Raw genomic sequence first — 120,808 nt, forward strand, 5'->3', positions numbered from 1 at the left:
TGCCCTGTTGCACATTTTGAGCATTTTAACTTATTAGAAACTCATTTTAGAACTTAAAATAAATCCATGGGACAAAAAACCCGCTGACCCCTGTGTGTGCTTGTGGAGGATCGCTCCTATTTGACCGAGCCGGGTGTACCTCTGTCTGTGTGAAGCCATTTCTAAGGCTTTTGCTGCCTTCTCTTTCTCTTTCAGTTCTGTTCTATTGAAGTTGCCTGTTCATTTCTGACATTTTCACAGTGGGGAAGGGGAAATTAAATGCCACTAGAGAAGGAAGAATCACAGGTTCAGTCTCTCCTTTTTGCTGTGTTTGAGAGGCTTCTTTTCTTTTTTTCTCCCATCTGGCTGTCCTTGTTCATTCATTCATTTATTCCTTTAGTCCTCACATTTTCCTGAAAGATCTACAAGTGATGTTATGGCTCTTTGTCACGCTCCTCCTGCTAAGGATGTACTTAGCAATGTAAGCACAAGTCTGCCAGGCCCTACCTCTCAAGACCTTCAGTGTGTTTAGGTTTCAGGTAGTCAGAGAATGCTCTTCACGTCCCCTCTGAACAGCCACGGAGGACTGTGGTGCTGCTCTTGCACAGCCATTGAATGCCACCCCAGAAGAAACACTTATTGGTAACGAGAGTCACGTGTGATTTCTCCCATATGAGTCTCCAGGCTGTGGCTGCTCCATGTTCAGGATGGAAGATTCTCTTGACTTGAGAGAAGGTCACCACAGCCAGGCCAGCTTTTCATGATTTCAGCAGGTACATGAACAGACCTTCTTACTGTGTGGCTCTCACCTTCTCTCCCCAAAAGGTTCAGGCACTCAGGTAGTGAATCCACTCTGGGATACTTAGACTGTAGATAGTGCAGCAGCACCCAAAAGTCACAACTAGCCCACTCCAGGGAGCACATCTGGACTCCATAGCTCTTCAGCTACTCAGCTATCCCTGTGTTTTACTGAAAATGACACCCCTTTCTCCACTGAATCCTAGAGAAGTGCAGCAGAGCTGTGAGGTAGACTTGTCTGCTTCAACCACCCCATGCAATTTCAGGCAGACCGTGGAGCAGAACCAACATAAGGCAAGACAGTCCAGTGTGGTACCAGCATCTTCCTAGGCAGATGATAATGCTGCAATTTTTTTTCAGGTTGGAGTGATCTGTCTATCTCAATCACCTCTCTCTGCCAGATGCTTTGGAGGTAGAGAAGAGGTTGGTTAGCCCCTGTGGGGCTGAGGGGCAATCCAATATTCATCAGGACCACATCATATTCTCTCAGTGCCTGGCAGTGGTTTGCTCTCTCTTCTCACACACAATGGGATGCTCTTTCCTCCTGTGGGTAACACTTTCAGCATTACCTGTTACCAGCCTGGATGCTCTCATTGCTCAGATTTGCACCTGGTCTGTCTTTAAACCTCCCTTTTTCCTTGTACTCTCTGGCTTCCTCTGGCAATCAGTCCTCAGATCTGCTCATTCGCTGTGTGAAAATGGTTCCTCTCTCAGTTTTGAATTGAAAGCTTTCCACTTTCACCATCTCTTTTCTTTTCTCCTGTCACAAAGGCTGGGAAAAGAGGGACTCACAGATCTATCATACCTTGGATGGTCATTATTTTACCACGTTTTATCACATCCCCTTTTTTGTTGTTTCCCCATCCCCTCCTGACTCACTGCCTTTCAGGTACAAATCCCAGATTTTGGGACTTTCTCTCTGGCAGTTTCCATCTGACAGTGACCATCTCTATGGTCAATTCTGCTTGGGTCCTTTGCTCTGGAAGAGGAGGCAGCAGCCCAGCAGGGGAGCGGTGCTGGTTTACACAGAGACACAGAGCCTTTCTCTGCATTACTTCCACCCAGCCCTTTGATGTTTTGTCTGCTCCTCTGACAGAAGTTCAACAACACTGAGCTTGTACCCAGCTGTTCACTGTGCCTGTCATGACAGGCAGATGCCTGACACGGTGCAGTTACAGTGAGCAAAAGCCTGGAAGTATTTATGCAGTTTAGATTTTCCTTCTTAGGAAATACGAAAATATTTCCAAATCAAGATGGCACAAGGCAAGTCAGTAGAGTTGAGGTGGAAGGACCAAGAGTCTGTACAATAAAGCAAACAAATCTGGAAATCTGTTTCAAGTGGAGTCAATAAATAGAAACAGGAAATAGAGCAAATGACACATGAAGGAAAGAGACCTGATGCTTTTCCTTAAGGATACAGCTACAGGTACAAAACCCAGATAAATATTTTCAGCATACCAGAATGTGGTGGTTGAACCTGGCTGGGTCAAATCACCAAAGCCACTCTATCACTCCTTTCTCTAACTGTAAGGGAGACAGAAAGTATAACAAGAGGCTTGTTGGTCCAGATAAGGACAGGGAGACATCACTCACTGATTGTCATCACAGGCAAAACAGACTTGCCATGGGGAAATTATTTGAATTTATTACCAATTAATCAAATCAAAGCAGGATATTGAGAAAATAAACTCCAATCTTAAAAGACCTCCTCCATCCCACCCTCCATTCTCCCAAGGCTTAATTTCACTCCCAATTTTCTCTACCTCCTCCCCCACAGCAGCGCAGGGGGACAGGGAATGGGGGTTGCAGTCAGTTCATCCCATGTTATCTCTGCCCCACCTTCCTCCTCAGAGGGAGGACTCCTCACACTCCTCCCCTGCTCTAGTGTGGGGTCCTTCCCACAGGAGACTGCCCTTCACCAACTTCTCCCACGAGTCCTTCCCACAAGCCACAGTTCTTCACAAACTGCTCCAGTGGGTGTCCCCCATGGGGTCACCAGTCCCACCAGCAAGCCTGCTCCAGTGTGGGCTTCTCTCCACAGAGCCACAGGTCCTGCCAGGACCCTGCTCCGGTGTGGGCTTCCTACAGGGTCACAGCTTCCTTTGAGCATTCACCTGCTCTGCTATGGGGCTCTTCCACGGGCTGCAGGTGGATCTCTGCTCCCCCATGGACCTCCATGGGCTGCAGGGGGACATCCTGCCTCACCATGGGCTGCACCATGGGCTGTAGGGGAATCTCAGCTCTGGTGGCTGGAGCACCTCCTGCCCTTCCTTCTGCACTGACCTTGGTGTCTGCAGGGTTATTCCTATCACATATCCTCACTCCTCTCTCTGGCTGCAGTTGTTAATTTTCTTTTTCATCCCTCTTAACCGTGTTATCCCAGAGGCTCTACCACCATCACCCATGGGCTCAGCCTTGGCCAGTAATGGGTCTGTCTTGGAGCCAGCTGGCACTGGCTGTATCTATCACAGGGGAAGCTTCTGGTAGCTTCTCACAGAAGCCAGCTCTGTTGTTCCCCAGCTACCTAGACCTTGCCACAAAAACTCATTGCACAGTGGATGAAAACTTTTTAAAAAACACAGGAAATCCAGTGGATTCCCTTTTAGCAGAGAGGAGGGCTTAAGGAATGCAAAGAAAGTGTTATGCATGCAAATTCCTTTGTGTAGGATTCCTCCAGAAGGAATAGGAAGAAAATCTTTAATCCCAAACTAATTTTTTTTCAGTAAGAAAGATCAGCATCATTAGAAAAAATCGTAACTATGTCCAGATGTTCTGCATCCCAGATTTCTGAGGGATTTACAGTGAGAGGCTAAGTGCTAGCAAATAGCATAATCTGACAAAGGAACAACAAGAAAAGCACACCTATTGTGGTCTTTATGCATTCTGCACAGCCTTTTAAAAACAATAAAAAGTTAAAACCAGATCTCGAATTATGTAGGATACTAAGGCACACTGGGTTTTATACTTGCTTGTCAAATTTATGGGAACAATATCAGCACCAATCCTGAAAAAACCCCCGTGACTTGGTACTCTGCTTGTATTTCTTCAACACTTCGATGAATAAACCCAAAATATATTGGGTTTTTCATTTTGCCTTCTAAAGGCAAAACTGTCAAACCAAGCTCCTTATGGGAATGCTGTTGTTCTGGGTACTGCATCTTGTGCCACCCACTAAGTTCCAAAGCATCTGGGACAGTCTTTTCATAGTTGTGGATTCCATCATGCTCAAGAGTTTCTCTCCTAGGTTTCCATCCCGCTGGCCTGCCAGTTCAATGTGACTCCCTCCAGAAGCTGTCATTTGGTGTGATCTGAAAAGGCTGTCACTCCCACCTGAACGGATGGGTCTCACAGGGTCTCATGGTGGGAGGATGCAGGACACTCCTGGCGCCCAGGAACACAGGAGGTCACACACAAGGGCAGATTTTACAAGGATTTGGTAATTCTCATTCTTACTGAGGTTTCTCATGGTCCTCTTCTTTTACAAGCACTGTGTGTCTTCTCTCTTGTCACCAGGTCAGCATTCCCCCTTTTTGCATGGAAAATGACACAGGTTTTGGACCAAGAAGGACGCACCAGCAAGCTCCCTAACAAGCCTTGGGGGCTGTCAGGAGCTCAGTTAGGACCCTCTGCTCAGGCACTCCCCAGCCCTTCAAAATCCTGAATTAGCTATAAGGAAGAAACTCCTCACTGTGAAGGTGGCGAGATGCAGGAACAGGTTGCCCAGAGAAGCCGGGGATGCCCCATCCGCGGCAGTGTTCACGGCCAGGTTGGATCGTGGTCTATTGGAAGGTGTTCCTGCCCAGGGCAGGATGCTGGCCTGGATGATCTTTAAGGTTCCTTCCAACGCCAACCTGCCTGTGACTCCGTGACTCCGCTGTCCGCGGCAGCCCCTTGTCCCGAGCCAATGCCGCCATCTAGTGCCGTGTGCGGCGGATTCCCCGCACTGCCGCCCGCACCCGCCCGCGCTGTCGGGCCCAGCTCTCCCCTTGCTTTCGGCCGGGCAAGCGTGGGTCGTTGTGTTGCGTCCCGCTTCAACGCTCTGAGCCCCGAGCTGCTTCCAGTGCGGTATTCCAGACCCTCTGTGCTGATGAAACACCTCCAGCTGGGCATCAAAACAATTAGTGTCGCCAGCTTCTCCCCCTTGCTTCTGCCGAGGTCATTAATAGTGAGATAGTAAGCAATATGTATCCCATACAGGTCCTTAAAAACTCCCCCAGCCACCTCTCTCCTGCCTGTTGAGTTTCGCACACGTCCTTAACATGGGATTGGTTTTGGTTAGGCTTGCTTTAGCTCCTGTCACTTCTGGTGACACACTTCCATAGGTAGTGATTCTTGATTCCTCTGTCCAGTGCCCTCCAAGCAGTCCCTGACTTCCCAGCACACCTGGCTAGCCTTCCTCCATCAGACTCCACACCTCCTGAGTAAACACAGTGGATCCCTTGCTCATGAAAAACATCTCTGGAGGGTTCCTGGTTTTCCACTGTGATCAGCAAATGAACCTGTATGATACCTGCTTAGAGTGTCCTTTCTTCCCACTTCAGGCTTCCAAGTGCCTGCAGAGAGGTATCTCTCCCCAGCCTTCCCCCTTTCTGAGGAACACAGCTGTGCTGGGGCAAATCACTGGGCCCCCTCAACAGCCACCTTGTTGTTTCTAGCTCCCACATCTAGCCTCAGAAATGCCCCCCGAGAAGCTCACCAGGTGCCAGCTATTCTGTTGCAAAGAGAATGCTGCTGGCCTTTGAAGCTGCTGACAGTCGCTGACAGTCAGGTGCCTGAAGATCTGTTTTTTATGCTGTGTCAAACACCTGTCCTTCCTTCTCTCCAACACCACTGAGCAATCACTAATTTTCCAACATACCTGCGTATCTTTCACCTGTCAGACTACAGAGGCACAGTCATAGTCCCCACTGATGTGCAGGGAACTTGGTTTTAAGGAGACGATCTCTGGAGGCACCTTGGCTTTCCAGTGAAGCCAGTTAAAAGGTCTTTCTCAACATCTGATTTCTGTGACCCTTTTCTACCTTTATCTCACTTCCTTGGAGAGACTCAGTGTCTCTGCAGACTGTGACCATCACCCAGCACAGCCTGGAAGCTTCTTCTCTCCGCTGAGAGGATCTGTTTCTCTCCAACCGCAGCTTGCAAAAATATTGCTGGTGATGGGATTAGAGCAAAGAGAGACAGCACAAAGTGTCTCTGCAGGGGATAAAGCAGGGAAACATGACAGCCACTGATTTGTGGGGGGAGAGCCATGTGTAGCACTCAGACTGTTCTCACTGTGCCACAGGGTCAGTGTGTGATGCTGGATGAGCCCCCTTTCCCCAGGGGTGCAGTACAGCAACTGTCCCAGCGAGGTGAGAACCAGACGTGCAAAGAACTTAAAAACCAGTTAAATATTTATGAGGAATATTACATTCAGAAGAGAGACTGACTGGCTAATATTATTCATCCCTTCTGGATTCTGATGTTTAATTAATGCTTGCAAAGTGCTTTGAGATGCTTGGATGAAAGTGGTACAAACACGTCACTGCACGCTGTGACCCTTGGTCCCAGAGGTACCTGTTCACTGCACAACTGTAGCAGCTCCAAGAGATGGATCCCCACCCTAGGGTGACAGTGGATGCAGAACAGGCATTCTCACAACATGACAAGCCTGCAGCTTTGTCACCTCAGACCCACAGCCCTGCTTCTCCTTGCAACTCTGCAGCAAGTTCAAGTGCATTTTGCAATTTCCCCCTTCAGGGAATGCTATTTCTGGTAGATATTTGCAGTGACATAAACCAACTGTTTAAAAACAAGCCAATGTTTCTGCATTACAGCGTGCTGGGGAGACAAAATGAAAGCCAGAATCTGTGCAAACTGAAGCATCAGCTCAATGCCCCAGATCCCCAAGCACTGAGATGCCACGGCCTTAAAATCCCAACCTGAGGTTTTTTAACTCTTTTTTTTCCCCCAGGACAGCCCCTCTCTGGCAGCTGGGGACCAGAAAGGACATTTCTATTTGACATGTGAGAGAGTTTTGAAGATGCTGATATGACGCATTAGGTTCTCGCAGGAGAGCTGTGTCTCCAAAAAGGGTTTTCACAAGTTCTGGACACTAGAAGAGTGCCCATCCCATCCCATCCCATCCCATCCCATCCCATCCCATCCCATCCCACCCCAGTGTTTGCATCCCACACTGGGAAGTTCCTGTCTCATGCAGGTGACTTCCTGTCTGAGGTGGAACATCTTCATTTTTCTCCAAAGTCTCAACCAGTGGAGAAGCTCTTGCACTCGAGGCCAGATCAGCACTGTTCCTGTCACAGCTGGTGGCACATTGCAAACCTCACTGCTGTGGATGTCTGTCCCTGCTCCCCCCAAAGCCTGGTGGCATCTTGGACCCCCACCCTCCAGACAAAGGGCAAGTCACTGCCAAAAGGAGAAGAGTGGGTGGCACAGAGATGAAATCTCAGCTGTGTCTGGGGCTCAGTGGGTTTCCGCCACCTTGGCTGAGGCTGGGATTCAGAGAGAGAGAGAGAGACCAAATGTGGGTGGAAAACCACAAAAGCCCCCTCCTCCACCCTACAGAGAAGGGAAACAGCTGAGATTCAGTAGCAGTACAGGTTGGTACAGGTTACCTACCAATGAGTAACCTTATATTGGGTTTGCAGGGCAAGGTTTTGGTACTGGAGGGGCTGCATCGGTGGATTCTGTGAGACGTGAAAAGGAGCTGGCCCCATGTCAGTCAGAGCCACGTCCAGACATCCCCAAAACAGACCCACTGGAGACCAAGGCTGAGCTTATCACTGATGCTGGTGGCACCTTTGTGACAGTGTATTTAACAGAGGGTAAAAACCTGTGCGCAGCAGCTGTGGGAGACAGGAAGGACAATACGTGGGAGAAACAGCCCTGCAGACACCAAGACCAGGGGAGAAGGAGCGGCAAGAGGTGCTCCAGGTGCCAGAGCTGAGATTCCCCTGCAGCCCATGGAGAGCCAGTAGGTTTTCTGGCAGGAGCTGTGGCCTGTGGAGGACCCGCGCTGGGTTCCTAGATGAGGTTATCTCGCACCCTGCCCAGTCACACCTTGAAAGCCTCCAGCAATGGCAACTCTGCCACATCCCTGGGGAGGTTGTTCTGGTGAATGATTGTTTTCACTGTAAAAAAAGTCTTTCTAATGTCAAGATGAACATGAAGAGCTGCAGTCCTTGGGAGGCACCCACATCTGAACATTTCTTGAAGGACACCACAGTGAAACAGCATTAATAGGAGAAGCAGCAGAGATGGAGTGCTATGAATTGACCACAACTCCCATGACCTGTCCCCCTGTGACACTCTGGGGGAGGAAGGAGGGACAAAAGAGTCAGCTGTGAAGTGGAGCCTGTGGAGAAAAGAGAGGTGGGAGAAGCTTTTTTAGTTGTGGGGTTTTTTTAATTTATCACTTAATTTTATCAATTTATTTGTTTTTAATTTGCCATAAATTAAATTAGCCTTTCCCCAAGTTAAGTCTGTTTTGCCCATGATAATGCTGGGGAGAGCTCTCCCTGTCCTTATCCTGACCTGAGAGGGTGTTTTATATCTTCTCCCCCTGCCTTGCTGAGGACGGGGAATGAGAGAGCAGCTGGGTGGGTGCTGCCAGACAGCCAAGGTAAAGCCATCACTGCCATAAAGAAAATATTATCTCATCTCACCCTAAACCTCAGACATACTGCACAGACAGGTGGGGCTGGGGTCAGCTCCTCAGAGGTGCCTCCTCTTAGTGGTGGTGCAGGAGACCGGCTGGGAAATGGAGCTCAGATGACTCTTACAGAGTGCAGGAGGTGCGGGCTGGGTCCGGATCTGCCCAGCTCACCTGTTAGTTTGTGAGCTTTCCTCCTCAGCAGAGCAGAACCAGCTCCCAACCATTCATTTCTAGTTTCAGCCCCGTCACGGCCTCCACCAGCTGCCATATGGCCAATAGGCTCTCTCTGTTTTGCACACTCATTCTCCCCACCGCTGCCATACATCGCCTTCCGCTAAGGTCCATTTCTGTTCACACCCAGAGCCGAAATCACGTGCCTTTGGAAAATCACCATCTGCCGAGAGAAGTCAGCGGATGTCAGCAGAACCTGGGCCGGCAGCAAGACCTTGCTGTCACTCCAGCTGGAGAGGAGGAGACATCAAGGCCAACCAAACATCTGCTTGCTGAACATTAACTTCATTCCTCTTTTGGTTCAGCTGTAGCTGGGTGAGATCAACTACGGCAGGTGACAAACACAAGGAGACAGAAGCACAGAGGCTGAGAGAAAAGAGGTAAGGAAACTCTTTCTTTTGCTAAGACGCCAGCCTGTTTTCGGGTTTTTGAATGCTACGAACTTTATTACTCTACTCAAGTTGTGTTTTGGCGCAGATGGATTGGCTTTGCCTCGCTTCAAGGTCTGTTGCAAAACCACCTTAAATCTTTGACTTGATAATACTTCTGGCTGTGCAATTCTCCGAGGCCTTTTAATTTGAACTAAAAACTGTTTTGTCTTCCTGGATTTTTCTCTGAAAGGGGCAGAAAAAAAGGGAGCTATGAAGAGCTCAACCTGCCTCAGAGCCTGGGGATGTCATGGATCTTTAAACCCATATATAGGGAAATATGTCCTATATGAGGGCCTGTCACTGGTGACTGCATATCACCCAAGGGCTGCAAATGCACTGGGGAGCAGCCCTCTACCAGCTGCCACTTGCTATCACCTTCTCCATGTACCCTCCAGGAAGGGGAACTTTGTTCTAAAAAAAACCTGCAAAAATAAGAAGATGCCAGTTTCTAGCTAAGTAAGGATGTCTGCTTACATCTGTACGTGCTGAAACCGGAGGGGTCTGTTCTGCTAATCCAGGCTGACTGGCTCACTGCCTGACACTAGCTGCCAATGCAGCCTGATCCATTAGCTCAGGGCTGAGTGAGCAGGATTTCTTGGAAAAAGAGGGATCCTTTCAGTTTAAGGACAACAGAAAAGAGACTTGTTTTCCCCTTTCATGGGCTGCTGCGCAGTTGAAAGCAGGAGTTTCATTTCTGGTTGAATTTTTCAACTTTCAGGTGGCGTACTCAACCTCTATCAGCCACCTCAGATATTCCTTCCTCCACGTGGTGCATTAAGGTTGAGTTCAGGTTACTACTCAGTGTTCTACACTTCATAGTGGACTCAACAGTCCCTGGTGCAGGTTAGAATCACAGGATCACAGAATCGTTTGGATTGGAAGGCACCTTTAAAGAATATCTCATTCCAACAACCCTGCCACAGTGACCTACTAGATTAGGTCACTCAAAGCCCCTCATCCAACCTGGCCTTGAACGCTTCCAGGGATGGAGTAGCCACAGCTTCTCTGGGCAACCTGTGCCAGTGCCTCATCACTCTTGGAGCAAAAGATTTCTTCCTAACATTTGATCTGAACCTACCCTCTTTTAGTTTAAAACCGTTCCCCCTTCTCCTATCACTATCTGTCCATGTAAAAAGTCGCTCTGCATCTTTATTATGAGATCCCTTTAAGTACAGAAAGGCTGCAACAAGGTCTCCCCGACCTTTCCTTTATCCTCCCCAGTGTCTCACAAACATGTCTGCCAAAGCTGCCTGCAGCACAGCCGGGCTTGGCTCATCGAAACTGAGCATCCACCTCATTCCTACTAGAGGTTCTTGAGCACCCAGGGACAGTGCCCACCTGATCTGCCACAGCCTCATGTGGGGAGCCTGTATTCACCAGAGCAAAATGAAGGAGGGATGGTACCCAAATGTCATCCCAAGCACATACAGGGCTTGGAAGGGTGATGGAGGACCTGATTTCAGAGTGCATCACAGTGCCTTGATTAGTCACAGCCTCCGGTGGCTTTAGAAAGGCAGGTCTTGGCTTCCCCCTAGGCCAGAAGGGAGGAGCCTGAGCTGTGGAGATGGAGACACTTCTTGTGGCCTCCACATGGTTCCAGGCATATGACTGGGCATGGGGTTCTTTATGGCTGAAGGGAGTTCAGCTGGTGCTGACACAGAGGCCTCACCACTCTGCCTTGTCCTGATGGTGGGACATGTCTCAGGGAGGTTCAGCTGCTTTCACCTGTGTGACCCCAAAGACCCTGCTCCAGCACTTCCCTCTCCCAGCAGCTCCAACGTGAGGGTGGTAGCTGCTCTCAGATGAGCAGACAGAGGTGCTCAGGAGGAAATGGAAGCAGGGTCAGACAGTCCAGGGGATCAGTAGGTACCGCGAAATGACCTTCACTGCTGTCATAACTTGGCTCTCTGCTGCCTATTTTCATTGCACTTGGTCTCTTACCCTGCCTGCTGCTCACCTGACGTTTGCTTTAACGTTAAGAAGTAAATTCAAAGAAACTGCTATTTGGTAAAAGAGCTGAGTCAGCTTTGTTTTAAATTTTTTAACTGAGGAGAGGTGAACCCCTTTAGCCCAGAGCCCCACAGCCAAGCCTAACTCTCGAGCAGGGCAAGAGGCAGCTGCATCCCTGAGCCCTCGCCCAGCAGGCACCACAAGGGGAAATGCCACAGCGGAAGCTGAGGTGTAAAGCCCTGGTGTGGGGGGAGGGCTGGGGGGCCCCGGCAGAACGAGCTGCTGCCAGATCAAAAGCACAGCCACAAGCAAGAGCGAGAGGAGAAAACAAAGCCACACTGCAAGAAAGAGGCACAGGAGCACACCGAGAAAGGGAGACGGCCTGCTCTGCATCAGGAGTGGTTGCCAAGTTTTTATTTGTTGGGGTTTTTTTAAATTTAAGTTTCCTCCTGTGTCATGCCAGTGCCAGCCTGTGGAGAGGTCTCTGTAGCCATCACCCACTGGTGTTCAGAGCTGGAGGGAGAGAGGGGCTGCCAGCCCTGCTCTCAAGCAGATGTTCTCCAGGCTTGGCTTGGTCCTGCAGGCATCATTCTCTGGAGCAAGCCTACTCACCACCTCAGCTCTCCTTTTCCTATCCCTCAGAGAGGCAGGGATCATTAAAATAAGTCAAGAAGGAAATTAAACCAGTTCAGTAAGAGGGGGAAGTTAAAATGAAATGGAAATCAATGTTCACTTGGGAGGGAGCCCTGCTCCTCCGTCGCTAGACGTGCTAATAAATCAAGTACGCCTGGACTGTTTCTGGCACAGAGGCCAGCTGGCATGAGATGGTCTGGGCTATTAAACTCACTTAACCTCCAAAACGAACTGGCCACATGCCAGCCACCTAATAGGAGAGGTTCCTGGCCCATGCTAACACCTAAATGCATCCCAAGAGTTGCTTGGGAGGGCAAGAGTTGTCCCTGGCCAAAAATGTGTCAGGAAATGTACTAGCAATTTAACAGGACTGATGAGTATGTTCCAGTGCCTGGGGACATTCTGTGACACCGCTTAATTTATGAGTACCACCGTAAGATACAGCTGGGCTGCCTGTAAGGAGGCTTTGGGTCTGCTACAAGCATCCGCTAATGAGAGCAGCTTGCTCGGTTAAGACAGCAGAGCCTTGCTCACTGAGATCTGTGAACTCCGGAGCAGCACTGCCTGTGATCTGGCCTGGAGGGATGCAGAAGCAGATAGAAAGGCAGGGGGGAATAGGAAGTGGCATGCATGAGAAGTAGAAATAAACAGGGAGAGAGGGAAAGTGTGCAAAAGAAATCCTAGCTGAAGGCAACCCATTTTCCCCACTGACTTGTAACATGTAGGTGGTAACATTGCACTGTGGAGATCTGCCACAGAAATACAAAGATTAGTGTGAACAAAGTGGGAATGCAGAAGTTGTGAAACCATGAGAAGAAACAGAAGAACAAAGATGCATCAATCTGCATCTACAAGCTGCACAAGGTCATCAGTTCACCAGTCCCACGGTGCTCTGCTTGTGTGGTTTTGCTCAATAACCAGGAAGCAAGAAGGCAAAGAACAAACTGAAGCCATATGACAGGAGAATAGAGATTCCCAGTCAAAACAAAATTATGAGGTGTGACTCAGCGATTTCATTAATTTTTACTTGTTCCATTACCTTCAGGTTTTATATAAAGTTTAATGACTTAAAATATTTGAAACCCATCACTGAACTGTTAATTCACAGATATTACTTTAGAGCGGGGGCTGACTCCTTCATCCCACAAAAGCAGGTGATGCGAGATTTCACAGCAGGGATGAGGTTTCTCCTGTCACCTCAGGAATGGATCTTCCTCAGGGCCCTGTGCCAGTTCTCAGTTATCGATGTTCCTTCAGAGTGAGATGCATACAGATGCCTTGTTAGTGCCCCTTTCTTTATTCTGTAGTTTAACCCAGCAAACTGCTTCATCACTGCCTCAGCATCTTGTTAGGATTGATCTCCAATCGTATATGCACTGGCTCCTTTGTTTTACAATTTTCACAGAAAACAGCTCATGCAAGTATTTCCTGTCCTGGGATGGGTTTTTTGCTTTGTATGAGGGAAGCCACAAATCTCCTCTGACTGTGTCTTTGCCACCTGTTTCTCTTCTGATGGTGTGTATGGCTGCTGTCTTGCTCTTGCACAAACATTTTTCATCTGTGCATGTGTGTACATCAGTCTGGATGTCAGATGTCACGCTGACCTGATCTCCATTTAAATGTAGTGCTGATGTTTTCATCTACTCTTTGATAGCTTCACATGCTCTGATCATTTCAATTAATATCAATATAAATTACCCTCCAATAGAATATATTATACTTAATATTGCACATCATACATATAAATATTGTAGAAAATTATTCATGCATTTCTTTTGAGTTTAATCCCATTATGACTCCAGCCTTCAGTCTGTCACACTCCTGACATGGGGACTGCCTGCTTTCACAGAAGTGAGGTCATCTCACTGGCTTGCTCACTCCCCAGAGCATTTAACCTGCTTGGCTTCCCTTCTGTGATTTTTGCCTTGGTTTAGGGATGGAGAACTCTGTAGTGTCCTTGCACCAGCAATCACGGTCTCCTTCACCTGTCAGCCCACCCAGCTGCAGCTGTCACCAGCACCTGGTCTCTGCTACAGTCAGAAACTGCATCTAATTTGATAACTCACCTTAACATGATCATTAGCTTCCAGTTCCCACTTAAGGTTTTGCTACCATTAATGCAACTTCTTCTTTTGGACTTCATTCCTCCCTTCTCCACATACTTTTCTTTGAATAGTCCTAAGAAGTCAAGCAGGTCTTTCCAACACCAGACTTGCTGGTTATTGAGATTTTTAAGGTAAGAAGTAAAAAAAAAAAAAAAAAAACCAAACCCAAACCTGAAGAAAAACATTAATAACAGCCTAAAGATGGCTGTAATCATAGAATCACAAAATCACACAGAAATATTTAGATGGCAAGGAATATTGGGAGGTCTCCAGTCCATTCTCCTATCAAAAACTACAACATGTTGCTCAGGGCTTGTCAAGGTAACTTCTGAGCGTCTCCTACGGTGGAAACTGCCTGGCATCTCTTGGCATCTATTCCATTGCTGAACCACCTTCAGTGGGAAGAAAGTTTTCCTTATATCTAGTCAACATTTCCCTGCTCAACATATGGCTGCTGCCTCCTGTTCCTCTCCTGGGCACATCTGAGAAGAATGTGGCTTATTCTTCTAGGTAATATCCTTTAGATAATGGGAAACTGAAATTAGATCCCACCTTGGTTCCCTTCTCCCTACCAAACCCAGTTTTCTGCCTCTCCCTGTATGTCATGTGCTCCAACTTCCTCACTATCTCACTAGCCCTCCATTGAACTCTGTACAGTTTGTTGGCATCCTTCCTGTACTGGGGGCCCAAAACTGTACCCTGTATCATAGATGAGACCTCAGGTGTGCCAAATAGAGAGAAATAATTACTTCTCTCTACTTCCAGCAGAGCTGGCTGTGCTCTTGCTAATGCAGCCCTGTATGTGTTTAGCTTTAATCTCTGCAAGAGTGATGATAACCCACCATAGAGAAGTAAAAAAGCACAGAACTCTTGGCAGTATAAACAGCTGCTGCCTGATGAATGCCAGAAACCTAGGGATGAGTAAAATGAAATGTTTATTACCAAACTCCAGGGGCAGGCTGCAGATGGATTCTTTGCTGAAACAAAGGGCTCTGGTGACTTTCCCAATGAGCTTCCATTTTGCTGCACTGAAGGATGGTGGGAGCTGACTGGGAACACAAGTCCCATCCACTGAGGTCTGAAAATCAGACATTATTAACAGAGCATTTGGGTCTTCCAGGATAAGATCCCTTGGCAGTGACAGCATTTCCAGCCCTGCGCTCCGCAGACGGGAGGAGCGTTCCCACAGCGATGGAGTTGTGCAGCACAGCCGTGAGCTGCATGGCTGCCGCCTTCCTGCTTCTGCACCTGGGTGAGTCCTGGGCTCAGCAAACCCTCGTGGTTCTCACAGCCTTTTCACAAGCCTCACAACGTTCGGCGTATTTCTAGGCTCTCCCTGATGTGCCATGTAAGACTCCTCACACAGTTTAGCTTTGGGATTCAGGTTGTTCCCAGCCTGCCTGCTGAGCCTGCCAGCCAAAACCAGGATGCATTGCCAGGTTTGGGGAGCTGCCCTGTAGAGATGCAGGAGTGAGGGTCCTGTGAGAACCAGGATACACAACAAGCAGAGTGGAAAACTGCCCTCCACACTGCCTCCAGCTGTCTGGGCAAAAACATCTGTGATGCATAACCACATCTGTGATGTAATCTTCAGAATCTCATCACAGATTTGCCCTTACAAATGGAATGCTACTGGCTTACTTAGCTTGACTGCTAATGTTATAAGCTTTGGTGGACTTTTCAGTGCTCATTTTCCAAGAAAGGAAAGACAGTGAATAAGGCCAAGCCTGCATTTCTCAGATACTCAGCTTTGATTCCTCTGGTCACAGAGGAAAGATTGGAAATCTCTTATGCACCCTAGAACCAAATAAAAAGCAAGAGATACCAACTCTTATTAATGACATTTCTAATTTCACAGTTTAAGACAAAATCATAAACTTCTGTAGTCCCATGGGCAATTATCAAAAATCTGCATTGGTTGCAGGTTACCTCTTAGAGGGATGTAACTTCTGGCAAACCCTACATTAAACTCGTGCAAACTTTTCATTTTACACTTCTACACCTCTTTAGTACTCAGGTCACCTGGGGGATTTGCAGGTTAGGCATCTCTGAGAGCTCACCAGTAGTGAGGCAGGAGACCACAACCCTGTGGTTATTCCCAATCTTACCTTTGGCAACTCCACCTCCTTCTTAAGGTCTCCTGCAGAAACCATCTTTACAGTGAAGGAAAGGAAAGGATTCTCCCAAGAAACCACTCCTAATGTTTCTTCAACTTTATACATCCTATTTCTTTTACTGTCACATAGCCCTCATCCCAAGAACAGGAACGTGACATTAGGTCAGCCTTCTTTCTTTCTTTTTTACTTTATCTCTTCATTTTTCTGTGTTTTCAGTCTTTGTCCATGCAAAAACTGGAAGAAGGTGTGAGCAAATTTGTCAGTGCTGCATCAAGTGTTGGGGGAGTGAAGAAGGGCTGACATGTGCTCTTCTTCCTTTGCTACCAATAGAGTAACTAAGTCTTGTCCAGTGGAAAAAGGTTGTTTCAGTAAAATTGTTGACACTTCAAAATTACAAATGATGGTCAGTCGACCATAACTACTGGTATTTTTCCTTTTCTCTGAATATATGTGAAAGAGAGTAACCATTAGCCAGGTAATAAAAGAGATTGATTGATTGATTGATGAGATAAAAGAGTGACAAATTCAGAAATTGAGGATAATTTCTGTGTCTGGGAAAGGGAGGAGAAATATCAACATCTTTTTGGAGGGCTGGGAAGTGTTTACTGAGCCACCCTTCAGAAAGTGAACTTATGCCTTTTTTGGATGGGTATTGACTTTCAGGTCTGATCTCCAGTATGGCTCAGCAAAATGAAGTCCAGACTGGGCTTGTAGGAGGGGAGGTAACTCTGAAATGCACAGGCATACCTCTTGACTCAAAATTATCCCGGGATGCAGTGAGCTGGATGTACTATAAAACTCTTCTATGGCGGACGGAAAACAATAATGCTTGGAGAAGTAAGGCTTGCAATTCGTTACCCCTTCTCCCTCTATACAGCTGAGAAACCTCTTCCCTCCTAACCAAGCCTACTTTTTTCAAAAGCATCAGCTTTCCCTACTCATCGAGCTGACGTCAAGATGGAAAATAAACAGCTGAGGATGTGGGATTTGAAGCTCTCTGACGCTGGCATCTACACCTGTAAATCCAGCTCTCACGAAGGCCGCATCTCACTGCATATCTTTAAATGTGAGTGGAGGGCTTTTAGCCAACAGGAGGGGAAGGGACCATAGAGCTTGGAGAGACAGCTCTGCTGGGATTCTTTTTCCAGCTGCATTTCTTCTGTCCTGGGCTATCACAGTTCATTTCTCCTCCATCTCCAAGGCACAACTTCTCCATGGTCTCTTTGCTGTAACACTTGTTCCTCTCTCAGAGGAAGAAGAATTGACTTACTGTCTGTGCTTTTTTTCTTCTTGCAGTGACAGTCTCTTTGGATGGGCACTTTCTGCAAAATGAAGTCCCTGAACTGATTTTAATGCAAAACTCATCCAGTCCTCTACCCAATCTCAAGCTCACATTGTTTAACAGCGACAACAACAGAGTAATACCAGAATTAAAAAACAAGACCCATCAAAAATACATAGTGAGTTTAAAGAAACTGGAAGCTACGGACAGTGGGACCTGGCTGTGTCAGGTCCGTTCAGACTCTCCATTGATTAATCAGAACATCTCCTTTGTTATAAAGGTACTAGGTATGTGACAACAAAAATGGAACTCACACACAGGCTTGGGAACCAGTGTTCGCTTCAGCTCATGAGTTTAACTTTTAATCTCCAGCATCCCAAGCACTGGTGCCCCAGGATTGACTTCCCAGGGCTTCCAACAATGCAGCTTGGGGATTGTTCTGCTGCCTGAACTCTGTTCCACACTTGTGCTCATTTTCATCTCCAGGCTTGGTGAGGAGAAGCTTCTCCTTTCCTCGGGGTCTGTTCTTCTCAGCTCTGCTGTGCTTGGGACCTTTGAATCTTTCTACTGTCTTTTTCTCAGACACTAACTGTTTAACCTTCCTGGAGGATGTTGTGGCTTTTCTCCAAGTCCTTTTTCAACTGAGTGCAGTGTGCCTCACACTGGATCAAGGGTAGATATGGGGAAGCGTAACCATGGCTTTTTCTGCCTCTGTATTCCTTGTCTCTTCTAAATTCAGGTTTTCAGAATCCAGATTTGGAAAGAAAGTATGCAACTGTTGATAGCACTGTCATCTTGTCATGGCATCTGAACTCCCAGAAGATAAAATGGAAAGAAGGTTTCACAGGACAGCTGAACTGGAAACAACAGGAAGGTGCAAACGCTCATGAGCTGCTTGATTTCAAAGTCACAGCACAAGGAGAGCTGCATGAGACTAAAAAAAGCAGCAACTTTCTGTTTGAGATACCTGAAAGAAATGCTGAAATCATCATAGAAGTGAAGCTCCCCAAAGTATATTTCAACCATTCCGGCCAGTACCAGTGCCAGCTGGAGTACCAAGGAAGGCATGTGCAGAGCAAGATAGAACTGGTGGTGATGAAAGGTGAGAGAAAGAGGTCATGAAGAAGAGGAGCTGCAGAAACCTGCAAGCCACAAGAGCATGGATGGACCCATCTTCCCATCCCCTCACTCACATGTCCTTTCCTTGCCTTTGCAGTCTCAGCTAACCCTGATGGGCCACTCTCCAGAGGGGCCAATATGACCCTGACCTGCCAGGTCTCTGGTCCACTCCCACCCAATGCCTACTTGCGCTGGGAACGTGTGAATGGGACTAACATGGACGTTAAGAACTCAAGGCAGCATGAAGTAAAGTTGGAGGTGAACATCAGTGCTGCAGGGCTGTGGAGCTGTCACCTCATAGAAGACAATGACAGAAAGATCAGCCTTCATTACCACGTGGGTATGGAAATTAGCATCACGTCCCTTCCCCAACCCTAAATCTATAAAATGATCTTTGTTTCTGTGTCTAAATACTTTTTTCCTTCCACAGAGGAAGCTCCTGTTTGGATTAGCTACGTGATAATTGGAGGAAGTATTGCAGGCAGTTTATTGGTGTTTGCCCTTGGGTGCCTATGCATCATCAGTGGTATAAGCTGGCAGAGGAGAATGGTGAGTGCCATGGTCCCTGTGAAAGGTGCAGAGAGTACTGGCTCTCCAAACCACAGGAGGAGTCAGATTTCCTGTCTGGGTGCAGGGCAGAACAGATAAAGGGTCAATCCTTAGGCTCAAAGCAAGTTTTTGAGATGGGCAGTCTGCAGATGTCAGATAGCACTTTACTACCACTTTAGAGGAAAGCATTTGTATCATAAAAATACCCAATTGTTCTTTGTCCCTTCTCTCCTGGCAGCAACGGAGAAAAAGGATGGCACAAGCAAGACAATACTTGCTGGAAAACAAGACGTGTCAGTGTCAACAGTAAGTGGCAATGAAGGCACCAAGAATGGGCAAAGAATGTTTTCAAGGGAGAGGAGCTGGGTGATTGAGTGGGGAGAAATTGAACTTGAGCCTATTTGGTGAAACAGTACAGCTGTATTTCAGCATTCAGCTCTTACTCATGTTAAATCCTGCTTAAGAGTTACGAGCCATGTTAAATCGCAAACCCATGGTAGCACTGTGCTGGGAAACTTTCGAGCAGAGTGGTTTCACTCGAATTATCTTAATGCTGAGAGATGTTAGCCCAACCCAAGCAGAAGCTCCAAAGCCCTTTGGTAGGCCTCACAGTGAACCTGAGATCTGGATATCAAGGTCGTGGAGGTGGAAGGCACAAACCAAGCACAATGATGAAACCCAAATTTTAAAAATCCGTGATGTCCATAATCTAATTCCAGCTCTGCTAGAGCAGTGCTGGACTGCAGTTGGTGAAAATTGCCAATAACCTCCCAGGAGTAACAAAAGAGGAGAAAAAATCATGGAACACTGTGATTTGTACCCTTTCCTAAAGGCCTTGGGTGATGTGAAATACACCATCGTGTCATGACCCTTTTCATGGGAGCAAGGATTTCTCAGCAGAGAAGCTGCCCTTTTCCATGTCTTTAAGCTTATATGGTATCAGGCATCAGAAGCAGCTGTTGGGAAACACTGACAGCCATTCTGTCACTGGAGTGGAGCGCAAAAGGAAGCAGAAATGATTGCATGAACAAGTTCAATGAATGTTTGCATACAGAACCAGAATTCTGCTTCATTTTCACTGGTGTCGTTGGCAAACTATGATAGTTTCACCTAATTTTTTTCACTGTCACCAAGAATTCAGTGAGAATGTTTATTGGCAGATACTGCACCACAGCTGGGATGTATATGTGGTGAAGAGCATAACGTGTCAAAGAATTCAGCTCGTTTTCACCTACATTTTATCAAGGTTAAAAAATAATCCCCATAAAGAGAGGACAAAGCCTGTACAGATACATCAAAATCTAGATAAATCTGTGCAGCACAAGTGCTGATACAGTTGTTCTTTAACTCTCTTTGCCAAGTAAGCAGCTCAGTGTAACTGAAACCTAAACTGCAGCCATGTGGATGCTCAAGTAACTGTTTGCATCCTCAGCTACAGAGGCAGGCAGTCATTCTCTGCAAAAAAAGTGAGGAGTGGTACTCATGTAGTCCTTTTCTCTTGCAGCCGGCTGAACTAATACTGCAGCACTGGCGTCACAAGGACTGAGGAAGTCTCTGCCTGTACCTAAACACCTGGCAGCCCATAATGCTCTGTGAATCCATCTCCCTTTCTCCTGTTTTAATGCAATTCTTTATTCCTTCACCATGCCCCTAGTCTAATGCCATGGAGGGAGGTTGTCTGGCTCAGAGCCAATGGACAAGACAAGAAACCCTGAAGGGTTAAGATTGATCCCCAGTTCTATAATGACAGACACTGAACAGAATATATATATATATACACACACACACACATATATAATATGCTTATATTTTGTTCATGCACTTAATTTGACCTTCTTGTGGAACCAATTTTATGCGCTTCTTTTATCTGCCTGAGCAACAATAAATTACTTTGGGGTTGGGAGTTATTTTTTGCAAGCTGGACTACATTTTTTCTGAGGCACTCTTGTCTGGTTCAAATTCACATTTCTCTCTTTCCTGCTAGGATGTGAAATGCTGATTCTCACTATCTCAAACATCCCTGGCTGCCATGAGCCTTCCTTAATGCACCAGCTCTTTGCTCTCTGTAAAACCTGTTTGTCCATGCTCATTTGCCTTTCCTGGGCAGTCAGAACCCTACATATTTACCCCTAGACCTACATATCTGATCCCCCATATCTATTCCTCAGCCTTTAGCTTTCACCTCTCCCATAACAAGCCAACAAACAAGTGAAAACAGGACAATCAGTGGGATAATTCAGAACTAATTTTATTGGGAGGGCAGTTCAGGATACCAATAGATTCTGGAAGTCAGAGCCCAAAGAAGTTCTGAATGTTGATCTAGAAGGTAAGTTTGGGAAGGGGGTGAAAAAGTAATTTCCTAGGAGAACAAACCAGCCTTGAACTGCATAATCCCACAGAGTGCAGAGAGCAGATGCTTCTGAGAAAACCACTGAAAATGTTTCTCACCAAAATGACCCTTTTTTTTTGGCTCAAGGAGATGAGAAGAGGGAGTGAAAAGCCCAGGAAATTTAGGATGGAACTAAAAGCATGTTGCAGAGATGACAGAACGTCCTGAAAGAAAAATGCTGTTAAAATATGTACACAAAAGTCTTGTGTTTATAGAAATTGCTCTACTGTCTGCTAGTGGCAGGTCAAAAAGGCCTTGAGGTCCTACAGCTGCCACTGGCTGCAGTCCCGGTTTGTTTGTCTGCACTGGCCTTGCTGGGGACAGGCACAGAGGGGCACTGGGCTGTGGGAAGGGCTCCCTGTGGTGAAGACCCTCCGTGGGATGCCTGGTGCTGGAGGAGGGGTTTTCTGTGTGTCAGTCATGCCAGCATCACGCTGTTACTGACAGACAGTAGACAGGCAGCCACAACAGCACAGACAACACCTGTGAGCCGGGGGAAATCTTCCAGCCCACAGCCCCTGGCATGGGGCACAGCCCCAGGCAGCTGTGGCAGCAGGTGTGGGCCCACACTGATGTCATGCCTGCTCCTCCACTATCATCCTCACTCAAACAAGAGTGACAAAGGCCCACACTGACACCACTTTCCTTCTCATAGCTTGTGCTTCTGTGCACATGACTACATTAATTTTGGAAAAGCCTTGGTCCATATCCTGGTGCATGCAGTTGCTCCTCCTGCACCTGTCTTGTCCCTGAACTGCCAGCATACCTTGGGAGCCAGTTGTGGCCCATCAATCTGCTAAACAAGGCATCACCATAACTTAAGGACAGGTCCATTTTAGGAGCTGTATGTGGGAAAGCGACTGCAGAGTCAGTGGTGGTCCGTGTAATGGTCATGACAAACTGCTTGGCACAGTCCCCTCAACAAAAAACTACCCCTGTTTCTGCAGTCCAGACCCTTCACATTAAATAACTGCTTGAGTACCCAAATCAGCTCCTTTTTTCACTCACACGGGTATCTGGAGCAGAGGGATTATCCTGTACCACCTGATACCTGAATGGGACAAAAAATCAGGCTGGGTGAGCATCGCTTGGGATCTCCTTTAGCACTGCAGCCATCTCCGAGGTTCTGGCAGCTGAACCAACCATCTCTGTACCAAAAAATGCCAGCCTTGACTTTTCAGAAAAGAATCAACCTGATAATAAAAGACTAAGCTAATAGGGTTTATTAAAAACCTGGTGTCCCAGTTTCAGCCAGCGTACAGTTAATTTCTTCTCAGGTCCATCAAACCTGGCCTGTCCAGGATGAAATACACAGGTAGCAGACAATGCTGGCACTGGGAGAGCACGGAGGTGCCTGAGCTGCCTGACAGCTGTCAAAGCCAGGAGGCAGTTCTCTCTTCCACAGGCTGGAAGAGGCACACTGAGTCCTCACAAGTGAGGAAAGGTTGTGTCCCTATTCACAGCTGGGACCCACCTGCAAAGAGTACTCAGGCTCCCACCCCTGACATTGGTGCAGAAGGTCCCTCCGTCTGTTTCCAGGTGGCCTGGTTAGCATGGCAGCAGATGTGATGGTGCCACTGGGATGCCTGTAAGTGCACAGCCGCATCCACAGATGCACAGCTCCAGTTCTCCCGTCTGGATGAGTGTAACAAAAACGATAGGCCTTCCTCAACACTGCACAGTTCCTCAGTGGGTCTCCTGATCTCAAAAGTTGTGACCCTGCCCTACTCTACTTGAAGCTCACTTGCAAGCACAAACCACTGCAGGCCCCAATCTTATAAATCTCTTTTTTTTTTGGCAGCACTCCTGTCTGTGTCTTTTCATATGATGACCTCCTTTGTTCCCTAGATGCACGGACTGCCCTGATTGAGAGAAAAGTCGTCCACAGTCAGTCCTAGTTGGGCTTTGCTTTCCATCTGAGTGTGAAAGCTTCAGTGTGGGCTTCAAGGCAGCACAGAGGTAGAGATTCAAACCAGGTAAGAACAAGCTTGCACAAAACATGTTGAGGTAGATGAGTCCTCAGCTGGAACTGTGCAGTTACATTTTGCCCAAGCCAGGACTTTACAGGCTGTCTTCCATGTATCCTGGTCCTCCTTCTCAGGGAGCGTGTGACGATGGTGTATTTACACTATGCAATGGAATTAATGCCTCTACATGACACAAACCACAGCAAGATACAACGCTGCAAAGCAGCAAACACAGCGACAGACTTATTTTATCATGTGGTGACAGCTCATCAGAGTAGCCCTGAGATGATGGCATACACGGCAATACTTACAAAACGACAATGTCAGCAAGAGCTCTGTGTAGTGATGTGGAAATACCACAGAAAGCATGCGTTTGGAAAAATACGTGAAGTGCTGATTTTTCCTGTTATGTCAGTCTTTCTGGTACTACTGGTCCCCATGTTTCTGGGCTGCAGAAGGGAAAAAGCACATGCTTCAGTCCTTTGGACCCCCCTCCAGTGCATGGTCCTCTGTCAGGACCCACAGACCTCCTTGCTCCAGTGGATGAAGGAGGTTGGACACAGCTGAGGATATAGTGCCCTGTCCAGTTCTGCTGATCTAGGAACACACGGGCTGAAATAACCCTGTCCCACAGTGCTACCTCCCCAAGCCCCTCCTGCTTCCCAGTTTATTTTTGCCCTTTGAGTGCAACGTGAGGCAGGGATTTGGTGGATGCTGTCAGCCCGGATCTGCCGAGGCGATCCATGTGACTCATGCTCCCCGCAGGCTCTACAGCAAAGCACTCGCATCCCTCAGCCTTCAGAGCCAAATGACCCTGTGTGTTTCTTTGCATGTTCCCAAAGTCTACAAGGGAAAAGCTGTGCACTTCAGACTCTTCTAATTTCTTTTTATCTTGGGGATGGGAAGCGGGGGGAGAGGGGAGAGGAAGGACAGTATTCAGTGTCCATTTGAATGGCTCATCACTCAGCCTAATGCAGCTGCAGAGAAAGAGTAATTTCCACCCACCCTTCAAAGGTGAGGGTAAAGTTGGAGTACCAGACTCTTTCAAGATGCTCAGCTCTGGACTGGTTCCTTTCTGAGAGTATTCCCAAGTGTGTGCTTCCTAGAAGGAAGCCCAGGGTTTGTTAGTGCACTCACCTCTGAGCAACATCTCCAAACCACAGCCTTTGCCTCATGCATGTCAGCATCCTTCCTTGGCAACCCCCCTGAAGAAACCCTTGGCTCTCCTTCTGTTCATTTTCTGTCCAGCTTGGCCAAGTCTTAGAGGTACTTCCAGACCTGGAGAATCAAAGAACAGCAGAATAAGAGGTGGTGGCAGAGATTGCCTCACTGGCAAGGCATCAAAAAGGAAGAAAGGAGAAACCCCAGCTCCTCAATGCTTCAGCATCAGCTGGCTCATGTCATGGTGCCTGCTTCAGGCTCCAGCGCTGGGAAGTCCCTCCTCTGAGCTTGTCTGTGTGGAGATGAGGTTCTGGAGATGAACAGCAGTAACAGTGGTGCTGGCTGTGTGAGGACCATGGCTCCAGAGAGGCCAGCACACCACCTGAAAAAACGAGGAGAGCCAGAGAGCTTCCCTGGCAGGGGCCAGCTGCATCCAGCATCTCAGCAGTGCTCCTGAAAGCCCAGGCTATTTTTTAATTAAATGATTGTTCTGGTCTTGGGAAACCTCAAACATACCTAGAAAAGCTGGAGGTAAAACAGAAATTGCAATTCAGTGTTACAAATTTAAAGCAATGAAGTAATTTCAGCTCCTTCCAGATATTGTGGGTTCCCAGACTAATGATTCAAGAGCTCCTAATTATCTTTTCTGTGTATGAGAACAAACAAGTAAGTGTTCGGTAATTTTGGAAAGCAGCATAATTAAATTCTGAAATGACAGTTTTACATCCTTTACAGACTGGAATTCACTGCGCTGGGATATCAGTGATGCCACAAGAGCAGGAGGGATGAAAAAGGGGTCCCTAACACTCAGAAGAGAAGAACACACAAAGCATTATGTTGGATGGGTAGGGCGATGGGGTGAAGCAGGAGGACATACACACCTCTGCAAAATGGCATGCAGCATCACAACCACTCTATATTTGACAAGGCTACACTGGAAATTCCTTTTCTCATGGTAAATATCATATACAAACCTTTATGTACGTGGCAGAGGAAAAAAAATTCTTTTTGAAGGTGCCCAGCTGTGTAAGGAAAAACATTCAGTGCTAAACGGGCATCCACAAGTCCAAATCCTAGTTTATACATTGTGAACCCTTAATATTTCTGTGTAGCTCATAACCAGCACTAGTCATCTGTCCCCTGATGAGAGCTATTATCAATTGCCCATTTTGCAGATGAAATATCCGAGAAATCGCACTAAATCTTGCTGTACAGTGCTAGAAATAGAACCTAAGGTTTGGATATGACAAATCTACATTGCAGTCGCTGTCACTGAAGGGAGATGCTTGGCTGGATTCTTGTTAGCCATTAACCACACCCTGCTCAGAGAGCCAGGAAGGATGCCAGGAAACCTGCTTGCAAGCACACCAATGTAGCCTCACAGGAGGCTGTATAAGCCGTGTTGGGGCTCTGAGGGTGGATTTAATTGCATCCATGATCTGTGAGAAACATATGAAACCTCCCATGGTCGCTATCAAAGTCCTGAGTAAGAGCTGCAAACCATCAAAACCCTGTGAAGTGCATTTGGCTGTTGTGTTAATGCTTCTGCTTTTAGGATTCTGCCGTTTGTTTCTTGGTTAATGAGCTCTGTTCCTTTAAGGATCCAAGGCACCTCTGGGAAGTGCATTTCCCTGGACCTGCAGAGCTGCTGTCCAGAAATAACTGATCTTTATGCAGTGAACTTTTCCAGAAACCATTTCATACCCCGACATTGTAACAGTACTGTTTCTTCAGGCCTGGATGCCTTAGACTATTTTAGTGAGCTGAGACTTTAGACAGCAGGTTGCTGGTTGGAGAACAGGCTGACTCTGTAGGAATTAAAAATCATTCCCAGCTGTGTGAGTCCTCCTAAGAGATGAGCCTTGGGGTGGGGGGTGGAGGGGGGGGTGTCACAATTCTAGCCTGGACTTCCCAGATACACAGGGAACCCTGCACTGTGAGGCTTCAGGATTTCCAGGTCTGAGTATTAGTGCTCCTTTGCATGTGCATTGTCAATATACAGCATATACACAGTTGCAACCCGCCTCTTATAAAAAACAGTGAAACCAGGTATCTGGAAATCTATAAAATACATTTAGACGAGAAGGATGGACAAGCATCTGCTTGGGAGTGTGACCGCCCTAGGGTAAGAGCTCTTCTTCTGACAGAGTTTGTTCCACTTCACAGTAAATCTTCCATATTTTGCTTTCATTCAGACTAATAACCCAGACTCATTCGCAAGCACAAGAAGCCTCCTTGAGACAGGAGGACTGTCCCCATCCAGCTCTGCTCACTTATCTCTGTCAGGTGTAGCCTAAGCCATGAATAGATGCTGGGCTGCAGACTGTCCCTTCCTGTGTGGAGAACAGGCAGGCAGACAGTACAGAAAGTGCTGGAAGCTTGGTTTGCTGTTTCCCTGAGAGAACACGAGGATTTATTCACCCACGCAGGCAGGCTAACAACTCATGCTAAGGAGACTCAACTTCTGAATCAGAAGAGGATGGTGATGTGGAAGTTATCACATTAAGCAAGTCATACAAATGACACAATTGAAGCTGCACAGATGTTTACATTTGTGGATACAGACCTTCTCACTTCAAGGCATAAACCTCCCACAAATGATACAGGTTGAGAAGTGACAGAGGAAGGCCATACCTGTCCCTTCTCACATCTTTGGCTCCTGCTGTTGCACCTCTTGCACCTCAAGACTGTTCCTCTGTGGGGGTTCCTCACACCAAAGAATAGCCAGATCATGGCAGCACTGTCACCACCCGTCTTCCTCAAAAATATCTCTTATCACCTACCTGACACAAAGCTGCATCTATTCTAGTGGCTCCTCAATATACTCACTGTCTCCAAAAGAGGCCCCACTCACAACAGCTACTGCAATGCAAACCTCTTTTTCACCTCTGGAACTGCCTTCACTACTGCCCTTGGGCCCAAGAACCAGCAGTACCTCCAGCTTTCTTCCTCAGGAGTCTCTCCCTCTGCTGATCCTACAAATCTCAGATGAAATTACTTGGTATCTAAGACACTTGGGGTCACCTCAGCTAATACTGAGAATGATAAATGACATGTGCCCTGTCAGCAGGGTGACAAAACTGAGCAGATCCTGGATCCTTAGGTCCACTTTAGCAAACAGGGTGGTGCAACAGGAGCAGATCTGTAGAGGGAAACAGCTGATGATGAAGACTTTGAGGCCACACTGTAAATGTCTGGGGACTTACTTCAGACTAGCCCTAGCCCAAGCCCAAAGCAAAGCTGAATTCTCATAGTGCTCAAAGCACATTTGCTGCACATCTTGCAGGTCCTTTCACCTAAATTGCTCGTGTTTCCTGATCCAAACTGAGGTGCTAATGCAGCTGCACCCTAACTGTCCACAAAAATGGACTCCTATCCCAGTTCTGGTGGAGGAAAGGAGCACAGAGATTTTGGCAGACAGCAGGCCCTAAAATTAATGAAGACAAGGAAAGTGTTGGTGCCTTCACTTCAGTAGCAAGACGGGTAACAGGAAAATGAGATGTCTATTGTCCTGGGAAGACTCTCTAGCCAGGACTGCCCTCGCTGAGGTGACACAGCTGGAGGGGGAGCTTTACCCCTCTGACATGACCAAACCAAACCAAATTCCTCTGAGCACTACTCCCATTCTAGCTCCTGTCCTCTCTTCCCCCTTTCCCGTGTTTGTAGGATGACGTTTCTGGCTGGTGATGGAAGAGGCCACCACAGCAGCTGTGCCAGCTGTGGCACCCTGGGCATCCGATGCCCCGAGCACCTTGCCCTCCAAGCACCCTTCGCAGCACCAGCTCTTTGCCCTTCCCCTCACTTCGCACCCATTCTCCCCACATCTCCTACGGCCTGGGTGCCTCCTCAAATCCCTCTCTCTGGGAAAGGGAGCCCGGCACCTTCTCGTCCTGCGAGTGGCACTGCGGGGGCGGCCCGCCTCGCCCCGTGGGGCAGGGGGGCTGCACACGACGGGGAGCCGCCGTGCCCGGGCCATGTCCAAGCCCGGCTCCGGGCGCACGGCCGGGCGCAAGCCCGCCCCGTCGCCGCGGCCCGTCGGGAGCAGCGGAGGGGCCGGTGCCGGGGCGGCGGCTCCCGCGCCCGTCCGCCCGTCCCGCCCCCTGGCTGCTCGGCCCGGCGGTGCTCCCGCCGCCGTCCCCCGCCGGCGCTCCCCGCCCCTCGCCCCTCGCCGAGCCCCGCCCGGCGGTGGCCGGAGCGCGGGGCCGGGGCGGCTGCCTGCGGCGGCCGGAGCTGCGGCGGCGGCCGGGGCCGGGGGCCGGCACAGCCGGGCAGAAGCGCGCACAGCCGCGCGGGGCGCCCGTCGCCATGGCAGCGCTTGCTCCGGCGAGAGGTAAGATGGGTCCCCCCGGCCCCCGCCGCCGCCGCCGCCGCCGCGATCGGCCCCCGCTCCGCCGCCGGCGGCTCCCGCTCCGCCGGGCGCAGGGCGGCGCCGCCGCCGCCGGGCACGGCCGCGCCCCGGGGCGCCCCGCGGGCTCCGCGGCCCCCGCCCAGCCCAGCCCGGCTCAGCCCCGGCCGCACCGCTGCGCTCCGCCGCTGCCGGGCGAGGCGCGGGGCGGCCGGACCCCCGCCGTGCCCGGGCTGCCGAGCGGGGGGCGAAGGGAGGGGGCGGCGGGGCAGCGGCGCACCTCGGCCCGGCCGGCCGCGTCTCCCCGGCTTTCTCCGCGCTTCTTTGCAATCGTTCTGGGTCACCTTTCCCTCCGAGCCCCCTCCCTCGCCTCCCCCTGCATCAGCAGCCCCGGGAGCCTCTCCTGTGCTCTCCCCCGCTGCTGGCATGGGCGGTGGGGTGCAGCCAGGGAGTATGGCCAGGTGAGGACGGGTTTTCCCGACCTGGGCATCCTGCATTTGCTCTGGGGCACTCTGGTCTCCGCCAGCGGGAGGACCACAGCTTGAAGCAGAATTGGGCCCCAAAGCCAGCAGAGGCGGGAGGATTCCAGCCTCCTCGAGGGATCAGTGTGGGCCACCAGAACAAGCTGGGTGGGAAGGGCGGCAGAAGGAGATGCTGCAAGGAAATTCATTCCCCTGGGATTATCAGAGCCGAGTAGTTCTGTAACTGTCTCCTGAGGCCACAGGCCTAACTGCAAGAGTGGTGGTATTGGGGGGAAAAAGATGAAACAGAGCAGAATGGGGGCATCGCCAATCCAGTCATGGCAAACTGCTCCAAGCAGGGAGGAAAGGAGGCAAAGCCTCAGGTGGTCACAGAGAGGGTGATAAAATACAGAGAAGCAGAAGGAAGGGGGGGGGGGCGTGGGAACTGAGCCACTAGCTCAGGCTTGGGTACTGAGCCATCCACATAAAGATTAAGTTTACATCTGCTCTGGTCAAGGCATAGAGCAGGCCTGTACCTTCCCGGAATATACTGCTTGGGTGTCCCCTATGGATGAAGACAGAGAAGGGGGTCTGAGCTGGTAGGACCAGGGAAGGCAAAGGTAAGTAGTCTCAGGAATAGGTTAGTAGTCCTGTTCCCTGGGTTTGTGACTGGGGGATGGGTCGCTGGAGACCAGAACTGGTCCTGCAAAAACATGTGACTGAAAGACTTGTATGTCAAGAATGTGGAATGGCAGGGCACTATCAGAATGGTAGAATGCACCCATGGATGGGGCAGGATGGGAGCAGCAGGTTAAAAACCAGATGATTGGCAGAGAGAAGCTGAGGTCCAAAGACTGTGGGAGCTGTGGGAGCCGTAGAGCTGAAACAAGGGGTGTAGCAGTACATGCATGGGGGTGTCAGGGCTGGAATGGCAAGGGATGATGCAGATCAGGCCTTCTGTGCCAGAAGTGGCATTAGTAATGCTTTGGGTAGGGAGCCTAGGACTGGAAGGGCAGGGAGCATGGTGTGTCTCAGCAGCACTGGATTGAGTTGGTGGGGACCAGAGTCCAGCCTGAGCTGTGCAGGGACTGGTGCAAATTTGGCACTTCTGTTCCCTGGAAGACACAGGGAATGCTCCACACTGTCTAAATCATGACAAGGTGTTAGTGTGGGCAAGGAGAGAGAGAGAGGGAGAGATCTGGGAAGACAGAATGATCTTAAATTACTTTTTCTCTTTTCTCTCTTCTACAGTGAAACTCATGCCCTGAATCTCCAAGGGAACCTTTGAAAAGGATCTTCCCCTCCCTGCCATCTCCTTATTGTTTGCCAGCTGTGCCCTGCGCAGGAAAGCTCTAAAGACCAGCAAAAAGAGAACAGCAAAAAGGACAATGTAGTGAGGGTGCTGTGAGGTCTTGGGTAGGGAGCCCTCTGAATCTTGTTTCTCACCCTTCCCTCTTTGTTGATAGCTCTCTGACAGCCTTGGCAGGAACCTCTACCTGGCCACGAGTGCGGTGGCATTGGTGAGAGGGGAATTACACACAGTGTATGCGCCACCCTCGCTTTTTCCTTGGGACCCTTGTTCTTTTTCCTGTCATCTCTGAAACTCTTGCCTAGCTCCTCGTTCCCTAGGACACCGGGCAGCAGACACTTACTTTTACCAAACTGTTTGGCGTCCCTAGAAGTCCGTGTTTGTGTGTGGCCTTCACCAGTCCCAGCAGAACGTGGTCTCTGAGTCAGAAGGTGGGCACATGAAGTAAGGAGAGCTTTTTATTTGGGGGAAGAGTGGAGGACAGAGATGTAATAGATGGGGAGGAAAAAAAAAAAGTGAGCCCAAGCGAGTGAGGGAAGAAGCTCTGGCAAGTGTTCATGAGCGAGAAAAAAAGTGGAAGAAAGAAAAAGAAAGAGAACAAGGGAAAAACCAGATGAAAAAGTTAGAACAAGGGGAAGAAATATAATCAAATAGGAGGGAAAGGGAAGACTGGAAGCAAGACAGTTGACGGCTGTTCTGCCTGGCACCTGGTGGCAATGCCTTGAGAAACCCTTCCAGCGTGCAAACAACTCACATTGCAGCAGCAGATGAGGAGAGACGTGGCTCCCCCAGTGCAGAGTCCCACTCACCCTCTTACGAAATCCCAGCAGCAGAGACAGGGTGCAGTCTAGCAGGGGTGGCAGCATGGGGGATTCTGAATCAGAGTCCACCTTGCACAACAACTCACTGTGGTGGCTGGCATGTGGGATGTTAGCTCTGTTGGCCAACTCTTGGATTATCCTCAGCATCACAGCCAAACAACAGAAACACAAGCCTCTGGAGCTGCTGCTATGCTTCCTTGCTGGCACGCACATCCTTATGGCAGCGGTACCCCTCACCACCTATGCCGTGGTGCAGCTGCGGCGCGAGTCCTCCGACTACGACTGGAACGAAAGCATCTGCAAGGTCTTTGTCTCCACGTACTACACCCTGGCGCTGGCCACCTGCTTCACAGTGGCCTCCCTCTCCTACCACCGGATGTGGATGGTGAGGTGGCCAGTCAACTACCGCCTGAGCAATGCCAAGAAGCAGGCTCTGCACGCAGTCATGGGTATCTGGATGGTGTCATTCATCCTCTCCACTCTGCCCTCCATCGGCTGGCACAACAACGGCGAGCGCTACTACGCCCGTGGCTGCCAGTTCATTGTCAGCAAAATAGGGCTGGGCTTTGGTGTCTGCTTTAGCCTCCTGCTGCTCGGAGGAATTGTCATGGGCTTGGTGTGCGTGGGTATCACCTTCTACCAGACCCTGTGGGCGCACAGGAGACGCCGGCAGTGCCGCCATCAGAGAGCAGAAGAAGCGTCATCCTGCTCTTCATCAGCACACGCCACTTTCAATGTGCCAGCCATTGTGGTGGAGGATGTACGAGGCAAAAGGAGGTCTTCACTGGATGGCTCCGAGTCAGCCAAGACCTCCTTGCAGATGACCAACCTCATAAGCGCCATTGTCTTCCTGTATGACACGCTCACTGGGGTGCCTATCTTGGTAAGCATCCAGTTCTCCCTTTCCCTTCAGAGTCTGCAAGTAAAACAGATTTGGTTTTCTCTCAAGTTTTAGAGAAGAATCTCTCCTGTCCCACCAGCCGCAGAACTGCCGCATCTGAATCTGTGTTATTCTGAGCGGTGGTTTTAAAAAGATTGCAGTAATTCTCTCATCCTTCCGCAGCAGCATTTTCTTAAGTCTAAGCCTGGGGAATACACACCGCACAGCTAAAACCACTGTGCAAGTTTTAGGTGGCTGAGAGGAAATTATTCTGCAAACTTACTTGTAAAATCAATGAGATTTCTATTTCTCCAGTTTGCTTCTGGAGAGCTGATACACCAGTTTTAAGAGCTGATGCATCCAGTTGTCTTTTTCCTTCTGCTTGTATGGCTGTAGGCAGCATTTCAGGTTTTGGCTAGCCGGTTGATTCTCTGCAAAACTGGAGAGCTACAGAAGTTCTCAAAGAGAGCCCTTAAAAGAGGAGAGGCTGAGTCACAGATTTTTTTTCCTAGCTGCTGTGTCCTTTGTTAGCACCTATTTAGCTCCAGCTGGTAATGAGCACAGGAAGAAGGGATGCTAGCGCCAGGTCTCATGTTAGAGATATTACAGCTTGGAATATGGTCCAGCAAACCTGGGGCAAGACCCCAGGAGCAGTTTTTCAAAGGGACACAGGGCTATTACTTGTTGAATCCTTTAGAGACAGATTATGATCTACTACAGAATTGATTCCTGTTACCTTTCTCCCTCCCCCCTTTTGTCTCCTTGCCATTGTTTTTCCTTACCTTAAAGGTCGTGAGCTTTTTCAGCCTGCGCTATGATACGGCCCCCACGTGGATGGTCCTGGCTGTGCTGTGGTGTTCCATGGTGCAGACCTTGCTGCTCCCCTCTTTCATCTGGTCCTGCGAGCGCTACCGAGCAGATCTCCGCACCGTGTGGGAGCAGTGTGTGGCCATCATGTCCGAGGAAGACACAGAGGATGGTAAGCTCCTCACCAGCCCACACTCACCTTTCTTCACTAACCACCTCCCCAAAAGACTACAGAGCAAAGAGGGGGTCTTTGGGAAAAGGATGTGGTGGTGTTGCAAGTGGCTCAGTGAGATTCATGTTATAGCTTGGAGTCAGCAACCACAAGAAAATTTATGCTGTAGAAGGCTCTGCCACTCACATGCAGCCTTAGGACTAGCATCCAGGAAGCATTAGTGCAACATCCTCCTCACTAGTTGCAAGCATAGGTACATTGTGTGTGGCTGCCAAGCCACAACCAAAGTGACGTGCTGGGCCTCAGCCCGACTTGCTGATCCAAAGGTCCAAGATCTGGCACTGAGCGATTCAAAGGCGAGAGAGAAGAAATAGGGCAGTCTCTGGGTGCTTTAGTGCTGCTGCAAGCAGAAAGACAAGGTCCTTGTTCAGAGGTGAGCCCTGAGGGCTGCAAGTAGGGCAGCAGAAGTCAGATAAGCATTAGGATGGCGTCCAGGTGCCCTGATAATGCTCCTCTTCTGACTGAAAAGTGTTGACTGCCGTTCTCGTCTTTGCCAACAGATGGTGTGTGCGATGATTATGGTGATGGCAGGATCTGCAAAGTGAGATTCGATGCGAACGGCGCCGCAGCTGCGAAGCGGGACTCCCGGGACATCAAGCTGCTGCCCATGCACCACATGTTGTTGCCCCAGGACAAAGTGCACTACCTGCAGGTGAGCCAAGAGCTAGCAGGGGCAGCCCCACAACCCACTTCCTTCTCTGTCAGTTTCTCACGCCTTTGTGTCCTCTTGGCTCTCTTCTCTGAGAAAACCTCAGCTACTCCCTTCCTGTTCTGACTCTTCAAGTCTTCCATCACCTGCCCCCTTCTCTGTTTTCCAGGTCCCTATCTCACGGAGAATGTCACATGATGAGACTAACATCTTCTCCGCCCACCGCTCTGCTCCATCCTTCCTACACAAGTGGTCTTCATCTGATGACATCCGCATCTCCACCCCCCGCAAGCCTGGGGGCCCTGGTTTCTTGCCTCCCCAGCTGCATGACTACCAGCACCGCCGGCGGCCCCCAGAGGATGAGCTGACGACCCTACGGCAATTTTTGGAGGGGGGGCTGATGCCTCGGGGCTGCAGCTCCAGCGCCTGCTTCTTCCGAGATGAGATCACCACGTTCATCGACGAGACGCCACAACCCACCCCAGCCTGCAGCCCACGGCACTCCCGTCTCCTGCTCGCATCACGCCGCGACCGCTGCCTCTCCCTCGGCAGCAGGGAGGAGGAGAATTCCGACCGGCCACGGCGCTGCTCTGTGGTTGGCAATGAAGTCTGGCATCTGCAGGATGGAGAGCAGGCGCCATGTGAAAGGACCCTTGAGGCCTGCGAGCCACAGACCTCCCAGGACCCCAAACTATGAGAGACAGCATCAGAAACATTCAGTGCCATCACAGTTTTTAAATAAAACTTCAAGCGTTCCCTTTGTCCCAGGACCCAATCACTAATTTGCATTCTCATCTTTCTCGCCAGCAGGCAGAAAACACAGCACCCCATGCTGGTGGGGGGAAAAGAAGTGGGACAGATCCACAGAAGGGAGCACAACGGACGGACAGACAGCCTGTGCCTGCTCTCAGGTTACAAACACATCCACCGCTGCCACCGCCACTTGGCATCCTTGCCAGTCCCGTCCCTTTGTGAACTCCACCCTCGCATCCGCTCTGCCCTAAGAGACAAGGCAGGCGCAGAATGGTATTAAAATTCTATATTTGGAGTGTCAATCGTGTGTCTGTTTTTAAAATACTATATTAGTAATAATTTTGTTTCCATAGAAACAAAATGACTGGCCCGATGTTTAATGAAGCTTCACAGGCTTCTGGAAGGGAAGTGCAGAATGTGCGAGGCTCCTTTCCTCCCTCTGCATCCTCTCTTGTCAGTTCCTCTGAAAGGCAGCAGATGCTTAGCAGCCCAGGAAAGGGAATGATGCCCTCAGAGGAGTTGTCATGGGAGACTGGGTAAAAGGTCTTCTGTCCATTTCAGACTTCTGTCCATTCAGACAAGCAGGAGAGGCCTTGGGTTTCTAACATTGCTCAGCAAAAGGTTTTGCTCTGAGGCAACCCCAGGCTTGGAAAGAATTAAAATTCTCTCCAAAAAGACCCTGGCCCGTAACATCTCATTTCACTAGTGCAAACTGTTGATTCCAGTGGAAACTTGGTGTGAAACTTCAGATGGCCCAAACTCCTCAGCCAAGCAGGAAAGCTGACAGAGCCTTCTGGGGGAAGGTCCCCCCCAAATGCCCCCACCAACAAAGCTGGGAGTGGTGAGGTCTGGAGTCTGGGGCTCCTGCCCCATACACAACTCTTGGCAGGAAGGTGCAAAAGTAGTGTGTGCGAGGTGGACCTTCTGGCTGGTGCTGGCTCTAGTTCCAGCCATGGGCAAAGGTTTGGCAGTGTCAAAGGGGCTGTGGGAGATAGGTAGCCCTTCACCCCCAAAGCAGTTCTCCATGTGATGGGAGTATGAAAGTGTCCAAGCCTGACTCCTGACAGATTAACCCCTTAGGAGACGCCTCGTTGGAGGCGTTTGGGTGACCCACTGGGTTCGCGCTGGGCCGGCCGCCCGGACCAGGGCCCGCGTCAGACAAAGAGGCAGCAGCACCGGGAGTCCCGGAGGCAGCGGCGGGTCCCGGCCGGCGCAGCAGGACCTGGGCCGAGCCTGCCCGCCCACCGCGGCCCCGGACCGGCGCCGCCCCCGGGGTGGGCCGAGCCCGGGGCCCGCCAGGACTCCCGCCCGCGCCGGACCCCTTCTCCTCTTCTCCGCCTTCTCCTCGCGGAGCCATGGCCTCGCTGCTGTGCCTCAGCCTCCTCGCCGCCGCCGCGGCCGCCACGTCGCCGGGCCGGCTGGTGCCGTTCGACCTGCTGTACGCGGACGGCGTGCGGGCGTACCTGGCGCGGGACTGGGCGCGGGCGGCCGAGCTGCTGCAGCGCGCCCTGCACAGCTACGCGGGGCTGCGGGCGGCCCGCCGCGCCTGCCGCGCCGCCTGCGCCCGGGAGGAGCCCTTCCCCGGCGGGCCCGGGGGCTGGGAGGCCGCGCTGCTCGGGCCGGTGCTGCAGCGCGCAGGGTGCCTGCAGCGCTGCCTGGGGCGGCGGCTGCGCCCCGCGCCCTCCGCGCACCGCGCCAGCCGCGCCGTGCGCCGCGACTTCGAGCGCAGGGAGCCCTACAACTACCTCCAGGTGGCCTTCTTCCAGGTGGGCACCGGCCCCACACGGGTGGGAGGCGGCGCCCCCGGGAGTGCTGTCGTGCACGGCAGGGGGCCGGCGTGGCACCCCTTTCTTGGAGGGTCGCCGGGCGGCCGAGGGGGTGTGGACGCCTTTCCCTCAGTCTCGAGAAGAGACAACCGAGAGGGGACCTTATCGATGCGTATGAATATCTGAAAGGGGGTTGCCAAGGGAATGGAGCCAGGTTCTTCTCACTGGTGCCAGCCACTACAAGAGGCAACAGGCAGAAACTGATGCGCAGGAAGTTTTGCCTGAATATTAGGAAGAACTTCTTTACTGTGCGGGTGACTGTGCGCTGGGACAGATTGCCCAGAGCAGTTGTGGAATCTCCGTCACCGGAGACATTCCAAAACCATCTGGATGCAATCTGGTGCCATGTGCTATAGGACGACCCTGCTTGTGCAGGGAGGTTGGAGCAGATGACCTGCTGTGGTCTCTTCCAGTCTGACCCATTCTGTAATTCTGTGATTCTGTGAACCCGGGGAGCAGCTGGGGTGAGGGGTGGGTGTGAACAGCGGAGACCTGCAGGAGCATGACAGGCACTGCTGCCTTTTCTCCACAGCTGAAGAAGCTGGATCAGGCTGTGTCTGCCGCTCACACCTTCTTCGTCGCTAATCCCCAGCACCTCCAAATGCGGGAGGACATCGAGAAGTACCGGCGTATGTCAGGGGTGAAGTCAGACAGCTTCCGGGACCTGGAGGCCACGCCACACTGGGTGAGGGCTCAGTGCAGAGTCATGCATGAGCAACTCTTATTCCACTTTAGGGACCAGTCTGGGACCCTGATCTGTTCCCACACAAAGGCCATGGCTTGAGACAGGGCCCCTGTACACAGAATCATAGAGAGATTTAGCTTGAAAGGGACCTTTAAAGATCACCTAATCCAAGCCCCCTGCCATAGGCAGGGGCACCTTCCGCTAGATCAGGTTGCTCAAAGCCCCATCCAGCCTGGCCTTAGAACACTTTGAGGGATGGGACATCCACAGCTTCTCTGGGCAACCTGCTCCAGTATCTCACTACAGTCATCATAACAAGTATCTTATCTCCAATCCAACAAGTATTTTATCTTCCATCAACACCCTTTTTCAGTTTAATACCATTGCCCCTTGTTCTGTCACTACAGGCCTTGGTCAAAAGTCTTGCTCAGACCCCTTTGTGTCTGAAAGGCTGCAGGAAGATCTCTCTGCAGCCTTCTCTTCAAGGTGAGGACAAACCACTGCAAGTGTGACAGAGAGACTTTTTGATGACAGTTATTTGGCTTAAGTCTGAGATTTGCTGTCACTGTGTGGTTGATTCTGCATGAGCAGGTGGGCCCCGATATGTCAGCACCACCCCGTGAGTGACTCGGAAGTCTCAGGGCATCCACACTCATGAAGGGACCTGGATCTGTCCTTCACAGGAAGCGTATGAGACTGGTGTGCAGCACTATGATGCAGATGAGTACCTGCAGGCCGTGGCCAGGCTGGAGGAGTCACTCTCAGAGGCCCTGTCAGCACTGGAAGAGTGTCGTGCCCTGTGTGAAGGGCCTTGGGAGGATGAGGATGAGGAGGAGAAAATGCAGCCTGGCCTGTATGAAGCCATTGCAGGTAGTGTTAGAGGCACACAGCATTGGGTAGGAAGGCTGTGCTCCCCACACTGGGCACATCCCATCTCCCAGCACTCCTGTCTGGAAGAAGTGTGGACTACTGCCTTTCTTGCTCCTCTCTCTTGCAGCCCATTATATTCAGGTTTTGAAGTGCAGGCAGCAGTGCGTCCTGGAAATTGCTACAAAGCCAGGGAGAATTTCTGCCACGGAAGATTTCATACCCTCTCATCTTGATTTACTGCAGTTTGCCTACAGCCAAGGTGAGCAGAGCCACAAACCAGCAGGTTATGCTGTGGCACCCCTACACTTGCCCTTTGCCTCTGATCCTGGAGGGCAGCTTGTCATGGGGAAGCGTGGCACACTGACTTGAGCTCTACTTCTATTTGCCCCCTAACTCTTCCTAAAACCTCTGTTTAAGCCTGTGGCCACCTTGGGAGATGTCCCTTGTGGTCTTCTTCAGTCTCACTGCACAGGTTCTGTGATGTGAGGCTGTTCTACACTTTGTGTCTTTCCTCCAGCACGCTTTTTCAAGACCTTGTTCCAGCTATTTGCTGAGTGTTTTATACCCTCCTTTTCAGTACATGGCTCCAGACCAGGCTCCCACTTCCTACCTGGAGGCTACATGTGCATCTCACCTCAGCAGTGGTGTTCCCTCTGAGTCAGCCCTACTTGCCCTCGCTGAACTGATGGCCTGTTATGACACTGATCATCCTGTCGCTCTGTGACTTTCACACATCCCTCAGCCCTCATCCCTTCTGCATACCCCTGCTCCTCCCCACACTGACCCAACTATCTCTTATCTCCTCTGTCAGACCACTGGTAAAAATTCTATCTCAAAGAAGCCACTAGATCCCTCATCTTGTCTGTTGCATGAGGGAGGTGGGACCATCTCTCTTTCAAAATATACTTACTTTTAATCAATTTCTTCTAAACCAGCTCCCAGTAAGTATTAAAGGCAGGTCAGTTCTGTAGCAGGTTCATTCCCTGTCTTCTCTGCCCATCGTTGGGTAGAGGCAGGGGTTGATGTGTACTTGGTGTAGGGCCGGCTGCCAGATCCTGACAGGGACACTGGGCGCTGCTGGCCTGTACGCATTCGCTGCTCGAGCCTTTCAGAGACATGTCTGTCCCTTCTCTTCTGTCCCTGCCCAAGTTGGGAACCAGACACTAGCTGCTGAATGTGCTGCTTCCTACTTGCTCTTCTATCCGATGGACGAGCCCACGTTGGAGAAAATGAAACAGTATCGCACAGAACTGGGAGAGGACGCAGCTGTCGCAGCCAGACAGGTAGTTACCATTCCACTTCTTGGTCCTTCCCTGTCCCATAGGACATGATTGCAGTTCAGGAGACAAAAAGGTAAACCCAAGCCCAGGACTGAAGAAACTGGAGCCTGGGTTTACTTCTGGTCTATCACAGTCAGTGTCCCTTCAGGACAAAAACAAGCTTTAATTGTGCACAGCAGTGTCATGGGGCAGGTTTCTGCCCTGGACAGAGATGGGGTTGTCCTTTGTGGGGTGGTTGGTTGACAGTCTCTTTGCTTCCTTAGAGTATTCAGCATTATGTGCAGAGATCTTTGATGGAGAAGAAGTTGATTTATTATGCAGTGGAGCATCTAGGAGAAACTTTTAATGACCCTGTAAGTAACAGTATCATCTTAATCTTCCTGCCATGGTTTCATGGATACTGTTGTCAGAATTCACTTTAGTAGGCCGTGATCCAGAAAGGATCAGATGCTGATGAGAGGGATCCCCAAGTCCTTATGAGGTGGATTTTTAAGGCCTTTCTGCTGCTCCAGGACTGAAGTTAGTTTGAAATTGGTGCTGTAACCATATGCATTGGCTCAATTTGTCTGTCCTGAGAGGTGGGCCACAATGATTGGTCCGATACTCACTGGAGAAGCAGTGCAAGGTTTGTTGTGTACTGAACCACCTGTGTTTGTTCCTGCAGGATCTTTGGACTCCAGATGAGCTGATTCCTGAAAACCTAAAGGAGAAACACAGGTAAGATTGGGCATGTCTGCTAGGACTGCAGTGTAAGTAGGTATGGTACAAGGAACAGTAGTATGGTAGAGAAATGGGCACAACAGGAACAGGAAGGATGTGAAATGCTACTACAGAGGAGGGTTAGGCATAGCTCTGTGTACTGACAGCCCTGGTCTCTGTTTTTTCCCTTGCTCCCGAGAGAGGATCAGGAGAAGCAAAAGCAGGAAACTCTGGATGTGGAAGAGAGGGGGAAGAGGGGTGAGTAAAAGAGCTTGAAGGAGGTCTTGCAGCCAGCCAGGCTTAGTCAGGCTAAGTGCTGTCTTTTCTTCCACCCTCAGACATTTGAATGCTAGCATAGATGCAGACTCACTTGAATGGCTCAGCAAGTCTTCTCACTGTTCTTTTCCTCCTCTTTGATGCATGTGTAATCTTGCAAAATCTCGCTGTGTACATCTCTGGCATGTGTACTCAAAGGGCACTGTGGCTGGAGAAGCTGAGAGCAGCCTGAGTATGTGACAAGCCTGTGGATGTGCAGATCCCTGTTCAGTGTGCCAGGAATGTCTACACCAAACCTGGTTCAATTCCACCAGCCCAACTTCAATCAGCAAGGGACATGGAGGGAGGGGCTGGGAAATGGAAACTGGAAGCAGACTATTTAACTTGGGCAAGTCTTTCCCTGAAAAACATAAATCCGAAGGGCTTGTGGCTGAATGATACAGAGTGCAGTGCAGTCTCGTGTTCTTGCTGGTACCCTAATCTTATGTGTGGATACAGAGCCTCAGGGCTCTGTCCTGGAGTCTTTGCTTAAAATGACCCCAAGTGGTTCTCTGCTGTGGCACATGTGAGAGCAGAGCCTTCTGAGGGCCTGAGTGCCTTGGCATTCCTCACCACTGAGAGGTTAAAGGGGCTGGGAAACAAGGCCAAAGATCAACAAGCCAAATCACTAGCCAATATCCAGTCTTTCTCTTTGGGGATGAAGAAAGTAGAAGGATTCACCGGAGATAATTCTGGCATAAGATGTTGATGAAAGATGATTGAAAGGAGGGTTGATGGAGGTGTTTACCTGCTTCTTTTCTCCAGAGCCTCACTTCAGTAGGCTGGACCTGTTCTGCTGCCGCAATCCACAGTGCACTCAACTTCCCCCAGCTCCCTGCTGCTCTCCCAGCAAGTCCCAAGTCTCTGCTGGCTCCTGAGGCACGCGCTATAGGCCAGCTTCCCCAGCTGCTGCTCTGGTTCCCCTGAAGCATGTGAGGGGTCTGCGAGGAATGGGCACTTCTGGGGAACTGTCCTGTCTTCTCAGAGAATGTATAGTGTCTCTCCACTTCCTTATCCAGGCTGGGGGTTGGTGTCTGAGGGATTCTTGTCCAAAGCTTGCTCATGCCTATCTGTGCTTGCTTCTCAACAGGTCCTTTGCCTTTCGAGGGTATTGCTGTCACAATGGATTCCCAGCAGATGAATGGAACCCAGAGGGTTGTGTTCGACAGAGTGCTGACGGAGTCTGAGTGTAAGGACCTCCTCCGACTGACAAAGGTGAGGCCAGGATCCTGTAAGAACTCTTGTGTGCTTTCCTCCTCAGCAGGCAGGGCAGTAGGGTTTCCATGGAGGAGAGGTGGTAGCCTCGTGCATATCATCTGTATCCTTTTATTCCAGGCAGCAGGGGAAGCAGGAGATGGATACCGGGCAAGACGATCGCCTCACACCCCACATGAGAGATTTGAAGGGTTAACTGTTTTGAAGGCCATGCAGGTAAAATGGATCTGTGAGTCTGCTGCCTTCTTAATTGTCCAGAAAGAGAATTTGCCACCTGAGCATTTTCTTCTGTGAATTGCACTCTGGGTGGTGTCTCCCTTGCAACATGTGTGGTCTCCTGTGACCTGCTTCCTCCTCAATCACATTCAGGGATGTCGTACGTGGAGAGCTTGGCAAGTGCTTTCTCTCCTGCGAGGCAGGGTTTTGGGACTGCTTGTTCCTGTGAGGCAGCCTTACAGACATGCTTAGTTTAGAACTGGAGAATAAATTAAGGTAGAAGGAGCCTCTTGAGATCTCTAATCTGACCTCTAGCTTGCAGCATGTCTAATTCCAAAGCTAGATGAAATCCCTCAATTCTTTGCATAGGCAAGTCCTGAACATTTCCAAGGGTGGAGATTCTCCAGCCTCTCTGGGCACCTTTGTCGGTGCTGTACCAGTCTTGTGAGGGTGAAATTTTTCTTTATATCTAGCAAGATTTCCCTTGCTGCAGCTTTTGTCTGTTGCCTCTTTTCAGTGTGTCTCTCTGAGGGGACACTGTCTCCATGTCCTTTGTAACCCCCTTTTAGGTGACAGGAGGCTGTACTTAGATGTTCCTTTGGCCTTCTCTTCTCTAGACTGAAAAAAGCGAAATCTTTCAGCCTCTTTTTCTAAGTCATGTGCTCCAACACTCCTGCCATCTTAAGACCCTTCATTCAAGACTCACTTCAGTCTGCTAGTATCCCTTGTGTAGTGGGAGAGCCAAAATGATGCAGCATTCCAGATGTGGCTTCATGGGCCGAGTAGAAGGAAATAATTGCTGTGCTGTGCAGTTGTACTCCTGAGTCATATTTAAATGAGAAAATGTGTTCTTTTCTTGCCTGAGTGACCACAGGACTTGACAGATGTCTCTTCTTCTGTACTGTGTACGTGTATCATTCCTCACAGTGTCTTTGTAAGTATTGTAACAGACTTGTTTTTCGCTTGTAGCTGGCCCAAAATGGGGACGTGGAATGGAGAGACGCCAGATTGCTTCTGCAGGCTAGTGAGAAATCTCGGAAAATCATAGAATCCTATTTTACTCCTGGAAAGAAACTCCATTTTTCATTCACACACCTTGTGTGTCGCACAGCTGTAGATGGTAAAGAATCTTTCATCCTGTTAGTCCCTGTCTCCCAGGGAGTCTCCTCACACCCAGCCACATGCTCTCAGGAGACTGTCCTCCCTTTATTCTCACTGTACCCCTTTCTCTCTGCTTTATTCTTTCTTGAAACCAAAAATGCCCATACTCCTTTCTGTAACTTTTCAGGGGAGCAGGAAGGTCGCATGGATCTTAGTCATCCTGTCCACACTGATAATTGTCTTTTGGATCCTGAGGGGCAGGAGTGCTGGAAAGAACCTCCTGCCTATGTGTACAGGGACTACAGGTAAGAGCACCTTCATTAGATCATGTGAAGATTTCCCTGGCCCCATCAGAGGATGAGCTTAGCTTATAGAAGCCAGGTGATGGTTGGCTCAAAGCCATCCCAGACTGTAGCGTCAGGCAGAAGGCTGCATCAGTGGCTTCAGAACAAGCTGTGAAACACCTTCCCTGGTCTGGGAAGACCTGCCCTTTTTCCCTCCTTCTCACAGCCAGCTTCAAGAGAGAGCAGAATGAGGCTGGGAGGCTGCACACGTTAGAACCATGATCTCAAACTGTTATTTTGTGGGTCTACTACAGTACTGCAGTCAGCTGCCAGCCCTTCTGACAGGCTGTTTCTTGTAGTCGGGTTCCATCTTTTACAGTCTCCTGTGAATTGCAGGAGAGGGCTAGTCAAGCTCCTTGGATTTCTTTTGTTTGAGCAGTCAGTGTACTTCAGTGACTGTTCTCTCAAGATTCACTGCCAATACTTTGTGTTGGGTTTTTCCATTCCACTTGAGAGTTTATGTCTTTTCCAGCCTGTGGCAAGTTTTGCTACTCTTCTGTGAAAGAACCTGAAATATATTTTAATGATGATGCCAGTTGTTGCACACTGCAGCCAGATGAGGTCAGTTCACTACAGCTGATTCCTCCTACTTGCCATCTCATCCCTGAGCATCCAGAAATTTTACTTATCTTTTCCTTGAATGGTAGCTGTATCCAGAGCAGAAATCTCTAAGCAGCTGTGATGAGGATACGGGACTTAGAGGGAATTCCAGTATGACTGAGTTGTTTCCCTTTGGATACTGGTGTTTACTTGGTATAACCAGATTGTTAAGTTACCAGGCTTTGTCATGTAACTAGTCCCTCCTGTGAGAAAGGCTGTCACTTCACTGATCCTTGGGTTCTCTGACTTCCACTTGAATGGATGGTAAAATACCTTCCTAGAATCTATGCTACTGACCTATTTTTGGGAGTATCTCTGTCCTCTTGCAGTCTGAGTTGTGACTGCCCAACCAGGTCACAAGGGCTGAGCTCTTACAGTGTCCTTTTGAATGAAGTCCCTGTGTTCCAGACTTCCTGGATCATTTCTGTGGATCTGTGCTATGGGCATTAATGATGCTATTGAACAGGATTGGACCCTGGGGCCCTCGAGTCCCAGTGATGCTGCTCTGGGTGCACCGTGCTCCTTTGTGCGCCAGTGGTGCGCTGGTCCCTGTGTGCTGTTCACAGTTGTCTTCACCTTCTCTTTTAGTTAGAAATTTCCCCCATGGCACCATTCTGAGTCCTTTTACCAGAGTCCAAACTGCTGAGATTGAGCAAGTGTTTCCTTGGAAAATCCACTATTTTTTCAAACGTTATGTGGGTAGCCCAATCTGCTTTTAGTACCCCCATGTTACATTTTAAGACCATTTTCCATTTACTTTTTGTCCTCCAATTACCCTTCTCAGAAATGGAGTCTAAAGCCCTGCAGACTATTGAGGTCAGGATAACAGGTCTGTTTATGCTGCAGCCATTATCCCTATCTTCCTGTGCCTTTGGATGTGTGAGAGCTATCCTTGTTTTTCTCCACTCATGTCACCACCCTGGCTTCACAGCCTTATTAAAACCCTCTGGCAGAAGAGCTATAACTTCCTGGGTTTCAGGGCTGGTAATCCTCTCACTGCCCTTATGTCCTTAACACTGTTTCAGCAACCACAGCATTGATTTGTATTTCTTCCTCCCAGTCCCAGTAATTAAGGGCCTCTGTTGTTCCTCTGGTGTTTTCTATCAGCTTAAATTGAATACCAAGAGGAACTCAGGTAGTTTGTGGTCCATTCTTTCACCTAGTTAACTGTGATCTCACCTGTGCTATGCAGTGGCCTCACTATTTCTCTTTTGGTATAACTTTAGTAAAGAAGTTTCCTGTTTCAGTTTTCTTTTCTGCATGCAGCAGGCCTCTTTTTGATCATTCTAATGTTACCCTGAAATTTCTTGGCTGTTAAGATATGGCTTTCTTTGCTGATCAATCTCCTCTTCCAGGCGTTGGATTATTCCCAACCTTGAAACATAAACAACAGGTTAGAAACAAGATCCATCCCAAGCCCAGGGCATTGTCACAACAGTGCCACAGATGCATGCTGCAGGGGATTAAGAACAAACCAAAACAAAACGGGACAAGCGTGTAGAGCTAATTCCCTGGCATACTCTCCCAGCCTCCTGTGGCTTGCAGCTCAGGGACTCCCCTGAGCTAGGCACTGCTGGGTTTAACACCCTAAGATGAATTCGCCTGCTAACTTGTCTGCTCGCTTTTTGAACCTGTGACAAGGAGTGTGGGGAAGCACTTGGGAGGAATAAGCTTCACCGTACATATGTGCTTTTCTGTTTGTCCACAGTGGCATTCTCTACCTCAATGATGACTTCCAAGGTGGGGGCCTTTTCTTCACTGAAATGGACTCTGTGACTGTCACAGTAAGTCTGGGACTGGCCAAAAGAGGGAGAGAGGACTGAGGGTGAGACTTAGTCTGGGCAGGAGAAAACTGGTCGGTTATTGGATCCCGCCACTCCAAAACCAATCCAGTGCTGGTGCAGTGGCAGATTCAAATAGGGGCAGCTAAAGGCAAATTGAGGCAAATCTCAGACAGAGGAGAGTTTGACTCTTTCCTGGCCGAGATTTCCCAGGCTCTTCCAGTCTGCAGGTGTCTGTGACCTTTGTTGTCCCATTGATTCTCTCTGTCCCTCTCCAAGGTCTGCCTTGCTCCTAGACTGGCTGTAGATGCCTAGCAGCTCTCTGCTCTTCCATGTTCCCAGAGGCACTGTCACCTCTGTAGGACTGTGTACTCCAGAGCAGGGGTCTGCTGGCTTCATGGTCTCTTCTCTCTCTCCTGGCAGGCTGAGGTGCATCCGAAGTGTGGGAGGCTGGTAGCCTTCAGCTCTGGCAAGGAGAACCCCCATGGCGTGTGGGCCGTGAGCCGCGGAAGGCGCTGCGCCGTTGCCCTCTGGTACACACACTCCCAGGAGCATGCTGAGCAGGTGAAGGGCCACGCTGAAGAAACAAATACAAGTACCTCCAAGTGAGATCAAATCCCACTGAGGAACAGCTTTTGGGCTTTCCTTTGGGGCAGGGCCTAGTGTAGTAGCTGGGGGTTGCCCTCTGACAAGGTGTCTGGTGGAGGGCCTGTGATGGGTCCTGCAGGAGGGAATGGGCTCTGGGGCATTTGGGTGGATGTGTTTTGTCAGCCCCTGCGAGCAGGGTCGAGATCCCAGCAGGGAGGATTCACATAATTTCTGTCTCCATGGCTGCAGGAACGGGTGAAGGCAGAGGAGCTGATGAAGCAGAGGGCTGTGGAGCAGGACCAGCCTGATGGAGATAAACATCAGGGAACTGATCGCAGCAGCAGATCCTCCTCAGAGCCTCGTGCTCCCAGCCGTGGAACCAAGCCTGCAGATCAGAGACAGAGGCCTGGCTCAGACAGGAAGCAGCACCCCAAGGTGCTACGGGCCAGAGATGAGTTCTGAGTGCACGGGGCCCTGTGGACTGTCACACACCATGGCCTGGCAGGTCACGGGAGGACCGGGACCACGGAGGCCTGGAGCAGTGTATTAGTGTGGTAGAGCCGTAGTGATGGGGAGGGGTGCAGCTTTCTTCTCTGTGGTGTCCCAGCAGCAGCTGAGAAGTGGGAGAAGGGCACAGTGTGGAAGTCAGTGACAACAGGAACTTTCTTCACTGCCTCACCGTGTTTGTCTCACTCAGAAGTAAGAAGACAAGGTCTTCTCACCCTGCTGCTCTCAGTGCCAACTTCTTGGCTATCTGGGAGCTAAATCTGAGAGGGGGAGGAGGAGCCTGGAGTCTTTCAGCAAGGGCTGTCTCACATTCAGGAAGTGAAAACTAAAGCCTTTGAATTTCCTAAGCACCTCCAAAGTCCAGAACCTTGCAGGTGACCTGAGACAGGAAAGATGAGGGTTTGCGAATATATGGAATAAAAGCCAAATGCTGGACACAGATATTGAGGGGAGCTTGAGTCTGTATACCAGGGAGACGTGCACACTTGTTTCTGATTGAAATTTAATGAACAAATGATGGAAGGGCATTGAGCCCTCAGTGAAAGATAACAAAGTACTTGCCCAGATGCCAGGTATGAGGGAGATCTCCAATAAGGGAGAGCAAGAGCTCTGACACGACTAACATGGAAAGGGTGAGGAGTGCCTTTCAGAAAAAGCACTGTACACTCACGGTTTTCTGTTGCAGGGCCTCTTTTTTGTTTGTTTTGGTTTTTTCCCCTCTGCATGCACGAAATTGTCCCTGAAAGCAGAAGAGAGATTTTGTTTATCATTTTCCACCCTGATAGACAATCTGCTGTCACTGCCCAGGGGATTAGTATCCCGAGATGGGATTATATTGTAGCCAAATAGGAATTGAGTGGGGTGGATATGGAGTATCAAAAAGAGCAGTGACCCTTTTCCTGGGAAGCATTAGAGCAAAAGATCAATCTGTGGTCATGACATACTCAAGCCTTGATGAGTATCCTACCCATGGAGACCCCAAGTGCAGTTCAAGTGGAAGAAATCTGTAGAGGCAGGGCCAGTGGTGTAAGAGGTAGGTAGGTGGATCCTCTTGTCACTGTTGGCACAGGGCCTCTGCTCCATGGAAAGGGAAGTCTTTCCTCAGCCTGAATCCTGACACTTCTTAGCATCAAGCTTGGGGAAACCTGTGTTGGCAACCCGTTTTTGCTTCCCATCCTCCCCAGGGTCACAGGAAAGACTTTGATTGTGTGCATTTCAAATTCCCTCTCCCTGGCAAGGCGCCTGTCACATCCCAGCACTCACAGGTCCATCCCGATGATTTGTGGGGGGGGTGCTGGGTGGTTCCTGTTTGATGAGGACATGTTGGGGCCTGAGGGGCCAGTGTCCACATCTCTGGCTTGCTTTGCCCAAAGGTGGCCTGGGTGATTAGACTGATGGCCTCCTGACGTCAGATGAGATCCGTTAAAAGGTATTTATCTCGGGCTTGGGCCAAAGCTGCAGGAGAGATTAAAAGAGATTGAGGCCAAGATAATCCCCTCGCAGCATCCCACTAAAGTGGCTGCCAAAAGGCATGCCACCAAATCTTTTGCCACCCCTGGCCCCTATGCCCAGTTCTATTTTCCCCATCCAGAGCCTTGTTTGCAGCTGAGAGTGGGTGTGGTGGCCGTGCCATTGGTTTTCCCTTTGCAAGCCCTCTGTGGTGGCATCATTCCTCTTTCCGCCCAGCCCAGGACACAAGTGGCATGCTGTCCCTGGGAAAGCAGGAATTCCTGTGGCTGTGAGGTGCAGCAAGCCCTGCCCTGGTGGCTGATAATCCTAGCGTGTTCTGGCTAATCTTCACTTTATTAGTTTGTTGCTGATATAAACAGAGGGAGTCAAATCCGCCCAGGATTGTTTCTTTCCCTTCAGGAGCAGTGTGCTACTCTCTCTTTTCACCCCTCCCCATCCACCTGCTTTGCATTACGTCCCAATCCGATTTCCCCAAGTCTCTGGTGTCTGATTTAATTTGCCTGACGCTGCTCCTGGAATCAGCCCTCCCCCAACCCCTCCCGTCCACAGCCTTCCAGCTCCCCATGGGGAGATCAGTCCTGGGAGAGGCTGAGGAGCAGAGAGGGAGCAAGGGACTTGCTGGGTGGACGAACGGGACTGACTGGAGACTGCAGAGGTACAAGGAGCTTCTGGGCAGCGAGGAGCCATTCTCGGCAAGGGAAGCAGGCTGTGAGGGTCCCATCCAGAGGGGACTGCAACCCACCTTGCTCCACAGGTCCCGGTAAGTTTACTGCCTTGCGATGCCTGATGTCACCTTGGTGAATCTGGCATTTGGGATGCTGAGTTTCTTGGAGTGATTCTGAGGGGAGGATCCTGATGAACAAGGGCTCATCCCATCAGAGGACGAGGGAGGGTAAGATCACAGTGGGAAAGGAGTTGGGGTTAGCACTGAGGTGTCTTTACAGTGGTGAGGGGGCTTTGCACTGGGATGGGGTTCCTTGTTCTCCACTTGGCAGGTAAATCTCACCAGTTTCCAGACTGGAGCAGGAGGGTAACACCTCCCCTGAGCGACCTGGCACTCACTGCTGGTACACAGCCCTGCGCTCCCAGTGCACCCTGTGCACACCTCTTTGCAGCTGGCTGCTGTTCTGGGTGAGGAAGGAGCCCTCGGAAAGCAAGGAGCAGAGCAGGGTAATTTTACCCTGACCTTTGATCTCCATCACAGGAGAGAGGGATCATCTCTGTATCCGGCTCTGCAAGGAGCCCAGGGTCACCAGGGCGAGCCTGGGAAGCTAGTCAGGGATTACACAGAGACCCAGGGACACTGCCTATTCATACTGAGTCCTTCTTGCACCTTTTTCATTCACAGCCCTCTCCCAACATTTCAGAGAGCGACCACTCCTTCCTCAGTGTGGGGGAAGCTACCCAGGAACAGATAAGAGGGTCCACCTTCCCTCTTTTTCCCACCCATTACTTGCACCCTTATCCCCACCAGGGAGTGATGCAGGTGACTCAGAGGGACAGCCCCCAGGGAGCAAGCTGGGCCACCTCCATGGCATGGTGCAAGGGATTTGGCCACTGCTCTGAACAGTCAGGGTGTGGCAGCAAAAGGCAAAAGTCAGAAGATGAATGATTCCAGATCCCCCTCCGTCCTGCACCACAGTAGGAGGCATTCCATCTGCTATGAGCAGACACTGAAGGACTCAGGATGGGTTTGGTTGCCCACAAGACAGGAGTGCTGCAGCAGGAGTTTCGTTAGAAAAAGCAGGAGGGGAAAGAACTGTCACGTTGGAGAGCAGAAGAAATGAAACGTGATTTCAAAAGCCAAGAGCTGTGAACTGGATGAGCACAGCTAAGGCAGAGCTCGGAACAGGGCTGGCATGAACTGACCAAGCCCAGGCTCTGTTTGGCTGTGCCGTGCTTGCTCCTTGGTGATGCTTGCAGGAGGCGCAATGCTGGAACAGTGCTGGTGCCAAGGTCCTCCTGTCAGTAGCTGTGCTGAGGGCTGTGAATTGCTTTTTTCAAAGGCACCTAAGGACTTGGTTTCCTCTACTGCTTAGCATTCACTGGAAAGAGCCCTTATTTCCAGAAAGCACCACGGGTGCACCATTTAGAAGCCTTTCCCATTAAAACTAGCCTGGGCACCCACCATGAGCAACTGTGAGCTGATCCTTAGATCCACAAGAAATGTGTATCCCTAAGGTCCTGCTGGTCAAGGAGGAAACCCCATTTCTCTTTCCTCTGTTCTTCCCCCATTTTGTTCCTCCCATTTCCTGCCCTAAATTTACATGACCATAACGAGCTGCTCTTTTGCACACCTGCCCTGGTCCTCCTGGAAGGCAGCTGCACTACGCTGGGGATCGGGTAACTCGCTCTCCACAAATTGCACTGGGATGTGATGGATGGAGGTGACAGGCAAAGATGGAGCTATTATCGCTCATCTGTGGCTCCTTGTGCTTCTGAGACTGAGAACAATTCCCAACTTCATTTAGAGTGTTCCCTCAGAGGGATTTAAAGGTTCAGACAGAATCCTGAGCTGCACCTTCTCTATATTTAGCCCTTTTTATCCGTCCTCGACATCCTGCCCCTGCCGTTTGATCTGCCTATGGCTCCGAAAGCCCCTCATCTGGTTGTGCAGGGTGATGCAATGTTCACAGAGCAGTGAATTGGCATTCCCATGCTAGTGCCAGAGTTGAGGAACAACTGGAGAAGGGAAGAGAGTGGTAAAAAAGCAGGAGCAATGAAAGGAAGACCGGGATCTGATGGGCAATGAGGAGGACACCTACAGCCAGCTTCACCTGGAGCAGAAATTGGAAGGAAGGGGGAACAGGGTTCCCATCTCTATGCAAGTCTGGGTGGGCAAAACCAGAAGTCTACAAAGACAAGTTAGGGCAGGCAGGTGGACAATGATCTCAGATAGCCAAGGGTATATGAAATAACAGCCTGAAGAACTTGGGAACCAAGCAAAGGAGGCTGGAAGGAGAGAGTCAGAGGGAAGAGGTTACCTAGAAGGAAAATGAAATCCAGTGCTTAGGATTGCTGGATCAGTCCTAAGGAACACTGGGAAAGGACAAAGTGTGGGCTGCAATGGTAGGGTTGGCTGCACAGGGTGGCTGGAAGTTCAGGTGTGCCACTTGGTGTGCTGTAGGCTGTGACCAGAGCTGGATGCAGTCCTGCAGCCTGACTGTACACTGAAACTGAGGGGCAAACATCACAGGATAAGGAGGATGTGCAGCTTCTGACTGAAAGCTGCAAGGCCTTCCCTAGCATCTCCCCACTCTGTCAGTCAGCTGAGAGGTGGAGTGGAATGCCAGCCCTTTCCCAGAGGGGAAGGGCATGAAGGTGGGCTTTCATGGCCAGGGTCACTCGATGAGGTGCAGCTGTGCAGCCTTGCTGCGAGGAGCCCCTCTCATTGCTGCTGTGTTGGAAGGAGAGAGGAAACCAGTGGCATGGCCCCAGCTTGGGTGCTGGTCTGTTCCTATCCTTCAGTGCAGCTGAGGCTGGCAGCCCCAGGCCATGGCTGTGGCATGTTCCTCTGGGCCCTGACAGTGCTGCCCCGGGCTGCCCTCCTGCTCCCTCACCATTTGCTGGGGCTGGCAGCCACATCCAGTGCATGGGCAGTGAGCAGGGAAGAGTCAGTAGTGCTGTGGCTCTATCCAGCCTTGCAGGCAGCAGGCACAGCTCTCTCTCTGCAAAATACATCCTGAAATAGCCTCCTGCTGGGATAGCCTTCCAGGAGCTAGGGAAAACCTGTGTCTCCTTCTCCTTCTTACACTCAAAGCCATGCCTCAGGAATCTTTGAACAAGTGAAAACTCAGTGTGCTCGGGGGATCAAAGGAAAGCCATGGAGACATTCAAGGGAAGGAATTCTTAAGGGAAACTCAAAGTGCCCTCTCAAGCAGCAAGCAAAGGTGGGACTTGGGAACTGTCTGGATGTGCTTGCCCACAGCAAGAGAGCAAGCCTGGTATGGAAGGACCCAAAGCCTCACTGACCAGAGGAAATGAGGCCTTCAGGCAACACGGGTGGAGCTGATGTGACCCTCAGGGACTAGGAGAAATTCTGCAGATGCTGCTGGAACATTTCTTGGACAACACATGGAGCATATCTGGACACTCACATCTATCCAGGGGAAATGTTGGAGCAATTAAAGATCACGTTTATCTACAAAAGTGGGAGATGCTGGAATCGCTGGTGAAGATTTAAGCGCACATAACAATAAAGAGAGAACAAAAGAGAGATGTTGTATAATGATACAGTGCACCTGCATCTTGAATATGGATTACAGTTCTGGTTCCCTGCTCTCCCAGCAAAAACCATATAATCTTTATTCTGTAAACAACTGCAAAAAGCTCACAGAACAACAGAAGTAATAGGATGTAACAGCTTACACGGGAGGAGTGACTAAGTGTGCTCTGCAGTCTGGAAAAGAGATGGGTATATGACAAAGATGTATAAAATATGGAGGGGTGCAGAGGTGAATAGAGACCAGTTATTTGCTGATTCTTCCAACTCAAAATATAGCTACTGTCAAGTGGAACTAGTGCCACTGGGAAGTGATAGAAGCAGGAAATTCTTTGCAGAGTCTGCCACCCAGCTGTGGAAGTCATCGCCATGGGGTACTGAGGAGGCTAAACTTGGCATGGGCACAAAGATGGTGGGGACCAGTGCACAGAAGAAAAGTCCATCAAGGACTTGCATACAGTAATGCTGCTCTCGCTTTGGACGTCACTGAAAAGCTGGGGCTGGGCAAGTAGGAGAAGTACCACTATTATGTTGCTCTTAGATCCTTCCCTAGACATCCACCTTCCTTTTTATTTTATTTTGGTTTGTTTGTTGGCTGGTTGGTTTGGTTTTCATTTGGTTTGGTTTTTGAAACTAGAAGGGAACCCTGAGAGAGGACCTCAACAGCCCCATAGATTTCCTTGGTGGTCAGAGAGTTGGTGGGTCCTGCCTGGTGAGGCCTTGCCTAGGACAAGCAGTAGGAGATAGCCAATGGGCTCCCCCCATCAAGTTTCCTCCTCTGGAGCTGAGATGGGCAGCTTGGCCATGAACAGGGAGAAGCCAATGAAGAGGACCCAGGGCTTGGAATGGAGAGGTTAAAAATGAGGGGAGAGGTGTGGCCAAAACCTCAGCAAGAGGCTCTGGAGTTCTTCAGCTTCTGCATGTGTATGTGTAAGCAGGATCCAAGACAAAACAGACCTTTGACCAGGCCCAGCACAATCTTCCCAAATGCTAAGGGCTGTGGCCAGATACAGCACGACATTACTGAGCATTCAGCCAAGAAATGGTCACTAATCCTTTATCAGAGACACCTACACTTCCATAACTGAGCATTAGTGTCCTATCTAACTCACACCTCTCTCGTTTGATTTGTCTCCCCAGAACCAAGGCTGCCCCACGTGGAGGAGCCACCCCTAGGTCAGAAAGATGGGGGAAATGGAACAGATGAAGCAGGAGGCTGAGCAGCTGAAGAAGCAGATTGCGGTAATGCAACAGTCATGAAACTGCTGAGAGCATCTCTACACCCCCACTGCATGCCCAGACCTTTCTCTTCAGCCACAAACTGGAGCTGGGCTTTCTCCATCTACATACTTGGAGCACTCTGCAGTTCTCCACAGCCCTTTAAACACTAATGGAGATCTTCACACCATGGTGGGGGGAAGAGTGGTAGGGGAAGCAAGAGAAGAGGGAACAGGGGTCCCACGAGTGTAGTGAAGCCCCAGGATCTCCTCTGTCTGTGAGACAGCTGGTGTTCTGTCAGGTGGGAGGGTCTATGGAAAGGGTGTAGCATAGTGAACTGGATGCTGAGCAAATTTTGGCTTACCTTCCTGACATTTGACTGCTGTTAAGGTGCCCTAATCACAGACCAGGATCCGTGTGGGCTGGCCACAATCCAAACAAAGCAAAGCCACAAGTTCCTACTTCTAGTAGCCCTCAGACTCTGACCCCAAGTTTCACTTGGCATTGCCTTCTGCACATGTCTCATCTGCTCTTGTCTCTTCTGCAGGATGCCCGGAAAGCCTGTGCAGACACAACGCTTGCTCAGGTGAGGGACAGGGCTGGCTGGGCAAGCTACCACCACTCTGAGGGGGCTTTTGTCCACTCAGGAAGGAGTTAGGAGGCAGAGATGTGGAAAGCAGTAAAGCTCCTGCTAGTCCAGGATAAATTCTTGCTCTCCTGCCGCTCTTTCTTCAGATTGTGTCTGGAGTGGACCCTGTTGGACAAATCCAGATGCGGACCCGAAGGACCCTGCGGGGACACCTGGCCAAGATCTATGCCTTGCACTGGTCCACAGACTCCAAGTGAGAGCACTGCTGCTGATCTGCTTGGTGCAGGACAGCACGTGGGTGTGACGGGCAGGAAGGCTCTGATGGGAAGAGAGCTACTAACATGATCTTGTTCCTTTCTCACAGACTCATGGTCAGTGCCTCACAAGATGGGAAACTGATCGTGTGGGACACATACACAACTAACAAGGTAGGAGTCAGGTGGCTGCAAACTGGGATGCTGGAGTGGGTCCCCTCAGAGCTGGTGCCCTCAACCTGTTCTTTCTGCTGCCAAGAGTCTTGACACAGTTTCTGGTCACCCCAGGTTCATGCCATCCCTCTTCGTTCCTCCTGGGTCATGACCTGTGCCTATGCCCCCTCTGGCAATTTTGTGGCCTGTGGAGGCCTTGACAACATGTGCTCCATCTACAGCCTCAAGTCTCGTGAAGGCAACGTCAAAGTGAGCAGGGAGCTCTCAGCCCATACAGGTGTGTGCACTGCCTGCCTGCAACTGGGTGCCCCCTGCTTCCAAACTTCACCCTTCTATCCCTGCCCCTTTTCTCATATTTGCTTGTTCCTGCTTCCCAGGATACCTCTCCTGTTGCCGATTTCTTGATGACAACAATATTGTGACTAGCTCTGGAGATACCACATGGTGAGTGCTCCCTTCTGCATCCTAGTGGAATGACCTCTGCTCTTAGCACAGCAACAAGTGCAGTCCTTCTGCTCTGCAGCAGTCCACTCTCTAAGGAAGAATTGCTCCTACATGGGGAGGCCACATGGAGCACCTTAGGAAGCCTGATCCGTTCTTCCTCCCTTGGCAGAACAGATGCTTCTTTTCCCAGCTGAGGCCAAGTCAAGCAGTAGGGACCATGTCATCAGTTCTCACAAAGAACAGAGTCATTTATACCAGGACAGAAAGTGTTTTAATTTTATGTGCAGCACACATACGTTCTCCACTTCTCAAGTCTTGCCCTCTGTGCAAGGGACACCTGCAGAGACAGTGCCTGGATCCTTTTGTTCCTGGTTCTCAGGGCTCACTGTGCTGTGCCTCTGAACAGTCCTGAATCTTTATTCACCCCACCCCATCCCAACACCTGCTTTGGAAGAACCTTTTGACCAAGGACAGGTGGCATTTCCGTCAGAGATCAGGATTACACTGGGCTCGTTTGCCCAGCTGTGGCGTGGGATCCCACTGAACAAGGGCTTTGCATCTTACAAGCATGGACACAGCAGACCTTTTTCAGCTGTTTGCTGTTTTTTATGTCTGTCTTGTGTTTGTGTCTCTCTTACCGTCTCTCAGTATTCCCTTCAGCTGTTACACTTCTGGGAATATGCCAAACCTCACACACCCCCAGCCTTAGTCTAACTCTGCTTTGGCAAAGGTATTGCCAACAACAGCTGTGAAGATATCTCCTGTTTTATACAGCTGACTCCAGGGATGCTCTCACCCATTTTCCCGTGCTGTAGCCATGGCTTCCCTCCTTTTGTCTGCGAGTGGGACAGCTCTTCAGCCCAGCTGTAGGCCTGCTCTGCCTGAGCTGGCTCTGAAACCTTCTCTCCTCTCCTCTCCCCTCCTGCAGCGCGCTCTGGGACATTGAGACGGGGCAGCAGAAGACCGTGTTCATTGGTCACACTGGAGACTGCATGAGCTTGGCCGTTTCCCCTGACTTCAAACTCTTCATCTCTGGGGCTTGTGATGCTACTGCCAAACTGTGGGACGTGCGGGAGGGCTCCTGCCGTCAGACCTTCTCAGGGCATGAGTCTGACATCAACGCCATCTCCGTACGTATGCTGTCTGCACAGTGGTAGGGAGGCATGGAAAATGAGGGGTGGAACAGCTCCAAAACAGCCTTGGAACAAGGCTGAAAGAAGCTGTCACAGTCATAAGGGTAACAGGGGTCTCAGACCTTGGCCCCGTGATCCAGGCCGAAGCAGGCAGGGCCCAAGTTCACTGAAGTTTGGAGGAGGGGTCTTCCCAGGCACCAAAGCATCCAAGTCTTGGACAAGCAGCACACCATGGTCTGTGGAGCTGAGTACCCTGACACAGGTGCTGGTTCAGCTCTGCTCACAGCAGCTGCTGGGAACTGTGGTTCAGGCACGCTCCAGCAGCCCTGGCCCAAGACACAAGTGAGGCAGCAGGAATACCTAACTCAGCTGAGATCAGCTCCAGACAGAAGAGGTGGGGACTTGGGATCCTTGTAGCTTATCAAATGAGCCTGCCAGCTTCCTGCACTCTGCTGCTCTAAGCACCCTCCACTGACTTCAGTAAAACCTCTCTCAGTTGTCCCGTGGCTACCTTGCCAGCCACATGGTTTTCTGCCGTACCTGCTCCCAAGGAACCCTTTTTTTACTGCTCAGAGCAAGGCTGCAGGAAACAAACATGTATGAGAAGGCTGGGATATGAGGATCAGACAGAGGAAGGCTCTCGTAGCCAGAATGATGCTAGGGGAATAGCAGCTGGGGAATAAACTCAGATGGGGAATAATGGGTGGACACTTGTCAAAGCCCAACCTAACAGCTGGAGTTAAAATAAAGCACTGAGATGTCTTGCAACAGCTCTAGCCCTTAGGCCGTTTGTTTTCTTTGAGTGGAAGGGATTTATTAAGCTTTACGAAAAGTATCAGTCTCCCCCTTCAGCAGACTCAAATTTTATGATCCAGTGTCTGGTCCCACCAGGTTTTCCTGCCTCTGTGGCTTCCTGGTGGTTAGCAGGGAGGTGACAAGTTGAGGAATTCCACCAGGATCTGAGGAAAACCTCATTAAAACCTGGTGTGTGCCCTCCCCAGTTCTTCCCTAATGGAGAAGCCATCTGCACCGGCTCTGACGATGCCACCTGCCGCCTCTTTGACCTGCGGGCGGACCAGGAGCTCATCACGTACTCCCATGAGACCATCATCTGCGGAATCACCTCCATCGCCCTCTCCCGCAGCGGGCGGCTCTTGTTTGCTGGGTATGATGACTTCAACTGCAACATCTGGGACTCCCTAAAAGGAGAGCGTGTGGGTGAGTGGCTCCGTGAGGTCCCTCTTTCCCTCCCTGCAGGGCCTCTGTCCCTACCAAGGCAAGGAAAAGACACTTTATCTAACCAGAGCACATGCCATACTGACTGAAACCCAGCAAAGCTCTCTCGCACTTCGGGAGCACACCAGAACTAGGATAACTCTCGCTGGTGTAGAAGAGCTGCTGTTTTTAATGTTAAGGAAGTCAAGCCTTTAAACAACATTGTTTCAAGGGGGACAAGAAGGCTCCTATCAGCTAAAACTGCTCACAACCACCAACAGAATATCCTACTTTCTCCTAGCCTGCCATTTGCCAGTTCCAGGTACTCACAGTGCCACTTGGTGGCCAAGCACCAAGACAAGTGTGCACCTGGGCTTCCATCCAACATCTTAGGGTACTCTGTGATGCTTATACACAGAACATGCAACATTTTTCTTCCAGATCTGGCCCCTATCCTCTTAAAAGTCATGAAACACAGCCCACCAACAGCACTGCTGTTTCTCAGCCTTATCAAGCACCCCCTCCTACCTTAGTCCTACCATCACTCCAGGACGAAAGCAGTTGTATGAGGATTCAGCCAGCCATACCTTCCCAAGAACCCTTTGGCCAGGCCTGTGGGTGGTGGTTGTACACCACACACTGAAGTTCTTCTGCATGTTTGTTCCTATTAGCCATGTGGTGACTGTAACGGGTGGTGCAGGAACAGACAGGGCCAGACACAGCGTGTAGGCACAGCCTGCGATGTGTGTCCTCAGCAGGGTCAACCCTGTCACCTCTCACTGGCCCCTCTTCCCTCCCTGACCTCTCTTCTTTCCTACAACAGGAATCCTTTCTGGCCACGACAACAGAGTGAGCTGCCTGGGCGTGACGGCGGACGGCATGGCTGTTGCCACTGGCTCCTGGGACAGCTTCCTCAAGATTTGGAACTGAGCACGCCAGCAGGAGGGGAAGAGCAGCAGAAGCACGGCCCACAGCCCGAGCCCATGCAAACAGCATCATCAGATGAGCACAACACCTACCTACCACTCCCACTTGTCTCTAGACACAGGTCACTTGTAGGAGTATCAGAGTGAAAGGGAAAGGAGATCAGGGAGGAAAAGCAGGGGGAGCTGGGGAGGAGGAGCACACACACTGGCCCTTCTCTCCACCTCTAAACAGCCCTGGCAGTTTCCAGCCTTGTGCAGGCTTGAAGACCTGGTCTTTACGTCTCAGGACCTTACAGTACAATTCACACACCTTGCACCTTCCTTCAGACACCTCTACCCACACTGATACCCATCCTCCTCCTTCAGAGGACCCCTCATGCAACACTCAGATCCTTCCCTGATTTAACTCTACGTAACGCCTCTGTGCAGCTGTCCTAGATCCGTGCAGACAGCCCCAGAGACACACTGAGTTTGAGATTTCTATGGAAAAAGCTAGTGTAAATTTGGCTCAGTTCCATGGGGGAACGCTTAGCTCGGGTCTTATCTATGCATAAAGGGGGGAAAGGCAGCCATCAGACCTGCCAGAATACCAGGCAATATATTTATTCTTTTCTTAGTTCAAGTTCTTATCTATGCATAAATGGCAGAAAGGTAGCCCTCCAGACCTGCCAGGATATCAGGGACTATTATATTTATTCTTATTTATTGTCTGCTTCTTGCTGTTCCTTCCCTCTTTGCCTCACTCCTGCATTGTGTGATGACCCTATCTCTCCAGTAGCCACCAGCCCACGTTTTCAAGTCTGTTTAGATCTTCATAGCCCAGGCAAATAAAGAAAGCTCACAGAAGCACTGCAGGCTGTGTTCTTTCCAGCATTGCAATGAGCTACAGCAAACATAACTCCTTTCCTGTGAGTATTGCCTGCTGGTCTCAACCAGTCAACACCTCATTCACAGACCTTGCTTTAGCTCACAGGCCCCAGGGGAGGGTGTTCCTCACATGTTTTGGTTGAGAAGAGGCTGGAGCTGGGAGAGCAAGCTGAAAGAGCGTCCTTTCAAATCTTGGATATTTTAGCTCAGTTATAGGACACAGCCATTTTGTTCAGCCCCCATGCCATTTGTTGGCTCAGAGCAAGATCCTGAAAGTGCCAAGGCTCTGCTAGGGAGAGCTGGAGATCAACAAGGTTTACTAACTTATCAACAGAAGGTCAATATTAATGGACAGTACTATCTCATGTTATTTTGGATCTCACCCATACAACAGACCCTTGCACAACTCAGTTTCAGGTCAGTGTAGGAGCAGTACAACTCCAGAGGTGACACTGTATATACATCAGTTTCCTGGAGGGAGCTGCAGCTTCCCAGCCCATGCTGTTGTACACAGATTCAAGGCCATACCCTTCAGCGTGCTACAGGCAGGGGCCAGGGCAGTTTTAGACTAAGGGAAGGCTGAACTATTTGTTCCTGAACCCTTTTCCCAAAGAAAATATTGTGCTGGGCAAGCAGAGGACTCCTGCTGTCCTATCAGGATATACAGTCAGCAAAGGTTGAATACAAATTTATTTACTGGAGATAAAAACTCTACAGAAAAGTCAATACAGCTAATATACAATAAAAGGGACAAAGTCTGTGCTGTACATAAGACATGACAAGCTAGGAAGATGAGGGACAGACCTTTCCCCAGCAGGGATAGGTGAGAAATGTGACCACTGCTCCGGAGTTTCAGTCTATTGCAGAATTTCTCCCCACTAGAAAACTGTCAAAACACAGGAGCAAATTACAGCAAGATCCTGAAAAAAGAAACATCTAGTTCTCCACAAAAGGACACTGTTGGTTCTCTTTGTTCAAGTCACTCCAAGCACAGTTCCCAGATTTAAGGCTCCTGCTCAGATCCACTGTCACTTCCTTCTTCTCCCCAGGGTTCTCCCCCAACACGTGCCTCTTGCCCTAGAGAAATAAAAAACCCAAACACAGAGTGTAAAACACAAGTTAATTGAAGGTTAGGTAATTCTCAGCAGAGTAGGTAGCCTATTTTCAGGCCATTCAGCTTGGGCTCTCTTGTGCCAGTGTACAAGAGTGACTTTCTTCTACAGCACTGAAATGGGCAATTTCATGGGAAGGCCAAAGATAGACATGGAACAAGACTTGGAGGCATTTAGGGACAAGATTGACCCACAGAAAAACATTTGTGAAGTTATTGGTCTCCACAGGCCTAGGAGGCCACAATTCTAAACTGGGACCCTACAAGATACAGAAATTGAAGGATTTGGCTTTTTTTTTTTTTCAGCTCAATCTCCCTCCCTCAGTATGACCCATTGAGCTTTACCTGGCGAGGGGCAGGAGCACTGGGAGAATTATCATCTCGTAGAATGCTGAGGGGAGAGCGGCCAGTTCCTCCAGATGTTGCCATGAATTTGTTGTTGGGCTTGTGTCTTATGGGCTTGCTCACTAGTTGACAAAAGGAAACACACCAGGGCATCACGACAAGGCTCAAAGGTCCTGGATTTTAAAACCCTCCTGGCCTTTATGAACTTTGCTTGCCTGTATAGCAAAGACTTACCCAAGGGCTTTGAAGCAAAGGAATCACGGAAAGGTTGATGTTGGAAGTGAGCTCTAGAGGACCTACTCCAGCAGGGCCACCTAGAGCCCATTGTCCAGGTGTTTCTTGAATATCTCAAAGGATAGAGATTTTGCAACCTCTCTGAGCAACCTGCTCCAGTGCTTGGTCACCCTCACAGTGAAAAAATGTGTTTCCTGATGTTCAGGAGCTTCCTGTGTCCCATTCTGTCTTAACTGTCTTTAGTCCTATCACCGAGCACCACTGAAAAGAGCCTGGCTCTCCCTTCCTTCAGGTATTTATATGTATTTACAAGATACCCCCTTAGCATTTTCCTCTGCAGGTTGAACAGTTCCAGTTCTCAGCCAGTCCTCCTAGGAGCAGTGCTCAGCACAGAGCTCTCTGAAGCACAGTCTGTATCTAAGTCTCTCAGCACCACTCAGCCGTAGCACAGAGATGTTCTTCCCACCCTTGCTCCATAGCTCTTCCCAAGGAGAAATTGTAAGGTCCCTCTGAACAGGTCTCCACAGTCACAAACCCATCTCAGAGAGGAGAAGAATTGTCATATACCTCTTGATTTTGAATACAGGCTGAAAACAATTTCTCAACTATAGACAGAAATGGGTTCGGTAACACAACAGTTCCCCCGGCTGCAGAAGCTTCAGGCGGTGGAGCACAGCCGAACTGGGGGATCGGGACAGGCTCTGTCGGGGAGCAAGCCTGGAGAAGGCACCCCAACCAGAGGGTGCCGAGAGCCCTGACTCGCTCACGGCCCGTGCCGCGCAGCTCTCCGGGCACAGGGAGCCCCATCACCCCCACACCCGGCACTTACCCGAGGAGAAGCCGTGCCCGGCAGGGCGGCCGGGCCGGGCCGTGCTGGGAGAGGGCGGCCTCTCCACGCCTCCGCCCGCGGGCGGGGAGCTCCGCCGGGCCGGCTCCTCGGCGGGGCCGGCCGCTCCCGGAGGCGCCGGCTCCGGGACCGCGGCCTCGGCCCTGAAGGCCTCGCTGAGCTGCTTCACCAGGCGGTCCACGCTGTCTGCCGGGAACGGAGGGGGACGGGGTGAGCCTCTGAGTCGGGCAGCCCCTCAACCCGCCCACCCCCACGGCGGCCTCACTCACCACTCGACACTGCTCTCATGGGCGTGCGGGAGATGCCAGGCGTGGGCGACCGTGGGTCCCGCTCCTGGCCGGTGCCCGCCGGCGGTTCGGCGGGGCTGGGCTGCGGGCTGCCCGCCGGGGAGCTCACCACCTGCGGAGAGGGTAGCCGTGGAGGCAGTGGGCCAGAGACACACAAGGGGAAGCGGCGGCGGGAGGGCCCCTACCTCGATGGGGGTGCGGAGGATGCCGGCGGTGGGGGAGCGGGGGTCGCTGACGTGCGCCAGGTGCTTGTTGCAGGGCGCGCCCGGGGTGGCGGGGGCACTGCCGGAGGCCCCCATGGCGGCGGCGGCCGCGCTGCGCCCCTGCCCCGCCGGACGCGCCGTTCAAATCTCCCGCGCGCCGGGCGGTGCCGCCGCCCATTGGTCGCCCTGCGGGGGCGAGGCTCGCGGCGCCACGCCCGTCCCCCCGCCCCGCCAGTTCGTCGGCCCCGCAGTCCCCGCCCGTCACGTCCCGCCTCGCCCCGCTGTCTGTCTTCGGGGCAGGCCCGCCCCCTCGCCCCTCCCTGCGCCACTATTGGCCGAGGAGCCCGGCACCGCCTCCCGCGGTGGCCGCGGGGCGGCTGCGATTGGGCGAGCCGGCGGGTGGGCACGGCGAGTCCGGCCTCCAGCCTCGCTGCCGATTGGCTAGAATCCGCCTGACCGCGCCGGGCTGCGATTGGGCGGGGCGGGGCTGTGGGCGGTGCCGCGGTGAGCCGCTGTCATGGCGGAGCTGAGCGAGGCGCTGCTGTCGGTGTTACCGTCCATCCGGGTGCCCAAGGCCGGCGACCGCGTCCACAAGGACGAGTGCGCCTTCTCCTTCGACACGCCGGTAAGCGCGCCCCACCGCCGGCCCGCCCGCCCGCCCGGGCTGCTCCCGCCGCGGCCGGCCCCCACCCCGCCGCCAGCCGGGGCGCTGCCCGCGCGGGGCCTCACGGGATTTGTGGTTCCCCGGTGGCCGCGGCGGCCGCTCCCGGGCGGCGCGCGATGTCCTCGCGGACTACAGCGCCCGGCGTGCCCCGCGGCGCACCCCGCCCGCCTGCGGTGCGCTGGGGGCTGTAGTTCTGGGGCCGGGGCGGGCGTGGGCAGGGCACTCGCCCCGATCAGCGGCGGCCTGGCCCGCCGGCAGCCCCTGGAGAGTGAGTGCCCCCGGCGTGAACCTTCCGTGCGGGTGCTCGCCAGGACTTGTAGTCCGGCGGGGGGCGGGAGGTCGGGCGCGTCCCGGGCCCGCCCTCGGCGGCGGGGGGCGGGCCGGGGGTCCCGCCCTGCCCGGGTCTGAGCCACCCCCCCGGCCTCGCCGCGCGGCGTGGCCGGGCAGGCGGGGGGCGAGGCGGTGCTGTGTCATTAAGATGGCAGTGGTCCCTACTCCAGCCATCTCCACCCCGCTGGCATCCCTGCGCTTCCTGCGCTACCCCCACTCGGCCTAAGTGGACCTGGGGAAGTGAAGGCGGCGGGAGGGCGAGGTCCCCCTTGAGGTTCTTCGCGGGTGCCCGTCCGGGCTGAGCCCCAGCCCAGCAGAAATAGGCTGCAGCTGAAGATACGGGTCCTTCGAGGAAGCGGCACATGGCATCCTGGCCCTCTTTCCCTTCCCGAGCTCCACAGTGATTCCTGACCACGCACTGCCCGCTCTGACTCAGTCCCAGCAGCTTCTGAGAGCTTCTTAGTGGTTTCCCTCCTTTCCAGCCTCTGCATTTGGGTCCCCTGCCCCTTCAATTTGAAAAGGGTATCTGCTGAATGAGTGTGGTGTTTTCCAGCTGCTGGTGGGATGATGGGGGCACATTCTGTATCCGTTTCCAAGCTGCTCACAGGCTTTTGAACACAACAGCAAAAGTAAACAGTGGTCTGTTAACCTTCCTCACACTGTAGCTTGGCAGCATTCCCTGTGGCACTGGGAGTCACACGTTTGGACAGGGTGTCACAGTTTTGCTGGTAATGATTGTACCATGCTCTGAACTTGTAAACTGTGCATGCTAAGGGCCTTTTACAAATTAAACTCTTGTGGAAACTCAGGCTTTCCTGATTTGGTAGCATCCTGCCATAAATGAACACGCAAATAGTTTTTTAAATACATCATCATAACAGGAGTACCTGTTCTTCTGGGACAGCCAGGCTGGGGCTTGCCATCCTATTTCTTACTAGCTGCTCATGGCTGGTATGTAGGAATGACCTGTTCCATGATTTAATGAATAATGACTAGTCTTCCGTGCCTATCCTAGCAGCTGGAATGGCATTCTTTACCACCTCCCTTCAGTTTTGTCCCTCCTTCCTTCCAGGAGTCAGATGGCGGCTTGTATATCTGCATGAACACGTTCCTGGGCTTTGGGAAGCAGTATGTGGAAAAGCACTATCAGAAAACAGGCCAGCGGGTCTACCTGCACCTCAAAAGAACACGTAAACCGGTAAAAAAGAAAGAAACACACACTCAAACTTGCTCTGTAATTGAGAGTTGCGCTGTGTCTGTGTATTCCATCAGATACAGAGTTTTCTCTCCTCAGATACAACTGATGTTCTTCCTGGTGAATTAAGGGACACCACTGCTTCATTTCTGCTTGTGTTGAGCTGTTGTATGGGTTGCCCACGTTGTTTCTGTCTGGTTTCCTTCTGTTTTCATAGTAACTTGATTTCAATCCCTAAGGCTTGCTGCAGCATGCCTGTCCCCTAACTCTTATTTCCCTATTTCTTCTCAACACCACAGAAGGAAGAAGATACCAACTCCAGTGCTGGGGACCCTCCGAGGAAGAAACCAACTCGCTTGGCTATTGGTAAGGAAGCACCTATGTACTGTGTGGTCCTTGTGTTCAGCCAGTCCTCTGGAGCTGCCTGGCTCATCTCTGCTTTGCTCTTCTACGCTGGTATCCCTGGCCAAATTCTGACTTTGTGTTTTCCAGTGTGTCTCGGGTGAGCAGTTTCTGTAGAACAGTCATTAAGGTGGTAGTTGTGTTCTGTGTCCAAGGCTGCATCTTGTTTTCCGTGGATAAATATGTTTTTTATCCTTTGCCATGACCCTGCATGCCTGGCTCAGCTTGGTTTGGGGATAACCAGACTGGGACTGTTGCTTAAACACAATGTGCCCAGCAAGGGGCTGAAATAAATTTGAGAAAATACATGTCTGAGAAAAGTAAATTTGAAGCTCCTGGGAGATAAACTGTTTTTTAAACTCCTCGGATATTGAACTAGTGTTACTGATATAGATGGGAAAGAAATTAATGGGAAATGCTGCATTATCATTTTTGGCTCATTAGGTCTTATAAGGCTGATACTGGAGGAAATACAGATGAGCATTAAAACATAAAAAATACTAAAAATCTTCCTTTTTTGGAAGAACAAGGCTGGTGTTCCATTACTGTCTTTCACCAACTGAGAAAGCTGTCATGGCAATCAATGGAGATGCTGCTTATTTGGAGCAGTCTCAGCTGGTAATTTGTGAGCCATTATGGAGACACATAAAGCAAGGGACAGGAACATTTGTAGCAGTAACAGGTTCTTGGCTTGCTGGAAGCTGACCACTAGAGGGGAATCCAGAATCTGGACCATGAATGTCTTGCTTTTGGCTCACTTTTTCCTTGGTGCAGATGCCCAGTGAGTTGTCTGCTGCCAGAGCACAAATACCGCTGTTAAGACTGTCAGCTGCTCCCTGTTTCCTGGTGAGCTGAATAGCACCCCAAAGATCACTTGTAGCAAAAATGAGAGTGGAATCTCTGTTTCTTCAGATAGCCAGTGCTTCTATGTATATATATGATTGTGCTGCTTTGGGAGAGATGAGGCCTGGTCTGCATTATGAGTTATTTCTGCATCCTGAGTTCTACAAAGGTCTTGCAACAAATGTTGTCAGTGGGTCAGCAAATATCTGCCTGTGATAACAGCTTAGTGGTGTGAATGGAGCAGGAGAGAATAAAAGAAAGTATTAGCCCTGTGAGACAATGGTCTTGAGTTCAGGAAAAGGTTTTTTTTAACCTTTATTTTAGCTGAATTGTGGTGGTATAGCTAATCCTGATGCGGGAGATTTTTTTAAAGTACTAGAAAGATTTGGGAGCAAAAGGTCATTGGCTGTAAAATGTAGCTCTTGGTCTCTCAGTACCTCACTTTCCCCTCTCAATGAGGAGAAAAGATCTGCAGTGCTTGCCTCCTATGCCTGCATGTTGGTTGATGGACTTTTGTGATGTGTAGTGCTTAGGTACCACCATGGAAAGGGAGGCAGAGTACCTCAGGGCAAGCTGGTGGCTATTGACCTTCTTCCTCATCTGGAGCCTCAGAAGGTTCACTAGTCTGGTTTAGCTAGTTGAGGGTTCAGGAATTGTGTAATGCCCTGGGGGATTGTGTATTGCTTTACTCTTTGAAGTGGTGACAGGAAGTCTCTGGGCTGTGCTAAAGAGGCACAGAAGAGGATTATCTAGGTATGTTGTTGCATGATGCTGGTGACTGTTTTCTAAAAGTGTCGTGTTCGTACATAGCAGTTTGTCCATAGTGTAAAAATTGTAGGTATCTAAGGAGGGAGTTGCAGGAGATATCATGGGACCGGATATTTTTGACAATAATGTTTTAAGGAAATATAGTGGTGGTTATCAGAACTGTGTTGCACACAGGATTCTTGAGGCAGAGGCACTGAGCAGCAGAAGCTTTTATTCCCTTCAGAGATTTGTTGCAGCTGCAGATGTTCAGATATTTGTTGCAGAGATTATCACAGTCACAGCATGCAATTTTTCCAGAAAGAAAGGAAATTCAGTTTAAAAGCACAGGGGGTTTAGGCTGCTAATAAGCCATGTATCTTCTGCCTGTTTCCTTTTGGGATGTAGCATGAGAATGCCTGCAGTACAGAGAAGGCCAAGGTTTTCCTCTGAGTACCTACATAATTCAGTAACTGTAGGTGAGGGAATCTGCAGAAACTGCAGATGTTTTGGTGAGGATCCATGATGACTTTACAACTGGCAAATAACCTTTTATGTATGGATCTTCCGTTTCTGGTGCAACCTCTGGACAGCGCAGCTAGGTGGGCATAGAAACTACTGTCACTGTACCTTTGCTAAGACCTTTTCTGCAATTCTGGATGTTCTGGTTCCAGAGGAGCTCCTGGTTCTTCTTGCTTGAATGCAGGACTCTAAACTACCCTTTTTGGAAAAGGCAAGAAAGAGAGTCAGGCTTCTTAAAGGTGCTGGTAGACCTGACCTTTGCCCTGGCTTTCAAGATGATCTCTTCTTGCACATCTCCATTCACTGCCTTGAGTATTCTGGTGAAAGATGAACACCCGTGCTTTATCTTGGCTCTGTTCTGGCCAATGCCTCTCTAGAGCAGGTTTGGTTTTCTTCCTGGTTGTAGTCAGGGTCTGGAGATTGTTTTTAAGCATCTGAAAAAATAGCTGGGGAAAATAAACATATTGTCACTATGCTTATAATTGTACCTGTGAAGTCCACACTGCCAGCAGAAACTCTGGGATCCAGAAGTGGAAGAAAGATTGTGGATCACTGATTTAGATCTTTGTCTTAGTCATGGTGCCTTATTTCATGTAAGCTGTAGGGAAAGAAGCTTTTCAGGCTCTTTGGTTTCACCAGTTACCGCAATGTTTTTTCTTCTTGTAGGTGTAGAAGGTGGATTTGACATCACAGAAGAAAAGTTTGAGTATGATGAAGATGTAAAAATAGTAATTTTCCCAGACCATTTGGATATTCCACGTGATGGGCTGGAGGGACTACCAGACATGGTCAAAGACAGGGTATGTTCTGGTGGAGGGCTGTGTTTACTGTTGATGGAGAAATGTGCCATTACAGAGAAGGAAACTGCCTTGTAAAAGGGATCCTGCCGAGCTGCAGGGAAATCTCAGCTAGCAGTCATCAGGATTATTCTGCACTTACACAGTGCTCTATATTACAGTCCTGGCTTGTGACTGAGGCTCCCGAAAGTCTCAGCTGACTTCCCTAAATGTGGAGTGTTGTGGCACTGGAAGCTTCTTGTGCCCTTACTGTGGTAGGCCAGCCCTTCATGTTTTCTCCTGCTGTCCTAATTCCAGATTGCCAGTGCGATTGAGGCCATCCTGACAGCAGATTCAGCCTCACGGAAGCAGGAGGTGCAGGCCTGGGATGGGGAGGTTCGACGTGTTTCCAAGCATGCTTTTTCCCTGCACCAGCTTCAGAACGATGTCCGCATCCCACCGTGGTGAGCATAGTGCTGGAACTCGCTGTGTCACTCTGTGTCTCAGGCCCTTCTCCTGTGCTGGACTGCAGCAGCAGATGAGACTTCTTTTGTGAGTCTCTGAGGGTGCCTTGACAAAGTAAATTCAGGGGAGACGGCACACTAAGGTATTTCAGGATGCTCAGTGTTGTGTAGTAAAAAGAGGAATGAGATCGCTTAATCGCTTCTACTATGGATACTGCAGTGGGCAGCAGTGGAGAGGGCTTGGGAGGCAGAACCCAGAGGTTTTCACTCTGATCTCTTTTCCTCTGTTCCTTGTCAATAGTGGCTGGAAGTGCAGCAAGTGTGACATGAAGGAGAACCTGTGGCTGAACATGACTGACGGAGCCATCCTCTGTGGTCGGCGCTACTTTGATGGCAGTGGTGGCAACAACCACGCCGTCGAGCACTACCGAGAAACCGGCTACCCGCTGGCTGTGAAACTGGGAACAATTACTCCTGATGGGGCTGGTGAGAAGGGGAATCCTCCTGGGGTTAGGGATGCCAGGCACCACTCAGGCTGACACAGATCTCTTCCAGGTATCGGGGTGGTGCTGGCCATCTTGTGACCTGGAACACACAGTGTCATCCCATTGTGAACTTTCCCACTCTGACCTGCTTCTTTTGTGAGGCAAAGAACGAGCTGATAAAACCTTGCCTTCCTCTGCCCCTCCCTTGTAGTTGGAAGCTTTTAGAATAGTTATCCAGGTTGCCATCTGATTTTCTGTGCTGGGGTGTTTATCAAAGAATCGTGTGTCCAAATCCCGAGCAGAGAGTATATGGCACAGTAACCCACTTTCCTTACTCCAGGCATAAGTGTACCTCTGTACCCTGATCACTGACAAATTTGTCGTGTCACATGTTTAGGAGGAATCTCAATAAACTGTCTGTCATGTTATTCTGTTGAGAAAAGGCAGAAACCCCCACAGCTCACTTTGTCAAAACTTCTAGTTCTGAGCACTTTCTTCATCCAGCTGTGAATTTGAGCTCACAGGCCATTACAAGTTTCTCTTTTTTCTCTTTTCCTGCACAGATGTCTACTCCTATGACGAGGATGACATGGTGTTGGATCCCAACCTGGCAGAACACCTGGCACACTTTGGGATTGACATGCTTAAGATGCAGAAGGTGAGGAGGAAGTGGTGTCCTCCATAGGCCCAGAGGGAAAGAGAAGGAGTTTTGAGGTGTCTTAGCTGGATTCCAGCTTTCTGTGGCTGTGCAGAACCCTTCCTGGTCAAGAAACCCTGGGGTTTTTTGTTACACAGAGAGTTGTCTCATCTTCCTGTCTTCTTTGATTGCCTTTTTTGCTTTTCTTTCATGTCCCTCAGGTTTATTTCCCTGGGGTTATGTCTCAGTATGGTGGGCAGGGAGGCTCCCAGGTGCTGAGCTTTTTCTGTTAGTGTGTGGTTTCCATGCCTCTTTATAGAGAATGGTTCAGATTTCTCTCATATTTCTTTTCTCTCCTCTTTCTGTCCCAGGTATTCATATATACAGAAACAATTCTTGTTTCTTCCTCCTCTACTTATAGAATGAAACAGAAAGGATTTGACTCTGTTTCTCTACAGCATTGCGCTTTTCACACCTCTGATGTGTCCTTGAGTCTTCTTTGAGGATTTTCCTCTTCTTTCCCTCTGCAGACAGACAAGACAATGACAGAACTGGAAATAGACATGAACCAGCGCATTGGGGAGTGGGAGCTCATCCAGGAGTCTGGCGTTCAACTCAAGCCCCTCTATGGGCCTGGGTACACTGGTATCCGTAACCTGGGCAACAGTTGCTACCTCAATTCTGTGATGCAGGTGCTGTTCAGTATCCCAGACTTCCAGAGAAAGTAAGTGAGCTTAATCACTCCTTTCCATTAGTCTGGGATCAGTACAAAGGTCTCCTAGAGCTGGGAGCTTCTGTTGCAGTAATCATGCTCAGAACTGCATTTTTACTAGATGAACCCACATATCCCTTAGAATGCTCCCTTTTGCTCTGCAGGTATGTGGACAAACTGGAGAAGATATTCCAAAGTGCACCTTCGGACCCCACACAGGATTTCAGCACACAAGTGTACGTAGAGTTTTGGTGAGACAAGGAAGGCTGAGGCTGCCTGGATGCATCCCCTCTGTGCTGCTTTGCTCCTGGGTTCTCCCTCAAGCCTCACCTCTATTTCCTTGCCTGTCACCAGAGACGCTGACCCTCAGTGATCAATAAGGATCTAAGCCAAGGAAGTTCAGCTGAATGCCCTAGGTGGAGAAGACAGAGTGCACCCTGTGTGCATGAGAGGCTCTGAAATGTATTATGTGTGCTATGCCTCTTAAACTGGGGGGATTTCTGGGAGGCAGCTTCTGTCTGCGTAACAGCAAAAAAGGGCTTGCTGTCTGCAGTGAGGGGAGATGGCAAAGAGCAGGGGGATATGTAGGTTTAGGCAGCTTTATTCTCAGTGGACAATTTATGTATGCTTAAAAGAGGCTTCCCTCAAGAGGTACTGTGCAGGAGGATGTGCAGAAGAAGGAACACGAGATTTGGGAGGGGTTTGCATTGCTACAGCTGCTCTCAAACAAGAAAGCAGCATGTGGAAGTTTGTGGTGGAGGAATGGAAGGTGGCATTTGTGGAAAGAGAGTTCAGTGGTACAGGGGGATTCTAAATTTGGGCAGCCTAGAGTGAGGTGTCCACTGAGAGGGGATTAAGGTGAGACAGCCAGGAAGATTATTGCCTGGGCAGAGGGAGGAATTGGTAAGATTTGGTTCCAGACAAATGGCAATAATGACGGGGAAGGACTGGGGTGAAATGGAATAGCAGGAGGGTGTGGGCATAGGAGGAAATCGCTGAACACATACTGTTGTCCATTAAGTGCCTCATGCAGTCAGTCTTTCCTCTGGGGAAAACGTGATCAGTCTGCTCACAGCAGTGCTATTTCTGGCTCAGACAATTTCTCGGTGCCCTGTTGTCTCCTGCACAGTCAGACATTGCTGCGTTCCCCACGTCAGGCTGCAGCTCAGCTTGGCTGTAGTGCAGCTGCTGTGTGGCTCAGCACCAGCTGTTCCTTCATGGTCTACTCAGTGTGCAAGCAGTGGTTGAGATTCGCACCCAAAAGTCCTGGTAACTTTGAAGTCAGTGATTTCTCCTGGAGCCAGAGAGCAGACCACAATAAGATAATCTTGCCTGGTGCAGCAGAGAAAGCTGTTATCTGTGAGACTGACAGCCCATGGCAGTGTTAAAGCTGGATGGGTTGATACAGCTCCTGGCGCATGTGAGACTGAAGAAACATTGGTACCAGCAGTGACTTTGTCGTTCCAGAGCCAAACTGGGCCATGGACTGCTTTCTGGGGAGTATTCAAGGCCAGCTTCTGCAGATGGGGAGCAGCAGCCTGATCAGAAGGTAAGGCTTGGATACGGCATCCTCTTGATGTGTGTGTTGGATGAGGTATTGTGTGTGCTACGTGGCAAGGGAGGGAGAACCCTTTCTGAAAACCTGTGCTGGGGCTTGTTCCAAGGCCTGTCACCTGAAGAAAAGCATGGCTAAGAGTAGAGTGGTACATGCCAGGACACATGCTTGGCAAATTATGACCACGTTTCTCTTCCACACTGTTATTTGCAGGGTATGCAAAATGGCATTGCTCCACGCATGTTTAAGTCCCTCATCGGAAAGGGGCACCCAGAATTTTCCACTAACCGACAGCAAGATGCCCAGGAATTCTTTCTGCACTTCATCAACATGGTGGAGGTAATGGTTGAGTCTATCTGGCAAATCACTGAAAAGTCCAGCTTGGTTTTCTTCCCACAGCAAGAGGTGAGGAGTGGAGGTGAGAAGCTGGCAATTGGAGCAGAGAGAGGGAGAGAACACAGAGGAATGGGCCAGCTAGCACCTGCCAGGGTGGAGAAGGAGAGGTGCTTGGGCCTGTTTTCGGGGCTGATTCCTTGGAGAAATCTCTTTTGGGAGTGGCACAGCTGGAGATGTAACCTTTCTTCTTTAGGAGCAGGAATACCATGGCTTCCTGGAGTACAGAAGCTGGCTTTAGTTTCCTATTTGCTGTCTGTTCCAGGGGACTGGGTATAGAAGTGAATACTCTTCAGCCATGTGCTGTGTGGCATCACTGTAACTGCAGATCATTTTTTCTGCCCTTCTGATGTTACATCTGTCCTTCTAATCTCTCCTTCTTCAGAGGAACTGCCGCAGCTCGGAGAACCCTAATGAGGTCTTCCGCTTTCTGGTGGAGGAGAAGCTGAAGTGCCTGGCCACAGAAAAGGTGAAATATACCCAGCGCGTGGACTATATTATGCAGCTGCCTGTGCCCATGGATGCTGCACTCAACAAAGGTCAGTAATGTGCCAAGACCAGAACAGTAGCAAACCCTATGTTTGTATATTGTACTATCCTTACAGAACTCCTTAAATGAGAAAGGGACTTCTTTGCCACTTCTGAGGCCAGATCCTCCTCCTGCTTTTGTGGGATCGGGCTGATGTCTTCAGAGGTGGTGTGACACGGTGATGTCCCTCTAGAGCCTTTCCCTCGGACACCACAAGCTGGGCTGTGATTCAGCAGCAAAACAGGAGTGACGGCAGTAGCAGAACAATGCTCTGGAAGTTGTGCTCTGTTCTCGATGTATCTATAGGCCTGCTCTGCCTCTGGGTGTAGCTTACACCAGTTGCTTTGTAGGTACCTAGAGGTGGTCCTTGACTCCTCTGCTTTATCCTCTAGATGAACTGCTGGAATATGAGGAGAAGAAGAGGCAGGCAGAGGAGGAGAAGCAGCCACTGCCTGAGCTGGTGCGAGCCAAGGTGCCTTTCAGCTCCTGCCTAGAGGCCTATGGAGCTCCAGAGCAGGTGGATGATTTCTGGAGCACAGCCTTGCAGGCCAAGTCTGTGGCTCTCAAGTAAGTGTGTGTCAGCTAAGCTGTGATGAGCTGGCCATAGCTGCATCTCTGGGGACTTCTCATAGTGGCTTGGGGGGAAGAACCATTACTGAAGCTCTGTGGTCCTCCACACCCTGGGTCCATAGAACACTGAGGCAGAGAGGGGATCAGTCCATCAGTGCCCGAGTGGTTGCCCTCAGTGGGCAGAACAGCAGTGCTAGTGAAGTCCTAGCCATCAGATGTCAGTTGCTGAGGGGCTATGAAAATACGGAGATATTCGAGAAAACTAGTTGCTTTTACTGTAAATTTAAAATTTAGCTTTAGAATCAGTACTGCCTGTATGATGACACTGATCTTGCACCATCTCTAAAATTTCTTTAAGTTTTTAACTGTTAAGATTTGAGCAGAACACTGAGGTAACAGATGCATGAGTTCTTTGAAAGAATGCTAGCTTAAATGCTAGTAGCAAGGTTTAAAAAACAGCTTTAATTTTTCTCACTGCCTGTAGCACGTGTAACAGTGCAAAGTTGCAGTGACAAGATTACAAACGTAAGCAGCTTTCTGCTGTGATGCTACTGAGCGTTCTTTTGCAGTGAAAGTCCTCAAAGAGTTGAAAGTCTTTTTCTAAAAAATATTACATTATTAAGCAATAGCTATTAGAAACAAACATCACATTGAAAAGTAACATTTTGTTTTAATTTTTACTGAGTTGTATTCAAGCACTTTACTGTTGCTTAATTTAGTTCTACATCATGTTGCAATTATCACCTGGTAATGAGTATGTCTCACAGGTGCTTCTCCCTTCACAAACATTGCCCTCTGTTTCACAGATTCCAGACACTTTCTCTCTCAAATTGTCTAGCTGAATAATGTTTAACCAAATTCAGTTAACTTAAAATTCACTGCTTCTCTTTCATATCCAAAGAAGTGCTCTTGTGCTTGAAAGCTTCTCAGTTCCTGCAGGTATATCTGTTGGTCTAATAAAAGGTGTTATTTCCACATCATTCCTTAAGGATTAGACTTTTAATTAAACACAATCTGACCAGGCTTGTAAAATACACGATTGGAAGGTAGAGAATATGTACTATTTTTTCTCGTCCCCAAGATTTGCATTCCATCTCCTCTTGTCGAGGCTTCTGCCTTAGACATGGTTCTGTGTTTGAGGAGCTTAAAGCTCAGCACAGGAGAGCTGCACAGGCTGGTGTATCCCCATGCTCAGGACATGGCTCTGCCCTACTCAACTGTTTTCTTGATTCAGTTAGATACCCTCAATCTTTGCTGACAAAGTATTTAAAACTACTATGTGTCTCTTTCAGAACGACACGGTTCGCCTCTTTCCCAGATTATCTGGTCATCCAGATCAAGAAGTTCACTTTCGGTCTGGACTGGGTTCCCAAAAAGCTTGGTAAGGAGGATGAGAGGTACAGAGCATATAGGTACTGGGAGTCACATACAGACATTGTGGTCATTACCACCAAGAGGAAAGTAACTATCCCAAAAGTTGCTGCAGGCATCCCCAGGGACTTACCCTTCTAGATCTCCCAGCCGAGTCCTTTGCTTCTGCCCCTATATGGAGGCTGAGCAAGACCATATCTTGCAGATGTTTCCATTGAAATGCCAGAGGAGCTGGATATCTCTGCACTGCAGGGAATGGGGCTGCAGGATGGAGAAGAAGAAATGCCAGACATCGCACCCCCACTGGTGACACCAGATGAGCCCAAAGGTAGCCTGGGGTTCTATGGCAACGAGGACGACGACTCCTTCTGCTCCCCTCACTTCTCCTCTCCGACATGTTAGTGATTCTCCTCCTCTCTTCCTGATGCCTGACTCATTTCCTTGCTCTCCTTGCCTTGTGTCCCATGCTAGCAGTTTCCCACTTGCTCAGACTTTCCCTGTCCTTTTGTCAGCGATTGCCAGCTGCCTCCCTTGCATCCCTGTTATGCAAGGGTGTTATGCAAGGGGGTTTGTTGATTCCTGTTCTGTGCAAGATGGGGGGGTGGCATGTCCGGTGCATTTAGAGGAGGCAGAGCTGGGATTTATACAGGATTTAATTGGTAGGGATATTTAATTTTCACAAACTGCAGTGGGAGGTCAGGTTCGGAGCCTAGGGAGGAGTTCATGAGTTGAATTGTTTTGTTCTTTGCCTGTGTGTGAGACTGCTCTTCTGAAGAAGAAAGGTGGCTGAGAAAAGCAGAGAGATGGAACTTTGTGTGGTGGCTTTGGAGGCTGTGTGACACTAGACAAAATGGAGCCAGCAGAGATGGGTGGGAGTGGGTGGCTCTAACTTCTGTCTTCCCACAGCACCCATGCTGGATGAGTCGGTGATTATCCAGCTAGTGGAAATGGGCTTTCCCATGGATGCCTGCCGCAAAGCCGTGTACTACACAGGGAATAGTGGGGTTGAGGCGGCCATGAACTGGGTCATGTCACATATGGACGATCCAGGTATGAGGCCATGGCCGTGGTGAAGCTTACTGCTCCTGGGCTGTTGTGCCTGAGTCCTGCTACCACAGTGGAAAACTGAAGTAGTTTGGACTTGGACTGTGCCCTCTTGGAGAGATCTAACTACTCTGAGCTGTGTTCTGTTTCCTGCTGCAGACTTTGCTAACCCATTAGTTCTCCCTGGATCCAGTGGACCAGGGTCAACTATTGCCTGCCCAGACCCTCCTTCAGAAGACAGTGTAGCCACCATTGTCTCCATGGGCTTCTCCCGGGACCAGGCTATGAAAGCACTTAGGGCCACGGTGAGAGGCACGGGTGATAATCAGAGTGCAAGGATTTTCTCAGGAGCAGGGATTCTCAAGTTCACTGTCTTCTTCCTTCCAGAACAACAGTCTGGAACGTGCTGTGGATTGGATCTTTAGTCACATCGATGACCTCGACGCAGAAGCTGCTATGGATATTTCAGAGGGGCGCTCGGCAGCCGAGTCCATCTCTGAATCCATCCCTGTGGGTCCCAAAGTGCGCGATGGGCCTGGAAGTGAGTTCCAAGCCATAGGATGTGGATTTTGGGGTGCAAACTCAGCATGACTTTGTCATTCCTGATCCATGCAGTACTCCAGGTTTTAGCAGCAGCTATCACAGAGCTGATCTGGTTGTAGAGGTGGAAGCAAGGAGGAAGAGGGAAGGAATGGCAAAGTAGCCTCAACCCTTCAGGCTGGATGAGGATAACCTGGAAGCCAGTATGAGAGAGGCAGGGGAAGTGGCATCAAGTGAAGGACAGGAAGGGCTGTGCTTCTTTTATCCAGTGGTTCTGGGAGGTTTTTTTGCCCTTTTGGTTCCTGCTGAAAAACCAGTTGCAGTCTGTGTACAGAATTGGTGCCAGCGGTGCTTGGCTGCTGGGTGCCATAGGGAGAAGAATCCCTGCCTTACCCATCCAGCACCCATGGCCCAAATAAAAAGCTGGAAGAGAGAAGGCTAAATGGAAGTTACCATCTCCCATTTCCCTCTGTGTTTGGCCTTAGGACCACTCACAGTCACACTTGATGGGATGCAGTTGTAAATTATGACCCAGCAGAGCTTCCTTCCGGGATCCTTCTCAGAGAGGGCCTTGCACAGGGTGTTGGGGGGTAAGATGTCTTTTCTCTTTCCATGACAATCCTCTCTTCATTCCTTCTTTCAAGAATATCAGCTGTTTGCCTTCATCAGCCACATGGGTACTTCAACTATGTGTGGACATTATGTTTGTCACATCAAGAAAGATGGCAGGTAAGGATTTCCACAGTGTAAGGGAACTGAGGTACTGCTTTAAATCACCATCCTCCCCTGTTTCTTCAGAAGTCTTGGGGGGTTGGGGTTGAGACCAGGTGAGTGGAATCCAGTTGTGTCTTAACCACAGAATGGCATTCCTGAGCTCTTCTTGTGCCTGTTGCAGGTGGGTGATCTACAACGACCAGAAAGTCTGTGCTTCTGAGAAGCCCCCCAAGGACCTGGGCTACATCTACTTCTATCAGCGGATTCCCAGCTAGAACATCCTCTTGCTGTGTGTGGTGGGGGGAGAGTGGGCTGAAGGTGTGGGGGGGAAAAGGGGTGGGGGCAGTGAGGGTGGGAGCAGGGTCCTCTTCCCTGCTCCTCTTTCCCTAGTCGTCCCTTCACGGCCTCTCTGTGGAGACACAGGGGGAGACAAGAGTTCACTGACTAATTGACTGGGGGCTGGAGCCCCCGTGGACATGAGTGAAGGGGTTTCGGGGGGTTGGGAATATCTGTTTCTATAGGAAATGTCCTCACCCCCGTGACACACAGCCCTAGTGCTTCGCTGCTTGGTGGGATGATGCCACCTCCTTGCTGTCCGGAAGGAGAGGAGGGGGCTTGTGTGTACGTGTGGCTTGTGAATGGGGGGGTTCCTCCTGCCCGCCCTGCCGGGCGGGGGCGTGGGGCGGGCAGCAAGGCGGGCCACGAGCAGCGCTTCCCCTTGTGTGCCCTTCACATGCCAAAATACACGAGGGACAAAATAAAAGTCGAAATACCCCCCTGGCTCCTGTGTGACCCCCGCCTGGCTGGCGGAGAACGCGGGCGGGGCTGCGGGCGGGGCGGGGCTGGGGCGGGGCCTCGGCGGCCGCCGCGCTATAAGGAGGGCGCCGGGCGCCGCACGCGCCGTCGCCGCCGCTGACCTTCGCGTCTCCTCCGGTGCCGGCCCCGCTCCCGCTCGTTCCCGCCATGGCGCCCAGGAAGTTCTTCGTGGGGGGCAACTGGAAGATGAACGGCGACAAGAAGAGCTTGGGCGAGCTCATCCACACGCTGAACAGCGCCAAGCTCTCCGCCGACACCGGTGAGGGCGCGGCCCGCACGTAGCGCACGTCCCGCACGGCCCTGCGGAGCCGGGGACCGGGCCCGGGCCCGGGCGGGGGAGCGGCAAATGTCAGAGGGCGGCGGGGGCCTAAATATAACCCCGTGGCAGCGGCGCTAAATATACCCGCGAAACCGGATCCGGGTTCCCTTGGGCCCGGCGGACACGTGCGGCCCGACCCCCGGGACGCCCCCGGCCGGTCCCCGGAGACCCCGCGGGAGCGGGCGGCCCGCAGTGCCGGAGGCTCACGCCGCCCCTCGGGCTGGCCCCCACGCCCCGGGAGCGGGGGTCTCGGAGCACCGCGCTGCAGCCGAGCTGCGCTGCCCCTGGCCCGCCTGCTGCCCCTGCCCCGCCGCCGTGCCCGGTTACAACCCCAGGCGCAACCCGGTGCGGCTCTCCCCGGTTCGGCCCGGCCTGGCCCAGGCTGCAGAGTGGGATTCTCACTCGGTGTTTTATCTGGACACTTTCCAAGGGACCCCCGTGACCTGGCCGTCGGCTTGGTATTGCCTGTCCAGCCCCCTGCAAAGGGCTTTCCTCTCTGCTGTTGAGTCATCAGATAGCAGGGATTGTCCTGTGGCTGTCGGGTCCCCCAAATGTCAGTGAGGAGAGGCAGGCCATGCCTTCCCAGGAGAGAGGGATGACTTCTTGGGGCTGGGATTTGGGATCAGTGGCTGGGTACAGTTTCTGCCCTTTGCCTCTCTCAGGGGTAACTATGTGCTTTGCTTGCAGAGGTGGTTTGTGGAGCCCCCGCCATCTACCTTGACTTTGCCCGTCAGAAGCTCGATGCAAAGATTGGAGTCGCAGCACAGAACTGTTACAAGGTACCAAAGGGTGCTTTCACAGGAGAGATCAGGTGAGCCCCAGAGAGAGTGAAGTCAGGGTGCCTCTGGGATGTGAATTTCCTTCAGTGAGTCATCTCCTTTCTCCCCAGCCCAGCAATGATCAAAGATATTGGAGCTGCATGGGTGATCCTGGGCCACTCAGAGCGAAGGCATGTTTTTGGAGAGTCTGATGAGGTGAGTGGCCACATAGAATGGAGACATGGTCCAGCTCAGATGGGTCTGCAAAGACTGAAAAAGTGAGCAATTAAACCAGACCTGCTTCTGTAGGCCTGTTTTATTGGCTGTCTTGTTTCTTTTCCATTCCCAGCTGATTGGGCAGAAGGTGGCTCATGCTCTGGCTGAGGGCCTTGGAGTCATTGCCTGCATTGGAGAGAAGCTGGATGAGAGAGAAGCTGGCATAACAGAGAAAGTGGTTTTTGAGCAGACGAAGGCTATTGCTGGTAAGAGGAAAAAGAAATTGCTGGTTTGGGTTTTTTTAGCAGTTTTCCACCTCTGCTCTTCCCAGCATGGGGGTACTGTGCTCACCTGTACCTTTTCCCTCCTCCCTAGATAACGTGAAGGACTGGAGTAAAGTGGTTCTGGCCTATGAGCCAGTCTGGGCTATTGGAACTGGTAAAACTGCAACTCCCCAACAGGTATGAGTGGGAGGTGGCTGACTAAATGGCCAACTGACCCTTCCCCCTCAGGAAACCTTCCTGAAGATTCTTACTGAGTGTTCCCTTGTCTTTGGAAGGGAATTGTGTGGAGAGTGGCTCAGGCCTCAGTGGGACTCTTGTGTTCTATTGCAGGCTCAGGAAGTTCACGAGAAGCTGCGGGGGTGGCTGAAAAGCCACGTGTCCGATGCTGTTGCTCAGTCAACTAGGATTATCTATGGAGGTAAGTGAGTCTGAAGAGACTTTCCAGGGCAGGAAGTGCTTAGTTTCAATACCTGTTGCTGCAGTTGTACATGATTCCCTGCCTGGCAAGGGTACTCTTGACTTTCAGAGCATGAAAAATCACCTTCTAGCTTGTTTGGGTAGCTTTTTTGGATATGTGGGAGACAGTCTTGCTGTCTGCAAGAGGCGGCTGGTACCTTGCCGGTCTTGCCTTTGCCCTGGCCCTGTTTTCTTAGAGCTGGCACATCTGACCTTAAAACACTGCTCCCTCCTTAGGTTCTGTCACTGGCAGCAACTGTAAGGAGCTGGCCTCTCAGCATGATGTGGATGGCTTCCTTGTTGGTGGAGCTTCTCTCAAGCCAGAGTTTGTGGATATTATCAATGCCAAACACTGAAGTACCCCATGAGGAGCCGTCCCTTGTGGTTAAGAAATGGAAGCAAGAAGGGACCTTTCGTTGCACATGTCTCAGTACGGAGGCCTCCCTTGAGGCTTTCCCCCTCCACAGTCATTGTTCTAGATGTTCTGCTAACCACCCCCACCACGTTGGAGTCCTGTTAGCAGGAGCCTGTCTCAGCAGAGTCTTGACAGTCTCCTCTCTGAGCTGAATTCTCAGTTTCCCATTGACCTGTTAAGAGCCCACAGCCCACCTGGCCAGTATCTCTCCCTTTCCCCTGCAGCCCTGCAGGGAGAGGGGGCCACTGGTGCTGCAGGAAGGAAAAAGGAACCACAGTCTCTTGCATCCTTCAGCTCCATCAGCAAGGAGCCTGTCAGCTTAGACCCTTGTGAGATGTCTTACCTCACCTGTGTCCCGTACTGAACAATAAATGAAAAAGAAAAAGCAAAGGCGTGTCCTGGATCTTATTTGGAAGCATTCTGGGGACAAGCAGTGTAGAGAACTTACTGCCTTTGGAGGTGACTGGTTGCAGAGAGGGTTTTGTGGGCTTTTCCCTGGGAGCCCACCATTGCCCCAGTAAGCATGGCACAGGTTCAGTCTGCATCTTACTTCTGCCATGTAACAGCTCTTCTTTGGAAAGAAGAGCTGCTGTGGTGATTTGACTATGTCTTTTCCATCTGTATCACTATTCTGGTAGTTGCTGGAGCACCTGGCTGTTCCACCAGTGAGCCAGTCTTCCCTGGCAAGCTCAGTAATGTGCTCATCCGTGCTCTTTGCCTGTAAGGACTGGTAAATGACTCCTCATTAAACGTGGAGTGGAGCAGCTCCATCTCTGTGCAGGCAAAGATTTTATTTAGGCCCTGTGTTGGGGCAGTGCTTGCTGCCTGCTTTCAGCCATGTGCTGGTGGGTGAGGAAGCAAGACTTGATGTTACTTTCCAGCTGCTGATTTTTTTTGGTAGTACTGAGGGTGGTGAAAAAGAAGTGCCTCACAAGGAGGAGCTTAGCTGTGAGGCATACATCCTTGGGAGCCTATGGGCAGTGTTGCAGTTGCTAGTGCCAGCATCACCTGAGGGATGAGGGGCAGGAGCTGAGGAAGCAAGGAGGAAAAAGCCTGATGCTGCAAGGATGCCTGCCCTGCTACTGTTGGGGGAGTTTCCTGCTGCCCAGCTGGATGGGAGGGATCTCCTTCCTAGAATATCAGGTGGTCTGAGAAGGAAGAGCCTGACAGCAGCAAGGAGGTAGCAGCTCCCAGCTCTGTATGTGTGTGGAGTGATGTGGAAAGAAGGAGGATAATTCAAAGGCAAAAAAAAAAAAAATTGAGCACTGTTTTCTACAACCAGAGCACATTTCTGAGAGGCTGCTGGGCCATGGCTGTAGTTTGGGGCCATTGGGTCATAATGACCAGAGCAGCAGTGATGCAGCAGGGGCACACAAGGGCCCTGAGGCTGCAGGGGCTGGGTAGAACCATTCAGGGATGGGCCACTGGCTGCAGCTCTGCTGTCAGCTCCTGCCCAGCCCTGCCCACAGCACAAGAGCCCAGGAGAGTGACCTACATAAAAAAACCCAGATGGGAGCTGGGCATTGATCTTGCTGCTTTGAGAGAATGCAGGGGCATGAAAGCATTCATGTAATGAGGAATAAACTCATGGAAAATCATTTATATATCAGCAGGAGTGTTGTTTCTCTTCTCTTTGTCTGCTTTCTGGCAGGACTGCAGCTCTGTGGAGTGGAAATACTGCCAGATCCTCACAGCAAACTGTAGTGGTTGGATCTTAAACAGGTTGCTGTTGGAGAAAAATGCATTGTGCCAGATGTGACAGCCTGAGAGAGGCTGCGATGGCTCTGCATTCTCAGCCCCAAACAATAGCCAGGCTGAGCTTATATTCCCACTAGGCACCACACACGCATGTCAGACCTAATGATCCTTGTGTGATTACCTTTAAAGGTGTCCCTTTAAACTCAGAATATTCTGTGACTGAATATATTGCACTTAAACATAGCTATGGCTGGCCACACAGCTTACACATCCATGCACACAGAGCACTCCCACACAGCACTGGCAGCCATCCCACCCCCTGCTCCAGCTGAGCAGGATGGAGGAGCACTAGTGAGCATCTGTGTGTTTACAGAAGTTTTCACACGTGTACAGTGTGTCTCCTTCCAGCAGCTGGGCTCAGGTGCTGCCCAGTAGCTGTCCCTCAATCCAAACCTCTCCAGCCCCCCAGTAGCCAACTCCCTGTGGTCCTCTAGCCACAAGTTCCTCACCCAGGCCAAAGTGTGAAAGTTTAATGAGAAGATGGGACAGGCTGCACTGATCAGGGGCAGGACATGGACAAACCATCACAAACCATTTGCATGTGGTTGGCCCTTTTTACTCCTGTATCCCACATTCATTTCCCTATAAGTCACCTAGATCCCTCCCTTTCCTGCCTTTGGTTCCTGCTCTAAACACTCCCTGATGAGTCCAGTGCAATTCCCCAATGCTCTTCCCCTGCATCCCGTCCTGTGTCCCACAGCCCTGAACTCAGTGACACCCCCAGTCCTAAAGGTGCTCTGGGGCTGAGGCTCCCCTGGGAGGGGGCTGGACAGGGTTGTTCCTTTCTCTGAGTCCTTAATTTGGGTTCCCACCTGCCACTGTGCCTCTGTGCCCCTCGAAATGGGCCTTTAGTGGGCTGATGGCTCCTGGGATGGGCCTGGAAGCAGCCTGGCAGGTGCTGCTTGGGCTCCCCATCCTGCCATCATCGCCCTGTGCTCCTCTGTGAGTGTGTGGGCTGGCTTTTAGCACATAACCTCCTTAATTATCAGTATAATCAGGTTTGGGGTATATATAATCTAAATAAAATTTCTCTAGCTTAAAGATTTGGGTTTCCTTCTGTAATTAGGGGGTGTATAGGCAGGAAGCAAGGCAGGAAAGGAAGTGTTCATATGCAGATTAATTCTTTACTCTGAGGGCGGTGAGGCACTGGAACAGGTTGCCGGAGCAGTTGTGGCTGCCCCATCCGGAAGGTGTTCAAGGCCAGGTTGGGTGGAGCCCTCAACAACCTGATCTGGTGGGGGATGGCAGGGGGTTGAAAGGAGATGATCTTTGAGGTTCCTTCCAATCCAAACCATTCTGTGGTTATGTGATAATGAGCAGGGAGTGAATTCAGATGTGTAGCACAGGAGAAGAGGTCAGCACCGGGGAGTCCAGCAGGACAAGGCAGGGGACACAGATGGTAGCTTGCTGCACAGCCATGAGCACAGGGATGCTTTGCAGGAGGGGTGATGGCTGATGGTTGTGTGTCCAGCTCTGCTTGGACCAGCTTATCTAACACTAATGTTACCCAGGCACTACAAAGGAGCAAAGTGCACTGGAGGGAAAGGCAGCAGAGCCTTGGACTTTGTATTAACTGCAGATCACTGGTGACTGTCAGCTCTAGTAGCCTTCCCAGCTGGTAAACACCCGGTGCTGTTGGCATCGGCTGGGCACGGGCAGCCTCAGCCTTTCCCGGCTCCACAGCCTGGAGGAGAGGGCTGGAGCAGTGTGCCCCAAAAACCCCTTCCTGGCATCCAGGTGGTCGTGTTCGGGGAGGCTTCATGCAGAGCCCAAGGCTGACCCTGCTCAACATGTTAACTAAACATTCACCAGAGGGTAAATTAGGGGTTAATTAAGCATTCACCGCCCGACTGACCACCACCCTGTGCAGCCCAGCCTGACTTTGAACCGGCCCCGTTTTGAGATGGGGCGCGCACACAGGTCCCTTCCCACCGAATTAATCCTTCGGTTCTCTGGATACGCTAACAAATGCAGATGTCACCCAGCTGAGAAGGTGGAGTGGCATCGCAAAGCGCGTGTGGTGACACTCGGAGCTCTCCGGGCCGCGGGGAAGCGCTGCGGGGACAGCGGCGGGCCCGCCCCGGCCGTGGCTCCGCGCCCGCCCCCGTTCCCATGGCAGCGGCCGGGCCTGGGCGAGCTGCCGCCGCGGGAAGCGGCAAGCGCGGCCTGCCCCGGGAGGATGGAGGACGAGGAGCTGGAAGGGGAGGAGGAGAAGGAGGAGGAGAAGGAGGAGGATGAGGAGAGGGAGGAGGAAGAAGAAGAGGTGAGGGGGAGGCCGTCAGCACCGCCTGGCTGCGGTTGCGCCAGCGCTGGCGTTGTGCTCTCTCCTTCTCTCCCAGGAGCCGGGTCCCCGTCCCCTGACGGAGGAAGTCGTCAAGGAGGGCCTCTCTCTCCTCAGTAAGACCGGCGATGGGCTGGCCCACGCCTATGTGAAGTTTGAAGCCAAAGACAAGTGAGTGCAATGCCTGACGCGGCAGAAGCCCCTTTCTCCCTGGCCATGGAGCTGCTGTGGCGCAAGCTGGTGACCGGCCACGTGGGGTAGGAGCATATCCAGGCCCTGCTCTCTGACCACCTGGATTCCAGTCTGTGCCTCAGCATAGCCTGTCTATCCTCAGCCCTGGGCTGGGCACTGCCTCCACCGCGGCCAGACGCACCACTGGGAACATCAGTGTCCCCCAAGGCTGAGGGCAGCCTGCCCATCGCTCTGGACTGTGTTCTCACAGGGGGACCTGAACAGAGTGACCTCCCTACAGGCACTTCAAGAAATGTCCATTGACATCTGTCCTGCTAACTGCTAACCTTTAAAGCAGGCAGCTGTAAATACAGTGCCGCAATGGCCTTGGGACATTTGACCTTGGAGCCTCAGTCTCCCCAGCACACCTGCATAACCCTGGACCTAACAAAAGCCCCAGTAGGACTGTTTCTTTCAGCAGCCTCACAGGATCTCAATTACCATTTTTTCCACTAGGAAAGTCCTTCCACATAGTCCTTGGTGTTGACACTACTGGCTAACAGACCCCTCCCCAACACTTACCTTTTGCTCTGGTTGTGCCCTGTCCTGACAGATACAATTCAGTGGGAATAAGTACTCCCTCTGCCAGGAAAGCAGGTCCAATCTTACCATTCATCCTTGTTTACAGACTGGCCTGTCCCTATCACCTTTTCCTTCCTTCTCTCAGCAAGGCTTTCTAGGACAGCAGGGAAGTGGGAGAGAAGGTTGCTCTTCCTACGGGAGTGGCAAGGAGCAACCCAAAAGCTGCTAGTGGGGAAATATGAGAGGTATTTTATTCACATTCTCCCTCCCTCAGGGGCCTGACAGACATCAGCCTCCTCAAACGCTTCATTCACCTGCGGTATGTGGATTTGTCAAAGAACAAGCTGCAAGATTTGTCCCCACTGAGCAGCCTAACCCAGCTGCTTTGGCTGAAGGTGGATGGGAATCTGCTCACCAGTGCCAGCATGCAGGAGCTGCCCTACCTCCAGGTCATCAGCTTCGATCGCAACCACATCAAGGATGTGGAGGGCATTGCTCACCCTCTCCTAGCCAACCTCAGCCTGAAAGGTGATACAGACCACCTCTCTTCATTCTTGTGGGGACACTCTCTTTGAAAGGTGGGATTAACTTTGTTGTTTCTTCTCCTCTGGCACTCAGAAAATAAAATCCAGACAGTGCTGGGCCTGAGTCATGACCAGTTGTCCAGCCTGCAAGTCCTGGAGCTGCGAGGAAACAGTATAAAGACCACAGCAGGGCTCGATGTTTCCAAGCTCAAGAAGCTCTATCTGGTAATGGATCAGCCATCCTGGGGAGTGGAACAGAGCTGCTGCAGAGCCCGGCACCTGCAGCCCAGATAGCACAAAGGGAGGGGCCACGAACCTCAAATCACAGAGGAGTCGATGTTCAGTGCATCGGGTTCTTCCCTCACAGCCTCCTCCAAGGAGGGCAGTTTCCCCTTCAGGCACTGTTAGGCAAGCTTGTATTCCGTGTGCTCTGGGACCACTGGAGGTCACTGGGCAAAGCAACAGCTCTGCTCTTTGGGTCACAAAGGGAGGCGATGCCTCTTTCTCCTCTCTGATGAGCCTAATCAAGTACTGGTTTAAAGCCAGCACAATTATATGATTCACACCTACAGCTGCCAAAAAAGAAATTGATTCAATATGCAGTGCAACTAAGATAGGAGAAGCAGTTTCTTAATACCATAAACAATTGCTTCAAGGAAGCATTTACTCCGAGAGATGCAAGTGAAGAGAGTATGTATGGCTTAGCCCCATGCATCACACTATGCTACAGCTTGCAAAGACTAAACAGATGTCCTGAGTCACTACCTCTTGAAAAGCAATTAAATATGAGAAAGGCTTTGAAAAATTATGTGGCTTCTTTTCATCAAGATTCCCTGGCAGAAAACACTGAGGAGATTGCTAGCTGAGATTGCCTGTAATTTTCCGGTGGAAAACTGGGATTTCATTTCTAGAGATGCTCCAAGAATGGATGAAGTGGATAAGTCACTAGATACAAAACAGCATTTCAAAGCATACCCATAACTTAGTGAGTTATTGTGGGGAAGCAAACGGGGCATCTCTATTGAGGAAAGGTTCCTGGCATGACTGAGGGGTTTCTGAGCTGCCCATGTGAAATGGGAAAATTGCAAGGGGTGATTATTAAAACTAGAACAACTGACTCTCAAGAATCTTTGGGGCTTGAATTTGTCTCCCATGTCCACCTGCTCATTAAATCATTTTGCAGGGAAATCTCTCCCAGTAATGCTTTGGTTTCTGTGCCAAGACTTTGGTTTTACTTCAGCCTTGGGTAGGTGCAGCTGATACCTCAAGGACAGGGCTCAAGACAGAAGGTTCAATTTAAGGAATTGAACCACATTTGGTTAATGTATGACATAGCTGCAGATGAAATTTAGTATGTAAAAAGTGGTATGTACTAGCAGGAAGACTACAAGCTGGCTGTGTACCGTGTGGCACTTGCATCACTTTGAAGGTCACAGGAGGGCTATGTTAGCTCCTGGTTGTGGTGCAGGAGTGGTGGCAAAGGCTAACTAGAGAAAGGTGGAGTGTGCAGGAAGGGGAGAGGAAATCATGGGCAACATATGGTAACTTTCCCTAAGGAACAGGGGCATCACATCTGGGTGAAGAGCTGGTATCTAAGGGAGGGTGATGGGATGTCAGACAGAATGTTGTTTGATTTAGGGGATAAATGAAACAAGTCTGAAAAATATCCATTCTGCGTTGTCCTGCTAGTGCTTGCAAGGCCAGAGCTGGTAAAACTATTCACACTGAAGTGATGAAGAAAGTGATAGTGATGGGAGGTTACTATTCCTTTTATAAACCAGTGATCAGTGAGCTCCCCACCCACACCAGCTCACGATTTTCTCTGAGGTACAATGTCCTAATCCTTCTTGACTGCTAAATCTGCTCACATGGCCTTCACTAAATGCACAACTTTCCTCTTTTTGTCCTGGTGTTACTCCTTTTACCTGGCCCAGCTGGTCCAGATTCTCCTTTGTCCAGTTTTCTATTAAAATCCTCCTTTTCTACAAAATGTTCTTCTCCTGAATGACTCAGCCCTAAAATGTTCTCCTATCCCACCAGTTCAGCCTGTGCCCCTTTTTTAGCCTCAGGTATTGCCCACAGGGAGAGAGCACAACAGCACCTCTCACCCCGTTTTTCATTCAGGTCTCAGCATCCTTAGCGACTGCAGCCCCGAGCCACATCGGCAAGGGAAGCCCTGCTCAGCTCCAGGCTGGAGAACGTGGCGGGGAGACGATAACTACCAGGGACTCTCCAAACTTGGCCGCACAAGGCGGTGAGCAGCCTGACAGAGCAGAGCGTAGGTGCTGGCACTGCGGGGAGCCCTCGCTTGGGCAGGAGACCTCTAGTGGTCTTTTCCAGCCGAAATCCTGCTGTGAAACTAGACTTGAAATTCAGAGCTTCGGTATTTCCCTGCTTCGTTAACCCACATCCCAGTGAAGTGAATGAAATTCAGTGATGGTGAATTTTAAACTTCCTGAAGACACAGCCCAGAGGGGTAGAAGGGACTTCTTGGTCATAGATTTCCCCCGTAAGAGAGGCAGCTACTGGAGGATACCTGGACTGAGAGGGGCTGGTTACTCATCCTTTAAACACACACATTTTAGGTTCAGGTGTGCTTTCCCCTCCATGCTGTTGCTCTCTGAGGCCCAGATTTGGCACTTCCATTGAAAGGGGTGCTGTGCCGGCAGTGGAGTATTCACTTGTGGTTTTTTCTCAGACACCAATGATGCTCCATGAAACACTTTTCCAACAAACTTTTGGTCCTTAAATATGAATCCTTTGAACCCTTAGACCCTGAACTATCTGATCTAGCTTCAGAGAAGGCTGTGTTATGAGTGGCAGGGAGTCTGAAGGGTAGAAAGAGCTTTAATGGCCAGAAATAACTGCTGTTCCCTCTCCTGTGTGTCGCCTTTTTCCTTTTCTCTTCCTGCCTCCCTGGTGCTCAGGCCCAGAACAACATTTGCAGCCTTGAAGGCCTTGAGGAGTTAGAGCAGCTGGAGACTCTGCACCTGCGTGACAACAAGCTTGAGGCCCTGGATGGATTCTCTGATAGCATGAAGTGCCTGCAGTACCTCAATCTACGGTGGGTCCTCCCTGCTCTGTGTTGGGAACAGAGATCCCTTCAACAGACTGCACTCCCATTTAGATCTTTAGAATTTTCTGGGGTTTTTTTTGGAAGTTGAAGACCTACCTGGTAGGGATGGGTTGATATTATCATCCTTGACTGGTGCTCAGCAGCTGTCTAGGCATTGTAACAGCCAGGGCCTTTCCTGGGCTCAGAAAATATCTGCCTCTCTAGTCATTCTCATAGCCCACCCCAGGCTTTTCATTCCTTGCCATAAGTCAGTTGTATCCCTCGAAGCATGTTCTCTGTGTTCTGCCTGCAAATGCCCTTTAGTTCTTGGCGTTTGCCATGCGGGGCCATGGTGATGTCACACGGTTCAATGGACTGTCTGAGCACAGAGGAATCCAGAGGAGATGTCCTTTTTGTCCCTCAGTCTGGGGAGCTGCAGACAGATCTGGATCTTAGGTGACAGATCTATGGTCTAAGGTCTATGGTCCCTCATGCTGCTAAGTTTTGCTTTGTCTGTCTTATCCACTTACTGTTCCAAAGGGATTTCACTACTTGCATGGGTCTCCTTCCCCTGCTCTCTGTGCTTCCTTTTCTTCAGGAGCAATGGGATCAGAAGCTTTCAGGAGGTGGAAAAACTGCAGGTTCTCCCCATGCTGCAGGCACTGGTGCTGATGGACAATCCATGCGCTGAAGAACCCGATTACCGGCTGGAGGTCCTGTCCCGGCTGCCACAGCTGCAACGCCTCGACAAGGAATTCATTGAGGAAGATGAGCGGGAAGAGGCAGAGCAAATCCGTCGGACAAGGCTGGAAAAAAAAAAGGTGAGAGCAACACGATGTGGGGATAAGAAGGAGGTGAAGAGAAAGAAAAAGGATCAAACATGCTGATAAAGCTTCTCCTCCAGTGTATTACGTGAGGAGAAGGGTGAGGGATGTCAGTCTTAAGAGCACAAGGGCCTGAAAAAGAGGCCAGGCTTTGCAACCTGGTTGTGGTGGCCAGCATGCAACCCTGCTGCCATTCCTGACCCCACTAGCAGAAGGGGGCAGTGAAAGGGGAAGAGACATCGGGCATGGAGTCATTAACTTCCTCTTCCCTACTTCAGGAAACGGAATGATGCGATGGGATGATGCGACTCTTCCAGACATGGAAGAATTTCTTGAGTGACTGAGTGGCCCGTTTTTAACACCTGTTCCCAGAGGGTGTCAGGATGTGGAGATGCCTTTCCCCATATGTGAGGCTGGGAAAGTAAGAGCTGTAGGTACCAGCTTCACCTCATTTTACTCTGGAGAAACAAGGAGTGCTACCCACCCTGGTCCTGGAAGCTGCCCTGAGGCACTGCAGTGTTTTTGCAGTCACTGCACTGATATGTTCTATTCTCTGTAGGCCTGAGAGGGGAAAGGGGAGAGTTACAGGTTCTGTGGTTCGATTTATGACTCCCAAAAATCCTGCAAGATTTTCTGATTTGAATAAAAGTAATTAATGAGCCTGGAGTGACTGGAATTGTTTATCCTGCACACCCACTCCTATTCCCTGGCTCTCTCACCCTCATCTGTCTACGTCTATCCCTTGCTGCCTGCCTCTCTCTCTCTCTCTCCATCCCCTACGTGCTGTTTGCAAAGCTTTGCTAAATCCTGACTCATCGCAGCTCTGGGTCACATGCTGCTGTCCCGGCCCTATCAGGGGCGTCTCCATCCTGCTGCTGCCGCCACCGTTGGCTTAGAGGACACATCATCTCCCCTTGAGGTCCTGCATCCCTCCTCAGCTTCGTCCTCTCTCCTTTCTACCAGCACTTTCTCAATCTCTCGTCCACCCCTGCCCTAGGAAGGTAAGTGTCTCCCCACGGCCAGCACCCCCTCACCGCATGCATGTTTCTGCTGCCCACCTTGTGCCCTCCACACCCCACACGCACTTTGGGGTCCCTGCGGAGAAGGACCACGGTGAGCGGCATTAACAACTAAACTCCCCTCACTTCCTCCCCCTGCTCCTCCCACCTCTCTCTCCTCACCCCCATCCTTCTGACTTTTCTTTCGTATTTTAATTTCAGGTACTCCCTCCTTCCCAAGCCCCCCCCCCCCCCCCCCCCCCCCCCCGGCCCCCCCGCCTTTTCCCCTCCCGGCAGTCATCATTTCAGACGTGAACCCAGGGAATTGCAGGAGCGGGGGCAACCAACGAAGATAGGTGGTGCTCCCAAGGGCACTGTCGGGAGGTGCTGCGGGATGGAGCTTTCCCGGGGGGAGGGGTGCTAGTGGGGAGAAGGCAACGCTCAGCCTGGGCACCGCCGGGGAAAGGATCCAGCCTCAAAGCGGACCAGCCCCCCCGGTCTCCCAAGGTGTTGACATAAACACGGGCGCTCAGGGAGGGGGAGGGAGGAGAGGGGATGTTTTCCTATTTGCACAGCCCCATACCACAGGGGAGGGGGAGAGCAGGGAGAGGAGTTGACAGTCAGGCAAGCAATAGCTGCATCAGTCACGACACTGCAGCAGTGCGGGCTTCCTGGGAGCAGTGCCCAGCCCGGGGGAATCGCAGCACACACGGGACTGGTGGCGGTGCCTCGGAGGAAAGGTCTTCACCGTGCTGGCCTGGCGGGGACAGGGAATTGCTGCCAGCGCCAGCCCCACAGGAAGGCACTGCAGCACCGTATGCTGCCCAGCCCCTGTTCACGGGGGGCTGCACAGCCTCCTCTCTCTTCCTGGATGTGGTCTGTGGCTTCCCAGCTATGGCTCCATCCCAATCCCTTATCCCAGCTTATCCGCCTCTGACCTCCTTTCAGGACAGTGCAGCTGATGCCAGGGATTTCAGGGTGGTTCTGTTCAAAAGAGAGCAAACACAGGGGACATGGGGCAGCAACACAAGTGGAGAAAAGGGTTTAAAGGACTACAAGGGAGAGGAGATCATGCAAGTGATGGGGTGGGGCAGGCAAGGCTGGATTTGGGTTGTCATTTGGCTTCCTCGGAGCTGGCTCCAAGAAGGGCAGGTGGATGTGGCCACAGGGATGTGACATGGGGCAACGTGACCACATAAGCAGAGAGGCACAGCATCTGGCAGGGCTCTGCTGTCAAAGATGGCTTTAAGCGGGGTCCTGTCCCTCTCTACCCAATGGGGGCTGTTGAGGCATGGCCAGGACACTGCTGCAAAAGGAAGCTCACGGCTGGCTGCGCCGGCACGACTCTGGAGGAAGTTCCTGTGGCGTGTGCCAGATGGTGTCAGGAGCACTGCCAAAGCGGCTGATGGGGGATCCCAGCCCAGATGGACATGGTGGAGGGCCCTGTGCAGGCTCCAGAGAACCCTGGAGTCGCTGGCTGAAACTCCCCACACGAGAAGCTCTGGCTGAAAGTTCAGAGCAGCAGCAGGATTTCCTCACAGCCCTGTGATTTCCACCCACCCTGGGCAGTGGGGTCAAGCGCTGACTCTGGCTTCCCCATCCTGCTTCTCAGCTCCCCTCAGTGCTGTGATGTGCTGCTTCAAGCTCATTCCCCCCCTGCCGCTGTGCTGGCTGTACCCCTGCTCACACACACCACGGGGAGGTCCTGGCTGGGGCTCTGTGACTACCCCGGCCTCTGCCAGCCCTGCTCAGGGTTGAGGGAATCATCTATGGGAGCCAGGGGAGGAAAACCTGGCAGTGTTGGGAGCATGGGGGGACACACCTTACTGCAGCACCCTGGCACTGCACAGACCTGCAGCCGGGGGAATGAGAAGGTGGCATGGGAGGAATGAGCTGGTTTGGAACCCCTAGAGAGCAAACTGCAGCAAGAGAAGCTCTTTCAAACAGCCATCATCACCCACCAGCATGTTTTCTACTTCAGGTTTAACCAGGTGCCTCAAAATGCTAGGCTTCCTCACCCTCCTCATCCAACAGAGATCCAGCCCGGTCTCATCTGCTTCCCCTTCAGGAGCAGAGGGAAGGGTAAGGGTTGGCAGCTGGGCCAGGTTCCCGCTCTCTTCAGAGCCCTCTTTGCCACATCTGAGCGACTGTGGCCTCCAGCAAGATGGTTCCTTGGGCTGCCAGGCTCCACGCTCCCACTGCCCTGGCACAGCCTGACCCTGCAGCTCACGGGGGACACAGAGGCTGAGCAGGCACTCGACAGGGGGACATGGCTGGGGTCTGGGACAGTCAGGCTGGGATGGCTCCCCCGCCGTGGGCTGGAGAGGGGCTGGGGGTCCCCACTGGCTGGCTGCCCCCTGCCCTGCCCATCACACTCAGCTGGCTCCCTGCTCCCTGCACAGGGACGCAGCAGCCGCTTGCTGTCTGGCCTGGCAGGCACTGTCCTCGCCTCCCGGCAAGGGGACAGGAGATGCCAGGAGCTGGTGCCCCGTCCTTGACGCCAGAGCCAGGGGCACCTCCCCGCTGCGCCAGCTGATCCCTCCCTGTCTGCTGCCGTGGCACCCTCCCCATCCCTGCCATCCAGGCTCATATTGGGTGCTCTGCCGTGACGCAGGGAGAGAGGCAGAGAGAGCTCCCAGTTTGTCATCTGCAGCAGAGGGACAGAGTAAATTCAAATAGATAGCCAGTTCCTGGGAAAATGTTTGTAGATTCCTGTAGTCTGAGTGAATTTCTAAATTTCCTGGGGCAAATAGTTTTAGCCCAAATTTCTAAGCTCACTTTTCCTTTAATTTCCTTCTCTCTGTCAGTCTAGACATAGTAGGGGTGAGCACCACATCCTGGAGCATCTCAGAGCTGAACATATCCTGTCCTCTTCTCTCCACAGACTCACCATGGCAGTCGAGAGGATCCATGCCCGCGAGATCCTAGACTCCCGTGGGAACCCCACTGTTGAGGTGGACCTGTACACACACAAAGGTATGAGGCTGAGGATGATGAAAGACGGAGGGAAAGCCCTGCCCACCGCAGCAGAGCTGGTGCTGTGCAGCAGCCTGGCATGCCGAGAGCATGGAGGGTCCTCACTGGTGAACCCCCAGCAGACAACAAGCCAGGGGAAGAGGCAGAGACCAAAGCTCTGCTCATGGCTCTGCTTGTGCCTGTGCTCAGCAGCTCTGCACATGTGCCAGGCAAATCACGACAAGACAGCTGGCTGTCCTGTATGTGGCCTGAGCCATGCACCTGCTCGTAGCAGGGATGGAAGGTTTTTTTATCATAAATATTTATGCACCTTCTCATCATCCCCCTGCTGCAGCTGTGCTTTTAGTCCTGGGGCACAGTGGAAGTTTGGTAGCACATCCATGGCCATGCTCATGGCAGGGGTAAAGCTCTGTCCCTGAGATCTCTGTGCAGGTGTGTCCATGCATGGGTCTCAACTGGAAGAGCTGCATTTGCACTGGGCCCAAAACTACTTGGGCTGAGGGATGAGGAGCAGTGAGAGGCCAGAGCAGGCATCCAACCATTGTCTTCCTTCTTCAGTGAGGCAGAAACCTCAGTCTGAGGGGGAGGAAGCTGAGGGTGGCTGTGAGTCAGGCTGCCTCTGGAACCAGGAGGAGAGCTGAGGAACCTGACTTCCACTCGTCATACACAGTTCTGGGATCAGTGCAAATCTCTGGGTGCCTGACATCCAGGTTCCTCAGTCTGGAAGCCCTGGGTGCATTTATTTCTGCCACTGAGGTGCTCCACCTCTGAGAAGACCAGCCATGAGCAGCCAGCCAGTGGGGCCATCCATTTGCACAAGCAGCTGCTGCATCCTTTCATGTGAAAGCAGGGCAGAAGCAGGTGCATGAGGGTTTTTCCTCTTCACCCTCTGCTTGTCTCACACCTCGTTTTGCTGTTTCCCAGGCATGTTTCGTGCAGCTGTCCCCAGTGGAGCATCCACTGGTATCTACGAAGCGCTGGAGCTGCGAGACAATGACAAGTCACGTTTCCTTGGAAAAGGTGGGGAGATGCCTGCTCCACAGCTCATCCTCGGGGCTGCCTGTGTGTGGGGCTCTGCTGGAGGGTACTGCCCATCCATCAGTGTGACACGGATGTGTCCCACTGCCCACAGCGAGACCACAGAGGCACAGACCTAGTGTAAAGTGAAAGATCAGGCCTCGATCTTCCCTTGCTGTCTCCCTCTCTCAGTCTCTCTATCCGTCCTCTCCCTCCCTCTTTCCACTCCTCTCTGCCTCACTCTCTGTCTCTCTCTCTCTTTCTTTCTCTGCCTCTTCCCTTCTTTAGGGGTCCTGCAGGCCGTGGATCATATCAACAGCACTGTCGCCCCAGCTCTCGTGGGCTCTGTAAGGATTTCTCTTTGTTCTCCCTTGTCCAACGCTTACTCTGGTCCATCTCTGTCCCCTGATCTCTGTCTCTGCCTCTCTTCATCTCACTGGGTTGACAGACATAGCAATGCTCTCTGTGAACCTGGGCACACCCCTCCTGCCCTCCATGCCTGTGTGTGTCCACAGCAATCTTTTCTCTGGGAGGAAAGGATTTAACGCTTCCTGGTCCACTGCAGCATCTGTGCAGCCTAACTAGTCCCCCCGGTGCTCCCTGTAGAGCTCACTCCCTCTTTCAGCTGTGCTCCCCCTCAAGCACTGAATCACATCCACATGTCTGTGGCCTCATCCTGGTGTGGTGAGCAATGGTTGTATCGTGCAGGGTCTGGCACAGCCTTGCAGAGCAGTGGTGTCACGTCTGCAGCCTGTTTACACCTGAAGACCTGGAGCCTGCTTTGAGGAGAGCTGAGCTGAAGCCACATATTACACGCCATGTAGCCATGGTTGGCTCTGGCCGAGAGCCCAGTTCTCTCCACCCCTGAAAAATACTCAGCCTGGTGGAGGGCTGCCTGTGTTGGGACTAATCTTGCTCTCCACCTCCCTCATGGGGATGGCTCCATCCAGTCTACATTCGCTTGCTTGAGGTTGAACATGTTCTGTTGTTCTGCCTAGCTTCTGTGTGGCCACAGCACCACAAAGCTCCCTGGAAGCTGCCAAAAGGCTGGGTAAATCCCCAAGGGAGTCCTGTGTCCCCAGTAATGCGTGGCCTTGCCTGGGCTGCAGGGCTCCACTGTGGGTATATCTACACTGCACTGCAGCAACACCATCATGGTTACCTAACCTGACTAAATACCAAGGCAGCAGTTTCCAGAGCTTTGTGTGTATATGTTCTTCCACAAGCTGAAAAGGTCCTTGTACCCCCCAGCTTCTCCATCAACACCTGCTTTCCCGCACACCAGAGCCAGCAGCTATTCCAATCATCCCCTTCTCAGGAGCTATTTCTTTCTTGCAGGGCCTCTCTGTTGTGGATCAAGAGAAGATAGACAATCTGATGCTTGAGATGGACGGCACAGAGAACAAATGTAATTCCTCCCTCTTTTTGGCTGGGAAGTTATGAGCGTGGGAGGCTGCAGGGCTAGAGCAGGGGGCACTGTCAGAGCTGTGGTGAGCCCAAGCCTGAGCTGGCAAGGGCACCCACTGGGCAGGATATTTCCACCTGAAAAGTTGATCTCCTCCTTTGCCCACAGCCAAGTTTGGTGCCAACGCTATCCTGGGAGTTTCGCTGGCCGTGTGCAAGGCGGGAGCTGCGGAGAAGGATGTGCCCCTGTACCGGCACATCGCTGACCTGGCCGGCAACTCTGACCTCATCCTTCCTGTGCCAGTAAGACTCCTCTGTCCTTGACATCTGCCTTCAGAAACTCCAAATGAGTGGTATTTCCAAAAGAAATTTCAAAGGTGTTAGGAGGTAGATAAGGAAAGGAATATGGGACTGAGACATCTGCTGAGTGCACTGCACTTGTCAGGGAAGCAAACCAAGGCCTGAGATTTGTCAAGTTTCAATTGGAAGAAAGGAACCTGAGGAGGATACAGCAGAGGTTGTGGTGGGGGGCTGATTGAGAATCTCATTCTTAGCACAGGAGCCAGAGAGCATCATGCAAACCCTCTGGAGCACAGTTCAAAACAAGGGCATATGGGTCTTCACACCAGGGGAAGCTGCCTTGAGAAACTCCTTCACAAAGGATGTTGTGGATGCTAAAATTTTCTCAGGGTCAAGAAAAAAGGTCCTGGAAGAGAGACCTACAGCATTGTTGATAAACACGTACAGGTTAACACCACATAGATAAACACACATAGCTCAGGAGATCTCTGAGAGGGAAACAGGTGGGAAAATCCTCTCCAACCATCTGCTTTGAGCCACTACGGGAAGGAAGACTCCAGGCTTATGTGCCTATGGTCTGATGGTTGTAGCTAATGTGCTTATGTTACCCTGTGGGATGTGGCACGAATGGGCATGGTGACACATCTGAGAGCCACCTCTAAGGGGTGCCAAGACCAGTTCAGCTCTGACTCTCTTATGGACTCTTCCAGGCTTTCAACGTGATCAATGGAGGTTCCCACGCAGGCAACAAACTGGCCATGCAGGAGTTCATGATCCTGCCCGTGGGAGCCGAAAGCTTCCGCGATGCCATGCGCATCGGGGCTGAAGTCTATCACAACCTCAAGAGCGTCATCAAGGAGAAGTATGGCAAAGATGCTACCAATGTGGGTGATGAAGGAGGCTTTGCCCCCAACATCCTGGAAAATAGTGAAGGTGAGAGCCCTACAGAGATGGGGTACCCCTGCCTGGAATGCTGTGGGTTCCTACGCTCAGCTCACAGCATTCCCCAGACTGATTCAAAAGATGATGCCTCAGTGTCACTGACCTCCTGTATTAGGGAGTGTTTCTAAGCTCCCTCTCCTTGGGGTGGCCTCGATCTGTCACAGCCTCTCCATACAAACCTTTTATGCATGTGCACACTTTTACGAGGCCTTCCACAAACTTGTCTTTGAGCTGTGGGATTGCATTTTAATTCCTCCTTGTCCTTTTGGACACAGCCTCTACAGCTCCTTGGCATGTTTCTGTTGCGCTCTGGGCTCCCTTCTACCTCTCCATCACACCACCAGACTCTTAGTGGCTCTAGGGACCTCTCCAGGGGAGGCTCCCACCAAAAGGCAGAGCTCTCTGCATGGGCTGACTCTCCTGACTGCAATTCTCCTCTCAGCTCTGGAGCTGCTCAAGGAAGCTATTGACAAGGCAGGCTACACGGACAAGATTGTCATTGGTATGGATGTGGCAGCCTCCGAGTTCTACCGTGATGGCAAATACGACCTGGACTTCAAGTCCCCAGATGACCCAAGCCGCTACATTTCTGGAGATGAGCTGGGCGACCTCTACCAAAGCTTTGTACGTGATTACCCAGGTGAGCTGCTGTGCAGGGCAGTAGGGAACCAGCACTGGGGCTGCGCACTGACCAGGCACAAACGCTCCGTGTTTTTGGGGTGGGAAGGGAGGCAGCTTTGACTCGTGTCTCTTCTGTTGTCCTTTCAGTGGTCTCCATTGAGGATCCCTTTGACCAAGATGACTGGGAGGCCTGGTCTAAGTTCACTGCTAATGTGGGGATTCAGATAGTGGGAGATGACCTGACAGTGACGAACCCCAAGCGCATCGAGCGAGCTGTTGAGGAGAAAGCCTGCAACTGCCTCCTGCTCAAAGTCAACCAGATTGGATCTGTCACAGAGGCCATCCAAGCGTAAGTCCAGCCCACTGCCCTTGTTGTCCTGTGAATGATGAACCACAGCAAGGTGTCACACTATGCACTGGGTCAATAGCCTTGTGTCTCTACAAGAGTGTAGGATGCTGGGAGTGGGAGCAGAGGGTCCCTGGATCTTACCCTGTGCACGTGGTGGCTATAGGAGTAGGAGCTACTGACTGCATTTCTTACTTCCTGCAGCTGCAAGTTAGCCCAGGAGAATGGATGGGGTGTGATGGTGAGCCACCGATCTGGGGAGACTGAAGATACCTTCATTGCTGATCTGGTTGTAGGACTGTGCACTGGGCAGGTAGGTGAACCCCAGGCCATGCACAGGCCTGGAGGAAAGCAAAGGGGTGTCAAAACAGAATCCCCTGCTCTGCCATGGGAAACTGGTACAAATCATAACAGTGTCTTACAGTGTTTGCTTTGGGGAATGCTTTACAGATAAAGACGGGTGCTCCCTGCAGGTCTGAACGCCTGGCTAAATACAACCAGCTCATGAGGTAAGGGGCTCCAGGGATGGGAATGCAGAAGAGAGAACGGGGGAGTGACTAATTGGGTGGGAGAAGCTGAAAGCCCAAGGGTAGACGGGACTCGTGGGTGAAATGCTATAAAGACAAGGCACAGAGATGACAGTAGGATCCCAGGGAGGCTGCTGGGGCAGACCCTTTTCCTCCTCCTTGGTATGAGGGTGCAGCCCTGCAGGCACAGCAGCTGGCAGGAGCTGAGCTCCTCGGGCACACGTCAGCTTCCTGCTGATGAGCTGCCTGTCCGGTGCCCTGGTGCCTCCAATGCTCCCTTACTACAAGGGCCTGATGTGTGCTGTCTCTCTCCTGCAGGATTGAGGAAGAGCTTGGCGATGAAGCACGCTTCGCTGGACACAACTTTCGCAACCCAAGTGTTCTTTGAACATTGTCCCCAGGGCACAGCCACCCTGCTGCTCTTTCCCACCTCACAGACTCTGAACCCCCCTTTCCTTCCACTGCTCCCTTTTTTGCTCTTTCTCCCCACTCTGTCACCTGGTTTCCTCTCACCTCGAAACCCCTCGAGTTCAGGTGTCCCCGGCTAGATGTACCCAGGTGAAGGATGAGAGAGCGGCCTACGCCCTGTCCCTTGCTGTGGGGTCATAAGCATTCCTGGATCTAGGCATTGTGTGTCTCTGTTGTTTGTGCAGGGCCACGCCTGGGCGCCTCTGCTCACGTGTCAGACCACGGGAGCGTCTGCCCGGTGTGTTCCCTCGTACGCCGAAGCATGTGCGGTGACCATCTGTGCGTCGGCCGGTGTGCTCGGACACTGCCGCTCCCGTAGCTGTGTCCAGCCGAGTGTTGCCAGCGGCTCGCTCTCGTTGTGCATGTGTGTAGGTGTGTGTACGTGTCCTGGCCTACGGCGTCCCTGTGCCCCAGGCGTGTGTCTGCACCGAGCCCCGGTGGGACCCGCGCGTCCCTCGCCTCCGCCCCGGCAGTGTCGTGTTGGGCTGTGCTGTGTTGGGCTGTGCTTGCCGGCAGCTTAGCGTTGAAGTGCACTGCTGTCCCACACCGGGTGTGCGTGTGTGTGTGTGTGTGTGTGCTGTCAGTCTCTGGCTCAGCACATAGTACTGTGGGGCAATATATTAAAGCACATCCGTGAACAAACCCATGCTCTCATTTGCTTCTTGTGACCTTTTTCTCTCTGTTCCCTTCCCTCTTGCACCCCTTCAGCCTCCCCTCTGCCCATGATGTCTGCTTCACCTTCTGGACAGCCCATGCTCAGCTGAGCAACAGACAAACTACAGATCCCTAAACTCTATTAAAATGTATTTCACACCTGAGTTGCCTGACTTGGCCTGATGTTTATCTCTAGATGCCAGCGTTTGGGAAACGGGGACGTTTTGCCATCAGAGCAGGAGATGCTCACACAGAAAGGTAACAAAGCAGAGGGGACTGGCAAGGGGAAGAAAAGGCCCAGCTACCCTCATCTGCTTTCACAGCTTTGTCCCACAGCCAGACTGCTCTGATGGCCACCAGCTGGGAAACACCAAAGGGAAGGCATGTGGGATGACTTGCCCCTGTCATCTCCACCAAACCATGTTGTAGCTGCTGTGCAGGGATTTTAATCGTGCCTTCCACTGATGTAAAGAACTCAGGGTGGGCCCCCAGTCCACTGGACTCAAGTGATGGTAGACTGCAGTGGCAAGTCTTTGAGAGGGAAAAAGCTGATTGTCCTCCCCCAAAAGGGGCTAGCAGAGCAGTGACTAGAGGTGTAGGTGGGGTGTTAGTCTCTCTCAGTTCCATCTGGTTTCACAGGGGCAACTCAGCAGTATTTGGGGAAAGCCGCCCGTGCTCCAGCCGGTGCCCCAGCAGGCTGGGTGCCAGCAAACCCCAGCACTTGCTCAACAAACAGCTTTGTTCTGGACTGACTCCAAGGAAGGAGGGAGGCTGGAGGTGCTACTGTGAGAAATCCAACTGGAGAATAAATGATAAAACTACCTTGCCCACCATTACGTTCAAGTCAGTAGCCCTACTGTGTTCTTGGGCACACTCAGCTTCTGCCCCACTTCCCTACAGAAAGTTTCCAGACCCTTGCTTAACTCTTGTCATTTGTGATGAGCAACGACAAGGGTAAAGACTGAGGTTTCTCAGTAAGTCGCAAGCCCCCTTGACTATATCCTAACGCAGACTCTAAAATCCAACAACAAAACTTTAAAACACTGGCATTTCACTGCTGATCCTTTACTAAATAGCACAGATTAAGGACTAAGTCCAAGAAAGGAAGACAAAGACTTTGGCACACATGCCCAGAACTGAGAAGCGGGTGGGAGGGAGAATGAGAGGGTAGAGACAGGATTGGTTTCCAGGGCATCACCAGTGCACACAACACACATCTCAGTGGCAGGGAATAGCTTGTGCCCCGGCTGCAGGCCGGCTCTCGCCCGTGCTCTCTGGGAGCTGTAGTCCGGGAAGGCTCTGCTCCATCTTCCCCCGCCTCCGCGTCCCCCTCGGCGGCACCCGGCACCCCGCGGGGTCCTGTGGGCTCCCCCAGCCCTTCCCCACAGTCACGTCTCCCGCAAAAGCGGTTGTGTGCGTGACGGCGCTGTTTTCCTGAAGGAATGTGCATTTTGGGTACAGGCAGTGGGCTGTCTTTTCCCGTTGTACACCTCACTGCTCCTTTGTTTTAGATACTGGGATTTTGTGAACAGTATGGCTACTGCTTAGCAATCGGGGCAGGTTTTTTTGGAAAAATAAAACTTTGTTACCTTTCATATTCCCAAGAGCATCTCCCCCCCCCCCCCCCCCCCCCCCGCCCCTCCCATTTGTCTTCTTCTGTACAAGGAAGGCAATTAAGTGCCCGAGGTAGTTGGCGTTGCCTGCGCTGTGGGAAGAATTTGTCAGGGAAGGGTTTCTGCCGCTGAGGCATCATCACGTCCCTGTGTCAGGGAAGGTGTGTGAAAGCCCTGAGGGCTTACGAACACATCGTGAAAGCCCTGAGGGGATGGGGACACATCCCGCCACAGCAGTACCTCACCTTGGTGCCTTTTCTAAATCAAAAGAGTTCATCACTGTTGGCACGATGTACAGAAGGAGTACGTGATGTTGGCATGTTTGCTTGGGCCACTGCAAATACTTGTCCTGAGCCAGCACATCCTAAGATGCTTATGTTGCTTTCTCTTTGACTCAGTGGCAGAGATTTGGTTGTAGTTTCGTTGTGATAGAAATGTCCAAGCACTCGGCTATTCCCGCACCTGAGGACTCCTGTTGTATAAGCTGATGTCTCCATCAGATTGCTGTGCTGCAATGTGAGTGCAGTCAGAGTATGAATAACAGCACGGGGATGGGCTGGCAATGTGATGCTATCTGTGAATGGGAACGTTTGCTGGATTTGCTTTCTTTTACCTCTCAAACCATACGCTGTTTAGATTACATCTTCAAAGCAATGTTCAACTGTTAAAGGGACAATTTAGCATTAGGTGCTCCCTCCCCCCCCCCACCCTCTCCCCCCCGAGCTTGAAGAATTTTTCTATTTTTTCTAAATACATGTGTGCACCCATAAATGAGCTGAGGAAGGGGAGATGTCACTGAATTAGGCTTGTTGTAGAGTGCAGAGAAAAGCCTTAATGATGAAGAGCTACCGAATTTCTCTAGTATGTTCTCATCTGTCTCAAGAACAATGGGATGTTATCCAACCTTGGGAAACCAATATCTTTAATATAGGAGGCTGTCAGGGCCACTGTCTTGATGAGCATCTGACAAGAAGTCAAAAAAATTTGGGTGCTGGGTAATTCCTATGAGATGATCAGCAACTTAATCAAAAGGAGAGTATTTGGCTCTGCTGCTGGAAGACTAAATACAGACAGCTTGGACAGGTTGTCAGGAGGACATTACGAAGCTCTCTCTCTAGGCAGAGATCAGCATCCTAGAGCATTGCACATCTCGGTGTGGAAGCAGCTATAACTTGCTTCCTTATTCCTTCTGCCAAGGAGACTGCTATATGCTGTGTGTCAAAAGGGAGATGGAGCTCTTTGTATTTTTAGAGTCAGAGTTTCACAGGATGATTGAGATGAGTTGTTTGGAGGTCTAGGCTTCAAACCCCTGCTAACAGCAGGGCTAGTTACAGACCTAGATGAGGCTGTGTGGGGCCTTGGCCAGGCAGTTTTTGACCATCTCAAGGTGAGGAGATTCCCCAGCCCCTACTGAAACCTGTGTCAGTGCTGAACTACCTTTAGGAAGGAGGTTTTCCCTTTATCTAGTCACAATTTCCCTTCTTGCAAATTGCACAGGAATTTCACCGTGTATCAGTCAGACGAACTTGGCTCTGACTTCTCTGTACCCCTCCACACCAAAGAAAAAGAAAAAAGCTGAAGAGTGTAATTGGTTACCTTCTAACTGTTCTCTAATCCAGGCTGAAAGAAACAGCTCCTTCAGCCTCCCCTTGTATGCCACGAGCTCCAGCACCTCACTTATCTCATTCCCTCCCCCACAGGACTATCAGCACCTCTCCTGTGCTGTATTTCCCTGAGAAGGCTACATCCCAGCCAGGGCCTCTTGTTTTGCGGGCAGCTGTTCGTCCCTGGGTAGAACTGGAAAGCAGTGGAATGATGTGGCTGGAGAGATCTCAAGGCGGCGTGTCCTGTCTCCCTAATCCGAGGGAGGACCAGTTATACCCCAGCAAGTTTGGTATCTGCTTGCCGAGCCTCCTAGCTGGCTCACAGACTCCCCAGGTCATACATCCATCCTAAAGAGACACAGCTAATAATGCTCTCGGTTTGCCCAAGGCCTTCAATCTGTTGATTTCAAAGGTGAAATAATTTCATTTCCCACGTTCTGCAGCCAGTCCACCTTGGTCTCGCTGCACAAGCACACACAGCCACTCGTGGTGCTCCTGTCTATCTTCCACCTGTGCTTGCCATCCTGAAACAGAGCAGAGTGTGGTCTGACCTGGCAGCAATTTGGCTATGAGGATTTATGAGTGGGGAAAAGGAATGGTTGTCCTGGTCCTGCTTCTCTTTTCTATCAACTCTGATGTCTCTTCATAAACTAAGACCACAGGCCACCTTTGGCTGGCTTCTTGCAATAAACCAAAACCTAGTACGATTTTCATAAGGTATTGGAGTTTCTGCCTCTTCACTTATTGAAACAACAAATGACACTAAAATCTTGATAATAAATATAACATTTAAGTCAAGTTTTTGAACTGAAGCAACTGACCTGGTTGTGGAAGATGATGACATGAACACCATTTGGGGCTTGACATTGTGGTTAAATAAACTTGGTATCGCATGTTACTCATGCAGAAGATCTCTGCAATACCAACCACTGTAGCTGCCACAGAGGCTTTTCCTCAAACCACAAACCTTGGGGATCTGAGTATTTTGTTTAGCATCCAGAGAACAAGGATCTTGACAAGATCTTCTTCCTTCATGAATCATCACTTTGGCCTCTAAGGGTCACACGCACTGTGAGCTCCGGATGCAAGGCTGTCAACTCCTAAAGGTGACAGCTTGAGGCAGCCGTGACAACCGCAAACACCACCACCTCAACAGCAATAATAATATTCTGTCTTCTTGTCTGGGGCTCAGCTTGGTGAGGCACTTTGTGAAGCAGATAAAGCTTACCCCTGTGCTTGGGATCCACAGGGCGTTCTCTTCCACACAGCACCTCTCCAAAACAAAACGCTGAAATGTTTTGGACTGACCACACAAAACCCAGTGGGCATTTTTGCAAATGTTAGCCATGTTTTTTCAATCCCCCACACCCAGGTGTGGGAACCAGAGAGTCCTAGGGAACAACAGCACCTCAGGATTACTGCTGGCAGGGCAGAGGCTCCGAGTGACGGCCAGGACAAAGAGGCAGGCTGGGGAGAAGGGTGGATGTGAGAATGAATGAGGGCTAGAGACATGAAGCATGCTGATGTTGTGCAACAGGGTGCTTTGTGCCAGTGGGGCTGGCTTGGGAATGAGAGGCACCAAGAGCAACTCTGCATCCAGGACAAATAGTGAGGCCCCGAAATGGCACAGTACCCCTGGGAAGTGGGTGTGGAACACTTGCACTGGGAGCCACCGGCTTAGAATGGTGTTGCAGGGACATTGTTATTAATGATTTTTAAAGCATTGGGGTGAATAGCACTGCTGAAAGCCCCACGAGGAGACAAATACATCTGTATTCAGCGCCGAATTTGGACGCCGTACAGTAAATAGCGCTCGGAGCCATGTAACGGACAATGAGAATTGCTGAATAAAAGCCCGTGGAGAGCACGCCATCCAGCCTGCTCACTGAGAGGTCCTGCCGAGGAAATATTTTGGGATTATGCTTGAGGGCCATCAGAGTGAAATTTGCCCATCTGCACACGAATGCACCCTTATTTAAACATACAGCTGTGCTCATGTCCGTGAGACACAGCTCCAGGTTTGCCCCCAAGACTGCCGTGCCTTCTGCAGCTAAACGGGGCAGGAGAGGCAGCACTTGTAGCATCTCCTCGGCCCCCAGCCCCGCGCTCTCGCTGGCCGTGTTGCAGCGGCTGGAGCTGGATCAGCCCCTTGGCGGGCTGGCCGGGTGACAGAGCCGGCGGGCTCCCCCCTTCCTTCCCAGAGCCTTTCCTCCGACAGCAGCTTTTCCAAAATGGCCATCGACGCCATGAACTTGGCCAGCGAGGGGAGGCAGCGGCGTTTCTGAACAGCCGGGGGGAAATGTTTCACGTTTCTGTGGCTGAGCCCCGCCGCTCCCCCGCACCGTGCGGCCGCGGGAGGCGGAAGGGGGGGCGATGTGGCGCCGCTCGGGCGAGGCCCGCGCCGGCCGGATCCCGCATCCCGCCGCTGCCGTGGCCGCGCCGTGCGTGTGTGTGAGCCGGGGGGCCCCGCATGCCGCCGCGGCCGCGCTGTGACTGTGACCGGGGGGGCCCCGCACGCCGCCGCTGCCGTGGCCGCGCCGTGAGTGTGCGTGTGCCGGGGGGGCCCCGCAGCCCGGTGCGGGCGGTGCGGAGCGGCCCCCACACGAGGCTCGCGCTCCCTTTGTGCCGTTGCCTGGCAACCGGGCGGGGGATGGGAAGTGGGATCGGGGGGATGGATGCGCGCGCGGCCGCACGCCGATGAGCGCCCGTCGGGCGGCCGCCGCCCCCGCCCCCCGGGAGGCCCCGCCGCAGCCCCGGCAGGCCGCCACCCCCCCGCATCCCTCGGGCGCCCCGGGCCCGTCCTGCCAAAAACGCCCCTCCGGGGTCTCTCTCCCCCACTTTGCCCGGCCTTTGTGCCGGCGCCGGGGGCCCAGCGGTGCGGGGCGCGGCCGCGGCCGGTGCGGGAGCCGGGCTGGTTGCTCGCCCCGCGCCCGCATCTCCTCCTCCCCCGTCCCACGCTGCCCACGGGTGGGTTGGGGGGGTGCGGTGTGTGTGGGGTGTTTCGCGGGGAGGGGCGGCGGCGAGCGCGGAGCAGAGGGGCGGGGGAGGGGGCTCGTTCTGGGCCCTTCGGAAATGGGAGGTGGCTAAGGCGGGCAGCGGTGGGAGCGATGGGAGGGCGGCGGGGCGCAGGCGGAGGCGCCTGAGCGCGGCGGGAGAGGGGGCGACAGAGCCGCGGGGCGGGGGGGCCCCGCTCCCCGCCGCACCCCCCCTCCCGGAGCCGCTGTCCCTGCCACCGACCGGTTATTCCGGAGCAGCGAGAGGAAACGAGGGAGCGCGGAAAAGGAGGAGGGAGGAAAGGGGAAAAAAAAAAAAAAAAAAAAAAAAAGAAGGGGGGGCAGCGTTTAAATCCCTGCCCCCCGCTCCTCGCCGCCTCCATTCCTCCCTTCATTCGACCTCCCCTCAGGAGCCGCCGGTGAGTCCCTCGCCCGCTCCCAGCCGCTCCCGCCCCGCTTGTCATTGTCGCCCACTCGCTGCATTCTTTCGCGGGTGGATTTTAGCCCTCCGGTCCGTCTGTCGGGATGGGGAGCGAGGCGGCGCGGGGGGGGAAACACCAAAGTTGGGGGGGGGCAGGAGGGGCGAGAGTGCGATTAACCCCCGCGGCGCTGGAGAAGGGTCCCCATCGGTCCCTGCCCCGGCGTGGATGCAGCGAGGGGCCAGGAAAGAGCCGGGACAGCGCCGCGGGGCACGGGGGCTCGGCGGGGCGGGGGTCCCGGCCGCGGCTGGGGGCGCTCCGACATCTCCGGGGGGCGCTGCCCGCCCGGGGCTCGCCTGCGCTGGACGGCGGCGCGGCGCTTTCCCTCCGGAACGGGGGGCGGGGGTCGCGCGGGGGCTCCGCGCCCGCCGCGGGGGTCCCGGGGCGGGGACACCCCCCGCCGCGCGCCCGGCGTGACGTCAGCGCCCGCGGAGCCCCCCTTCCCTGCGGCGGGAAGTTCGGCGGGGGCAGGGGCGCGCGGGGCCGGGGGGGCCGCGGGCGGGCGGGAGTTGCGAGTTTGCGGCCCGGCGCCGTGCGGGGAGGAGGGCGGCACAATGCTGGAGGGGAACCGGCTCCCGCCCTGCCTGCCCGCCTGCCTGCCTGCCTTCGGGGGGAGGGCCTCGTATTGTCCCCGCTTCCCCAGGTGCGGCCGGGGAGCGGGCAGGAGGACCTGGGAATAACGTTTCCATCGGGGCACCGAGAAGAGTATCGGCTCCCCCGCCGTGGCTGCAGCGGGCACGGGTGGGATTCTCCCCCTCCCGCTGCCACCTCCTCTGACACGCCAGGGTGCCGCTTGGGGACCGGGGCGCTGGCGAGACCCCGTACGGCTGGGTGGCGGCTGCGCTCCCGTTGAACCGGCCGAGATCCCTCGGTGTGTCCGGCTGGTTGTCCATTTGCTGTTCAGGATTTTTGAAGAAGTGGCGTCTGGCTTTCCCACACTGCCCTTCTGGCTATGCCATGGAGCCGGTGGCGGTTCTGCCCTGCCGGCTGGTGCTGGCCTGTGGCCGGCTCGGCTGCTGTTGCCCAGCGAATTGCCGGCTGTATTTTGCCGAGTGGCCGCTGTGCTGTTGAAGTGGCAGCCATTTGGTCACCGTGGCATTACTTTGCACGCTGCCTTTGCTTGCCGTGGAGTTCTGCCTTGATAGCTATTGTACGTTCCCGAAGTTGCTTTCCAGATAGCCAGTGTCTTTCCCTGCCTTTGCCTCAGTGCCATGGCTGTCTTGAGTTCCGCAGCCGGTTACTCATTTGCCGGGATGGCTACTGTAAGAATTTGTGCGGCTTTTGTCTGCAGGGTCTGTTTTCTGCAGGGCTGTGTCTTGAGGAGCAGCATGTCCTTACCGAGCTCGGCGCCCAAATTTGTTGTCATTATCTCTGGTTGTACTGGGTGGATTGCATGGGAGCCACTATGCTTTCCAGCCTTAAAAAAAGTGAGGAGAAAGTAGTGGGCCATTATCCTAAGGCGTGTACCAAGAGAGCAGAGGAGGAGTTGGAAATGCCATTCGTTTTGTGTCCAGCTGAGTGCTGGAGCATGGTTACCACCTTTCAGGTGTGTGCTGCCTAAAGCTGCAGAGTGCAGCCTTGACTTCCCACTAGAGAATCCCACAGTTGTCTGAGTTGAAAGCTGGACTCCCTTTTCTTCTAAGCCCGAGGGTGTTGTGCATCACTGCTGTGCTGCACACACATTCCTGAGGGGCTGGAGCTCCACGGTCATTACCCATGGATGGGACACTTGTAAATGTGAATGATCAAATTGTTCATTTGGAATGGTTTTCGTTCTTTTTTGCCCTGTTTCTTGGCCAAGTTGTTAATGTTATTTTGTGTTACTTTGTGTCTGTTATTGGTGATGGCACAACCAATCATTTGTGTATTTCCCCAACTTCTTAGGAATGACCTGATCTTTCAAACCAGACTTTTCCTGTTACAATTCATGATGGAGCTTTTCAAGCATGGCCGAGGAGTGAACTTGTAGTACCATGGTTCTTGTTGGAAATTATAAAAACCCTCCAAACATTTGAAAATTAAATGTGCAGTGAATCCTAATGAACAAGATTAACAGGTTTAACCTGCTGCAGTGACCTGTCTTTACCTCTCTTCATAAGCATTTACCTCCTCCCCTGGGTTTTGTACCCCTTGGATACCTCTGAATGGTTCTTGCATTCTCATCTTTAGGTTTGCCTGAACAAGGAATTACGATGCCATTTCTTTTGGGTGTGCTTGTTTTCCAAAATGATAATGGTCATGCAAGGAACTATGATTCTATAGCATGGTGAGATTGCTGTACTAAAAGCAACCTGATCTGTATTGTTCTTCAAGAGGAGGAGGAGCATCTAGTCCAGTTGGACTAGATGATCATTGTAGGTCCTTTCCAACTGAAATATTCCATCCCTGTTTTATTTGTGGGTGAAATGCATCAGGTTTTTCTCTTCCCAAAGTTCAGCCCCTGTCACTCCTTGTACACCTTCCCAGTTTGTCCTGGAGCTCTCTCATGTTCATCAGTGTTTTTCTTGGGGATGGCGGTGGAGTTGAGAGGAGCAGTCTGTGTGGAATACAGAGCTGTGTAGCGAAGGTTTATTTATTTACCAGATCTGGGGTGTAATATGTTTGCAAATGCAGTCTCTGGAATTGGTCTGTGCACATGTTCAGCTGTGCCCCTCCTTAAATACCTACCTGAATGTTTATCCATCTTCTATTATTCCTCCTTGTGTAATGCCTTATTGTCTGAGAACCTGGTTTTCTCTTCTGTCAGACTTTATCTTACTGACTTCATTTCTTTCTCCCATTCTCTTTTGGACAAATAAACTATTTTCTTGCCTTCATGGGATTTTCTGGTCTCATTCTTCCTCCATTAGGAGATGCTTTTGAAATATTAAATGTATTTCTTGCTTTTATCACTTCATCTCTTCCATCTGGACTTCTTGAAGACTGTGTCTAGTGAAGTACAAAATAGCAATGCTTTACAAACTTCGTAAAGGCTGAAGGAGAAGGCAGCACAAGTTCTGACTGTTCAACAGTGGAGGCATCTCTGAAAAAGTCATGCTCTTAACCAAGTGAGCACACCTAGGATAGGTATTCTCTGCAGAATTAAACCCTGTGATCCCTGCTGGAGTCTGGTCACAGCGGATGGTTTAACATGAACATGAGATGCTCCTTCTCCATACCTTCCCCAACCTGCTTGAGGCTGCAGCAGTGCCCAAGGCATGTACTGCCAGGCTGGCCAGGTACATGTCCCACTGCTCTTTGTCACATGTAGATGAGCACTGGAGAATCTTTCTGTCCTTCCAGTGACGTGTTGGGCAGTTGTGGGCCCACAGCCCATGTCCTCAGTGAGGTGTGTATGGAGAACAATGAAAGAGAAGGGGATGTTTCCAGTTCAAGTGGCTTGAGCTTCACCTCTCTGCCTTAGTCTGGTTGGCTGTTTGGGCTTCAAATGTGTGGGGATAAGGATTTGGCCATGTTTTAAGTTTAACAGAAGTCAGAAAGCAATCCCTTCAGAAGCATTGCCTTGTTTCCAGCTCTAATAATCCTCCTGCAGAAGTTTCTGACCGTCTGTTTTCTGTGTGTGTTGTGGCAGCAAACACTGATTTGTTGTTGTCTCCTCCTGTAAAAATATCAATGTTTGATTGATTGTTGTGGCAGTATTTTCACCTACAAACCAAAGGCTAACTGCAATATCTTCTCCAAGCAATTTCAGCCAATGATGGTCTGTCTGGGCTTTGCTGAAGAAGGGTGAGCTGGTTGCTCTCAATCTTACTTCATGTCTCTTGCCCTGGTGACATTCTTCATCACAGATAGTTTAGCTGGAAAATTTTAGTCTTGTACTTCCCTGCTGTACAATGCACTTGGTGATAGCCTGTTTCTTCCACAAGGTCTCTCTGCACTATAGATCACTTAAGTGAAGGTTGCATTTGAGCAACTTTCATCTGTTTGGACAGCGAATTGGATTTACTGTGTGTGTATATATATATTTATATGTGTGTGTATATCACAATATATATGATAGTTGGTATAATATAATATGTCCTATATAAAATATAATGTTATATAGTTATTAAATTTTATATTGATAGATATAGCGGAGTGCATTGGATATAAAGTGTATCTATAGCACAGTATTTTGGATATACTGCTAGTTTTTTTCTTCCAGGCAGTGCAACAGATGAAGTGATTTACCTCAGAATTATTCAGAGTTTGCCAGACACATAAAGAGGGCCCACCCTCCATGAAGAATGGTTTATCCAGTCATGGTTATCCATTAGGCTTTCCTCATACATTGCTAGACCATTGCTTTCAAAGTCCCTTTTCACCCAGAGCTAGACTGCCTCACCTTTTGGCCAACTTCTATGACTACTAATGAGTTTAATATTGAAAAAAATGTTGTGATCAACTGGCTGGTCTGTGCAGAAAATAGTAAAGAGTATTTATTTTACAATAAAATAAAAGAAAATCCTTAAAAGATTTTCAGTGATATGCTAGATTCCTCTGCAAGTTTTTCGAGTGATTGATTTATCCTGCTTTTCAAATTTTGTACTATTCCTGTGTTGGATTTGTCTAGCTTTAGCTGGATCCATTGGATGTGGGGATCTTTGTTGTGTAGGTTAAAGAGCTGTCAGAAATCTTCTCCCTTTGTATTGCTCATGGGCCATCTTCAAGTCTCCTTTCAACATTTTCTCAGGTAAGCTATATATATTCAGCTTAAGGCTATAAGGGAGAGGAGTTTATCAGATTTCTCAATTTGTCAGCATCCTTTCTGGAGTACACAGGTAAAAATGGCATGTACTACTCCCATAATTGCCCCACCAATCGTATGTATAGTCAGGTAAAAATCACCTCTCTTTTCCTGCTCCTGAAGAATACTTTTTTCTCTGTGCACTGGTGGATTTCACTCATTCAGGAAAAGCCTTCTTAGAAGTCTTCTGCTGAGAACTCATGTTCCAGCCACTAATTACAAGGTCTTTTCTGATCTTCTGTGTATCCTTGGATTTTCATCCTTGAAAGCATTCCACATTCTTCTGTTCTTGATGTAAAAATCTTGCATAGTTAAGACGCTTGTCTGTCTGCGCAACCCCGTTGCAGCAGTAACACCAACTGGTCTGTGGCAGAGTTTGCAGGCCATCATTTACCATCCCACCTGCCTCACCTGCACGCTTTATTCAGGTTTCTGACGACTTTGTTCAGTCGGTGTCTTCACCAGCTACCAGTGATATTCCACATTTGGCTGCCGTTGCCTCTCACTGGTGGGGCCTTCCTTTGTGACAGTGGATCCATGTGTGACATCTTTTTACTGAGACAGGTCATGCTTATGCCATACCTGTGCCCCAGGCTTTATCCCACAGGTTGGCACATGCTCCTTTACAGAGATTACCCAAGGCATTAAAAATATCTCAGGCAGTGGTTTCATTTGCTCTGGTGCCTTTTCTCCTGATGGTGCAGTCTGAGCCTGGTTTGGGCTCAGTCTTGGGGCTCTTGAGTGAGTGCCTACTTGAGAAGCAGAGGGCCGTGTCTGTGGTTGGTAAGGCAGATTATATGTATCTATAGATGGTAGCACTTCAGCATAGATTGCCTGCTTTGAATTCTCTTGGGATCGGGGAGAATTTTGAATACTTGTGACTTCTAATCCTTCATTGTGTCATGACCAGGAAGACCTTGATTTAGCCATACACGTCTGTTTTCTGATTTCATAAAATCACAAGGACTAAAATCACCATGAACTTGGTGAAGTATGTAAGACAAAAGCTCTCCATCCTCCCAAGGGTGGTTCAGCAGTGGCACAGGCTTCCAGGGAGGCTGCAGATGCTCAGTCCTCTGAGGTGCTTGTGATAACCTCATCTAGCTTTGCACTTTGCTGTGAACAGGGCATTTGAGTGGAGACCTCCAGCAATCTCTTCCAAGGCAAATCTTCCTGGACACACCTTTGGGTTTTCATTCCTTCAGCCCCAGGGGTGAGGGTAGATCGTCCCACATGGCCAGTCCTGTAGACCAAGGAAAAGCTGTGTGATCCCAAGCCCAGGAGTGACTTAAAGTTTGCCAATGTCTCAGGTCCGCTGTACGATTGTTCCTGTGCCCATCTCCCTGGCCCCAGTTCACTCCTTTCGTTCTGGGTGTATCTGTCCATCTTCATCCCTTTCAGATGCTTGCCCTTGGCACACATGGCTCTCGTGTTGTCTTTGCTGTCAGTCATGAATCCCTAGAAACAGAGGGTCAGTGGCTGCAAAGTCATAGAATCATTTAGTTTGGAAAAGATCTCCAAGATCATTGAGTCCAACCAGTAATATAATATTGTCATTTTTCTAATCTAATCTAATCTAATCTAATCTAATCTAATCCTGTCCCATTTTCCTCTGATACTCCTACAGCATCCAGCTGTTTTCAGTGGAGGACCTGCCATAGCCAGATGTGGTTTCTAGCTATCCAGAAAGTGCCAGTGATTCTCTCTTGAATGAAACTCTCCAGTCTCCCATCAAACACGCAAAACCTTCTAGCAGCCATGGTGTCCTTTGAATGGAAATTCTGCAGCCGCCTGTTGCAAGAACTATTCTTTCTTTTTAGTTGGTTTTGAACATGTTTCTGTGTAGAGTTGTTTGATGGTCATCAGTTTTTGTACTGGAAAAGGCAGAGAAAAATTGTTTCCTACCCAACCTCTATTTTCCATATGTGGTTTTACAGTCCCCAACCACATCCTCACTTCAATAATGTTTTCTCTGGACAGAGATGTTGAACCCACTCAGCTGTGCCTCTTCATTGCCCCTTCTAGTTCCTATGGAAGAAGCGGAATTGCACACACATTTCAAGATATGGGAAAGCCATAGCTTTGTGTGGGGGCATAATGACATTCTGATCCGGAAATTCTAGCATGCAGTGTACTTTCTGGATGGCTGCTGTATGCCAAGGCTCCATTTTCATGGATGTGCCTCTTGTATCCAAAGGGTATCACTCTTGAGTTGTACTGGTCAGCTCAGAGTCCGTATGTCCCTTCCAGTTAGCATCCTCCTTTGAATCTCTGGGCACCCATCCTGTGATGTCTCTGAGTAATTTACTTTGCATTCTTAGCAAAGGGAAATCTGTGTATCCAAAGAGGGGTGTGAGGTATTACAGTAGAGCCTTGGCCCCTAACAGCTCCACAGGTAAGGTGTGCTCAGGTGTTGCAAATATAGAAGATGCTGCACCTCATAAAACAGCAAGTATGGGGAGTGTGATGTGTCCTTCCTCTGGATCATGCACCCATAGGCCTCCATCCCATCACAGAGGGTAGAGCCCAGTGTGTTTTGTTTTGTGATCCACCACTGGGCTCTGCCAGCCTGTATCTGTGAGAGATCTGGAAGCCCTCCTCTGGGGAGATAGAATGATTCTTCTGGGATTTTTAAGTAAATCTGTTACATACTTAACAGTCATTTTACTGTGCCCTCATGAATTGTTTTATGATTAACATAACCTTCTTTAGTACACCTAACCTTCATTTAGTGAATCAAACTTTATTTCAGTTGCTTTTGCAAAAATTAATATCTTCTTCTATGCTGTAAATTAAGCTATTGTTAAAGGCATGAATGTTTGTATTATTTATTACCTTGCTTTAGCTCTTAACTGTTTTTTTTTCACTCTGCTCATCAGATTTTTTTTTTCTCAGATACATTTTTATTTGAATGGAGGTTCCAGAATTAGAGCTTTCATACTCAAAATAACATTCTCGCTCCTCATGGTTGTGCAAAATTAAGAAAACAAAACATTAATATAGGCTTAATAAAATGTAAACTGGCTTTGTCTCCTAAGACTGCCAGCGCTCTGCGCATTTATTTTTAGTATTCTTAATTGACACCCTTTCCTGAAGTGTGAGCATTTTAATTTTTATTTATTATTTTACTGCAGAGAAGGAGCACCTAGGTAGCCTGACAAGTGAATTTGTCAACACATACAAGAAAAGGATTGAAGCTGTTGCCTCAGGATGAGTCTCTTTTTTGCATGGGAGGTGTTATTTTAGAATCATTTTAGGATATTTTATACAATGATAGGCTGGTGTGGGTTGAAAGGGGCCTTAAACATCATCCAGTTCCAACCCCCCTGCCATGGGCAGGGACACGTTCCACTAGACCAGGTTGCTCCTGGTCCCACGCAACCTGGCCTTGAACAGTTCCAAGTTTGTGGCATCCACAGCTTCTCTGGGCAACCTGCTCCTGTGTCTCATTACCTTCATAGTAAAGAATTTCTTCTTTACATCCAGTTTAGACCTGCCCTCATTCAGTTTAAAACCATTGCCCCTTGTCCTGTCACTGCAGGCCCTGGTAAAAACTGTCTCTCCACCTTTATTGTAAGCCACCTTTACATACTTAGAAGCACAGAATCATTAAGGTTGGAAAAGGCTTCCAAGATCATCGAGTCCAATCGTTGACCAAACATCACCTTGTCAACTAAACCATAGCACTGTGTGCCATGTCCAGTCATTTCTTGAACACTTCCTGGGATGGTGATTCCACTGTTTCCCCGGGCAGCCCATTCCAAGGCTAACCACCCTTTCAGTGAAGAAATTCTTCCTGATGTCCATCCTGAACCTCCCCTGGCACAGCTTGAGGCCATTTCCTCTCGTGCCGTTACTTGTTGCCTGGGAGAAGAGGCTTTCAGGGAACTGTAGAGAGTGATAAAGTTCCCCCTGAACCTCCTTTTCTCTAGGTTAAACAACCCCATCTCCCTCAGCTTCTCTTCATAGGACCTGTGCTCCAGACCCTTCACCAGCTCTGTTGCCCTTCTCTGGACTCGCTCCAGCACCTCAATGTCCTTCTTGTACTGAGGGGCCCGGAACTGGACACAGCACTCAAGGTGTGGCCTCAGCAGTGCCACATACCGGGAACAATCACTGCCCTGGTCCTGCTGGCCACACTATTGCAGATCCAACATCCAGAGCCTTTCCCACATCTACTAGGTAGGTCAGCTGGTCATAAAAGATCAGGTTGGTCCAGCAGGACCTGCCTTTTATGAACCCATCATGGCTGGGACTAATCTCCTGGTTGTCCTGTGCATGCCATGTGATCACACTCAGGATAATCTGTTTTATAACCTTTTTGGGCACTGAGGTCCAGCTGACAGGCCTGTGGTTCCCCGGATCTTCCTTTGGACCTTTCTTGTGGATGGCCATCACACTGTCTAACCTCCAGTCACCTGGGACCTTTCTGGTTAACCAGGGCTGATTATAAATCATACAGAGTGGCTTGGTGAGCTTTTCCACCAGCTCCCTCAGTACCCTGAGCTTAAAAGCTACCAGATCTTTCCGGAGCCTTCTCTTCTCCAGGCTGAACAACCACAGCTCTCTCAGCCCGTCTTTGTAGGAGAGGTGCTTCATCCCTTTGATCATCTTCATGGCCTCTTCTGGATTCCCTCCAACAGGTCCATGTCCTTCCTGTGCTGGGACTCCAGAGCTGGATGCAGAACTCCAGGTGGGGTCTTGCCAGAGCGGAGCGAAGGGGCAGAATCCCCTCTCTTGTCCTGCTGCCAACGCTGCTTTTGATGCAGCCCAGGACATGTGTGGCTTCCTGGGCTGCAAGTGCATATTGTTAGCTCTATGTGCAGTTTTTTGTCTGCCTGTATCCCCAAGATTTTTGCCACAGGGCTGCTCTCAGCCTCTTCATTCCCCAGCCAATCCTGGTGATTGCCTTGACCCATGTGCAGGACCTGTACTTCACCTTGTTGAATTTCACGCATCTCACACAGTTCCACTCCTCAATCCTGGCCGGGTCCCTCTAGATGGCATCCCTTCCCTCCAGCCTGTCAACCACTTGACTTGGTGTCGTCTGCAAACTTGCAGAGGGTGCACTCAATCCCAGCATCTGTGTCATTGATGAAGATATTAAATAGTATTGGTCCCAGATCCTCGGGGGACACCACTGGTTCAAGGTTTCCACTTTGACATTGAACTGTTGACTGTAACTTATTGGGATGGGGCCATCCATCCAGTTATCAACTATCGTGGAGACTGGTTTGGCCACTGTGTCAGCCAACTCCCTCAAGACCCTGGGATGCATCTCATTGGGTTCCATTGACTTGTGCATGTTCAGTTTCCTCAGGTGGCCTCAAACCTGACCTCTTACGAGGGGACCGTGAATCTTATATACATAGATAGATCTAAATAGAGTCCATTCATCTTGTATATTAGAAGTGTGTGTAATTTGCCTTCTGGCACAGAGTGAAGTTTCTGAAAGCATATATTTACATTTATTGTTAAAATTTAACACATCTCATAGTGACCCATTCTGTGCCATATTTTGAAGATAGAAGAATTCAGTGAAATTCCAGTACACTGCCAATATGAAATCAATGTCTTTATAGAAAATAACAAAAATTAACAACTGTCACTGCTTTCGTACTGGATTTATATTTTGACCTCTGAGCAGTAGTCACAGTTTTCACTTGTGTTGCAGGTGTTTCTGTGTGAGTGTGCCACATAACACTGTGCTGCCAAACCTCCCTGGCCAGGCAGGTCTCAGCCCTTCCCAGCCATGTCCTATGGCTGCTGGTGGTTGGATGTGCCTGTTTCAAGCCCTGTGGAGGGGTCTGCAGAGGACTGGGAGGTGTGTGCTCTGATTCTGGGGTCTCTGTGTGCAGTGACCTGAATGGGAGTGACCTGCAGGAGTCTTATTCCTTGATTAATTCACTCTCCAGCCTGAGTTCACAGCCCCTACATCCATCCAGTGTTGTAGTTATTTTGTAGGAGACAGAAAAATGCCTTTGTTTGAAAACTACCTTTTGTTTGTATACCTTCATATATTTATTCTTAACGGGATTTACTGAATAAAGAAGATTTGCCAGTCATTGCAATATTCGCACCCAAGATAATATTAGCCACAAATGTTTGCCATCTTGGTATTCAACAATTTTGGCATGCTAATCCCTTTGCTCACAGAGTTATTTTCCCTTTTATAGTAATGCCACACTCCAGGTATGTATCAAAAGACTGTGACATGCAGCGTGAACCCTGACCTGATTGTCCATTGCTGTCCAACACTGAACACAGTGCTCTTCCCCTTCCTTCCCTCCCTTTCTCCACCATGCCCTATAGTAAAATGCCAGGGTTCAAGCATGAAATCAGGTAATTAGTCATTGGGAAATGCTGTACTTCAGGTTGTCTGATTGCAGTATTTGGGACAAAACTTAATGTTTTCAAGATCCTACACAGTTGTTAAAACCGATTATATTTCTGAAATGTATATTTCATTTTACAAAATGAGGGAGATTGAGAAAGGAATTAAAAATGTTTGGGACCATCATTCACTGGGCAGTGAATATATATATGTGTGTGTGTGATTTATATATATATATATATATACACACTGCTCTGGTCAGCACTCCCTTCTGAGTGATCTTTACCCATCGAGAGGGATCCATCACTTACCATTCCAGCTTATTTCCAGGACACTTTTCAGCATCTGCAATGTATTAGAAAGCAGCTGTGTTCGTTTTGCCACCCCGGTTCCCTCCCTCCAGTGCTAATCCATCCCTTTGTAGAAGTGGGAAGAGAAAAAACAGGATGGGAACACAGAGCTATTGAATTGCAGAGAACCAGACTCAGTTTAACTCTCACATCGGAGTTCTGAGTCCCTGTCTTTGCATACCAAATGCCTTGGATTTCTAGCAGGATTTTGGATGTGATTCCTACATTTCAGAAAATGACTTAAAGAGCAGTTACTGTGTACTTTAAATAGTTCCCAGCTGAAGAAAACAAGAGGTTTGCACTTCAGAACATCTGTACATAGGCTAAAGCAGGCATTCCACTGACTCCTTACTCCAAACTTACATGGACTAGCATCTAGAGGAAGATGGCTTTGTGTATAGTAAACAAAACAAACAGGGGATCATGTCAGCTCTTTTTCTTAAATGATACAGATTCTGGGAGCCTTCAGCTCTCCCTCCTCCTGGCCCTGGCCCCAGGGAGGGCTAGCTGGACCTTTACTGGCATTTGACCTTCTCAAGCAGACTGGAGCCCTGGACTTGGGCTGCCCATCCCGGGGCTTGCTGTGCCTTTGAGCACCAGCTGAAGTGTCAAAACTCTCTGTGGATTTGGCAGCATCTCCCAGTCTTCCCAGTCTCAGTGGACATGGGCTCCCTGCTGCTGGACACGTGCTGGGTGCACCCGTGCATGCAGCCCCAGTGAGCGCAGCGCTTTGGGCACGTGACCCATTTGTCATTTACAGTTCTGGTCAAGCCGCCAAGCACCATCCCAGAAACTTGGTCCCCATTTCCTCTGCTTGTGTCGCCATCTAGGAAAGTTTATTTCCTCAAACCCACAGCCTAATGTTTAAATGCCATCCCGAGCCAAGGACAAACATTCAGCCTGCTTTCTAAGAGAGGTAAAACCTGAGTGCTTCTCATTTGAGATGGACTTGTTTCTAGTTTAGTTACCTGGGAGAATTGCTCCACATGACAGCCTGGGAAGGAGAGAACCTATCAATGTCATTCAGTAGAAGACGAGCTGGACCTCAGAAGCTTCTGGCTGCCGGTGCAGGACAGTCCAGGCTTTGGCAAGGAGAGTTGCTTGGAGCTGGGGAGGAGGAGGAGCAGGATCCATTTTGAATGCCATGTGGGGAATGCCTGTTGAGTGTGTGTTGCTCGCAGGAGACTTCACCGGGGCTTACAGGAGAATATGGAGGGGTTTGGGCAATAAGCCAAGCCAAGCTGGGTTGTATGAAACACAAACAGAAAATAGCAATTCGCAATGCCTCATAACTCAGTTGAACCTGTAAAGGGCTTCACAGGGCCAGGGAAAGGTTAACCCTTCCACAGCAGCCCTGTCACGTCTCACCTCCTAACCAAAACCACAGAGCCGTAAGAGCCCTTCAGAGACATTTGCAGGGATCTTCAGTGATAGGAAGGGCTAGGTGTAACTTGCTAATTGTCAAGGCTCACATTCCAAGCTTTTATTTCACAGATGTTAAAATTAGAGGGCGGATTTGTGATCATCTCATCTGGCCATAACAGTTGCTATACTGAGCATAGTAATGTGTGTGTCAATTCTCTTACATATTTTAGTAAAGTCTTCACTGTCTAAGTGACAGAAACTTCTGCCTCAGTCAGTGGTTGATTATGTCTCTTGAAATACCGCTATTTCTTTCTGGCTTTGTTTGTTACTGCATATTCAGTAGCTGGAATAAGTACCGAGTGGGTATCCCTTTCAAAAAGGGAAGTTTCAGTCTGTGGTTGGCTGCATGTTATTTCCCTGAGTGACTTCTCTGGGAAGAAGCTGGTAATTGTCATTACAGGGTTTCTGGAAAGCTGAAGCTGCGTTATCACTCTGGATTCTTTGGTGTGGGAGGCGTGGGTGGTATCCCTGTGGAATGCAGGGAGCAGTGACATTGGTAGCGTGCTGTTGCTGCTGCTGCTGTGCCTTCAGAGCTGAGCTCATACTTGCAGGCTGCCACCATGGCGTGAGTCAAAGTTGAGTTAAATTAGGATCACCTTACTTACTACAATTTTTGTTTCACATAAGAAATGTTGATTCTGAATGCTTATCTAGAATAGCATCAGTGTAACTGGCTGAATTAGCAGCCAAAGGCCAAAGTGTCACAGAAATATGAGGCTGTAAAACAAGTCAGCAGGTGGGGATTGGGAGTGGGCTCTGCCTCCATTAGGTCAGTTATAAACCATCGTCAGCTATTTTTCTATTAAAGAAGAGGTCTCAGTTAATGAATTGATGTGTGTGGGAATTAATGCTGGATGAGTTCCCCTGGGGCTTTCGTGATGAGGGTCAAATAAAATATTAATGGAATTAAAACAAACAATCCCCTGCTCTTCCTAAGTACCTTCCGGATGGGTTTCTCTGAGCATTGGTCAGGGAAGATGTGGAGCCCCAGGAGAGACGGGCTGGTGTCATTATTCCCATTTCATGGTCAGGGAGATGAAGGCAGTGGAAAGCAGTGACCCTGGGGCCACACAGTCCAGCAGTAGGGCTGCACAGGAGGTCTGAGAGTTCTCCTGTTGGGTGCTTTTGCTCTGATACCTGTTTTCAGCTCTGTTCTCAGAGAAATGGAAGTCATCCAGATTGCTCCTGCACTGCTTGGCTGGAAGCTGATCTTTCCAAGTCTGGGATGGTCTTCAGGAGTCCCAAATGCATAGGCTTCTTATTCACAAAATTTCTCTGTGCTTCCAGATGAGAGAATAAAACCCAGTAGATGGGGCTTGTTTCTCCTGGTTGTCTGTTCCACAGGACACATTCCCTTGTCTTTGAGATTGTCCATTCCAGAGGCTCTGTATAGCAACTCAAATGACAGGTTTGGGAAGGATAGTCTTTTTGGTTACGTGTGTGTAGTGCAGAGCAGTGCAAAAGATGTTTAGCTTGCTGGATTCAAGCAAGCTAACTTCAGGAGCAGCATCCCTGAATCACTTCCTCCAGTTCCCAGGCTAACACAGTCATTGTACTTTCATACTCCAGAGTAGGAACTGCGTGATACAACAGGGTGTTAAATATCTACAGTAAAATGCTTTTGGACATGGCACAAAGCTGTAAATTGTTCCAGAGGGATCTCAGAAATCTTCCCGCTGCTGAAAAGTGTAAGGATGTACTCTGCATCCCTGGGCATGACTCGGTCTGGTACACTGAGAAACATCCAGTGTGCTGAGGAGAAGGAGACCCTGGCAGCCTCTCCAGGCTAAACAGGGCTGATGATGTTTGTGTCGTGCAAAAGCAAAGCTAAATGTGTTTTCTCGCACCTATTTGTGTTCCTTGGGCATGAAACAGCCCGAGCAAGACTTGTCAC

General features: G+C 50.8%; 9 protein-coding genes across 10 annotated transcripts; 8 read left to right on the forward strand and 1 right to left on the reverse strand.

Annotated features, from left to right (window-relative positions):
• Positions 1–14,972: 14,972 nt before the first annotated feature.
• CD4 (CD4 molecule) lies at positions 14,973–20,491 on the forward strand (the record flags this gene model as incomplete). Its single annotated transcript, XM_082277380.1, has 9 exons — positions 14,973–15,033; positions 16,562–16,735; positions 16,821–16,964; positions 17,195–17,467; positions 17,920–18,282; positions 18,397–18,639; positions 18,730–18,848; positions 19,087–19,154; positions 20,353–20,491. 9 exons carry the CDS (start codon positions 14,973–14,975, stop codon positions 20,363–20,365), a joined length of 1,458 nt encoding a protein of 485 aa, XP_082133506.1. The 3' UTR covers positions 20,366–20,491.
• An 8,070-nt stretch (positions 20,492–28,561) lies between these two features.
• GPR162 (G protein-coupled receptor 162) lies at positions 28,562–34,830 on the forward strand. The gene is made up of 5 exons (XM_082277668.1): positions 28,562–28,695; positions 30,423–32,184; positions 32,971–33,160; positions 33,721–33,872; positions 34,039–34,830. The coding sequence occupies exons 2-5, from the start codon at positions 31,345–31,347 to the stop codon at positions 34,564–34,566; spliced, it is 1,710 nt and encodes a 569-aa protein (XP_082133794.1). The 5' UTR covers positions 28,562–28,695; positions 30,423–31,344; the 3' UTR covers positions 34,567–34,830.
• Positions 34,831–35,977: 1,147 nt separating this feature from the next.
• On the forward strand, positions 35,978–46,604 carry P3H3 (prolyl 3-hydroxylase 3; the record flags this gene model as incomplete). The annotated part of the gene is made up of 15 exons (XM_082277348.1): positions 35,978–36,388; positions 36,981–37,133; positions 37,817–38,003; positions 38,131–38,262; positions 39,153–39,286; positions 39,547–39,636; positions 39,948–40,000; positions 40,182–40,240; positions 41,388–41,512; positions 41,633–41,728; positions 42,698–42,848; positions 43,017–43,134; positions 45,482–45,557; positions 45,978–46,118; positions 46,392–46,604. The coding sequence occupies 15 exons, from the start codon at positions 35,978–35,980 to the stop codon at positions 46,602–46,604; spliced, it is 2,139 nt and encodes a 712-aa protein (XP_082133474.1).
• A 6,922-nt stretch (positions 46,605–53,526) lies between these two features.
• On the forward strand, positions 53,527–58,298 carry GNB3 (G protein subunit beta 3; the record flags this gene model as incomplete). Its single annotated transcript, XM_082279468.1, has 9 exons — positions 53,527–53,583; positions 54,107–54,145; positions 54,295–54,401; positions 54,513–54,576; positions 54,691–54,853; positions 54,954–55,020; positions 55,949–56,150; positions 57,155–57,371; positions 58,192–58,298. The coding sequence occupies 9 exons, from the start codon at positions 53,527–53,529 to the stop codon at positions 58,296–58,298; spliced, it is 1,023 nt and encodes a 340-aa protein (XP_082135594.1).
• A 1,799-nt stretch (positions 58,299–60,097) lies between these two features.
• CDCA3 (cell division cycle associated 3) lies at positions 60,098–62,284 on the reverse strand (the record flags this gene model as incomplete). The annotated part of the gene is made up of 4 exons (XM_082277610.1): positions 60,098–60,238; positions 60,618–60,739; positions 61,968–62,097; positions 62,171–62,284. 4 exons carry the CDS (start codon positions 62,282–62,284, stop codon positions 60,098–60,100), a joined length of 507 nt encoding a protein of 168 aa, XP_082133736.1.
• Positions 62,285–62,677: 393 nt separating this feature from the next.
• USP5 (ubiquitin specific peptidase 5) lies at positions 62,678–76,990 on the forward strand. 2 transcript variants are annotated; one of them, XM_082277989.1, is made up of 20 exons: positions 62,678–62,813; positions 64,255–64,380; positions 64,677–64,743; positions 67,555–67,688; positions 67,983–68,128; positions 68,430–68,614; positions 69,177–69,271; positions 69,781–69,974; positions 70,127–70,198; positions 71,430–71,511; positions 71,731–71,856; positions 72,296–72,449; positions 72,832–73,006; positions 74,302–74,390; positions 74,586–74,777; positions 75,287–75,430; positions 75,584–75,729; positions 75,812–75,965; positions 76,609–76,693; positions 76,860–76,990. In XM_082277989.1, the coding sequence occupies exons 1-20, from the start codon at positions 62,706–62,708 to the stop codon at positions 76,951–76,953; spliced, it is 2,568 nt and encodes an 855-aa protein (XP_082134115.1). In that variant the 5' UTR covers positions 62,678–62,705; the 3' UTR covers positions 76,954–76,990. The 2 variants fall into 2 exon arrangements, with proteins under 2 accessions (XP_082134115.1, XP_082134116.1); XM_082277990.1 differs by having other exon boundaries at positions 74,586–74,708.
• A 572-nt stretch (positions 76,991–77,562) lies between these two features.
• TPI1 (triosephosphate isomerase 1) lies at positions 77,563–80,332 on the forward strand. Its single transcript, XM_082279315.1, has 7 exons — positions 77,563–77,753; positions 78,501–78,624; positions 78,703–78,787; positions 78,921–79,053; positions 79,163–79,248; positions 79,402–79,489; positions 79,765–80,332. Exons 1-7 carry the CDS (start codon positions 77,642–77,644, stop codon positions 79,881–79,883), a joined length of 747 nt encoding a protein of 248 aa, XP_082135441.1. The 5' UTR covers positions 77,563–77,641; the 3' UTR covers positions 79,884–80,332.
• Positions 80,333–83,879: 3,547 nt separating this feature from the next.
• On the forward strand, positions 83,880–89,497 carry LRRC23 (leucine rich repeat containing 23; the record flags this gene model as incomplete). Its single annotated transcript, XM_082277778.1, is given in 8 exon segments — positions 83,880–83,974; positions 83,976–83,997; positions 84,040–84,152; positions 85,009–85,262; positions 85,353–85,483; positions 88,186–88,322; positions 88,912–89,134; positions 89,416–89,497. Coding segments are annotated over 8 exon segments (987 nt in total). The 3' UTR covers positions 89,428–89,497.
• A 3,529-nt stretch (positions 89,498–93,026) lies between these two features.
• ENO2 (enolase 2) lies at positions 93,027–98,656 on the forward strand (the record flags this gene model as incomplete). Its single annotated transcript, XM_082277779.1, has 11 exons — positions 93,027–93,111; positions 94,036–94,131; positions 94,417–94,475; positions 95,467–95,536; positions 95,702–95,835; positions 96,543–96,765; positions 97,217–97,414; positions 97,543–97,744; positions 97,946–98,054; positions 98,192–98,250; positions 98,587–98,656. 11 exons carry the CDS (start codon positions 93,027–93,029, stop codon positions 98,654–98,656), a joined length of 1,305 nt encoding a protein of 434 aa, XP_082133905.1.
• Positions 98,657–120,808: the final 22,152 nt, after the last annotated feature.

Source organism: Coloeus monedula (genome assembly GCF_965178545.1).
Source record: "Coloeus monedula genome assembly, chromosome: 3".
NCBI lineage: Eukaryota > Metazoa > Chordata > Aves > Passeriformes > Corvidae > Coloeus > Coloeus monedula.

What these genes read in the sequence shown, in the direction of transcription:
- TPI1 (XM_082279315.1), top strand. Translation starts at nt 77,642, where the DNA reads ATGGCGCCCAGGAAGTTCTTCGTGGGGGGCAACTGGAAGATGAACGGC. An exon ending in CAAGCTCTCCGCCGACACCG is followed by an intron (nt 77,754 to 78,500) that starts GTGAGGGCGCGG and finishes CTTTGCTTGCAG; the next exon opens with AGGTGGTTTGTGGAGCCCCC. An exon ending in TTTTTGGAGAGTCTGATGAG is followed by an intron (nt 78,788 to 78,920) that starts GTGAGTGGCCAC and finishes TTCCATTCCCAG; the next exon opens with CTGATTGGGCAGAAGGTGGC.
- USP5 (XM_082277989.1), top strand. Translation starts at nt 62,706, where the DNA reads ATGGCGGAGCTGAGCGAGGCGCTGCTGTCGGTGTTACCGTCCATCCGG. An exon ending in AGCAGCAGCCTGATCAGAAG is followed by an intron (nt 71,512 to 71,730) that starts GTAAGGCTTGGA and finishes TGTTATTTGCAG; the next exon opens with GGTATGCAAAATGGCATTGC. An exon ending in ACTTCATCAACATGGTGGAG is followed by an intron (nt 71,857 to 72,295) that starts GTAATGGTTGAG and finishes CTCCTTCTTCAG; the next exon opens with AGGAACTGCCGCAGCTCGGA.
- GPR162 (XM_082277668.1), top strand. Translation starts at nt 31,345, where the DNA reads ATGGGGGATTCTGAATCAGAGTCCACCTTGCACAACAACTCACTGTGG. An exon ending in CGAGGAAGACACAGAGGATG is followed by an intron (nt 33,161 to 33,720) that starts GTAAGCTCCTCA and finishes CTTTGCCAACAG; the next exon opens with ATGGTGTGTGCGATGATTAT. An exon ending in ACAAAGTGCACTACCTGCAG is followed by an intron (nt 33,873 to 34,038) that starts GTGAGCCAAGAG and finishes TCTGTTTTCCAG; the next exon opens with GTCCCTATCTCACGGAGAAT.